This window comes from Simochromis diagramma, unplaced genomic scaffold, assembly GCF_900408965.1.
Source record: "Simochromis diagramma unplaced genomic scaffold, fSimDia1.1 OVJJ01000565.1, whole genome shotgun sequence".
Taxonomy (NCBI): Eukaryota; Metazoa; Chordata; class Actinopteri; order Cichliformes; family Cichlidae; genus Simochromis; species Simochromis diagramma.
In genome coordinates, this window is record NW_024387304.1 from 2965806 (window position 1) to 3087701 (window position 121896).

Consider the following 121896-nt stretch of genomic DNA (forward strand, 5'->3'; position numbering starts at 1 on the left):
CACACCTGCACCAGAGAACACCTCCGCCTACCGCAGTCCTGCTTTACAGGTGAAAATAGAGCAGCAGGACCGCTGAGTCTTTGATGTTATTTATTTTCTGCTGTGTTTTACTTGCATCTATTTGAAAGAGTGAGTGTAAACACACACAAAAAAATATTTTATGTGCTGGAATGTGCAGAAAATAAGTTTAAATGTTAAACAAATTTCTTCGAGTCAGAGAATGGTGCATATAATTAAATTTTTGCTTGATGCATAAAGTTAAAACTAATAAAACAAGTTTTAAAAACAGACTTTTCCATTTGATTACATTTTGTATGATGGATTATGCAGAAAAAGTAGAATTGGGCTGAAAGATCTATCGCTTTATCACCTATTCAGGTTGTAAATCGTGTTTCTAAAAAGTAACTAAGTAATTAATTACTTTTGAAAGTAAGTAATCAGTAAAGTAACGGGATTACTTTTTGGGGGGAGTAATCGGTAATTAGTTACTGATTACTTTTTTCAAGTAACTTGACCAACACTGATCTCCAGCCTTCTTATTTCGAGCTGAACCCGCCTGTTCTGGGCCTTCTCCTCAGCCTCCAATTGTAGACGTGCCAGCCGCACCTTCCTTCCTTCCTCTCAGAAAGGATTTTATCTTCAGGTTGAAGATTGTTTTGTTCTAGTTATAATTAGTTGATACTGTTATAATAACCACCGTTATCTGTTTATGTTGACTCTGAATTCTGACTCCTTCTTCGAATCCTGTTATTTATTTATTTATTTATTTGCAAAGTATACATTACCCTCTCATCCCTTAGACCTAGAATGATTGAGTCTGGAAACTTTGTGGCACCATCATCTGTGAAGAGAACCACCAGTGGCAGATCTCCCAGTTCTGACGTTATCAGTGAAATGCTAAAGCCGCTTGGCTGTAAGCACAGGCTCCACTAGTTAATCTCAGGCAACCCTCATGGAGCATGTTTGGTCAGAAACATGCATGACTGTTGGAGGTCATTTTGTCGGGGTCTAGTGGTACTCCTATTCTTCCTTGCATAAAGCAGCAAATAATGGTCCTACTGCTGGGTTGAAAACCTGGACAGTCTGAGGGGCAAGTTCACAGTGCTGGGTGAACTGAAACATAATATCCCAGAGGTGTTTTGTTGGCTGTAGGTCAGGTATTAATTCCTTCATTATCCAGAAGCTCCCTGCATACTCTTGCCGCAGGCATTGATGTGTAACAGGAGGACCCTCTGCAGCACTGATGTGTCTGACAATGGGTCCAAGGATTTAATCCAGACACCTAATGGCAGTCAGGATGCCATTGTTCAGCATTTATAGGTCTGTGCATGCCTCCATAAATATGTCCCCCTAAATTGCATAACATTGTCCATGACTTCTCCAGACCCTTTGATCTTCTGTGACATGGCGAACAATGAAAAGCACAGGGCGCCAGTGGACTTGGGCTCTCAGACCACCCTCATGAAGTTTGTTTCTGATTGTTCAGTGACTTTCACAAGCAAGAAATCAGATTACTTTGACACTCTGGTGTATCACAAAACCACATGCCTCAGACCAGAAAGCTGGAATGTAAATTGAGTCTTACTAACCTTCACATGACCCAGAAAACTAGTTTGCTTCTCATAAACAAACAAAGCATGTCTTGCTTGGAGGAGGGCCTGGTGTAGACCCAGGACACACCGGCTTACTGCTTACCGACTGGTCATGGATCAGCAATTGACCAAAAATGATTGCATCAGTCAATGAGTTTAATCAGTTATATTAACCCCCCCCCCCCCCCCCAAAAAAAACAAACAAAAACAAACATAGATGTGTCATTGCATATGCTCTGTAGTTTGCATTGTAAAGGTATTTTGCTATAAAATGGTGTCAATGTAATTCAACAGAGGACCAATTAGTTGGCTGATGGGATGAACATAAGACTCTTAAAGTACACAGGTTTTTGCTTTCCTTTTTAAAACTAATAAACATACAATATCTGTATATATTATCTTTAATGTCAATTTTTAGTCTAGTCTTTAGCTGGAGGCTGAAACAGAACCTTTTTTGTCTGATTGGCTAACTTAACAACCCTTTCATACTCTCTCTCTCTCTCTCTCTCTCTCTCTCTCTCACACACACACACACACACACACACACACACACACACACACATACACACATACACACACATACACACATACACACACATACACACACACACGGCGCTCATCTGGACAGAGATCTCTGGTGTTGTTCCTGGGATCTGCTGGAGCCACTTGCCTAGTTTCGGGGTAACTGCACCTAGTGCTGTTTACTATTCAAAAGTTTACTAAACTTCTGCCGAGTTTACTTGCGTAGTACCATGCCAACAGCGCCCTATTTTCATCTGTTGCCCACCGATGATGTCTTGTTTCAGTAGCCCACTTCTCATCAGGGTGTCCTGGTTCCTCAACACCTATCGCAGACCTTGTTAATTCAGGCAGTGTCTGAGCCGGCATGGCTTCATATTTATGTCTCTTGCTCATGTCTGAGGTAGGCTTGGTTAGCATGGGGGTCTATCCTAGGACCCTTACTGGAATCGGGAATCAAACCTTTGACTCCCATTGCAAAGGTGCACGCGCGCACACACACACACACACACACACACACACACACACACACACACACACACACACACACACACACGCAATTGCAGGGCTAGCAGATTAGGGTTCATAGAAAAGGGAAGAGTAAAAGGCAGGTTCAGAGTGGCGGCTGCGGTAGCGAAGAGTGATGTCATTGATCATGTGCTTTCTTCTAATGTGAGGTGGTGGAGTAGAGTCACTTTCTAACAATCTTCGGTGGCACCAGTTTATCACCATCTCCCTAACCAAAAAACCTGGAGACAGCGAGACGGTCAGACAGGAAAAAAGGCAGTCACAGATGCAGACATGAAGACAAGGAGACACGTACCCAGTGACCTCTTGCTGACCACACTCCCGCTGACCAATGGGACTACCAAACCAAACTTGCTGGTGGTGTTTTCACTGACATGGATTCGGTAGAGTCCAGTTTTCAGAGGATGTATAAAAATCAGCTGGATTGTGGATATACTAACAGATTGATGGACAAAAGTGTGTTTGCACATTTTAAGATTTTTCATAGTCTTAAAGCGTGAGAATGAATGAGAGTTTTACCTCATCTCTGTTTGTGACCTGGTATGTGACAGGAGACCAGACACAGGGAAATTCTCTGAAACACAAAAACACATTTATCCTCCATTCACGGCATAGACAGATTAGATCCACCTACATTAATAGTTAATCTGCCACAGGCCAGGCCATTAAAATTCCAGAGGCTGTGTTTAAACATGTAGTGAACTGTGTGAGTAGTATAACACTTTGTCTTTGAGCTGGCCTGAGTGTGTTGATCACTCTGTGTGTCTCAGTCTCTTCAGCAAACTCTTCTGAATTTAAGACATCTCTCACTGGTAGTCTCTTTGTCTATGTGATCTGTAATGTCACCATGGACTTTAAATTTGCACAGAGCAAGCATGAACTTCTGTTTTCAGAAAAATGAATCATAGTTACCAATGTCCTCGAACCGTTCGACCCAGACTATCATCAAGTTGCATTCAGAGCTGTTACATGGCATCATTGCTGGATAACTCTGCACAGACATGAAAGATCAAGAGACAAGTAAGAAACGAGTACGTAAGATACAAATTAGAGGAACAAGGAAAAAAGTATTTTATTTTGAAAGTCCATACATTGGATTTAGAGTGACGTGGTAGGTTGAGTGGTGACTCAGCAGGTGGGAACAACACCTCTGAACTCTTTGACGAGCCATCTAGTTCAAAGAAAACAAAATGGGTCAAATAAAATGTATTCATACAAAATTTATAAATTACTCACAACCTTATATGGTGACATGCATTCTTAAAATCATAGTAAATGTTAGATTTCACACTATTATGTTTTAGCAGAAATATTCAATATTTAATGTAAATATTAATTCAAAAGTTTCACTTATGAGTGATTTTCTGTTTTATTGACACTCAGATTTGAAGATTGGGCGAGTCATAGGTGAAGCTCTTTCTTGTTCCCAACCAGATCACATCAGGTTTAGCCATGTTTCAGTGTTTCATGTTCTTTGAATCATCTTATTTTTAACAACTTTGCTTAATGTGGTTTCATTATTACATGAGTAATTACAGGAGTGTTGATTTGAATACAAAAAACCAAAAACCAAAATGAAGACATAAAACTTGCATCTCAAACACTAACAGGGCTCTAGAGTGCGACCAATTTGGTCGCAAATGCGACCAAATTTTTCAGTGGTGCGACTAAAAAAAAATATTTGGTTGCACCTGTGCGACCAACTGTTCGGGTAGCAAAAAAAAAAAAAAATCTGCAACCTTCCCTGTGGTCAACAACAGACACACATTTTGCCCCTATCGTGGACTAAACCAATCAGAGATAGTCAGGGGCGGGACCTCTCTGATTGGCCGTGGTCCAGTTGAAAGTGCAGGTGGAAGTGGGAGGTGAGTAGCTTGAATAAAGCAATATCGATTCATTAAATCCTGAATCGACTTTTAAATATAACTGTGTTTTGCCAGAAACGCCAGATTCTCAGATTAAAGCTCACAAAACCATTTCAACAACAACCAAACAGCAAATGAGAGCAGGTACACGGACTCCACACAAAGACGTAAACACAGAGCGGACCGACGCATCAGAATCAGCTTTGTCTTTCTCGACTTTCTCACCCGACGGCCCGTAGACGGACACGCTGTCGGAGCTCAGCGATCCTGATGCGTCCGGTCCGCGCTGTGTTTACGTCTTTTTGCGCTGATTCTGAGCTGCAGGTTTTGTCTCTCTCCAACCAAAATTCACCGAGCCAGCAGCAAAAGAAGCAGCAAACTGCGCTTCACATTTGATCAATGTCGTCATGAATTTTGCTGTTTTGCTTCCACGACTATTAAAATCACACTCCGTGCACAGCTAGCTCTCTCTCTCTCTCTCTCTGTACTTCAAGAACAGTTTCCGTCTCCAATCTCTGTTTTCTGTATTATTCATTCGCTTATTACCCACCAGTCTACCGTTGTTTACAGCGCTGTGGCTGCTGTCTTTTTTCTTTTTTCACTTAAATGACCTCGGACAAGAAAGCCTATTTTTTCTGTTGTTCAATACTGAAGAAATTTAAACTTTATATGCAGAACATTGTAGAATATTTTTAAGGTTATCTGCTATAAAAAGCCAGACCAGGAAAATCTCCTTCATGTTTTTCTGTTTTATTCTCAGTTACTTTCACACAAAGGCATCTGCTGTGATGTTCACAATTCTGATGAAGTCAGTGCTGATAAATGATCAGAATTATAATATTTCTGACTGTCTGAGGCTAAGTTGAATCGAATCGGGACTTTGAAAACAGGAATCGAATGGATTATAGAAATCAGTGATGATACCCAGCCCTAGTGAGCAGCCTAGGCACGACAGAAGTGGATGTAGCTGTAATAGGAAAAGAACTATTGCTAACTTTTCTGTAAAGTTAAGGCCTGATCCTTCTGAAATTCATAGCCAGTGCTCTGACACGGTGTCATCAATCTTTGAATGCTGAAAAAGCACAGTGTATCCAGAAAAACACATTATATTATATAAATTATTATAAAATTTGTGTATGCCTAACTTTTGTGCCGGTACGCCCAACTTTTTAAAGTTGGGCGTACCGGTACGCCTAACTTTAAAAAGTTAGGCGTACCGGTACGCCCATGGCAAAAAGTTAGTCTAGAGCCCTGAATAACATGCTTCCTCAAGTCACACACCACACAAACCCTCTGGGTCAGAAGCTTGGATTAAGTATTTCAGTAATGTACATTATGTGTTACCATGACTGTGTAGCAGTGATGGGACAATGAAGGTGAGCTCTGTCAGACTGTCTGTGAACATCAGGATGAACCGCTTCCCGTCAAACACACTCCCTCCGCTGTCACCCAGCACAGAAGAAAATTCTGGTAGAAAGAAAATAACCAATCTGCATCAGCAAGAAAAGCCTTAAGAGTGTTCTGTGAATGGCCCAATCAGCAACACATACCGGATCTGCTAGTGCTGACCCTGCCCACCTGTCCCACCTCCACCGGCCAACCAAGAGATGACAGGAAGTCAAGGAAGTGTGAATGGACATTGCAGGCCGACTCCACATTCTTCAGGATCTATACACAAACAGATAATAAAATTAACACAACAAGAGCAACATTTTCAAAAAACATTACAACAATTCGCAAATAATTGTATCTAGAACCGACAGTGTGTCATTGTCCACACAAAATGACACTGAAAGAGAAGAAAACAACCTTAACCAATCTAAAACTATATACAAAATATATTTAATTGAAACAAATGTTGAACACAGTCAGCTGCTCATTTAAAACTCTATTAAGGTTGCCTCAGCCTCTGTCCTCTGTCCTGCTCCCATGTAGAAGATAAAGGTGGAATCGTAGATTCTTGATGGCTGCTGGTCCAAATTTCTCAGGCTGTCAAAGAAACCAGGAAGAGATGAGTCGAGCACCACAAGCGGAGCTGGAACACCACTGATACCTGGGTCCTACAGAGAGAGACACACAGATAAGCACACTTACACTTGTAAATACAATCAGGTACATAAGTGTTTGGACAGTGACGACATTTTGCCAATTATGCCTCTGTATACCACCACCTGATTTTAAATCAAACAATTAACATGGTATTGAAGTGCAGACATTCAGCTTTAAGTCAAAAGTATTACATCATCTGTTTAGCAATTACAGCCATTTTTATACATCATATCGTCAGAGGCTCAAAAGTAATTTTACTTAAGTTACATTTTATTTATATAGTGCCAAATTGCAACAACAGTTGCCTCAAGACGCTTTATATTGTAAGGTAAAGGCCCACAGTAAGGCAGTGAAGACCCCAACAACCAGGCGACCGCCTATGAGCACCTCTTTACCTTTACACTCTCAGGTGTCAGCAGGCCCAAGTGGGACAGGAACAGTCTTGCCGCCTGGAAATGGGTGACAGGTGGAGGAGGTTTACAGGTCATCGGGACAGCCGAACGACTGCTCGCTTGTGGTCGAGCCTCGACTTGCTGCTGTCTCTTTAAAGCTGCTCGCAGATGTTGTAGTTGCTGCTGCACCTGGCCAGTAAAAGGTTACACCTGGAATTACACTGTAATTACAACCGTCACACCTAACCAGTTCAATGTACTCAGGAAATAGTTTCAGTAATTGGCTTAACTATACCTAACAACCACAATCATCAGTCCAGATTTTCTCAGTCTCTATATGACTGCATCATCATATAAAGTAACCATTCAATCAACGTGTTTAGAAGAACATACCAAGTTTTAAGGAGAGAAAAAATTAATTACTGAGGAGCTGACGGGTCATAAACAGTGAAAAAAAAAAAGACTGTCATCATCTATAACTGATAATTCGTTTTAAAGAAGGAGCATATACTAATATACTGGGTTTCATCCAACTTGGTTCTTACCTCCTCAGTAATGGTCTCATGCAGAGCTGGAATACTATGATCTGCTTTAACTGATGGAACTGTATCAAAACTTTCAGAAAGCAGCTGCTGTTTGATAACAGTTTGTATTCTGGCATCTTCCTGGGCCATGCTGTGCTGTTCTGGTATCAGGGGTTCCTGAAAACAATCATCAGGTAAGAGAGAGAAGAAATGACTGACCTAACCTGAAAAAAGTACTACAAAATATGACTTCACAAACTAATGGAAGACATCTAAGTGGCTGCGTACATCTTTTGTATAATCTATTGTAAGCTATGATAAAGTCCTCTGAAGGAATGCACAACATATACTGAATCATACTGCATCAGCTTGGAAGTGGCCACCTGTGTGTCAGCTTGTCCCTCGTGAGGCTTTGGACAAAGCTCTAGACTCCAGGTGTGGCGTCCTGACGCTCCCCTGGTCACCATGATGAGTGATGGATACTGTGCTGCATTCACCATTGAAAAGCAAAAACACAATCGAAACTATCAACGGGCAGCTTTGAACCTCCCAAAGATTAGTTTTATGTGGAACAGTAGAAGCTGAAATCTAAAATATCTATTAAATATTACAGTATGTGTCGAGTACTGCCTGCGTTCCTGTTGTGCCAGGATCAGTGTGAGTAATGTGATGTGATAAGCCTGTGAATGCTGGAAAGATTAAAGGTTTCTACTGTGACTCTAGTAATACCAGACACATGTGGCAGGGGATTCAGGCAGTAACAGATTATAAGGCTGTGTGACAACAACACCTTCTTAATGAACATTCTTAATGAGCACCCCTGTAATAAAAGCCATCCTTCACTTTGATGAAAAAGTAGTAAATCTCACCGTGGCTGTAAAAACCTGAGGAGAGTGAAAATAAAGAAGGCAGCAGGCTGCAACAACATTTTGAGACAGGTACTCCCAGAATGTTGTTTGTCAGCTCAGCATTCAAAACGACCATCTCCCACAGCCACTTACACCCTCATCAACAGACTGCAGTCAGTGGGAGTAGGTAACAGGATCTCCATCTTTCTGTTCCATGACTGTATCTTTAGGGCAGTTCAGTTTCATGTCTGGAATGATGCATGTACACTGGTTTTCTGCTGCTATTGTTGCTGTGCAATATATTTATTTCCTGTACAGTTTTCCTTAATAATGTAAATAGAAAAACATTAGCTTCTATTCTTTTGTGTACACATCCCAGATTCCTTTCTATCAGTTTCACAATTAGTTGTATCAGGACTCACCCTGTTCACGTCCCAGTGTTTGCTCCAAAAAGGCTAGGATCGTGGAGCTTTCCACCACAAAATATCTGAACTTCTCAAGACTGCTGTCACTCTGACAGGAAGAACGAACCAGAACATCCTCATTGAGGATACCACTGACGAAAGGGAATGCCTCTGAAACCTGCATAACACTGAGACAAATACAGACCACATCCTTAAAGCTAGAGATGCCCCAGTCTGATAGTTGGATAGGATGTTTGGTGGTAACAAACCAAGCTACAGCTCATCCATTCAGTATGTTTACCATGGAGTTGTACGCTATGTTGCCAAAAGTTTTTGCTCATCTGCCTTCACATGCATGTGAACCTGAGTTACATGCCATGTCGGCACACCCTTTACTTCGTCTGGAAAGTTTTCCATAAGGTTTAGAAGTGTGTTTATGGGAATTGTTGACCATTTTTCCAGATGCACATTTGTGAGGTAAGACACTGTTAATTGACAAGCCTGGCTTGTAGTTTCTCCTCCAATTCGTCCAAAAGGTGTTCTGTTGTGTTAAGGTCAGGACTCTGTGGGTAGAGTCTTGACATTACAATGTAAAGAACCTTGAGGAAACTGTTGTTCTGATTTGGTGCTATATAAATAGTATTTAATTGATTGTATAGAGCACTGGTGCACAAAGGAATTAGAGGAAACCAACAGCAAAGTACAGTGGTTTTGAGATATTTCACTATAGTTACACAGGGCTTTTCTTTTGATAGTTTGCAGTAACTTTAATTTGACTACAAACTCTGATGACTAAAAGGCTGTAAAGATGACAATGCTCTTTCTTTCTGTGTCAAATCAAATCACCTCTTTCTGTGATTTCTGTGAAATTTTAGCTTCACATATTAAAATACTTCTCTTGATATTTTTTATTTTTAAAGAGGCCCATTCACCTACTTTTTGGGAGACAATGTTTTAACATGAATATCCTAAAACATTTAAGGTTAAAAGCCAAAAAGTTTGGACCAATGCACTAATTAAATCTCTTAGCATGGCTGATTTGAAATACAAAAAACAAAAAAAAGAAGCAGTACTGTAAAGTCCCACATTGCAATAAAAAATAGAATGTGAGTTCTGTAAAAAAAACCAAACCTAAAGAAACAACCCCCCCCCCCCCCCTCCTTTTTTTACCGAAATAATTTGTACAAACGATTTTTAAAAAAGGATTAATTAGCGCATTTCATAGTTTTGCAAGACCAAGTTTGGCCACATTTCCGTGATCAGTTATTTAATACAGCACCCTACACCCTACCCCTAACCCCCTAATACTAACACTAATACCATGGCACAACCAAGCATGGATCAGGCTATATAAATAAAACTGAATTGAACTCAATATGAATAAACTTGTAGTAAAATAATGCATTGTTGCCAGCTTCATGAACATTATTTGACTCATTTGTCTCCATTGCATCTGTGTCATGTGTGTGAAGAGCAATAAAAGGAGATTCACTCAGACTGAAAATATATAGCCAGGACAGGATCAGAAAGCTTTCTACGATGAAATGTTTAAACAATAACCGTTTTTGGAGCTGACAGTCTTATACCACATATACCACACCTTTGATGAACAGTAACAGATTTTTGAAATGACATAAATCCTCGAAGCAATTCATATCGAAATTCCGTTTTTGTTCCTGTTGCTTGTTAAGAAGCAACCAAAATGCATGATATAAACTAAGTCAGATCTTATATGCAAAACGATTGGTTTCTATAATCTCTACAAGCTTAATGTTATTGTTACTGTGATGCTCACCAGCTAAGTGTGGCCTCAGCTGCCTCCTTCACCCTCAGAGAGGCTGGGTTTTGGTCTTTCTCCTCTTTACATCTCACTTTTTGTTCCTGTCTAGACTTACTGCCTGAAATCCCGAGTTCCACGATCTCCAGGACCTCCAACAAACACTCCTGAATAAAGTCAAATAAAACACACACTAAATAAAGTGCATGGATGTTCACCTGCTGGTCAGTCATCTGGCAGTTAGATATCTCTTTGATACATAGTGATTAGTTGGTCTGGTCAGTTACCTTATGGCCAAGCAGTGTGGGATGTTGCGTTAACCAGACATTGAGACACTGGAAGGCAGCAACAATGATGGAGTGCAGATCTCTGGAGTGAAGAGGAGGAGGACGACTGCACTGAAAAACAATGTAGGTGCAGACTGAACTGACTACTCGCATCCTCTCTGACTCCTCCACTCGCACTTCCACCTGCAGGGGGATAGGTACAGGATCATAGTGGAAGACTGCCAATACTGAGTTTCCCTGTATAATTTTGAGAGATCAAGAGCTTCACATGTAAAGGATGCCTGTAATAATTTGGTTCAGTATAAATAACATTGATTTAAATGTAAGGTTTTCTTGTTGGCTATGTTATTTACCAAGTTTGAAAAATTAGACTCTTATAAATGTCTGGGTTTTGTATTAAAACAAACCATTAGAATCTTGAATCAGATTAGAAGTTTTTTGGAACTGCCAGACACATCTGTACAGACGCCAATATGTTTTAATTATGATTTTATGCCCCCTTGGCAAGATAAGACTTATCATGACTGGAGAGAAAAGGGTTTAGTGTCTATTAAGGATATGTATATTGATGATACATTTTCTTCATTTGGTCAACTAAAAGGGAAATATAATCTGCCACATTTACACTTTTATAGATATCTGCAGGTCAGACATTACATCCAATCCAAGTTTAAAGATTTTGCAACTCTACCGTCAGAGCACGGGATCTACGAAATGCTCAAGAGCCAACCTGATTCCAGACAGCTTATCACAAAAATTGTATAGTTACTTGGTGACTCTATTGTAGTGCATACCGTTGGGATCAGGCAGGCTTGGGAAAAAGAATTGGGGATGAATGTGCCTGACTCTATGTGGAGTAAGTGTCTGTCTAAAATCCATTCCTTCTCCATAAACAGCAGACACCAATGAATTCAATTTAAAATCCTCCACCGGTTACACTATTCTAAGGTCAGACTGCACAAGATTTCTCCTTCTATCTCCCCAATGTGTAACAGGTGTAGACGGGCAGAAGGTACATTGTTCCATTACTTTTGGTCTTGTCCCTCATTAACAGAGTTTTGGTTTAAAATATTTGACTGGTACTCCAAGGCATATATGAAACCTCTACAGCCTGAACCTGAACTCGTAATTTTTGGATGTTCTCCAACGTCAGAGCTACTCCCGGTTAAAGTGCAGGGGCCACTGGAACTAGGTTTGATTGTTGCCAAGAGATTAATCCTGAGGGAATGGAAGTCCCCCACTCCTCCTTCCTTTCAGTTGTGGGTAACAGACATGATGTCCATAATACAGATGGAACCCCTTTTTGGAACACTTTGCAAGAGCCAGATTGGGCTAAACTCTGTAAACTCTCATCAACTTCAGCTTTTTGTATTCTTCTTGTATTGTGAAGTGCAAGTTTGTTTGCATTAATTGTTTTTTCTGTATGCATCTGAACCTGCCTGTGGTTGTCTTTGTTTGTTCTGGGTTTTTTTTTTGTTTTATATTTTGAAAATTTAAAATAAAATTGTCAAAAAAAAGCAAGGTTTTCTTGATCTCACTGAGTGTGTGTGTGTGTGTGTGTGTGTGTGTGTGTGTGTGTGTGTGTGTGTGTGTGTGTGTGTGTGTGTGTGTCTCCACCTTGGCCAATCCTCCCAGTACTTCCAGGGCAGACAGGCAAACTGCTGAATCATTCCTCCACTGAGACGTCAGACGCTGAGTGAGCAAACGTAGAGATTGAACCCAGAAAACTGCCACTGCATCTGATTGGACGCACATTACTGCAGTTAGATTCTTCAGATATGAGGGATTGATAATATAAAACAAATTTAACTGAACTGATTTGTAATTACTCGATCCTCTGGTCCATCGGTTTGAACTGGTCTGACTTGCTCCCAAAGCCTGTTTGAGTTTACTGGTCCCAGTAAGCAGGGGCTCAGTTTCCTGAAAGCAAAAGCAAAAGCAAAAAACTGTTTTTGTCTCATAAAATGAAGGCAAATGTAAGTACATATCCCTAGATATCAGTAAACTCACTTGTTGAGTTCGTCCTGCGGGCTCTAACACAGCTGAATCCTGAATCAGATTCAACATGGCCGCTATACAAACACCAGATCAGAAGTGATTACAATGGAAAAATCTTTCACATCAAACACTCAGATATGAACTTCTGTTAACTGGCTCAAAAACTGACCCCAGGACCAATAATTGGAAAAGAATCAGTAACTAACCCAGGAGGAGCTGTATGTTACAGGTGTCTGCCTCTGTCTGCAGAGCTCCAATCAGGACACTGATAAGGCGTGGCTTCAGCAACAGGAGGGTACCTGTTGCAGCATCAGCGCTTAACTTCCTATCCTGTAACTCCTAAGCAGCAAAGTGAACACTACTGCTACAGTGATCCGGCTCAGCTCTGCTCAGGCAAGGGTACGTTTTTAAGCAAGTGCATGATAAGTTACCTCTAACTGGACTGATCCAAAGTGCATAGGGATGGGCAGCAGGGAAAGCAGGACTAGGATGGAGGCTCGCCTTAAATCCACCGGAGTGACAAAATTCTTAAACTTCAGTAGCTCTCTGAGTGAGAGAGAGTATGAGAGAAGCCTTTAGTTTAGTAATATTTACCGTCGTTGAGATTCAGGTGAACAACAAAATCCAACAGCCCGAAATCCTGGTAGGTAATAGCATCTATCAGCATCCATGAGCTCATGACTCAGCCTCCAATCAACTTGCCAAATTCCATAGATGAATTTTACCAATTGACAATTCCAATTTTAAGTTGCTCTGGGCTGAAAGATGCTTTACAACCCATTCTTCCTCCATTTCATTCTGTCTGGCTGAGTTAACGTCTAACATTACTAATGTCAGCTTTATTCTGCTATTTAAAAAAAACTAAAATAAACTTTTCTCATTGAACAATTACAGTATTTGCAGTACTTGCACCTGTCAAGCAGCACATTTTCCAGAGCTGAGATAAAGGGAGGTAGCAGTATGTTGACTCCTCTTAGGTCACAGCAGAACAGAGAGGTGGAGTTCAGCAGAATGGAGGCCGGAACAGGGGAACTGGCCTTCTCTGACACTTGAAGACCCTGTATCAAAACCAGGTAGAACCTTGCAGAATAAGAGATGGAGAACCATAATTATTACACTGCTCAAAGATGGGTGGATAGCTCTGAACAGGTGAACAGACAGGTACCTGGACAGGTAGACAGACAGAATTTCCTCTGCCGTCTTCCTGCAGCTGAAGATCCTGCAAAGTGTCCCGCAAGCCTCAGCTCGACCTGCTGCCCATCCATTTGACATCACAGCAACATCACCCTGCCCAGCTAGAGAAGACAGTTCAGTAAGTAAGATATGGAAGCACAGCAAGAGTACACAAGGAATACAAGAACTACTGTACTGTGCCTATTATGTGTACGTGTAGTATGTGTTTTGCGTAAACAATACTGCAGAGACAAACCAGAGTCTCTGCTGATTAGTGCAGCATCAAACAGCCAGCAACCAAACAGATGTAGAAGGTGGTCCACATTACACCTGAGGGGCGAGGGAGAGGGTCTGAGAGATGAACAAAACAAGGAGGAGAAGGAAGGAAGCTGGGAGAAAGATTTCCAATGGGATGATGGAATCTGAAAGAAAGGAACAAGCAATAAGTTAAAGAGATCAAGAAGTGCTACATGACAAATGAAAAAGAAGTACTGTGGTACCGTGGGAGTCTTGGTGGTTGTCTTGGAAAAATTTGCTGCTGTCACTTGTCTGTTGTATGGAGGGGAGGAACTGGTTGAGGAAGAGGAGCTTGGCATGCTCAGTACATTCACTGGAGTGGGTGGTGCACTGCCAGAACGAGGCCGGGAGATACCTGAGAAAAAAAAGGAATAGGGGCACTTCAGCACCATTTTGCTGATATTTACAAAAAGAAAAAAAAGTGTGCAAGTGGCTTTAATCTTCTCTCATTGGTGTATCAGAGTTGTAAGTGGGGATTTGGAAAGGTCAGAGTTTCACTTGTGAACAAAATAGACTAATTCAATTTGACAAAGACTTTAAGGAAGACAATAGCAGCCCATCAAGTGGTAGCACTGTTGAGTAGAGAAAAGAATATGTCTTCATATGTAATATGTAATATTTCAGGAAGCCTGATGGCCACAAGCTTTTTAGCTTGTTTTCCAAGTAATATCCATTCATCCTGTTATTATCTTGTGCTTATCCAAAGTTGGGTCGTGGGCACAGCAATGATCCTTCCAGAAGTCCTGCAATGGTGAAAATCTGCTCCACTGTTTCGTGCCCAGAGCAAAATCTGGTCAGTGCCTCATTTCAGCACCATCGAATAAACTTCCTCCAGAAGGCTGAGAATGGTAATAACCCAATAATTGGAGCAAACCCCCACCCCACCAACATATTTTCTAAGTGCAAACCATCACCCTGATCTGTCACTCTACAGTGAAACTGAACTGAACTGAAGTCAGTGGTTATCTGTGGAGCTTACCATAGGAGGGCAGACGGTCTCTGAACGGGCTTTTGGTCACAGAAATACCTAGGAGGAAAAAAGAAAAAGAATTACCAAGCTGAAATAGTTAAACCAAAGCATTGTTGCCAAGTTGGCCTAACAAAACATACATAAATAAACAATAAAACAATAATAATAATAATAATGATAAAATCTCTAGAATATTTATACATTGTTGATCTAATAAAGGTTTGGGTCAGGTTGTACTTCATGGTGCTAAACTAAATTAAGTGAAATTAAGCATGGACAGGTCTACTGACAACCAGAGTTGGGTATGATGCGTTACAAAGTAACACATTACTGTAATCACATTGCATTTTTAAGTAACACAGTAATGTAACATGTCACTGCCATTATTCAGTAATTACAATGATCAATTACAATATCAAGAGAATTACAATTATCTTGTTACTTGCATTACAAAAGGTTCTTCATTTATTTCCATGACCAGCTCACAGAAAGAAAATAAAAACATCAAACATACATGCTTTGTCATTCATGGGCACCTGTGCTACATTCAGCTGATTTCAGTTTGTCTGCAGAACAAAAACGATACCAAAACGCTTTATCGAATCCACCAGGAACTGAGCAGTGCTCCAAGTGGCAAAGGAGTACCAGTCAAGAGCAAGGACGGCCGCCTCTTAACAACGGCGGAGGAACAAGACCGATGATGGGTCCAACATTTCGAGGAAATCCTGAATCAACTGGCGCCCATGTTGACGATACCCATAGACGCCTTCTGCCCCCTGGATAACCTTCCAGTTAACGTTTATCCAATTACTGTTGCGGAGACAAAAGCCATGATTCAGTCAATGAAGGCTGGCTGGGTCCCGGGGTTGGACGAGATTTCGGTTGAACAATGGCGGTGACCTTATAGTCGAACAACTTATGGCCCTGCTCAATCACTGCTGGGAGACAGTTCTGAAAGATTGGAGGAAGGATGTCATCGTGAAACTGTCGAAGAAGGGTGATCTTGCTGATTGTAACAACTGGCGTGGGATAACTCTCCTTTCCGTTCCAGGAAAGGTTCTGTGCTCCGTGCTTGTCACGGTTGACACATCCCCAACCGTGGGGATGTGAGGAAGGAGGACCCAGGCATGGAGATCTGAATATAAGCAGTGTGTTTATTTACAGTGAATGGAAAAATAACAATGATTCCTCAGTGCATTCCCGACTCCCGTGTCATGTCCTCTTCCCAGTGCTAGTGTTCCTTGTCTCCGCTCCTCAGTGTCTGAGCACCCCGTGCTTGCTGCCCTCTCGTCTCCACGCTTCTCGTGAAGTCACGCAATGATCCAGTGTCGGAGGGAGCTCCATCGCACTCTTAAGTAGCTCCTCCGATGAGGCTTGATCAGCTGTGTGATGGTCTCCAGGTGTGGCCAACCACCTGGCAGGGCCACACCCACCAGGCCTGAAGGTGCCTGTAAACACATACAGTGGGGCAAAAAAGTATTTAGTCAGCCACCGATTGTGCAAGTTCCCCCGCCTAAAATGATGACAGAGGTCAGTAATTTGCACCAGAGGTACACTTCAACTGTGAGAGACAGAATGTGAAAAAAAATCCATGAATCCACATGGTAGGATTTGTAAAGAATTTATTCGTAAATCAGGGTGGAAAATAAGTATTTGGTCAATAACAAAAATACAACTCAATACTTTGTAACATAACCTTTGTTGGCAATAACAGAGGTCAAACGTTTACTATAGGTCTTTACCAGGTTTGCACACACAGTAGCTGGTATTTTGGCCCATTCCTCCATGCAGATCTTCTCGAGAGCAGTGATGTTTTGGGGCTGTCGCCGAGCAACACGGACTTTCAACTCCCGCCACAGATTTTCTATGGGGTTGAGGTCTGGAGACTGGCTAGGCCACTCCAGGACTTTCAAATGCTTCTTACGGAGCCACTCCTTTGTTGCCCGGGCGGTGTGTTTTGGATCATTGTCACGTTGGAAGACCCAGCCTCGTTTCATCTTCAAAGTTCTCACTGATGGAAGGAGGTTTTGGCTCAAAATCTCACGATACATGGCCCCATTCATTCTGTCCTTAACACGGATCAGTCGTCCTGTCCCCTTGGCAGAAAAACAGCCCCATAGCATGATGTTTCCACCCCCATGCTTCACAGTAGGTATGGTGTTCTTGGGATGCAACTCAGTATTCTTCTTCCTCCAAACACGACGAGTTGAGTTTATACCAAAAAGTTCTACTTTGGTTTCATCTGACCACATGACATTCTCCCAATCCTCTGCTGTATCATCCATGTGCTCTCTGGCAAACTTCAGACGGGCCTGGACATGCACTGGCTTCAGCAGCGGAACACGTCTGGCACTGCGGGATTTGATTCCCTGCCGTTGTAGTGTGTTACTGATGGTGACCTTTGTTACTTTGGTCCCAGCTCTCTGCAGGACATTCACCAGGTCCCCCCGTGTGGTTCTGGGATCTTTGCTCACCGTTCTCATGATCATTTTGACCCCACGGGATGAGATCTTGCGTGGAGCCCCAGATCGAGGGAGATTATCAGTGGTCTTGTATGTCTTCCATTTTCTGATGATTGCTCCCACAGTTGATTTTTTCACACCAAGCTGCTTGCCTATTGTAGATTCACTCTTCCCAGTCTGGTGCAGGTCTACAATACTTTTCCTGGTGTCCTTCGAAAGCTCTTTGGTCTTGGCCATGGCGGAGTTTGGAGTCTGACTGTTTGAGGCTGTGGACAGGTGTCTTTTATACAGATGATGAGTTCAAACAGGTGCCATTCATACAGGTAACGAGTGGGGGACAGAAAAGCTTCTTACAGAGGACGTTACAGGTCTGTGAGAGCCAGAGATTTTCCTTGTTTGAGGTGACCAAATACTTATTTTCCACCCTAATTTACGAATAAATTCTTTACAAATCCTACCATGTGAATTCATGGATTCTTTTTTACATTCTGTCTCTCACAGTTGAAGTGTACCTCTGGTGCAAATTACTGACCTCTGTCATCATTTTAAGTGGGGAAACTTGCACAATCGGTGGCTGACTAAATACTTTTTTGCCCCACTGTATACCAGCAAGAAGGGAGAACGAGGGACAGCACACCAAAAATACACATGTCCATAATTGCTTAGGGACCCTGGTGCGCTCAGACCCAGGACACTGACAGTGCTACTCTCACATCTTTGTTTGACAGTCGATCAGCAGCTGCGGAAAGAACAAGCCGGGTTCCGGAATGGATGATCCTGTTCAGAGCAGATTTTTGTGCTATGGACAATAATCGATCAAAGTGCCGAGCTACAGCAACGACTGTCAATCAATTTCATAGACTTTACAAAAGCGTTCGACAGCGTGCATCAAGAAACGATCTGGAGAATTGCCAGGTCCTACGGCATACCAGAGATGTTCATTAGCCTCCTGAGAAACATCTACCACGAGTCAAGCTGTTGTGTTCGTACAGATAGTGGGATTTCGGACTTGTTTGAGATCAAGACGGGAGTCCAACAAGGCTCGGTTATATCGCCGTTTCTGTTTGTACTGGCTGTGGATTTCATCTTGCAGCATACCCTGCGGGACAGGGAGCATGGAGTCCAAGGACACGACGGATGACAAATTGCAGATCTTGATTTCGCGGACGACATTTTGCTGCTCAGATCTACTCAACGCTCCATTTGTGATTTGACCACCATGCTGGAAAATGAAGCGTCAAAGATTGGCTTGCAGATCAGCGCTGCAAAAAGCAAAGTCATGCGGCTCGGTTAGGCCAGAGCAAATACTCCGGTACTCGTTGGCCACCACCTGCTTGATGAAGTCAATCAGTTCACTTTTCTGGGCAGTGTGATAACACCGAACAGTGGCTCAGACAAGGACGTCGCCTGTCGGCTTGAAAAGGCAGCATCGGCCATGTGCAACTTGAATCCAGTTTGGAGATCGACCGTCATCTCGATATCATCCAAAGTCCATTTGTTCAATACGATACTCATACCAATGGCTATCTATGCAAATAAAACATGGAAGTCGACGGCAACGATTACCCGACGACTGAATGTTTTCCAACAGCACGGCCTCTGACAGATTCTCAAAATTTCATATCAAGATCATGTTACCAACGAGGAGGTCCTTCAGAACACTGCCTCACAACAGCTAGCAGACGTGGCATTGGAGCGACGATTTCGTTTCGCCATCACATTCTTCGCCAACATCCAAAATGATTACCGAAGATAGCCATGTCAAGAAGACCTGTCACGGAGCTGTGGACGACCAAAACAGACATGGAGACGGTCATTCATTGAGGGCCTGAAAGCGGTCGATCTTTCATGGGATGAGGCTGAAGATGTGGCTGCAAACCAAACTCATTGGCGAGCCCTTGTGGCCCAATGCGCCATCCGTCACAGGAGGAACTAAGTCTAAGTAGAACAAAGAGCGGTCTACAGTGGAGATATGGAGATATAGACTTTACTATTACACAAAATAGTAAGGCAGATGTTGAAGTGGAGGATGCCATCCTGTACCTCCTACATAGAGCCCACTCACACCTGGACAAGGGAAAAAGCACGGCCGGGATCCTGTTTCTTGACTTTTCAAGTGCCTTTAATACCATCCGGCCCTGTCTGCTTCAGGAAAAACTAAACAGGATGCAGGTGGACTCCTGCCTGGTCACTTGGATCTTAAACTACCTCACCGACAGACCACAGTACGTCAGGCTGAAGGACATCACGTCTGACACTGTGGTCAGCAGCACAGGAGCACCACAGGGAACTGTGCTTCTTCTTCTCTTCACCCTGTACACCTCTGATTTCTGCTACAATTCTGAATTATGCCATATTCAGAAGTTTGCAGACGACACAGCCATCATGGGGTGCATCTGGGATGATCAGGAAGAGGAGTACAGGAGTCTGGTGAGGAACTTTGTCACATGGAGTCACACACACCACCTGCAACTCAACACCTCAAAGACCAAGGAAGTGGTTGTGGACTTCGGGAGGTCCAGAGCAGGTCCACTGCTAGTTCAGATAGAGGGAGAGGAGGTGGAGGTGGTCAACACATACAAGTACCTCGGGCTGTGGGTGGACAACAAACTGGACTGGTCATGCAACTCAGTGCCTGTATAAAAAAGGCCAAAGCCGACTGTACTTCCTCAGGAGGCTGAGGTCTTTTAACATCTGCAGGAAGCTCCTGAGGATGTTTTACCAGTTGGTGGTTGCAGGAGTACTTTTCTATGCTGTGGTGTGCTGGGGGAGCAGCACAGCAAAGAAGGACTCATCCAGGCTGGAGAAACTGATCAGGAAGGCTGGCTCTGTGGTCGGCATGAAGCTGGACACTCTGGTGACAGTGGCAGAGAAAAGGACACTAAAGAAACTGCTGGACATTATGGACAATGATGGGCATCCTCTGCACACAGCCATAAACAACCAGAGGAGCCTGTTCAGTGACAGGTTGCTTCTCCCAAAGACCAACAGACTTAAAAAGCTCCTTGTTCCACACGCCATCAAACTGTTTAACTCCTCTCTGGAGGGGAGAGGGAGGGGAAACAGGAGGACAAAGGAGAAGGGAACAACTAAGCTGTAGTGCCTCTTCACTGTGCAATACTTAATATCCAACGGAGCAATAGACTCACAATACTTGAAATGTGCAAATCCCTTGTATTCTTATTCGTATTTATTTTATTTATCCCTTGTGTATACTCTATATTTATATATATGGTATATTTCTGCTCACATTCTGTAACTTCTGTCGGTGCTGTGCTATTGGAAACCGAATTTCCTGGAGGAACCCACCCAAGGGATTAATAAAGTTGTATCTAATCTAATCTAATCTAAAAGACAAAAGAGCAATCAAAGTTATACATTATAGTTCTAACAGAATTGCCACTCTGTAAGCTTCTGCAAGGCTAACACAAAGAATCCAGGGCAATGATAAAGCTGGTTATGCTGACCGCAGCCCATCAGTCTGACCCTGACAGATAACCAAGGCAATGACGAGCCATCAAGTTTGCTTGATGGTCATATTTCTACGGTAGAATCACTCTGGCGATCACTTTAAGATCTGCTTGGGTTGGTTTTGAACAACGCTTTGCGTTGTTGGCTTTGTGATCATATGTAAATACTGAAAGACAGACTCCTAATAATTATGTCATAGGTAATTATGTCAATTTTATGAAATAACACACAAGTAATGTAACCAGTAGTGTTACTTTTCTTGAGTAGTGACCCCAACAAAACTATAAAAACAAGTACACATTTGATATCACTATATTAAGTATTATGGAACAGTGCAATTACTCTAAGATCGCTGTCAGCAGGAAATAAGCAGGGATTAAACATTACATTTGTATTCACTTACTCGTCCAAATAAAAATAATTGGATTTAGGTGTTCATATTACTTCGATGGCCACAGATGTTTAAATATCAAAAAAAGATCTAGGTGCTTCTACAAACATTTGTGAAAGAATAGGTCTCTCTCATGAGCTCAGTGAATTCCAGCGGACTGTTAGTTGTATTATAACCAAATGGAAGACATTGAGAACAACAGCAACTCAGCTATGAAGTGGTAGGCCACCTGGATCAGCAAATGCTGGGAATAGTATGTAGTAGTTATGTTCAACATATGATTTCATATGTTGAACATAACAAGCTAGGAGCATAGTATGCAGCTATGCAGCATAGGTTACCATGACAGTGTACCCCAGTAAGAGGTGAATAACCACTGAACAACACTGAAACTCACTGGTAAACCTAAAATTACCTTGCTAGTTGTTGCTAATCTTGTTTGGTTCTCTCAAATGACTCTAGGTCTAATTTAATTAGTTAACTGACTGGTTTAATCTGATCAGTTTGGGTTACCAAAAGAAGGCAGCCGGTCTCTGAAGTGCAGTTTTGTTGTCGTTCCTGAAAAAACACACAAACAAAGCCAGAAAACTATGAATAAAAATGCTTCCTAAAAGTGATATAATATTTTTGTTAAGGGCTGTGCATTAAAGCTGAATGACTGTATTTCATTTCGGCGCTCTTCATCCCTACAGTGGAGTTTAAGTTAAACAATCAAGGTGTGATTAAAGTGCAGACTTTTATCTTTAATTCAAGGGGTTTAAAAGAAATATTTTATTGTCTATTCAGGCGTTACAGCCATTTTTATCCAAGGGCCAGATTTTAAGAGCCTCTAATGCTGACTGAAAAACAGTTTCATAAACAGTTTCAAGGCCAGTCTTGTTGTTGCATGAAAAATTAAGATAAAAGATCTAGACGTCACTTCAAGTGTTTCACTTGCATTTGCTATGTTTTTACTGGAACTTAATTAATACAAGTGAAGGAGGAACATGTCAGACTGACAAAATAAAACCACTAGTGTTTATGATGATGTGACTGGTGATATGAGTAGCAGAATGAACTCTGAAGTCTCTGAAGCTATACTCTGTGCACTGATTCTGCAAAATGCTGCAAAACTGATCAGATGGGGATCTAGTTAGCCCAACGTCTTTTGACCCTATGAACATGGTGCACTGTTTATAAAATGGCTGCAATTCATGCAGAGTTCATGCAAAACTCCTTAAATTAAAGCTGTACTTCAATCACATCTAGATTTTTTGATTTGGTAGTAGTACAAAATCAGAGATTGCACAAATATTTACGATGTAACTGAATTTGTAATGTGTCATGCATGTAAAGTAGAATGCATGTGTGTGATGGGTTTGTATCAGTTCACGGAGTGTATTGTGTGTATACCAGTGTTTGGAAGGAGTTGTTCTATTGTTTCTTTATTTTCCACAGTCACACCTATAAAAAAAAAACTTACAATGAATTCCTCAATGTTTGGTTATCATGGTTAAGTCTCAACTATAATTTCATTTTGGTATTTTTAGAATTTATCTCTATTTTGTGATTAATGACAAGAGAAATCAGTTAATGTAAAAACTTGGCACCAGATAGTGCCACCAGGGAGATGCCTATACAAAGAGGTTAATGTGTAAAGGTCAGCGTACCCAGGAAGGCGTCGACAAGGATACCGACTCCACTCATGGCTTTAAAGAAGATGTTTGGTAGCTGACTGTCACCTCTTCTCAACACCTCCCCCTGTGAAACTTGAGATGGAACAACAGCTGCTGTGCGACTAAGCTCCACCGGATTACTGGGGGTCAATGAAAAGACATGTCACATGCCAAGTTAAAAACATCTGACCATGTTTCTGAAGCAATTGTTACCTAAATAAGTGCAGGAACCTGAACCAGGTCTGGGGGATTCGCTTATCATCCATGTCCTCGGGGATCAGGGCAGCATCTTCTTCTGGGACTTTAAAGTGAGGGAATGATGGCCCAAAAGTCAGCTGCAGCAACCTGAGCACATTACAGCAATGCAATTACGGACAAAAAACCAAAGGAGTCTGCTCAGTGACGGGTTGCTTCTCCCCGAGTCTAGGACCAACAGACATAAAAACTCCTTTGTCCCACATGCCATCAAACTATTTAACTCCTCGCTAGAGGGAAGGGGGAGGGGAAACGGGAGGACAAAGGAAGGTGGGGACAACTAAGCTTTAGTGTTTGCACACGCTAAACACTAAATAAGAACTAATCACGCGCAATAAACTCACAACAGTCGCAATACTGTGCAACAGACATTTGGCTGCTACATCTCATTAATGAGTATATTTCATTGCTTATTTATATATTCTGTATTTAAATATGGTATATTTATGCTTATATTCATATTTTATATTCATATCTATCTATCTATCTATCTATCTATCTATCTATCTATCTATCTATCTATCTATCTATCTATCTATCTATCTATCTATCTAGTAGATAGTAACAACATAGCACCAATAATCCAACAAACAAACAATACAATATAGTTCCCCAACAACAACAATAAAAACATCTCCCCATGAGTATTTTGTGGCTGCTGCTGGACAGAACTCAGTCACAGTTTGTGATGTTTCTGAACCTGGAAGTTAAGGCTGCAACAACTCTGCACCACTGTTCCACAACTGCAGGCTGATGTCTCCAGCTGCTCAACATCTGTCTGCATGTCTGCCATAGTGAGCGAGATGGAAAACATCGAGAGCAAGACAGCAGCCACACTTCAAGGAGCACTGCCATCAACATGTCTGATACACCACCTACAGAAATACAAGGACAGGTGAAGAAAGACCGGTGAGACACAGACAGGAGAAATGGACAGGAGAGACAAGTAAAGATACAGGGGGCTAGGATAACTATCACCTGCAGCAGTTGCTGGAGACAGCATGGCATGGTTGATGCGAAGCAAGAAGTGCAACAGAGTCTCCCAGGTGTCTCTACTCATCATGGTACTCTCTTTAGCCAGTACTTGGACAGCACACAGAACCTGCTGATAGAGAGACAGGTAGACCAGATTTACCTGGTCAGACCTGAGTGGAGAGTCAAGAAGAGAAGAGTTCAGAAAAACACAGTAACAAGTACAACCACATTGATCTGCATGACACCACACTAATGGCTAGTCGTTGGATATGATTAATAGAAGAATTTTATCTTTAATAATCACTGTCTCAACTGGTTTTGGTCTGGTAGGTGTCACTAAATAGAACAGCTTTGTGCAACATAAGGTAGAAGAAACATCAACTATATCAATCTGACCTGACCGATATTCATCAGCCAGTAAAATAAGTATTGATAACTGTTAACACGTATAACATGTTGTTATAACAACATGAATATAATATATGGCTTAACTGGACTCAAAGAAGGGCTGAGTTGCATCTAAAAACATCAGGTATTCAAAACTAACAAGGTCCTTAAAGGTCAATGGTTCCTTAGTGGATCCCTGTATGGGATCAGTAAATCAGGGTAATCAGGTCTAGGAAAGATTGTCTACCTGGGCAAGAACAGATTGAACAGGTGTCGGAGGATCTTCTGGACATACAGGTTGGGGTCTCTGCTGATTGGTGGAGGAGTGGAGTCTCTTGGGGAAACCAGGGCCATTAGCCAATCAGTGTAGATGTCCACGCAGAGTTTGACGGTATCTCCTTCTAGTGGGAGAGTGAGGCCATAACACAAGACCTCCATTGTCCACTTTACCTGCATATTCAGATTATCATTATTATTATTATGTTTCTGTCCTCAGTGATTAGGATTGAGATTAAGATTCAGATATTTATTTTGTATTTTTATGATGTGGTTTGTGTTACCTGCACAAGTAAATAAACTTGTTACATTCAGTTTTATTTATGTGGGTTAAATCACAATAACAGTCACCTCATGAGTACTCCAGTAAAGCTAAGAGAGCTGTACAGAGGTTCGGAAGTTACATATACTGTCATAGATACGACTTATGTTTCAAGGAAAATTTACATGCCAAACAGAAAAAGAAGTCCAGACCTGTCATCCACTGAAAATATTTGGTGAATTATTAAACAAAAAAATACAACAAAGGAGGCCTTTGTATCTAGGTTTTAATGATTGGTAAAAGGCTACATTCTCTGTTTATTAATATTTTACACAGCCCCTCTACATTCTTGGTAACAGGGTCTGACTGTATCCAACTTGCTTTGCAGTAAACTGGTCTGGGCTTCAAGTCATTCTTCACTTCCTGCTGTGTTGTCTACCCCCACTGTGTGTTTGGCTTTAGTTAGAGGTCACACTCACCTGTTTGTCTGTGCATAGCAAGCTACGGGTGCCAGGGTTTCCAAGGCCAGCTCCCAGGGGTTTCACCACAGCAACAGCAATATCTCTGCCTACAGAAGGCGGGAAACAGCTGAGCACGCTCACTTGACCCCGCCCACCAGACAGTGATTGGTCCATGGTTGGAAATTCAGAGCTCAACTGCATAACAGACACGCAGAGTTTCTTATCGTGTGAACTGCTTAACAGGCCCTTGGCATGGCAGTTAAAGTGTAGCTGCAGCTACATTAAAACTGTCAGATGTGAGAACAGGTAAACAGATATCAGCAGCTGCAATCTTCCCTTTTTGCATTTTGTGTACATGTTTATTCTGCAGTCTTTCTAAAGTTCACATGAAGTTGGAAAATCTTTCATCTTTGATGCCTTGTTGTCAGTTTAACACATTTACACTGACAACTGAATTGCAACATGAATCTCTAACATGTGAGCCTGAAAGTGTTCAGCTCACGGATAAAATTATCTAAACTATTATAAGGTACAATTACGCTAATGCAATCTGAGGTTAATGTCTTACCGTACAATACAATTTGTTATACAATCTATAAATTCAACTGATACAGGATAAAGTGGTTGTTTGTTATTTTGAGTTCATCTAATTTGAAAATATCTCTTCACAGTGTCCATATACAGTCCTTCTCTTAAGAAGAATAGACAGTGGTTAGATGGAGAGAGAAAAGCAGATAATATAAGAAAGTGAAGGACACAAAGTAAATTGAAGAATAAGATGTGCTGTTGGAAGACATTGATCACTAAGATCAGGGTGTTTAAATAAAAGTAAATAAATAAAGTTAAGTAAATAAATAAGTCCAGCTTGTATTGAAATAGTACTGCAGTAAATATACTTCCAGAGAAATGAAATACTGATTACAAGACAGTTCAACATTTCTAACAGCAGATTCCACATGAAACTGAAGTATCATACCTGCACAGGTGAGTCCAGCTGAATGGTTTGCAAGTGAAATTCTTCGCTACCACCTGCTGACACCAACAGTGAAATCAAATCAGTTACTCTAAGGCAAAACTTTAAGCTTGAAGTCACCTTCTGCTGCTGCCTTCAGGGTCAGTTAGGAAATGTGACATTTCAGTCAGAACCGGTTTAACTAGAGGTGTACCTCTTGAGCTGTTATTGCCAGACTGCAGCAAAGCACGGTGTGCAGAGACAGTTTTTAGCTTACATTAAACAGATGGATTTAGTATCAACATGTAGGACCTTCCCGATAGGTTGGTGTCATGTAATGACTCTGTTTGTTTTACTGAAAAAGCTCCAAGTGTTAGAGTCCAAACCAGTAATTATCTACTGCTATTCATTCAGATGCTGCTCTCAGCAGTAGTTGGTTGCTCAAAATGTTCCCTAAGAACATCTTGATGCTCAATCATCCAGGTAAGGAAATTCCAAAAAGTTGATTCTGTTCATCTGGTCGTAGCGTTTTCAGTGGGAGAGACATTTAGTCACTCATCCAAGTGACTTCTTCAGTCTCAGCTGACTGCAGGTTTCCCCAACCTTATAAACAGTACCTTTTCACAATGACTGAAACTAGCGCTACTGAATGTGAGGTCAGTTGCTTGAACATTAACTGTCATGACCATTGATCAACAGCCACTGATTAACAACCACTGATCAAAGACCATTCACAGAGAGTTGGGGAATGGCTGCAATCACAGCATTGTAAGATGGTGAAAGATGTACCCTTAGTCCCCCTCCTCGATTTAGAGATGGTCTTTCCCTTTTCACATTAATGGCCTCCTCCTCTTTCAATTATGACGTTGAAAGAGTGTCCACTGGCCTGTAGGTGTAAATAGATTGTGGAGTCCTGGCCTGATGTTAGCTCTTCTGTTTTGTGCTACTGGCTTTGCCAGAGGTTGTTTAGTTTCACCGATGTATAAATAAGGTAATATAGATCTTTATTGTCATTGTTACCAGAACAATGAAACAAACAAAATATATAAAAATATCTACAGGTACAGTGTAAGGAGTAGGATCAGTGCAGTATAAAGTGTGATGTGATTGGTTGTATTGCACTTTGAGTAAGGGGTAGGAATGCTGTTTGCTATTGTACAGTTATATAACAGAGGTATAAAATCACAGCAATTCTCCAGGCACTTAACGGTGTACAATATATAACTCTATTTGTGTGGAGGGACCCGATCTTTGGAGTGGATACATTTTTGGCGCAGCATGTTTTGGGGTTTAAAAGCCGCAGAGAGAGAATGGGTCTCAGCTGTTCCGATACTTATGAGACATAAGGGATCACTAAGGGTTTTCGCTTAGGCAGCAGTTGTCCTTTTTTCCTGGATCGGCTGGAGCTTTCTTTAGGCGCCTTCCCAGCTTTGACAAATGTCCAGCTGGGATAGCTACATTTACTCAGAGCCTTCTTGATGTGATGTTCTTCTGCTTCCCTGGCCATTGTGTCTGTTGGGATGTGTTCGCTCTGTGTTGTAGCGTCCTGATGACACCCAGTTTCTGCTCCAGTGGATGATGAGAGTCAAACCTTAAACACTGATCTGTATGTGTAGGTTTACGGTACACATCAGCTTTTAGATGTCCCCCATTACTGATGGAAATCTCACAGTCTAAGAAGGCAAACCTGTCATTTTTCACATCCTCCCTGGTGGACTTGATGTGTTGGCCCACCGAGTTAATGTGATCAGTGAATTGTGGTATGTTCTAACATTTGATTTTCACCCATCCATATACCTGAACCAATAGCTTGGTGGTGTTCCAGGGTAGGATAACCAAGCCCTCTTTTCCATTTCTTCCATTACAGTTTGGCCACAGTGGGTGAAACTGGGGAACCCATGGCACAGCCATGTTTCTGCCTGTAGTACTGACCTTTGTGTGTGAAATTTACAAAAGAAGGTTAGGGATGAAAAATCTGACTATTTTACCCCCCAAAACAAAATGTAATCATAGTTCTGGGGATGTGAATTCTGTTCATTTGATCTAAAATGAGGTCAGATAATTGTCACAACTGTCACATCCAAAAGTTCTCCTGGCATTGTATGAAAAGCAAAAAAATCTAATGGTTTTGAATTACACAGCATCAAGTAGTCAGTGTGCAGCTTGTATAACAGTGTAAATTTTCAATCAACAACCGGAACAGAAACACTTTCTAGACACAAATAACTGTTTCTGCATCAAATTAATATCATCTAAATACATTACAGATGAGAGGAACTGATAACTAGCTCCAAGTGTTACCATTTTATTAGCCACCAGCCACTAGCTTAATAAGAGAACCAGTATGGGCTACAAACGACGCTAATGCTAGGTTGGCCATGAAAGAACTTTCTGCAGCCATTAACAAACACCAGAAATAAACACCCCGGGATTGCTTTATGGTGCTGGTGACTTCAACCACACCAACTAAAGACAGTCCTCCACAGATTCAGCCAACATGTCTCCTGCCACCCAGAGGAGACAAGACTTTAGACCAGGTGTATGCCAACCTGGCTGGAGCCTCACAAACCACACCCCCCCCCACATTGGACAATCGGACCATCTCTCCCTGTTCCTCACACCTCGGTATTCACCACTCATCCAACGTGTGAAACCTGCTGTGAGGACAATTAAAGTGTGGCCAGAGGGGACAGACGCAGTGCTCCAGGACAGATTTAAAAACACAGACTGGAATATGTTCACCCACACAGACCTGGACCAGTACGCCTCATTTGTACTGGATTACATCTCCAAAACCACAGACAGTGTCACCACCCAGAAACGGATCACCATGTACCCCAACCAGAAGCCTTGGATGAACCGGGATGTTCGTCTCCTCCTGAAGGCCCGCAACACTGCCTTTAGGTCAGGAGATGCACACGCCTACAGTACAGCCAGGGCTAATCTAAAGAAGGGCATCAAAAAAGCCAAACACCATTACAAAAAGAAGGTAGAAGAACACTTCTCCAACTCCAACCCCCGACGCATGTGGCAAGGACTCCAGACCATCACAGACTACAGGACCACCAAACCCTCCCCCGCATCCTCTGATGTCTCCTTCCTCAACGAGCTCAACAACTTTTATGCTCACAACCACAACCAAAGCAGACATGACGCCAGACCACCAACCTCTGACTCTCTCCCCCACCGATGTAGGAGCGGTGCTGAGCAGGATCAATGTCCACAAGGCTGCAGGCCCTGATGGCATCCCCGGGCGTGTTCTCAGAGCGTGTTCTGGGGAGCTTGCAGGAGTGCTCACAGAATCTGTCCTTGGCCCACGCTGTGGTACCGGCCTGCTTCAAATCCACCTCCATCGTCCCGATACCCAAAAACTCCAACCCATCTTGCCTCAATGATTACCGCCCAGTAGCACTCACCCCCATCATCACTAAGTGCTTAGAGCGACTGGTCCTAGCACACTTCAAATCCTGTCTCCCCCCCACCCTGGACCCCCACCAATTCGCATACCGCCAGAACAGGAGCACAGAGGATGCAGTCTCCATCGCAATGCACTCTGTCCTCTCACACCTGGACAACAACAACACCTACGCCAGAATGCTGTTTATAGACTTCAGTTCAGCATTCAATACAATCCACCCCTCACAACTCATCAGGAAACTGACAGACCTGGGCATCAGTTCCCTCATCTGCAAATGGTTACTGGACTTCCTGACCAACCGCCCCCAACATGTCCGGCTGGATAACCACTGCTCATCTACCATCACAATGAACACCGGTGTACCACAAGGCTGTGTGATGAGCCCTTTCCTCTACTCCCTCTTCACCCACGACTGCAGACCTGCTGATGGTTCCAACACCATCATTAAGTTTGCAGATGACACCACGGTGATTGGCCTCATCAGTGACAACGATGAGGCCGCCTACAGGGAGGAGGTGGATCGTCTGGCTGAGTGGTGCGACAGAAACAACCTGCTGCTTAACACCGAGAAGACCAAGGAGCTCATCGTGGACTACAGGAGGAATGCTGACCCACATCCACCCATCCACATTAAGGGGACGGCTGTGGAGCGTGTGAGCAGCTTCAAGTTCCTGGGAGTCCACATCTCCGAGGATCTCACCTGGACGACCAACTGCTCCAAGCTGGTCAAGAAGGCTCACCAGCGCCTCTTCTTCTTGAGGACTCTGAGGAAGAACCACCTGTCCTCAGACATCCTGGTGAACTTCTATCGCTGCACCATCGAGAGCATCCTGACCAACTGTATAACAGTCTGGTACGGGAACTGCTCTGCCTCGGACCGGAAGGCGTTGCAGAGGGTCGTGAAAACTGCCCAGCGCATCGCCGGAGCACCACTTCCTGCCATAAAAGACATCTACAGGAAGCGGTGTCTGAAAAGGGCTGGGAAAATCATCAAAGACCCCAGTCACCCATCACATGGACTCTTCACCCTCCTGCCCTCTGGGAGGCGCCACAGGAGCCTACGGACTAAGACCACCAGGTACCGGAACAGCTTCTTCCCCACAGCTGTCAGACTCCTGAACTCTGCCTCCTGACATCTGACCCACGTTAAACTCATGGACTGAACATACACACAATGGACAACTGTACCCTCAAACACACAATAATAACATGGACTGAACCACCACTCACAACCACTAGCACTTTATATAGCCTCTGTAGAAACTATCTACACCCTCACTTATCTTAACTGCACTACTGTATAGCTCTGTGTAAATAATCATTCTGTACATTCGATAATCTTTAATCCTACAACTGTTTACAACTTGCATAGTTCCCATTTCTGTATAGCTGTATATCTCAGATTCTGTAAAGTTACTTATTTCATATTCTGTATAGTTTTTCATATTTATATCCTGTTCATATCCTGTACATAGCTTGTACTCACTACAGCCTGTACATACTTATAGTTATAGAATATTCACAACATACTTCATACCGTGTACATTATAACATTCCATAATAGACCCATTTCTGTAATATACTCACATATCTATATTATTGCTAATATATATTGTAATATATCTATATCACTAAAGCACTTCTGGATGGATGCAAACTGCATTTCGTTGCCCTGTACGTGCTTGACAGTTCACTAAAAACAGGTCAATGTTTCAATCTTGTTGAAACCGGGCTTCACGAGGATGTCAGTTAGTAAGATGCTTCACCAAGTTTTTTCCCACTATTGTTCATGTGTTCAGCAATTATTATGGGAGGGAGGGGGCTATTTGCCTAACTGTGTGCACCAGTGTCCTGCCAACTTGTTTGGCAGCTGGTGGAAGCAGAGTTGGCATTATTGCAAATGAGTATCTAGCCAAACGGTTAACCCTGCTCAGAACATATACAACCTACTGTACTCACATACATATAAAATACAGTTGTTTTAAGAATTCTGAAGTCAATAGGTACTGCAAGTATCAGTTCTCATCTCTAATTGAACCATGATGCAGCGAAATGCATGATATTTTCACTGCATAAAAAAGGCTATTAGAGTGCAGGAAAAGGACATTCTTCATTTTTAAAAGCACTTTCTACTCAAAAATTAAACAATGAACAAATGAAGATCAAAGACACTTAAATACATCACTTTATTGATTATTAACAAGTACATGTTTTATAGATTTGACACAATGATACAATGTCCTGCGTTTGATAGCTCAAGTATCAATGGATGAAAGAAAGTTCAGATATCTGAACAGAAATGCACTGAAAGCATTATCAAATAATAGCGACTAAGTCAGAGTCCCCAGCAGCTTCGCCAGCTGAGACGCTCAGCTCCAGCAACTTGTTTAGACCCCGGGGATGCCTGCCAGACTGATGCATGAAGGGTTTGACAGTTTTTAATGACACTTGACGCCTTAGACAGCCTTCTTGCTCTGCAGCTGTTTGGGCAGCTTTCTGCGGTCCTTCATGGCGTTCCTCTTCCTCTTCTTGCTCAGGAAGTTGTCCAGTTTGCTGCTCTTCTTCAGCTCTTGGTATTTTTCAGCCAGCTGCAGCTTTTTCATGTCAGCTAGAATCAAGAATAATTGAAAGAACAGTTATTAAAACTTCCACTACCTTCACAGATACTGTCACTGTTTATTTTTTACAGAAATGAAAAAAAAAAAAATCAATTCTTATCAACGTTTCTTTTTTCATGATTACCATCTTAAATCAGAATCAGAATACTTTAATAATCCCTAAGGAAATAGTCTAAGTCACAGTTGGGACCACAGGTCAGTGTATTCCTAATGTCAGTCCCAGTGTGAATAAATGGGAAGGATTGCATCAGGAACTCGAGATGTCACTTTGGAATGCTGGGGCCAAATACTTAGTGAATCAATAGATGTGTACATTGAAAATAGGCATTCCGAGATCTAGTGATGATCTTCTTACATTTCTTGAAGAAGAATGGTTTTCCACCCTCGCTGGCTCTCTCTCTCTGCTGTCTCTTGAACTGCAGCTCTCTCTCTCTCTGCTGCTCTTTGCTCTTCCTTGCTTGGTCTTGGTTTTCCTGCACAAAGTCAAAATTGACATTAAAAAGACCTCCGACGAATAGAACCATGCAAAGTAATTGTAATTGTTTCCATTTATTGTTGCTGCTGCGCACGCACGCACGCACGCACGCACAGCACACACACACGCACACACACACACACACACTATAACCCATACAAAGAACAAAAAACACACCCCTGAAAATAGCCAGTTACACAGACTGGAAAAAGCAGCAAATGTTTAAAGAAAAACTTTGAGAGCCTGGAGAACTGTTGCATGCAAACAGAATATTGATGCTGCACTGGCCAATTTGATGTTTGATGACCTCATGCAATGCATTACTATAACATGTAAAGTCAAAGTCAAATTTATTTATATAGCACATTTAAAACAACAACTGTTGACCAACGTGCTGTACATTTAAGACAAAAGAGATAAAACATAGGAAGACATGATAAAAATTTAAGGAAGAAGAATAAAATGAGAAGATCTGGATAAGAAATAAGACAAGACAAGGAATAAAAGTGGGTTCAGGTTTCAGGTTTTGAAAGTGTCCAATGTTGAGGAGGTCTTGAAATGAAGGGGACGTTTGTTCCACAATTTAGGAGCAGTCACAGCAAACAGAGGTCTCCTCTGTGCTTTAATCTTGACCTCAGGGCAGCTAGGAGCATTTGATCTGCAGATAGTGATCTTGCAGGAGTGTACCAATTTAAAAGATAAGAAAGGTATGAGGGTGCTAACCTCTGCAACATGCAAAAATGAATAATAAAATCTTAAAATCAATTCGAAAACTAACTGACAGCCAGTGTAAGGATGCCAGTATGGGAGATATGTGCTCTCGCTTGCGTGTGGCAGTTAGTAACCGTGCTGCAGCGGTTTTGTTTTTATTTTTTTAAATTGCAAAGTACTTTTACACATACTGCTGAAAATGCTGTTTGCCAACTACAAGCAATAGATTGCTTGCTGGTGCAGCCCTTTAAGAGGTCTGTAGCAACAAGAGGTTGATGATGCAAGCTCCTTATATTGCACCTGCTCCTTTGCATGGTACATATAACTTGTATATAACTGGCATACCGTATTTTCACGACCATAAGGCGCACTTAAAAGTCTTAGATTTTCTTCAAAAAGTACGGCGCGCCCTATAGCGCAGTGCGCCCTGTGTGTTGTAAGGAGGACGTAGTAGAGAACACCATGAGAACGCTAAAGGGTGAAGTGTGGGCGTTGATCGTATATACCGGACAATCGCACATACCTGTATAAAAGGACAGGTATGTGCATTATGTGGAACATCGTTGTTTTAACAACCCTGAAAATGGCAAAGAGACACGCTTATGAAGCACAGTTTAAACTGAAGGCCATCAGCTACGCGGAGGAACATGGAAATCGAGCAGCGGCGAGAGAATTTAAGATTAATGAATCGATGGTTCGCAAATGGAGGAAGCTGGAAAACAAGCTCCGACAGGTCAAGAAAACGCAGCTGAGTTTCCGCGGACATAAGGCGAGGTGGCCCGAGTTGGAGGAAAGACTCGAGCGGTGGATCATCGAGCAAAGAGCGAGCGGGAGAAGCGTTTCGACGGTCACCATTCGGCTAAAAGCAGTTTCACTAGCTGAAGAGATGAACATTGAACATTTCCAAGGAGGTCCGTCTTGGTGCTTTCGTTTTATGAAACGGTGCCATTTTTCCATCCGGACCAGGACTACGGTAGCGCAGCAACTTCCAGCGGATTATAAGGAAAAGCTGGCCATCTTCCGCTCCTACTGCAGCAAACACATCGGCGACAAACACATCCAGCCCAGCCACATCACTAACATGGACGAGGTGCCGCTCACTTTTGACATCCCGGTGAGTCACACTGTGGAGAAGAAGGGGACCAGCACGGTAGCGATACGCACAACGGGGTATGAAAAGTCTTCTTTCACTGTTGTGCTTGGCTGCCATGCTAATGGACAGAAACTGCCGCCTATGGTGATTTTTAAGCGAAAGACTTTGCCTAAAGAGAAGTTTCCAGCAGAAATCATCATTAAGGCAAATGAAAAGGGCTGGATGGATGAGGAAATGATGAAAGACTGGCTGAGGGAGGTGTATGTAAGGAGACCAGGTGGTTTTTTCCACGCATCACCATCGCTCTTAATCTGTGACTCTATGCGTGCCCATCTCACAGCCGATGTGAAAAAACTAGTGAAACAAATGAACTGTGAGCTTGCTGTCATTCCGGGAGGCCTGACAAAGGAACTCCAACCGCTGGACATCAGTGTGAACCGCCCGTTCAAAGTAAGGCTGCGAGCGGCCTGGGAGCGATGGATGACCGGTGGAGACACCAGTTTCACTAAGAGTGGAAGGCAGCGCCGGGCGAGTTACGCCACAATTTGCCAATGGATTGTAGATGCTTGGGCTAACATGTCTGCTGGCACTGTTGTTCGAGCTTTCGCAAAAGCCGGCATCATTTCCGAGGAGCCGCACGGCACGGAAAGTGACTCTGACGGTGAAGAAAGTGAATCTGGCATGTTTGATGGAGATTTAGCGCAGCTGTTCAATTCAGACACAGAGGATGAGGACTTCCATGGGTTTGATTGATGATAAAAATGTGAGTACCAAACTCTGTTTTGCTCCTGCTTTATTTTTAAATACGCACACTTGTATGCTTGTGTGTTGTTGATGATGACGATTACCAGTAATAGAAATGTGAGTAAGGTACCGAACTCAGGTTTGCTCCCTGCTTTATTTTTAAATACGCATACGGTACTTGTATGCGCCCTATGATCCAGTGCGCCTTATGTGTGTGTTAAATACAGTAATGGCACACATAACTGAGACTGCGCCTTTTAGTACAGTGCGTCTTATGGTCGTGAAAATACGGTATATCTGGTAGATACTTATGTTACTATGTATATTCCCTGTGTGTAGTTAACTCTATAAGTCTACTTTTTGGCTTCTCTTTTTTTCTTATTCTAAAGGAATCTACACGCTGCTAACGGAGAGATGCCAAACTGTGTTTCACTGTTCTTGTAACAGTGACAAGATCTATTCTACTCTATTCTCTTCTATGATTTCATAAATCAACAAACTGAAATGCTTTTCAAGGAAGATGCTTAAATTGTAAAACTATTAATGCGTTTCTAGTTTTTCTTGATAAAAACAAAAAAACTAAACTGCATAATTAAAAGTGAATGAAAGGCAGCAAAGACTCACCATCCTCTTCAAAAGGAACTGCAGTTTCTCCTTCTTCTGGCTGTTTTTCTTTATTCTCTTCAGCTTTTTCTGAACAATCTGCAAATAACGAAAATGGTACCACTGTTACTCTTCTCACACTAACTGAAACAAACAAGTTTTACAACTGTTATCATCTTAGATTTTTCAGCCTACAGTTAAAAATGTCTTTTTTGTTTCTCTTTACATTCAGCACATTGTCGTTCATTTTCTCACCTCCTTCTCTCTGTGTCGGATGTCATTAATGAACTTATAGGTCTTCTCAAAAATCTCTGGTTTGTATTCTCCAGACAAGTCATCAAATCGAGGATCTCTCAGCGTCTGGAGGACAGAACAAAAACCAAATCTGTATATACATGAGTGCTTGTGCATTGAACTCAACACTGGAGATTTTCTCCACTCACTGGTTTCTTGACGGGGATGACCTGTCGGAGGAATGGTGCTGGTTTCTTGGCTGAGAGTTCCACTGGCCTGAAATCACAAGCAGACCGTAAAGCCCTGCAGGATTTAGATGAGGAAAGTCTAACAGTTGTCTAAGCAGGCTGAGAACGTTCACCTGTTCTTGTTTAGTCGTTTCTTCTTGCTGGACTCGTGACTCCTGTTGCTGCCATAGGCGACCGTGTTGTAAACTTTGGTTCCCACCTGGTTCTGCAGTTTTACAATGTTCTCAAATGACATGTTGGACAGCTCTGGAAGGGTTGAAGAAGACAGAAGGGGATTTTTTGCCAGAGAGACACTGCAATTAGTTATCACACGCAATTATACATTCAGCACTATATTGGGTTTGTGGCAGAAAAAAAAAACAAAGGGGGGGAAAAAACCTTGAAAAAAAAACCCCAAAAACCATACAGCAGCTGGAACACAAAAATATGAAAACGCACAGATACATAAATCAACAATCTGTGTTTGTGTGTGTCTGTCATGAAATGTACTTGAAAATGAGGGTGGGAACCCTATGCTGGTCAAAATCCTATTTGTCAGGGCAGTTAAATGAGGAGCACCACAACAGGTGGTGGCCAGTGAGAACACGAGACGAAAAGCACTGTGTTTGCTAGTTAATTCGCCTGCACTGAAAGTCGGGCTGCACGATTAATCGTTAGAAAATCGCGATCTCGATTCATGCTTATGTGCGATCTCATTTCCAAATGACAACGATTTAAAAACAAACAAAAAAAAAAGATGACGATTGTACCGCATTTTGATCCGGGACGTAATCTGCATGAAAACAAGCGCTCACTCTTCCTGCTCAACAAATGACAAGGGCGGAGCCTTATACCACGTGATACAGAAGCTGTGCCGTGTGATGCTAAAATTAGCAGGGAAAAAACCACGGAGAGCACGTCAGGGATGACGAGAAAGTGACAGGAGAAAATCAGTCCCGGTCAACCACCCAAACATCAATAACGGGAACCTTATACAGCGCTTCCCTATACACGTCGAACTTCCGCAGGCACAAAGAAATTACGGAGGCTATCACTTATCACCTGACCAAAGATATGGCTCCCATCAACACTGTGCAAAACGAGGGATTTAGGAAAATGATCAACACCCTAGACAAACGCTACACAGTGCCGTCCCGCAACTATTTTTCTATTGTTGCACTACCTGCTCTGTACACGCAGCGTCGAGCAACGGTGGAGACGGAATTTCAAGCAGTGCAACATTTTGCGGCAACGACAAAACGTGAGACATTTGTTGTTTTTATGTTTATTTATTGTTTTTATGTTCAGTCTCAACTGTTACGAAGTTGATGTGCAGTTAATAAGTGCAATAAATATTTATACTGGAAAAGAGAATCGTGAATCTCAATTCTAAGCCAAAAAATCGTGATTCTCATTTTATGCAAAATCGTGCAGCCCTAACTGAAAGCATGCTCTGATTGTAGGTGGCTAAGAAAAAAACAAAATAACAACAACAAATGGATGTTAAACAATTCCCAATGGTTTACACTAGGGCTGTTCGATATAACGATATATATCGGATGACGATATAAAAACATCTATCGTTTCATTTTACGCTATCGTTTGTTTCGTGGTGTCGCAAAATAAACTGTTTACGGCAATATTTTTTCATCGTTTTGATGGTCACTGTAGTGGCTATATTCATTTCTTAAAGTTCTCTCTTTCTCTTATATTTTATATAACCACACTACTGACGGACAAGCGCCTGTTTTTATGCGTTGTGGTTAGCAACAACGACGGTAACACCATCGCGCGTCCGCTTGTTTATGTTCCACATAAACCTTTCACAATAAAGCTCAAGATCCTGTTGAGACTTTTCAAAATAAACTGAATCACATGAAAGAGCAGATTATTTACGGATGAGAAGTAAAAAAGAGCCGCCAGGTTGAGCTGCCCGAGATTCACAGAATTTACAGAAAATGTTACATTTTTGTGATTTATATCGTTATCGGACGATGGAATTCTTATATCGGGATATGAGATTTTGGTCATATCGCACAGTCCTAGTTTACACTTCCTAACTGAACAGAATAATATCCTCTATACAAACAACATACATACAAACACACTTTTGTGGCCAATCGCACAAACAGGGCTTACGTCAGCACTTAAAGGTAACGTGGTTGTAATTATAGCTGCACCACCCATACTTAACTAGCTGTCCTGCTACGACATTTATACCCACTTTACAAATGGCAGATGTAACCTGCAGGTCACGCTTCACCAGTTTGGCATCGTAATGTTCATATTCTTGAGCTGCAGACACACTCACCCTTTCTGATGTCTTCTTTTGTTTGGACTTCATTGCTGCCACCAGCATCTTCTGGGTCATCATCACTGTTGCCATCCTCTTCATCTCCCTCTTGTTCTTCATCATTATCAGATTCCATCTCATCACTGCTATCTGATCGTTCCTCATCTTCATCAGTCTTTTCCTCTCCTATTTTGTAACACTGATCTTCCTCCTCAGTCCCTTTTCTCTCAGTAATCAGTGCAAAGTTCCTCTCCACATCAGACGACTCCTCATCGCTGCTGCTTTCTAACCCTTTCTTCTTTGAGCTCGGCAGCTGTTTCTGCTTCTTCTTCATCTTTGTTTATGAGGTTGTAGTAGACGCAGAGAGCTACCGGAAATAAAACAAATATGAACTATTTTACGTGGTGCTGAGTTTGTCATAATTATTCAACCCTACAAAGAAAAAAGCATTTTTAGGCTACGTTCACACTGCAGGCGAAAGCGCATCAAACCCGATTTTTTTGACCCTATGCGACCCATATCCGATCATGGTATCACAGTGTGAACAGCACAAATCCGATATTTTCAAATCCGATCTGGGTCACTTTCGTATGTGGTACTGAATCCGATACATATCTGACGTTTTAGAAAGCGACTGCTGTTTGAATGGTCATGTCGCATTAAATCCGTCTTTTACGTCACTGACACAAGACAGACGCCAATTATCAGCGCCGGAGAAGACATGGTGAACGCTTCCTGGCCATCCAGTGTAGATGTCAGTGAAACTGTTGACAAGACAACGTTGGAGAAACGTGAACATTTTATTTGTACTGTATAATCTGCAGATTCTGACAGAAATCTGCAGCTATCCTTTGAAGCACCGCTCCTCTCTAAAACAGCAACAAGGATCATTATTAGGCCATATGTAAATAAGAAAATAACTTTATAACTTAAAGCAAAATTGGGAAACGTAAAGTCCGAAACAAGTCTTTATATTAAGGCCATCAGTCAAACAATACTGTTTGGTCTGGGTCTAAACAGAGCGCGTTGTGTGTGACGTCTTCTTTTGCGCATGCGGGCCGCTTTGAGGGTTCACACTAGAGCGCGTTGGCTGTCACATTTTATCTGTAGTGTGAACAAGCAGACAAAAAATATCGGATTTGATCAAAAAATCGGAATTTAGCATTAAGACCTGCAGTGTGAACGTAGCCTTAGAGTTTCAATCTTTCTAATGACGCTTTCCGCCAAGCGCAGCAGCACTGAGCAGGCAGGTACTGGTGTCTGCCAAAAACTGATTTCCAGTATTTGCCAAAAACGGATTGCTCGTATAAACTGTTATAAGTAACTTGTTGGGCTATAATATGTGAAACATATGTCAAATGCATCCCTCATGGATGACATAAAGTCATCTTGAGCCACAAACAACATTCGTGTAACAAGGTAGAAGCCGCAATCAGTTTTTGGCAGTGACTTTTATATAACCTTTATTTATGCAGATTAAAAAAAACTCATTAACATTACAAATGTCTTTTGTAAGTTGTAAGTTGGCCAAGAGGACAGCAGAAATGGCAGCAAATAATACAATAGTTCTGTAAAAATATTCTAAGTGGGGATAAAGGACCGGATTGGTTATAATGTAAGTACAATAACACAGAGTTGTAAAGATACTTGAAAAAACAGATAATTTTTTAATTCATATATATATATATATATATATATATATATATGTATATATAAAACCCCTTTGTAAACGCTGTTTACCGAAGTCTATTTACCAACATACCTAAAGATATTACACATAAAAAAAATACACGGAAACATTGGAAATCGCTTTTTGGCACAACACGGGTCTGCGCGCCATCTTGCATTAGATGTGTTACACATTAATAAACACGCTTCTCCTGCACTCCATTGGCACAAGTGGATTTTCTTTCTTATTAAAAGCTGACCTGACATCAACGTGAGCGCTCCTGAAACGTCTCTTAAAGTTTTACCAGTTCTTTGGGGGTTTTGTGCTTTCATGATGCACATATAACCACACACCATATAGCAACTAGCAACTCGGTGCTAGCTAATGATCGATGCCGCTGGATGAAAATGTGATCTTGAAAACTAACGAATACTAATATCAGTACTTTCTATTAATCCTAGCAAATCTTTCCGAAGACTAAAATGTAAGTTTTCACCGGTTCATAAGGACTACGGTTACCTAATAGAGCAAATTAACTGCATGGGAAATTGCATACATAATGTATCTTGTGAATTGTATTCGCATTTGCTTGTCTAACACATGAATGGGGATTTTACGGCAGATTTATTCGGCTTTGATGAGCGCTGAACTCTGATTCGGGTTATATGGAGCAACAACAATAATTCCCAGGACAGTCATCGGTATTTTACCCACGGAAATGGCGTCATCTCGTGTACAGTGTTTACTTTCAGGAGACTTGTTAGGTGTAACATTCACAAGCAGGATTAACAGTTAGTACATGGGGAAACATAACAACTTCCACAGTCTTTTTATCTGGATGAACACCGCGCTGAAAATCAAATGTGTTTTTAAATGAGCTGCACCCTCCCTCCAGGCCAAAGAGCGAGCGCGTTATAAACACAACAACCTGAAACAAGCGCAAACGTCATCCAGCTTATTAAGTCTGCTCTTTCCTGTATTTCGTATAAAATAAACGTCAACACACCTGGATATAGAGGCGCTGTTAAGTCGTCTTTTCCTAAGTTCCAAACACACGTGTGTCGATATAGCGTACCCCCATTACTCCAGGAAGCTAAACAAAACACTTCCTGTTTCAAATTAAAAGTTTCACTGAGAATTTTTGTTACCAAAAACACCAACCTTCAGTGTTTGATATAAGAGCTAAATTTAACCAGTGTTAAGCTAATGATAATTGTAACTCATGATAAATGTTTCTGGCACATGCTCAGCCCACCTCCAAATTCGGCCACTCTTGGCTCCAAAATAAAATGGAAAACAAACAAAGAAAAAATAATCATAAAACTAGGACATTTTACTATTCATTACTGCCTGAAGAAAATAAGAATAACCCAGGTTAAACTCAGGGTTCTTGCCAGGCCAACAGAGAGTCACATGTCTACTGAGCCAAGCATTCCTTTAACCTTACCTACTGTAACAGTTGCTATTGTAATGCAGTGTATCACCACATGGCGGCGCCTCCTGTCTCGTGACTGGTGTGTCACCCCCTTTTTGTTCTTCTTCGCACTCCTCCTGTAATGGATGCTCCCGTGTGTACGCGGACTAGTGTGCTCTTTAGTAATGTGTGGTAGAGGTAGCACTTTTATTTTTTATATTGTAAATAAATGAGTACTTTTTGGAAAGTCAGAAGCTGTTGCTCATTCGCTACCCAGCTGCACACCTCCGCGGCTGGCTTCATCTCCACCGCACGTTACACTACTAATGAATTAACAAGTTTCTTTAAAAAATAAATGAAATTGCATTAACAAATTAAATTTTCACCATTAGAGGAAAAACATTTCCAACCACCCCACAGATCATTATGTACAGCTGATATTCGTTTAGATTCTCTCTCCAATCTTTCTGTGTCAACTTCAATAATAACTTCCACCAAACCATCAATGTGTCTGGTTCTGCTGGAGGCTTCTTCCATTTAAAAGGGAGTTATCCTTTTCACTGTCATCAAGTGCTTGCTCAGAGGAGGTCATTTGATTGTTGGAGTTTTCTCTCTATTATTGTAATCTTTACCTTACAGTATAAAGCACCTTGTGGTGACTGTTGTTGCAATTTCGTGATATATAAATAAAACTGAATCGATTCAGAATTCACTGTACACAAACAGCATTAATGAAGGTTACAAATGATCTTGTGGCCTCAGACAGTAGACTTACCTCTGTACTGCTAGACAGTGTAGTGTTTGACACTGTTGACCACACTTTTTATTACAGTTGTTAGAACATGTCATAGATATTAAAGGTACTGTGGCACAGTGGTTTAAGTCATATCTGTCTAATGGACTCCAATTTTCTCATGTGTGAGGTAACTTATAGCAGACAGAGTTAATTAGAGCGTTGTATGTATGTATTTGTCCATCACCTCAGGTTCCAGTTCATTCCATGAGAATTGTGAATATGAAAGATTAAAACAAAATCCCCTGATTAGCCTGTTTCTCTGTAACACAGAGAGACAGAGAACCTTTCACACTCACTGTAAATGTATTCTCTAGTATTATTATGTGTAAATTTCTTTTCTCAGAGCAAAGTGGATATTTATCACTGATGGTCTATTATTTATTTGTTTTCTTTTGCTAGAATTTTAATTTTTTCATAACTCTGTGTATTATTTAGTATCACGGTGGTTTAAATCTCTGATCCCCACAAATCGAAAATGTACATGTTAAAAACATACTCTGTAGAAAGAGTCGCTTTAATTCTGAAAAGATTTGACCGGAAGTGCTGTTCCTGTTTAATGATCGAGTAAGTCCAAAACCAAGCCTCGTTAGTGAGATGCTGGGAGCTGATAGGATTAGGAGCGCAGCAGGAGAGCAGCAGCTCGGCTCTCCGCGCTTTGTTTTCTGCTCAGATCATCAAGAGCTGCAGTCTGGTGTGTAAACGCTGCTCTCCTTCAGCTGCATGTAGTTCTCTCTGAAAGCGACCTGCCTTTTTTCTCCAGAGGGCATCCCACCGTACCGCCCGCCGACCCATTGCAACAGGTCGAGCAGGAGGTGAAATCTAAAAAAATATATATAGATGTGATGTGACAGTAAAGCGCAGAGAGAGAGGCGGGCAGCAGAGGAGGTTGACGGTGTAAGCTTTGATGGTTTCAGCTGCAGTGGATGCGACAGAGCGGGGACCTGCCAACATGATGCCGGTGAGTGGAAAATCACATTCTGCCTTAATGACCCATTCATGCACAACTGTCACCACCATCTGAGGGCGAAACTCCGAGTTCAACTTTCTACCACACATCCTTACATAGCTGCATCACGAATTAAATTTATAGGACCACGCACTGAGATCTTCGTGGAATCCTGGAAAGCATTTTTAACTAAGAATGTGTCTCGAAATAACACGTCATGTTTTATAAATTAAACTTTTTTTGTTGTACTTCGCTTCCTCCGACTTTGTAATGTAATGATAAATACTACATATAACACAGTTAATATTTAATCACGCAGTATATTTATGTTTGAAAATAAAGATATTAGGTGTAGTTTTAATTTGTGTTAATGTGCAAACGTTCAGCTTTAAATCATGGCTATGGGTGGAGTGTTCTTAGCGGTTTGCTTTGTGTTGATATTGTGTCTTTGCGTTGGGTGCAGTTTGCACAGTGCCTGCTGTCATGCAATGAAAATTAAGGTAACTTTCTTTAACATTCACACTCCTTAGAAATTGTAAAGTGTTCTCACATTTTCTCCTTGATCAACACAAACTGAAATCAACTTGTAAGCAACTTGATCAGTAACATTACTATGACTGTTAAATGTATTACAGTACTCTGTTACAGAGTATATATAATTTTAACCCTGTTCCTCACATTGTATCTAGCAGATATCTGCTGAATACAATGTGGGGAAGCTTAAACAGAAAAACAGGATCAGTTAGACAACAGATGCCAGTGTGGTGGAATCAGACAGAATAGGGATTACGTGTTCCTCTCATCACGGACCAACTGCAGGTGACACAGAGGATTTGAAGTTGTCTGGTGTCTGTGGCTGTCTGCAGTGACTCAAACACAGCAGACTTCTCTGTTGCACCAACCAGTGTCACAACCAGATGTGAGCAGCTGTGGATCTACTAATAATAGATTAACACCATTGTTTTCATGTGGAATGATGGTACTCTTCTGGTTTATGAGAATAAAAAAAGAAGTGTTGACCTTTTCGTGCATGCTACATCCTCAGTCTTACTTCTGCTGAACAGTTTGACATTTCAGGCTGTGGTGTTCTGGTACTTGTCACATGTCACACTTCCCACTCTTCACTGGTGTCCCGTGTCTGGGAATCACTCATGGCTGCAAATCTGAAGTAATGTGAACTGACCACCAAAGCCAAAGTGTCATTATTTCACTGAAATTCAGATAACTGACACGTTGACTGGTTGGATTTAAGTGTGTTTCAGCTACAGTTATCTGCATTAATGATCGGGGGGGGGGGGGGGGGGGTTGCACACTAATGGATGGCAGACAAAAGAGGAACTTTATAGACTCTGTTGAAGGAAACAGAATCTATCAATGAGGAAATGGTGAGATGAACTTCTCATTTATTGTTCTATAGACAGTAAATTCTACTCTTGACTTCATTATTTCTACATAGGTTGTTTGGAGGAAGCTCTTATAAAACAATAACCAATTTACTCACAACTTGTCATAAATAAAGGTGTAAAGGTGACACATATTATACTCTATACTGCTAAATGTAGCTTTTTTGAGTCACACTTCAAAATAATCTTTTTTTAGGCTATTCTGTCACCGAAACAACTGAAACTAAAGTGCTCTGCTACCAATGTACCATTGATTAACCACAAATGAGAGGTAGTGTCAGGTACTTGCATCATTTTCTAGTCTGACTGTAAATTCACCAGATAGCAGGATATCGACCTGTTTCTCTTGTTCACTCATCTTTATCATTTCTCTTCTAACTGCTTTGATCTTTTTAAACCTTACCCAGACCGCTGGCTTGCGCTGTGGCTGTCGAGCTCCTTGTAGCTTAAGCTACGTTACCTTTGTTAACTTCCTTAAAATATCCATGTTCAGCTGGGTGAAGACAATTTATGATTAAGTTTTCATGGTGCTCCACCTACAGTTTATTTTGAACTTTTTGACTTCACTCATAGTGAAGAGCTTCCATGTTAATGACATGTATGTGCTGTATGTGTTCATGTGACTGTTTGCCTAGCTCATAACTGAACATTGTTACCAGACAGGATCAAGAACGCTGGAACAAATAGAGCCCCTGGTCAGCTGATTTGTACAACTTTACTTATGCAGACTTGATTGGCTGCCCTCATTAACAACATAATGAACAGCAGATGGGTGGGGCTTCTATGCTCTCATTCAGAGCCATGTGTCCTCCAACACAACAACTACAGGTTTCTGGATGTTAATGAACAAATATTGACTGGTTGACAAGTGGGTGGCTGCAGCTCAGGAGGTAGAACAGGTCATCTACCAATCTGTAGGTTGGTGGTTCCATCCCCGGCTGCTGCAGTCTGCAGATACTAACTGATGCATCCATTGGAATGTGAATGTTAGACAGAAAGCACTTAAGCATAGAAAAAAGTGCTCGGATGAATCAATGAATGAGTGCTTTGAGTGCTCAGGCTGAGTAGAAAGCCGCTGTTTAAGAACCCTTACAACTGAAACAAGGGCAGAGAGTGTCAGTAATGAGAGACGTGTGAAAAGAAACACCAAAGATGCAACACACAGCAGTCATTGTTGTTAACACTTGGTTTTACTTGAGCTCTTTTGCATGTTAACGCCGTCTTCTCTGGCAGCCTGACAGAGAGACCCACAAGCAAGAGTAGCCCCAGATCCGTTACACCACATTGTACACTGCCCCCATCAACAACAGGCCCCCTCTGCAGGTAGACAGGGTGTCCACTAACTTCCAGCGGACTGCTAATACGCTACCACTGCTGAAACATGATTTCAGAATAAGTGGGAGAAATCTTAATTAAAAGTATTTCCACTGCAGTTAGAAGAGTTCAAGAAAATCACAAAGCTCTATTTTTAAATAGTGGAAGTTGTCAGTATTGTTTCTGCTGAGACAGTCACTGTGGCTCACAAAACAAAAAAACCCAAAACAAAACCTTTGTCAGTCTTTTTTTGTTCGTTTTCCATATTAACTTTGACGTCCAGACTGTAAGAAAAAGCAGGAAACAGAAATTATCTGTTAACCAGAGAGGAAAACCTTACTGCAATGGGGGGAAAAAAGAGACATCAGTATTTTCCCAGCAGAAGATAAGGAATATAATATTATGTTTAAAATAAAAGGTTCAACCTGATACTTTTGGTAATATTTTGATTTCTTTACAAGCATATGTTTTTCATTTATTACAGTATATTTAAATTGACCATTTTGTGATTTACAATGTTTTGGAGAACTGTAATAACATTAATAGAGATTATTATACATATAATTTAGAAACCAGATTTTTTTTTTTTTTTAAGGTCTAAAGTGAAACATTTAGAGCCCCTATAGAGATTACCTGAACATTTGCGGACCTTTGTATCTAAGACTTTGTCCTTGTCTACTTAAACCTCCAACACTATAAAAGTATACACATATACTATGTTTGTGTATATGAGAGAAAAAAAAAAAACAAAAAAGCATAAAAGGACCAGTTTTTGTGATTCAGGATAGTGAAGCAAGCCTTAAATGTTACATAAAAGCTGCCTTTAAAAAGGCAGCACGCCCTATTCATTAAACTGCATCCTCATAATCTTCCAGGCAGAGCTCAGTGGAGCTCATTGTGCTGCTTGGTAACTGTTGCCACAGTGACCAGAAATTAACACTAGCACACTCACTAACACACACACACACACGATTCAAGGTCATATGGGAACACTATTTATTTAATATTCCTTAGGCGATGAGGAGCTAAAGCATTTGTAACCTTCATGTTAGTTTACAACATCACCCTGGTGCTGATATTCAGGTCTCAAAGGTGACAATAAAGTCAGACTTGTCCCACTCTGGCTTTGTTTACATCTTTAGGCAAAAGCATTTTGACAGTGAGAGTACTTCCTTCTTTCATGTTCAATGTATAGTATAAAATTGCGCTAAACATTCAAATGTAGAAAAGTCACCTTCTTGTTGACATCCTCTAACAGACATCAGTAAGAAAATTGGTTTTCACCATATATGTTGGCCAATATGCTAATGTGTTTAAATGTAAGTATATAATCAGCTAATCAGATGGCAGCAACTCCGTGCATTTATCTATTTAGTAGGGGTGCAACGATATTCGTATCGATATTGAACCGTTCGATACAGTGCTTTCGGTTCGGTACGCATATGTATCGAACAATACAACATTTGTAATTTATTTTATCAACTTTCCTTCTGACGATGCTGTCTGTGTTGAGCGCTCAGTGAATCTGCGTTCGACTACTCCGCCTAGGCTGCACTGTTGAGCGCAGATCCACTGAGCGCTCAACACAGACAGCATAGTCAGAAGGAAGAGCGCAGGGCAAGCTAGCAAGACAGAAGTTAAGCTCTCTTTGCAACATTGACCTCCCCCACTCTCATTCAGATCTGGCGTTTGGAATTATTTTGGTTTTCATGTGACGTATGACCCTGAAGGTAAGCGAGTCATGGACTAAAGTAAAACAGTATGTTGGATGTGCCATGCAATGCTCAATTACATGGGTGGGAACTAGTGTGTTAGCGCAGTTAGCTCGTTAACGTGTTGGCCGTCTAGCCCCATGCACGGGGCGATCGGCGGTAGCTCGTTAACGGAGATTTGCCGTGTTGTGGCGTTAAGGTCATTTCAACGAGATTAACCTGAAAGCACTAGTGGGAACACAACGAATATGACTGCACATTTACGTGCAGTCATGCAGACATCATCCTAGTGCAAAGACAAAAATAACAAGCATGCTACTAACTTTAGCCGAGTCATTTAGACAGCTGTTAGCACATGATTCTCCTTATGCTGCTGAGAATATAGCCCAGAAGAAGCGGATAGTATAGCTTTTATTTTGGAAAGAGACATTTCTCTGTAATAAACTCTCTTTTCCAAAGATGAGTGATTCCTCAATCAGATACAGGGCTTGCAATATCGCTAGCCCGACGTCCCGGAGCTAGCGATTTTTTCAGTCGGGCTACCAAAATCTCTCTTCCCTGCCCGTCGGGCTATTGTAGGAAGAAAATATATGTCAATGCTTTTGCATTCTTTCAGAAATGTAGCTGGGTAATTATGTCATTGGCATCGGTGAGCCACTGTCAATATGTGACATATTGAAGTCGCGTTTGAATTTGCGCTTGTTTTTTTGCTTTCACTTTGCAATCGTGCGAACTGTGTATAGAGAGCGACAGCACTGATCTGTGAGTGATGATAATTTGTGCACCAATTCCTCTGACATCGTCTTATTAATCGTTAGCTTACTATGCAAACATGACAAGTGAAATCTCCCGCAGCAAGCTTAAACATGTGAGAGGTTGATCGCGCAGCGAATCGCTGAGCTTATGTGAGTGAGCGTGTAAAAGCATTTCAGTTCTGCTGAGCCAAATAAGACAGGTCAGGGTGAAGAAGTGACAGCCAAAGAAAAGCTTACCACAAAACGGAGAAGTTATGACAAATCAGACTATAAGGCAAAAAGAAAGTGCAGCTTTATGGTTTCATGGACAAAAGAATTTCTGTGGCTGCAATATGACGAGCTAAATAACCAGGGCTGCACATAAGTGGTCCGCAGGTGCGCATTCGCTGTCAAAATAAAAAACACGCACAAGGGTTAGGGTTAAATTTAAAAACTGTACCTTTGAGTTAAAATATATATTTATAATTTTAATAAATGACAAATTAAAAAGGCATGAACATTTTTTTTTGTATCGAAAAAAATATCGAACCGTGACACCAAAGTATCGAACCGAACCGTGAATTTTGTGTATCGTTGCACCCCTACTATTTAGGTATGTAGACATGGACGAGTGGCTGAAGTCCAAACTGAGAGAGAGTAGGGAGGAAAGGTGATTTAAGTGACACTGCATGGTTGTTGGTGCCAGACGAACTAGCATGAGCATTTCCAGAAACTCCTGGGATTATGTTTAGGTTTAAAGAAAATGGTCTGAAAAACAAAGTATCCAGCGAGCAGCAGACCTCTGGTGTAATATCCCTTGTTGATGCCAGAGGTCAGAGGAAAATGGCCAGACTGCTTTGAGCTGATGTGAAGCTCAGCTATATATGTATACATATATACACACACACTGCGTGTTTATAAGCGCAAACAATGCTAAACACTGCTGATGACAGATGTTACTAGGTAGGTAGATTTAATTAATAGTGTGTAGTGTAATATTATAAGTTGGTAGGTAGGCTAATAAAATTACTTCAAATTCAAATTTTATTTGTCACGTACACAGTCATACACAGTACGATATGTAGTGAAATGCTTGGACAACTGCTCGTGACCTAAAGAAAACAAAAAAGGAAAGGGCTATGAATAAGATAGGAAATAAATATGAAAAATTAAAAAGGGTAAATTTAACTAGGAAGGAATAAAATATAAATTAAGGTTAAAAATGAAATAACTGTACAACACAAATTAGAATGAAGGGTAAATTTAACTGGGAGAATAAGATAAAATATATAAATTAAAGTTGAAAATAAAATAACTGTACAACAAAATACACAATATAGAACTATATAAGAATGTATGAAGAAATATAAATAAATATATACACAATAACAGCAGCATATACACAATAACAGCAGCGTGATTTAAGTAATGAAGTGAAAACAATGTCCAGAATGTCCAGTGTGTGTGTAAGAACTGTATGTGTGGGTCAGTACTGTGTGGTGGTGTGATTGAGAGACCGTATCGCCTGCGGGAAGAAGCTCCTCCTCAGTCTCTCTGTGTTGGTCTTCAGGGAGCGGAATCGCTTTCCTGACCTCAACAGAGAGAACAGTCTGTTGTTGGGATGGCTGAGGTCCTTCACGATCTTCCTGGCCTTGGTCCAGCACCGCCTGCTGTAGATTGAGTGCAGGTCAGGGAGCTCGGAGCGGATGGTGCGCTCAGCTGACCGCACAACCCTCTGTAGAGCTCGTCTGTCCTGCATGGTGCTGTTCCTGAACCAGGTTAAGATGTTTCCCGTCAGGATGCTCTCTATGGTGCAGGAGTAAAAGTTCCTGAGCACCTTGGAGGGCAGTTGGAAGTCTCTCAAGCGTCTGAGGTGGTAGAGACGCTGACGGGCCTTTTTCACCACGGTGTTGATGTGACAGGACCATGACAGGTCCTGCGTGATGTGAACTCCGAGGTATTTGAAGCTGTCCACTCTCTCCACTGGGCACTCGTTGATGACAGGGGTCTGGTAGTTCCTCTCCTGCTTAGTGCTGAAGTCCACTATCAGCTCCTTTGTCTTACTGACGTTTAGAAGGAGGTTGTTCCTCTGGCACCAGTTCTCCAGATTCCTAATCTCCTTCAGGTAGGCCGTCTCGTTGTTATCAGAGATCAGGCCCACCACGACGGTGTCGTCAGCAAACTTGATGATGGTGGTGGAGCTGGTAGTGGCCACACAGTCATATGTGTACAAAGAGTACAGCAGGGGGCTCAGAACACACCCCTGGGGGGCTCCAGTGCTGAGAGTGGTGGAGGCTGAGACATGTCCGCCCATCCTTACTGCCTGTGGTCTGCCAGTTAGGAAGTTGGAGATCCACTGACACATAGATGAGCTGAGTCCCAGATGCTCCAGCTTGGTGGTGAGTGTGGAGGGAATTATGGTATTAAATGCAGAGCTGTAGTCTATGAAGAGCATTTTAACATAATTCCCCCTTCTAGTGTCCAAGTGAGTGAGTGATGTGTGGAGGAGATGAGAGATGGCATCGTCTGTGGAACGATTTGGACGGTAAGCGAACTGTAGTGGGTCCAGTGTGTCTGGTAGTGAAGAAATGATGAAGTCTCTGACCAGGCGTTCAAAGCACTTCATCACTACTGAGGTGAGGGCTACAGGGCGATAGTCATTGAGAGAAGCAGGGTGGGGTTTCTTCGGGACAGGAACAATGATGGACTCTTTGAAGCATGTGGGGATCACCGACTGAGATAGAGAGATGTTGAATATCTCAGTGAACACAGGAGCTAGCTGGTATGCGCAGTCTCTTAGGATACGACCTGGGATGCCGTCTGGGCCTGCTGCTTTCCTGGTGTTCACTCTCTTGAAGGCTCTCCTTACTTCATGCTCGGAGATGACGAGCACGTTTCCGGTGCTGGCAGTATCTTCCTGTCTGCAGCCGTTAGCGCCGCTAACACTAGCATTGTTGGAGTCCTTAGCTGCAGCCTCGAAGCGAGCATAGAAAGTGTTCAGCTGGTCTGCCAGAGTCACGGCCGCGTTCGTCATACCGGTTGTTGGTGCTTTATAGTCCGTTATTGTCCTTAGTCCCCGCCACAGGCTCCTAGAGTCACTCTGTTGGAGTTGTGACTCTAGTTTCCTCCCGTAGCGCTGCTTCGCCTCTTTCACCGCCCTCCGCACGTTATATGACGCGGCTTTGTACGGGTCCATGTCCCCCGTCATGAGTCCCGTGTTGTAGGCAGCGGTGCGGGATCTCAGAGCGTCGCGGATGGTTTTATCCACCCACGGCTTCTGGTTGGGAAACGTTGTGATAGTCTTTGTCTCCACGGTATCATCCGCTAGTTTCCTTGGTGGGTTACAGACACCAATAGCATCATAACATACACTTTATCAAAAGCTATGACTTTATAGATGATTAGTGAGTAGGTGGGACATATCCCAATATAATCTAATAAAACAATGCCAGTCAATCAGAAGACAATGTTAACAATAGATGTATGGAAGCATTCTGCGTTTATACTGCTCACTGTGGTAGCGTCCTAGACAATGGGGTCGTGTGTATTGTTTATCCAATATTGGTATGTCATGTGATGCTGGTAGCCATATGGCTACAGCCCTCCACAGTCCCTACAAAACATTTGGGATGTGACCTGCAGTGTGGCAGCTGTCAGCATGTTGCCCTGAGCAGAAATAGGATAGATACTGAATGAGTGAATGAAAACAGTCGGCACACTGACAGTGAAATGTGTTTTCAGTCAGTTTAGTTGTGATTTAACACTCTGTTATAAATAATGCATGCTGAGATCAAAACCAATATTCTTTGACCTTTGGCTTTTCCCCGGTCTTGTCTGATAATGTTTCAAATTAGCTTCAGTTCTAATTTTTAAGCTTTGAGCTTCTGATCTCAGGATTATTTGACAGAGTTTCCTAATTTGTCCTGTTAATTCTAATAATCAAATTATGTAATTAAATCAGTGATCTACTGTGTTAAATGTGTAGATTTATTAACTGTCACATCTGTAGTCATTGGTGCTTTCATAGATATCTACATCAGCACCAGTATTAAACAAAAATTAAAATAAAAATGTTGAGTTTGCAGTTGTAATCCTGAGTAGCAACAAAACCAGCTTAAAATGTTTAATTTGCTAAAATTATGTAATACATTTCTTTTGTTGATTAAAGCTGAACTATATGTATCCATGTGTGTTTGTCTGCTTCTGTTGTGACGTCTCAGTTGTTGGCAAGTCAATAACAGGATTACGAGGCGACTCCATTTTGATCATTGTTAAGACGAAGCTGTTGACCTCTTTCAGACAGTAGATGGATCGTTAATTTCATCCTCCCATACAGCAGTGGGGGTTGTGGTAGTATTAAGCAGCGTGATGCAGCTCTAATTCCTGGCTGGATTAGGAGCTGAGGCCACAGGACTTTAAGGCTCTCCGCCTGTTGACTAGCAGGTTCACTCTTCGGGGCTTTTTAATATTTCAGCTTGCTTTCACATGTTTCCACTTTCAGCTACTATGGGTATAATGCAGCAGTGTTTCCAGGAGTTCACAGGGTTGTTTCCTCTATGATTGAAATTAATGATGTTGTGGTGGTATAAAATCAAACGGCCTGTACTGTCTTCTTGGAAGGATTTTTTTACAGTGTTTTAACTGCAAGATGACAGATTTGGTGTGTGTGTCGTGTTTGTGTTTTTGTGCAAGTGTCTGTGTTCGCTTGTTTAAGTGTTCTAGTGAATGAGTTTGTGTGTCTGTATGCCTTTAAAAGAGCATGTAATGGCTGCAGTGAAGAAGAGCAAGCATGTCAGCATTCTGAAGTTTGTGCTTCGATGCAAAATTTAGTGCTGCTGAAAACAAGGCATTATGATGGTAAAGATGTTAATGATAATTCAGTGTCCAACCTAACAGGCCACATGTACATTTTTATTGGAATGTGGAAGAAAATAGACAACTTGATTATATCATCTCCTCCTGCTGGTACTGTAACTTCAGCATGCATGCCCATTTCACTTTTGGAGAGAAAGCGTGAAATGGTCACAGTGGACCGGTGTGTCTATTACATGTTTTGCTCACAAACAACAGGTTGCAACGATTGATAGCTGGTGCTTCTGGGCAGACATTTATGGAAATGCCTGGTGTGAAGTGTTACTCATCTCAGCTGACTATTTATGTTACCCATTTTAATCAGAGCTACAAGTGAAACTAAAGGTGACTGAGGTGAAAAAAAGTGCACGTACTCACAAATGTAGTCTGTTTTTAGGATCTGTTGATGTTCAGGAGTCAGTGGTACCAATGACAAGAGACTCCCAAGAGAAACTTTCTTTCCTCCATCATCTCTGATTGGCTGCAGTGTTTCCTGGTCAACCTCAGCTGAGTGACTGATGACAGTGGCCCACTTTGTCTGAACCTGAAGGAAGACGGCATTGCTCCAGTTTTCTTTATGTAGGACAGTAGGCAGGCTGGTTGACGGCTTCTCACTGAGACCATTAAATCTCTTTCAGAGTCTTTCACTGGTTCAGTTAGAGCCTTTGTTGGTTTTATTATTTCTAACACTATTGCAACTTAAATTTGAGTATTTCCATTTTCTGTTGACAAGAACAGCTACTGTAGCCTGCAATAACATAAAACAAAATCGTTCTTAAGAGCTAAAAGGCCAGGAGAAATGATTGGGGCTAAATACAAAGTTACACTTTTCTTTCTGACAACGTTCATTTACATTTGCTGAGCAGAGTAATCTTTCAGTTTGACTGAACGAGACCAATAAAATGAACAACGCCCTTAGCAACCTTTCTTATAGTAATTAGGACTAAAGTGAAAAGATTCTTTTATTTATCTTTTATTTAATTTGAAAAAAAAAATCCCACTCATGTGTGACCTCATGGTGCCTAATCACTGGCATTGGCAAGCTTGGAACTGCCCATCTTAGCTCTGTCATGGTGATACTGTGGACTTGTTTCAAAGTTATATTTTTCTCAGTTATATCCATGTGAGACATTTTAGTTTTCTCATCTTTTCCTCACACTACTGTCTTACAGAAAAAATAGAAAGCACATGAACAAATTCAAAAAACCAAGAAGATTGAATGTTGCATATATGAAAGTTATTGTTTTAGTTATGTTTCAGGTAATATTGAATTGATTCCTATAGAATCTCTGGCAAGCAATCCTCAGGTTAGTGACTAAAAAGGTAAACTGTGTGCATTGAAGTACCCACTGATTTGTCAGAAATTATCAATAAGACTGAATGTCACATCCATATGCCCAGTAATTTATCCCTTTGTATATTTGCAGTTGAGCTCTCATTTCGGTCAACTGTATTTGTGGTTTTGAGTAAACTGTTTCAAGACCTTTTTGGATGGACTCAGTGACATTTAGCTCACATACTTGTGTTCCCCCAAGATGAACTAATACCGTTTTCTCCTGTTACACCTTAACCAGGCCAAGTACTGTAACAACAAAGAGGGTTGTAAATTGGTTTCAGCTGCTTTGGTGTTAATGAAATTACTAACATGTGCACTAGAATGCCAACAATGAGACAGACCCAAAACAGGAATGGTTTTACAGGTGGAGGCCTTTGCCCATGTCTCCTTTGTGCGAATGTCACGACTCACTCGATAAAGCCTCTTTTAATGATACAAAGAGCGGCTAGGTCCACACGGCTTCAGGGCGCACCACGTGATCATCAATTTCTATCACTTGGTCAAAGACCCTCCGCCCCCGGAATCAGTGACGGACGTCGCCACTGAGCACATGATTGCCCCCAACACGTTATTAAACGCTGTTCAATTCGTACCCGGAATTAGTGGACAGGCGCGGGGTAACTGTGTGTTTTGCCCTTGTATTTCAATATCAGCGGCACTTTGGGATACTTGTGAATATCACCATGAACACATTTCACCAATACCCACTCCGCTTTCAGCAATGCCCCGGGGCGAACCAAGCTTTGGTGCATAAGGCTCTGCGTGCAGACCGTGTCCCCCAAAGCATGGCGCATACCCCCATGACTCCTTACCGGAACGCTGTAGTACCTCCTGAACCGGGGGAGGGTGTCGGAGCCTGAGCGATGTGAGTCTGGCATACCAGCTGAGTTTCGGCACCACTGTAAAGGACCGTGACCCGACACGCCGTTCTTTCGATTGTGTAACTGTTTTTTTTCCTAAATTGATTGTGCACTCGTATTAATTCCCTGGTTCGGCACACACACCAGCCAGCTTTCAACCCGCCCGCACACTTCTCCTCTCGTGTCTGACCTCGCTATGTGAAGGGAGAAACCTTGTTTGGTTGATTATTTCCACCTGGCCCTCCAGCCTCCCTGGCCCTGCCCCTTGAGCTCACTGCGCCAACCCCCCCCCCCCGCAGCTGAGCCAGGGACCACGCCTCCACCACAATGATGGCACAAGCATACGTTGGCCCTTATTCACAAACAGTGTGCATAAATCATGCATTGAAACTTTCATGCACAAACCCAAATTTTATCAATATTTGTATAGCTGATTTGTACTTCACAAACAACTTTACAAATGTGAGTACAAACAAATGAAAGCCTGACTGACTTAGAAAACTTACACACATGTTTGCAAAATGAATACTAGTATATTTATATTTATCCTTATCAATAGTAGATGATAATATTATTACCAATAATGATATAGTGATCTTATTTTTAATTAGGTCACTATATACAATTTTCAAAAACATGGTAAGCCACAACATGGTTAGAATTGTTCTTTTTCTTCTTTTGGCTGTTCCCGTCACCAGTCGCCACAGCATATCATCTGCCTTCATCTCACACTATCCCTGGCATCCTTTTCTGTCACACCACCCCCTCTTTTATCCATGAACTTCTTGGGGGTTGCTGTAACTCAGGAGGTGGGGCAGGTGATCTACTAATTGGAAGGTTGGTGGCTCCTGAAGCTCCATCTTCAAACATCCTCTGTCCAGTATATTCACTATCCCTCCTCTATATATGTCCAAACCATTTCAACCATGCCTTTCTAACTTCAGCACTGACATTCGATTTCCAGCTTCAAACTCATGATTCTGACACTCTTAACCTGCACAACACTATTTCCATGCTTTTCTTTTAAGGTTACACTTGCTTCATTTCTCTTCATATTTACTCTGTGGTAGAAGAGTGTGACTCCACCTCCATTGCAGTAGCATTTAGCTTAAAATACTGTTTTGTCTTTTTTGAATGCTCAGCCCCTCCCTTTATATATCTTGTTGGCATATGCATCATATATGTTTTTGTTCTTTTGAGCTTTTTCCAGACCACATTGACTGGAATGAATAAAACAGAAATCAGGGCAGAAAGAGCTGTGCAAAATGAGAAAAGCCAGCTCAGGGATGTCAAGTTGAAGATTTTAATCCTTAGACCAGCTTTGTGGATGGGAACCTTTAGAAGAAGCTCTGATAAGCCTTTGAGCATGTTGTTGGTTAGTGCCTAGTTCACAGGATAAGTAAAGGCTGGAAAGTGCTGAGTGCTGCATCCACGCAGGTTGGCAGGCTGTGGGAAGTAATCTGGCTGTGGGCCTACCCTGCTGGAGTAACAGATGGCTCATTGCATCATGGGAGTTCTGTCCACAAATATCTGTAATAGTTGTAAATAGCACAAAAGCTGCAATAAAGGTGAAAAGGGCAGGTTTTGTTTTCAGTGAAACTGTTATGTTGCATGCTGTTTTACTGAACACAGTCTGTTAACGGACTATTCCAATGATTTTGGTTTTAACACTTTAAACAGAACATTGGAAACCTGACAGCCCTTGGAACTATTTTAAGTTTGTGGATGTTGTACAGGTCTGTTGTGAAAGTGAGGTTGGCGATCTTATGATGTTACTGGTTGAGTTTTACTTATGGTTATGCTTATGAGTGGGTACTAACCAAAACATATGAGCATGAGTAGCAGAATGAACCTCATCCAAGGGTTGTCTGAGTTGCAGAGTGAAGCTTTTGGTCATGCAGGAAGTAGACCGTTCAACCACATTGCAAGAGGACAGTTGAGGTAGTTCTGGCATCTGATTAGGGTGCCTCCTTTATAGAAGGAGGTGATATAGCCTCAAAATTATATCACGATATTTTAAGAAAATTTGCAATAATTATATTTTATGACAATATAAAAAAGGCTTTGTTGATGCTCAGTTCCTTTCAATTCAATTTCAGTTTTGTTTATATAGCACCAAATCACAACAAAATTGGCCTCAAGGTACTTTATTATTTTAAGGTACAGACCCAGTAATACACAAGCTCACAGTTGTAAATCAGTGACGCGGATCTCTCATCCTGCTTTTCAAGTGAGCTACTGTCATTGATGACAGTCTTCCTAATTTAAAGGTAGTCTATTGAAACAACGTGAACGTGAACCCTGAATTCTTATTACCAAAATGTATTTTGTAATTGTAGATGTTCCTAACTGTGTACCTCAGCAACAATAACCAACATTTTAGTGAAGTCCCCATCACACCAGAGACACTGTGCAGAGATGTGGTGGAGCTCTGCAAGGAGCCTGGCGAGTCTGACTGCTATCTGGCTGAGATATTGAGAGGCTCAGGTGAGTTCCTTGTGTCAAGTAGATATCCAAACTGCTAGTAGTGACCTAATAATAATAATAAATTGCGGTATTCATTCACGTGAACCTCAAATACACAAACACTGATATGGTTGTAGCTATATCTCAAAAGTAGCCATAATGTGACTTGCAGGTCAGGTGATAAGAACTATATTTTCACACATAGTTTTTGGCCCTATAGTGTAATTATATCATGATTAATTCATTCCATCTCTTTTTGTAACAAAGGGTTAATGTTATATTCTTTAACGTTGTATGCTTCTTTTCAATCAATCAGAACGTGTTGTTGGAGAAGGAGAACAGATGCTGGAGGTGTTGCAGCGATCAGGACAGCAGAGGGGAGAGGTACGTTATCTCCTCCGTCACCAAAGAGCACCTGGACGAGAATCAGGTAAGAAAGAAACTTAATGGCTAAAGGTAATTAAAAAACTGACATACTATGTTATTTAATAAAGGACCACACACCACCAGAACAGTCTCAGTACTATTTGGCACTCATAACATTTAAAAAGAAAAAATTAAAATGTCCAAACAGCCGTAACTACAGTACAGGTTATGATTTAGGTACAACATTTAGGTCTAAGCTAATTTATAATTATAAGTAATCAATTGAATGTTAATTATGAAGAATTTGATAGACAGTATCCATCCTCTCACTTTTGATGGCAGGTATGGATCCTGTGGTTAACTCAGTGGAGTGGCAGTACTGGTGTATCCCCTTTGTAAATATACAGATATACCTCTATCCATCTATTAGTTGATATACAGAGGTGGCAAAAGAACACACATTTTTCACATTTTTCACAAGTACAGATGCTTGTGTTTGAAAAGTAAAAAGGTGAGTGTTCCTCTAATTCTCTTGACTGCGTATTACAATATACAGAAAATATTGGCACTATTGAAGGTCCGAATGAGCACAGTGTATCTTGTAGGTTACTTTGCTTTCACTCGTTCGTCCATCCATCTTCTTTCGCTTATCCAGGGCCGGGTCGCGAGGTCAGCAATCTAAGCAGAAAAGCCCAGACCTCCCTCTCCCCAGCCACCTCCTCCAGCTTGTCTGGGGGAACACCAAGGCGTTCCCAGGCCAACCGAGAGATATAATCTCTCCAGCATGTCTTGGGTCTGCCCCGGGGCCTCCTCCCGGTGGGACATGCCCAGAACACCTCACCCAGGAGGCATCCTTATCAGACGCCTAAACCACCTCAACTGGCTCCTTTTGATGTGGAGGAGCAGCGGCTCTACTCTGAGCCCCTCCCAGATGGCAGAACTTCTCACCCTATCTCTAAGGGAGAGGCCAGTCACCCTTCCTCTGAAGGGTGACTGGCTCACAGAACGAGTATCTGTGATCTCGTTCTTTCGGTCACTATCCACATCTCGTGGTACATAAGGGATGTAGATCGACCGGTAAATCAAGAGCTTCGCTTTTAAACTCAGCTCTCTCTTCACCACGACAGACCAGTATAGTGTCCGCATCACTAATCCGTCTGTTGATCTCTCGCTTCCTTTTCCCGTCACCCGTGAACATGACCCCGAGATACCTAAATGCCTGCACTTGGGGCAGGAACTCGTCACTGACCCAGAGTGGGCGCTCCACCCTTTTCTGGCTGCGGACCATGGCTTCAGATTTGGAGGTGCTGATCCTCATTCTCACCACTTCACACTCAACTGCGAACTGTTCCAGTGTGAGCTGGAGGCCATCATCCGATGAAGCCAACAGAACCACATCATCTGTGAAAAGCAGAGATGAGATTCTGAGACCACCCAACTAAAAGCTGTTCACCACCTCATAATTCTGTCAAATAAAAATTATGAACAGAATCGGTGACAAAGGGCAGCCCTGGCCAAGAATGAATGCGACTTATTGCCGGCTATCCGGACCAAGCTCTTGCAACGGTTGTATAAGGATCGAATGGCCTGAAGCAATGGACCAGACACCCCATACTCCCGAAGCACCTCTCACAAGACACTCTGAAGGACACGGTCTTCTCCCAGTCCACAAAACACACGTAGATTAGTTGGGCAAGTTCCCATGCACCCTCAAGTATCCTTGAGAGGGTAAAGAGCTGATCCTGTGTTCCATGACCAGGATGAAAACCGCATTGTTAATGCTGTATCAGAGGTTCGACTAGCGGGTGGACTCTCCTTTCCAGCACCCTGGCATAGACTTTCCCAGAGAGGCTGAGGAGTGTGAGCCCCCTATAGTTGGACACACCCTTTGGTCCCCGTTCTTAAAGATGGGAATCACCACCCTGGTCTGCCAATCCAGAGGAACCACCCCTGATCTACACACAACATTGTAGAGGCATGTCAACAAAGACAGCCCTACAACATCCAGAGCCTCCAGGAACTCAGGGCGGACCTCATCCACCCCAGGGGCTCTGCCACCAAGGAGTTGTTTAACTGCCCCAGTGACCTCGCCCCCGGAGATAGGCTAGTCGTCCCCCTCAGACTCTGCTTCCTCCACAGAAGACGTGCCAGTGGGGAGGAGGAGGTCCTCAAAGTATTCAATGCTCGACTATGTTTTCAGTCAGAAGTCAGCAGCGCTCCACCCGCACTATACACATTGCAGGTGGAGCACTGCTTTCCCCTCCTGAGTCGTCTGATGGTTTGCCAGAATCTCTTCGAGGGAGTCCTCGTTAGAGACCAAATTTCTAAGATTTTTAGGCCAAAGTGCAATAACCTCAGTTTTATCTGAATTCAGAAGCAGAAAATTAGAGGTCATCCAGGTCTTTATGTGTTTAATAGACTCCAATTTTTTCTCGTAAATGGAGAGTCCTCTTCACACACTAAGGATAATTATGGAGTTCCACAGGCTTCAGTGCTAGAACCAATTCTGTTTAGATTATACATGCTTCTTTACATGCAGTATACAAAGTATTAAAGACAGCATTAAAGACATAAAAACCTGGATGACAACTAATTTTCTGCTTCCAAATTCAGATGAAACTGAGCTTATTGTACTTGGCCCTTAAAGAGTCTCAGAGGGATGCTGAAAGGTTCATGCATTTATTACTTCTAGGCTGGACTAGTGTAATTTGTTATTATCAGGATGTCCTAAAACTCCCTGAAAAGCCTTCAGCTAATCCAAATTGCTGCAGCAAGAGTCCTGACAGGGACTAGAAACAGATTTCTCCTGTTTTGGCTTCCCTTCATTGGCTCCCTGTTAAATCCAGAATGGAATTCAAAATCCTGCTCCTCACATACTGTCATGGTTCACTGTGTGGCTGGCAGGAAATAGAACCCAAACACAGGAGTCATACGAGGGGAGGGATGAACTCAAAACGGCAGCTTTATTGCTGGAAAAACACATAGGTACTAAACTAAACACAAGGAGCTATAAACAAGAAACTCAAATCAAAAACCAGAGACACGAGGGAGCTACACTGGAAACACAGGGACCTAGGAGCATGGAGGAAACACACAGTGAGGGGACGACGCCACACAGAACAGAGGGGGACATTGACATAAGTACACAGAAGGTAACGAGGGAAGTGGAAGCACACGGGGAACACAGCTGAGGACAATTACACATAACAGAGTGGGGAGGACACAAAATTCTGACACCAAGACGCGGACCTTAAACATAACACAGAGAGTACACAGAGACAGCCGAGAGAAGCAGAGAGAGAGAGAGAACATGATGGAAAGAGGAAAACACAGAGCACAAGGAGTATGAGCAAAACACAATAACTCACATCACTATATACACGGTCACACAGAGGGAGACAAAGGGGGATAACGACACGAGAGGAAATCCAGTAAATTAACCTGAACAACTTAGGACCCATAGAATAACAAATGAACTTAACATGACACAGGAACACAGGAAAACTAAGAACGCTGGGTCAAATGACCCAGAATCTTGACACATACAAGGCCTTAAATAATCAGGCCCCATCTCATCTTAATGACCTTATAGTACCATATCACCTGATTAGAGCACTATGCTCTCGCACTGCAGGCCTACTTGTTGTACCTAGAGTATTTAAAAGTAGAATGGGAGGCAGAGCCTTCAGCTTTCAGGCCCCTCTTCTGTGAAAGCAGCTTCCAGTTTGGAAATGGGACACTATCTCTACTTTTAAGATTAGGCTTTAAACTTTCCTTTTTGCTAAACATATAGTTAGGGCTGAATCAAGTGACCCTGAATTCTCCCTTAGTTACTCAGCAATTGACTGCTGAGTAACTAAGGCTGCTGGGGGCTTATTATTATGCACTAGTATTTTATCGTCATTCACCTTTTTCACTCACTATGTGTTTATATACATTGTTGTCAATCTTGGCTTATCCTGACCATCCTCTGCACCAACACTGGATAGGCAGTAGAGCATGGCTAAAATGATTAAATTCTTCATTAGTATTTACTGTGTTTTGTGTCCAGTTGGATCCAGGGCTGCAGATCAGATGATGAGGAGAAACCAGGTGAAAGCCTCTTTGGAGAGATGTCTGGAGAATGGGGTGAGAGACTTTTACTGTGATTTTGATAAAAATAAATCAGTGTGTTTTGCCTTGGCTTACATTTTTATTACCGACTAACATGAATCCCTTCAAACACATTCATAGATATTGCATTTTGAGTTTCTGTGATCAGCAGTCCCCAAACTTTTTTGTGCCACGGACCGGTTTATGTCCAACAACATTTTCATGGACCGGCCTTTAAGGTGTCGCGGATAAATGCAACAAAATAAAACCAGTACCCATACTAAAAAAAAAAAGATTTATTCATAACACACGGGAAAAGACCCAGAGAAACCAAGTTAACGATAAAAACGATAAAAAGAATAATGCTAAAAACCGACAAAAATCCTGAAAACCATGAATTTCACATCCAAGCCTGAACTCTCGCGGCTGGGTACCAAACGACTCATGGACGGGTACCGGTCCATGGCTCGGGGTTGGGGACCGCTGCCGTAAATGGCTGAACAGAAAGTTGTGCATTGCACCTTAAAATGCATGAAGGTTGTGACAGCTGGACAGTGTAATGTGTCTTTTAGTATTTCTGTCTGTGTGAAAGTGAACTCTGACTGTATCTGCGTTACAGGTTTCAGCTCCTTGTCTGGACATGACGCTGAATGAGCTGCACGACCTGGCAACCCGACAGCAGCAGCAGATCAGTGCTCAGCAGCAGCTGCTGGCCTCCAAGGTAAAACACACCATACACAACTATTACTACTGTTACTACTACTGGTGTTACCACTTATATTGATGCTGATACTATTTTAAATGCAGTTCACAATAACCTCTTGCAGTTGCCTATGGATGCTTATTAACTACTTCTTGTACTCCGTTTGCCCCCTGGACTAGTATACCAAACAAAGCTCTGTGCAAACAGAGACTAATGTTCATACTAAAGTGATGTACATGATTCGACTGTGACTACACAAGCCTTCTATACCTCATATGAATGGCTAGATATATTTTACAAGATGTACTGTAAATGTTTCATGTCTTCCAGTTAAAGTATATCAGGAAGAAATCTGTGTAGCTGTTTAGCATGATATGATATGATAAAGACCTGAAAAGCATTGTGTTTTGCAGGAGCAGCAGCTACGGTTCCTGAAACTGCAGGATCACCAGCAGCAGCAACAGGAGGCGTCAGAACAGGAGCGGCTGTGGCAGCTCAGGGAGAATGCGCATAACCAGGAGGCCAAACTGCGACGAGTCCGGGCCCTAAAGGGTCAGGTGGAACAGAAACGCCTAAGTAATAGCAAACTAGGTCAGTGAGCCATGCGACTACATAGGCTTTGTAACATTTTGCAGAGCTTCTTTATTCTTATCCAAAACATTAGTTTTGAACTGTTTTATGTGTCACATATTCCTGGGCCTAATTGTATAAAATCAATATGAAACACTAATGCACCGACAAGTTTGGCACATTAGTTTGGGGCAAACATCAACATGGGAAAAACATTAGAAAACTGTTTAAGAAATTTTTTGTTTCATAAATAGTCGAATTTTTGTATTTTTTAAAATAAACTTGGGATTTTTTTAAACGGGAGCTAATATTCTCATATCCAACTCTATATTTCTGTTCATTGACTATCAGAAAAGCTAAAGAAGAGGTACTGGCGCCCCACTGTTCATTTTCAATCCCAAACTCGTGGTGTAAGTCAACTTTCTTTTGACTGGCTACCCTTCTTAAACAAAAGGTTTACAGGCAGCTGGTGTTACGTATAAGGAGAAGAGGCTCTAAATAAAATTCAACCGTCCAAGTTGTTATTCAATTCAATTTTCTTTTATATAGCGCCAAATCACAACAACAGTCGCCTCAAGGCACTTTATATTGTAAGGTAGACATACAGAGAAAAACTCAACAATCAAATGACCGCTTATGAGCAAGCACTTTGGCAACAGTGGGGAGGAAAAACTCCCTTTTAACAGGAAGAAACTTCCAGTAGAACCAGGCTCAGAGAGGGGCGGGGCCATCTGCTGTGACAGGTATACCAGTACAGGCCGTGGTCATACATGAGAAATCAGTTGCAAACAATCCAAGTAACGCAAGCAACAGGAAAAGTCAATGAAATACTCTAAATCAGATCAGTTAGGATAGTAGTAGGCAACACAAGGAATACTAGGAATTACTGGAAAGCTTTACTGCAAAGAGTACAGTCTGGCTTAAGATTGTTGTGAAGGTATATATACTGAGGAGACTGACTAACTGAACACTGGCCTGGTACAAAAATAGCAGGAAACAGAACAAAGTAAAGTGTAAGACAAATTTAAGTAAAACAGAATGTGACTGTTCATGATGGTGTGATTGAGATGACCATATTAGGGATATGTGCTTTTACTAATCATCATACAGAACCATGTGTAGAAAAATGCTTTCTGATAGGAATTGACTACATAAATTTTAACCGAATATACGTGGTAAATCTGAATCAGAGAAACTTTATTAATCTCAGAGGAAAATTCAGTTTCAAAGAAAATGAGTGCAGAAACAGAGATATTGATAGATAAATGTTAAGATAAATATAGAGATAGGTATAAATATAAATATAAAAGGACAAGTATGTGCAAATATGTCATGGTGTACAAAAATGAGATGTGATTTGTTCCGTTCCACATGTGTGGACCTGACTGAAGAGTTTGATAGCAGCGGGAAGGAAAGACCTGTACCACAACTCAGACAGGCGAGGTTGAAGGAACCTGTTGCTGAAACTACTCTTCAGATTGTCCAGTGTGTTATGGAGGGGGTCCATGTCCATGATTGCCTGCAGTCTTGCCAGCATTTTGTCACTGATCACCACCTCCGTGGCGAACTTCATGCCAAAAACAGACTCGGCCTTCCTGAATTTGTTCAGTCTGTTCGCGTCCTTCTCTCTGATGCATGCAACCCAGCATGCCACAGCAAAGAAGCTACTGCTCGCAATGTTCAAATGACAGAAAAGAATGCTAAACAGCACGTCGACACTGCTATATAAGCACCACCATCAGATTAAAAAAATGAATACTACCTTTTATGGTTTACAGCAGGGGTGTCAAACTCAATTGCACAGGGGGCCAAAATTAAGGCACACTTTAGGTCGCGGGCCAAACAAGATAAACATTTATTGAACACACTAAAACAATGTTTTTTAAACATAAATATGAATAAAAACAGACAGGAATATTATTCCAGAAAAAAATTAACTTTAAATATTTTGCTCTTCATAAAAATATATCCTGTCAAAATTATGCAAGTTAGAAATATGAACATGCTGCCAAAAACCCCAGAAAAAATAAATGAAAGCAAACACAAGGTTGGAGCCGCACGTAGACGGAGCTGAGGCGTTGCTTCAGGAATGGAACTAATAAACTGTGCGGGCCATTCAGTGTGGTACTTTGCCTTGAGTGTATCATTACACTGCAGCTCCATCTGAATCTGCACAGGTGCAGTTTCCACATAAATGGGTTGCAAAGCAGCTCGAAATTCTCTTTTTGTGCTTCAAAGTCACCAAAGCGCCGGGCATACTCAGTGCGCAGTGCGCTCAGTTTATCAGCAAAGTGCGCCGACTTGGTTCAACATTACTTGGCAACAGGGAAAGTGAGGTGATAGGTTTGTAGTTTGAACCTATTTGCTGGAACGTTCAAGACAATTTGATTACACAGCAAAAGCAAGACGCAAGTAGGCAAAGTTCTTCGTGTTACTCATGCATGAGGGAGAGAACCACGACAAGCGCCGTTCCTTCACTTGACCCCAGTCGCTCTCGTCCGCTCCCCCGTAACATTGTTCTTTTATTGAGCTCACATGAATATACATAGGTTCATTAACACATGACGTATACATACACACAAAGAGTACCTTGCCTGTGTGTTGTGTAAGTATGTGTGTGTGTGTGTGTGTGTGTGGGGGGTCAGTGTGTGACCCCATAAATGACTTCCCTAAACCTGCTGGTCTGTAAGTCCAGCAGTTCATCTAAACAAAAGGCACTTAGACTAAAACTGACATGGCTACGTTTATCCTACCATAAAACAATAAGAGAAGGTACGCCCTCTCCCATGCTCCCAGGATGTGGTGTGAATGCCAGAACACTCTGGAAGTCTTTGCAGACTCCTAAGGATCACACATCGTATCACTACACAATCGATTATACACCTCTAAGCATATATGGTTAAATATTGCTAAGCATAAATGACAATCAACAATATAAACCTGACATGAGGCAGGTTGCACTGGTGCATTTGTGACTGCTTCACTTCAAATGCCTTCACTGCATCATACATGCCATGTCCATGAACTGACAGATTTCCTTGCCGAGCTCAAAAACTCTATTGAGAACTTTTCCCCAACTCAGCCAACGGACCTCTGTATGATAAGGAATGTCAGCAAGCTCTGAATCTATTTCCTACATAAAAGACTGAAATTGACGGTGATTCAAACCTTTAACTCGGTGATCATTACATGCTCCATTTTTAGGAGCATGTAATGATCCACACAGCCTTTCCTGGTGTGTGATGCAGTGATATGCTGTTAACTCACCGGTACATTTCTCCTCCTTGCGCATCTTTACTCTCATCCTGCCGACGAGTCCACTTTTTTTCACCGCACAACACCGGCGCTCCATCTGTTGTAAGTCCAACAAGTTTGTCCCAGGGCAGTTTCATGTCGGCCACACTTTGACATGCGTTTTCAAAAATGTCTTTTCCTGTCGTTGTCCCGTGCATCGATTTAATGTCCAATATTTCCACTCCACGGATGAAGATGGCCAGCCGTGCAATGTCCATCATGTCTGTACTTTCATCCACAGCAAGAGAGTATGCCCAGTACAAGGCTTTAAAAAAACCTATTCAAACTGAAAATGAGTGTAATGGTTATCTTTAAATAGTAGTGCAGGGTACTGCGGGATGACACCAGGATCAATTAAAGACTGCAATGATATGATTGTGTTGCAGTGGAGGAGATCGAGCAGATGACCAGCCTTTTCCATCAGAAGCAGACAGAGCTGCTCGTGGCTGTGGCGAGGGTAGAGGAGCTGAGCAACCAGCTGGAGGGACTGAGGAGCAACAGTCTGGAGCCTTCTCTTCCTCTTCTTCCGCACCACCACAACATGTCTTCTACAGCTGAGCTGGAATGTCTCTACAAAGAACTGCAGGTGAGATGTCAGCTGAGAATTTCTCTTGCTAATATTAAATTATACTTTGCTGTTCTACAATTAAATTAAATGTTTGCCATATTTTCTGCTTTCTTTACAGTATGATATAAATATATATCGGATTTTTATAGCAAAATTTGTCATTCAGCGTTCTTTGATGAATGTGAAAATCTCTTGACATTAATCAACTACAGACATAAAATCATATTTCTACCTAATAGAGAGAGTGAAGATATCGATGATACTGTTATGCCTTTACACAAATTACTTTGTATTGTGGAGGGAAATATATTTTCTGTTTCTGTAGCATTTGTAATCATAAAAAGGCAGTAAGAGTAAGAGGCAGTCCGACAGTAATATTTGAGGTTGTCTGCGTAGAAAGTTGTCATTTCCATACCTTAGTTTTTCAGTTGTGGCTCCTTCTGTTTGCCTCAGATGGTGGGTGCTGCCTTTCTTTGGAGGCATAATGACTGTGTGCAGGATCGCTGAAGAGAGTACGGTTAATCAGGGTTTTTCTGTATTTGTAATCACATGGGTGCATGCAGGTTGGGGAGGCCTGTAAATGAAAACCAAATTAAAGCATCCAGTATGTTTTCATTTATCACTTATGATCAGGTGTGACAGGGGAGCAAAATTCCCTACCTGATAAACGGGGGACTATGGTCTTATCCTAGCCTAATAAATGGAAAAAATAAAATGATATAAATGAAAGCCTCTTGCACTCTTTTCTTTAAATTAAGTTCAGCGTGTCAGAAATAGTGATAAGTGCTTAATACACCATAGAAAAAAAAATTTCTCATTTGGAGCTCTTGAGTACTCCATCATTGCATTTGTTCTGTTTAACCCTAAACCCTAATTATAATTGATAATTATATAGAAGTTTGCAAACAAGCCAGCAAACAGGCTTACAACAAGCCAATACAGATGTGAAACATGGCTGAATATAGCCACTGGTTGTTGTTATGTTCAGAGGTGGCAAAAGTACAGACTTTACAGACTTTTAAACAAATAGCTATTTTCTGTCGCCCACATTGTAGACGGTGACTTTGTCTCCACACCTAAACAGTACAATGAGTCAAGAGTTAGAGTGGGATTCAGCAGGTGGGGGAACCCTGAGATCTGTGCAGTAGCTCAGCATAGGGAAAAGAATCACAGTCATTTTTCATGTAAGCTTCAGTAGGTTTTCTGTGTCGCTGTTATCAGCTGACCTACTTTTTGTGGATTTACACAACTGAATTCAACACGATGTAAGCAGTTTCACAAGCTATCTTGGCTGATATTGATCCCTTACACTGACACAAGGTAGTATAAAGTTGGAATTCACTGAATGAACCCAAGAGTCATCAGCTTAAAGCTTGTTCACTACATTAATGCAGTAATTTAATGCAACAGTTGAATAACACAAAATTAGTATAGCTTTGTTTGTTTTGCAAAATGAAAATACATAATTTATCAAAACACATCATATGTGATTAAAATTATGACGTCACATGGAAGCTTTAAATTTGCAGTTTATCAAACGTCACTGAGCAGTCCTTACCTTTAAATCTAACCTCTCTTCAATTCAATTCAATTTTATTTATATATCGCCAAATCACAACAAAAGTCGCCTCAAGGCGCTTCATAGATACAGAGAAAAACCCAACAATCATATGACCCCCTATGAGCAAGCACTTTGGCGACAGTGGGAAGGAAAAACTCCCTTTTAACAGGAAGAAACCTCCAGCAGAACCAGGCTCAGGGAGGGGCGGGGCCATCTGCTGCGACCGGTTGGGGTGAGAGAAGGAAGACAGGATAAAGACATGCTGTGGAAGAGAGACAGAGGTTAATAACAGATATGATTCAATGCAGAGAGGTCTGTTAATACTTAGTGAGTGAGAAAGGTGACTGGAAAGGAAAAACTCAATGCATCATGGGAATCCCCGGCAGCCTACGTCTATTGCAGGGTAAGGGAGGATTCAGGGTCACCTGGTCCAGCCCTAACTATATGCTTTAGCAAAAAGGAAAGTCTTAAGCCAAATCTTAAAAGTAGAGATAGTGTCTGTCTCCTGAATCCAAACTGGAAGCTGGTTCCACAGAAGAGGGGCCTGAAAACTGAAGGCTCTGCCTCCCATTCTACTTTTAAATACTCTAGGAACAACAAGTAGGCCTGCAGAGCGAGAGCGAAGTGCTCTAATAGGGTGATATGGTACTACAAGGTCATTAAGATAAGATGGGGCCTGATTATTTAAGACCTTGTATGTGAGGAGCAGGATTTTAAATTCTGGATTTAACAGGAAGCCAAAACAGGAGAAATATGCTCTCTCTTTCTAGTCCCTGTCTTTTCAGTGAGTTTTTTGGACATCCTGATAATAATGAATTACAGTCGTCCAGCCTGGAAGTAATAAATGCATGAACTAGTTTTTCAGCGTCACTCTGAGACAGGATATTTCTAACTTTAGAGATGTTGCGCAAATGGAAGAAAGCAGTCTTACATATTTGTTTAATATGTGCGTTGAAGGACATGTCCTGGTCAAAAATGACTCCAAGGTTCTTCACAGCGTTACTGGAGGCCAAGGTAATGCCATCCAGAGTAAGAATCTGCTTAGATACGATATTTCTAAGATTTTCAGGGCCGAGTACAATAACCTCAGTTTGATCTGAATTAAGAAGCAGAAAGTTAGCGGCCATCCAGGTCTTTATGTCTTTAAGACATTCCTGCACTCTCATCCTGTCTGTAGTGCTGTGCAGTATATTTTGGTATCAATCCAATACCAATACTTTTAACATATATTGGCAACTTATGTTGGGGAGAGAAGTGTGTCATGACTTAAGACTTAAGAAGAGGTTCCCAAAGTGTGGGGCCCGCCCCCTGGGGAGGGGGGGGGGGGGGGGTGCAGAGCCATTGCAGGGGGGGGCATGGTAGCATAATGGACAGGTTTTTGGCGGGGCTTCCACACATACGCAAAGCAGGGTATGAAGCATCGCCAAATATGTTTCCAAACCAACTGCCTTCCAAGCCAAAGACTAGAAAATATGGTGAAGCAAATCTTCCCTTTGGCTTTACCTGCACAAGGCCAAGGTAGGCCTCCCCTGCAGAATTGGTTTTCCCTGCGTCGGGAGCACGAACTGGGCTCTCCAAATCACGGACAAACAGTATCCCACATTCTTGATGTTTAGTTCACAAACACTTCTTATAATGACCAACTATATGGGCTCAAATTGTGGTCATAAATATTTTGTACTTGTAAATCAGGATTTGTATGTGTAAAACGAATTTGTGTGTGTGTAAAAAAGGTTTGTGTGTGGACTTAGCCAAAAATACACGTGAAACTCTGCACTCAAGTTTCAAGTTACAAGTACGAATTTTGACCCTATTTTTCTTCCTTTCATCTGATTGGCTAATGTCATGTCAATCACAAATTTAACTATCCAATCAGAGAACAGATAGGTTTGGCTATTGGAGGGGTGCTTTATGGAGCTTCAGGTCCTTGAAGGGAATAAATGCCCTTTTACATGCCAGCCCAGCGTTTTCCTTCATCACCACGAAGGAAAACAGTCTGTGGTGGTCCGAGTTTGGTGATTTTTGTGTCACAGGTTTACGTGCTTAATACAGGGACCTCCAGAGCCTTTTCAACAGCGCTGTGGACCTCGGGGTGGGGAGGGGGGGCAGTGTTGTGGAAATAACAGTCTTCACTAGTGGGGATAGTTGCAAAGCATTCTTCGTTATGAATTAGCATACATGTTTTACTGAACATTTGAAGGACCAGCAAAAAAAACCAAACTCTTGTAGAGGACATAAAGTCAGAGATAGAAACGACAAGGAGCAGGTGCATCTAGTACAGGTAGAGCTGCTGCAAAAACCCACAGAGCTCAACAGCCAGCGCAACAAATTCTGGATCCTTTGCTTTTAGTTAGCATTAGCAGCACATGCTGCCGCCGATGTGAAAGGACCTTTAGGCTGCGCACTGTGACTCACAGCAATGCTCCCAGATCAGCACTAACTTTGTGTTAAACTAATCCTAAAGTAATAATGGTATTTCTAACCACTGATATACCACAACTTTATCCTTTCAACAGCTACTGAAAGTAAGGGGTAGTGCGGATCGATCCTGAAATATCGGTTCCTCCGATACCAATCATTTATGTTCTAGAAACGATTCTCACATTAAAATATCGATATCTTAGTAATTTAGGGTGATAAATGCATTTTACAGTGTTTATTTATCAGATAAAATACGTTAAATGTCACCGTTATTATTGGCCGGCCCGGAAACAGCGGGGGTGTCCAAATTCAGAGGCTGCTTCCACCTGAGGACCCGGCCTTCGCGGTCTAAAGAAAGCCGGGTAGTACGGCACGAGCTCCCTCGGTGGAGTGAAACTCTGCCTTCTGCTCCTTGCTATCTAAAATATAACCGGGCGCTGGCGTAAACTCTCGACCGTCTCACACTTCTGTTTAATCATTTTCTGTTTGACGTTTATTCAGCTGTGTGAAAACCCCGGAGGAACCCTTCCGAGGGATTAATAAAGTTAAATTTAATTTAATCTAATCTAATAACTTTAATTTCAGCCAAACTGATTTACTCACGAACAAATAAAACCCTGAAAAAGCCAAACAATAACATTTTTAAGTTATCAAAGTGACTTATATATCATGTTTAACCCGAGTAGTGAAAGACCGCGGGGGTTTGAAGACGATGTGTCGGTCGGCTCAGATATTTGAAGTTTACACAGCTACATTCTCACCTGAAAATATGTTAAAAGTTTTTTTGCGACCCACAAAGAGAAATAAGAGTAATATTAAAACTAAGTCGCTGCCGCCATTGTTGGAAACTGGAATTGGCTGAGCTGCGCTATGAATTCTGCGATATGGTTTTTCAATTTTGTTGTCCGGGTGGAAAAAATGGTGTCTCCAGGAGATTTTCAAGAGGGGCACTGAAATTCGAGATTCTCCTGGAAAAATCGGGAGGGTTGGCATGTATGGTTGTGGCAACATCACTAAACTTGTCAAACACCTCAGAGTAAATCATATCACAGAATATGACGAGCGTATGCTGAGGCGAACTGAAGAGGAGGAGAGGGACAGGTGCTGCTAGGGCGAGACAGACGTCTCTCACGGAGTCCTTTAGTGCTGCAGGCAGGCAAGGTGTTCAAATAGCCACAACTTCAGTTTTTTATTTCTATATGATGAACTCTGCATTACTAAGTGATAAGAACAAGTAATCTGATGTCCTGTAATCATTATGATGCTACAATTTGAGATACAATAAATAAAATACGTTTTTGTACAAAGTATCGGTATCGGATCAGTATCGTCGATACCATCCTGAATATTACTTGGTATCGGATCGGAAAGGAAATCAGTGGTATCGCACATCACTAGTTAGGGGACCTAGCTTCTCTCGGATATTAATATAGAGATCCTCCAGCTTCAAACTGTATTACCCTTCAAGGACCTGCAGTTCAAAAAAGCACCCCTCCGGCAGCCAAACCCAGGTGTGGATGTAGCGTAAAAGAGTTAGTAGTGTATTTTATTACTACCTGTAATTTATTGCAGGTTACTTGTATTTGTTTAATTGTTTACTAAATGTAAACTAAATGAACATTTTTCTTATAAAACAAAGGGGGGCCTAGCAAAAAAAGTTTGGGAACCACTGATATAGGGAGTGATTTGATATCAGGCTGTACATACCTCTATCTCACACTGTTAGTACTTCCAGCTACAGTTGCTAGGAGGTTAAACCTAGTGTCTAATAAATTATTCTAGACCATAGGTGTCAAACTCTGGCCCGCGGGCCAAATTTGGCCCGCAGCCTAATTACATTTGGCCCGCGAAGTCATAACAAATTACTATTAGAGCTGGCCTACTGGTATTATACAGCTAATATATATATTGTTTAGTATTAAGCTTTGCTTGTTCCATATTCAGTTTTTCAGCAAAACTTGTTTGAGTCCATAAGAAAAGATTCATTCTTATATCTGGAGGAATAAATATATTTCAGTAAATATTAATGTTAGCCCGCGACTTTGTTCCAGTTTTGAATTTTGGCCCACTGTGTATTTGAGTTTGACACCCCTGTTCTAGACAATATTTTTTCTGTTGGTTTTCAATCATACTTTGACTTCTCACCCCCTCCTTTCCAAACAGCTAAGAAACAAGCTGAATCAGGATCATAGTGGCAGGCTGCAGCAGCAGAGAGACAGCTTGAACAAAAGGAACTTGGAAGTAGCTGCGATGGACCGTCGGTTGGTTGAACTCCGGGAACGGCTCTGGAAGAAAAAGGCTGCTTTGCAGCAGAGTGAGAACCAGCCAGTGAGTTTATACAGGAAAAAAATATCAGCAAAAGTAGATTTCTACAATTTCAAGTTTTTTTTGTTTGTTTTTTGTACAAAACATTTATTTTTGATTTGTTGTTGTTTGCTTAATATACAAGTACTGATCGAAAAGGCTGCAGCAGTCAAACATTTCTGCTCACTCCAGGTGGCTTCAGACTGTACAGCCCCACAATATAGCATGGGCTCCAGAGTGGCAGCGGTGGGGCCGTACATCCAGTCATCCTCCACATCAAGCTCTCAGGGGCCACCTGTGCCGGTCCGCCAGGAGATTCTGGTGAAGCCAGCATACCCAGATGGCACTGTCACCCTGCCCATGGCTGATTCATCACTGAAGCCACCTCCTAGGCCTGTCAAACCAGCCTCAGGTACATGTTTCCGTGATGTAAGAAATATATTTTTCTATGTTTTGAGTCTGTCCTAGCATGCTGAAACACTATTTGAGTCTGAGTTAGTCACTTCTATTTCTAGTACCAAAACTCTACTTGATGTAGTTATCTCTGCCTCACAGGTTTCAACACCTTAAAAACAAGCAAGATCTTTGACTGGGAAAGCTCATTTTCCGAATCCAGTAGGGGTTACGAGCATGCCTCCACTCTGCCTCGCATGTCGAGTCTAAGCTGCCGCAACTCAGGTCAGTTAGGTCCTGTTTCTGTTTTACCTTTTGCAGAAAGAGGATTTAAACGTTCTATGCCTTTACAATCATTTGTTACTACATTTCTAATCTGACACATAAACGTTCAGGCATGCTGATTCATTGAGACATTGAGACATTCACTGAAAACCTAATTTAAGGATGGTCTATCCATGCATTCATATCCATGTACAAATGACAGGCTAATCAACCTGAGAATAGAAGGAATGAGATCTGGGAGATAGAAAATTGTTTAAACAAAGTCCCACGGATGTTAGAGTTACTTTCTCTTTTCTAGGTGGTGAGACCGCCATAGACAAGAGCTACTCTGGGTCCGACATTCCTCCTCCCATCCCCTCACGATCTAATCGTTCCACAGAGAACCTGCTCAGGGACAATCAGGTATCAGTGGGCTTCCATTTAGTCTCTACATCTCATACAGCTAAAATCAGGGGAAAATCCTGTTTTGTACATACATTAGCCGCACCTGACTAAAAGCCGCAGGTGTTTCAATGTTGACTTATCATATGTAAGAGATTATGCACAAAGCGAATTGTCAGGAAAGAGACGGCTGTTTGGAGACATCACTTTTATTAATATTTTGAAAAACAAGTTACCGGTACATATTTGCATAACTTTTTACGTATATGTACAAGTACCTGTAATTACAAGTACGAAACATGTACTGTGCTTCATAAATGAGTAACAAATGTAGTACATAACAATAACCTACAGCACACCAGAAAAATAGATTCGGACTACCTTTTAGGCTCAGGTGCAGTGACACGGCTTTAACAAGAAGAAAAGTCAGTCATTCACCATCTTTCTCTTCTTCCTGCGCACTAAAACCACCAAAGTCCTCTCCTCCAGTGTCGGAAACGAACAGGCTCAGGATGGCTTCGTCATCCACTCTCAGCTTCTTTCCTTCGTTGTCACTTTCAAAACCAAACAAATCCTCGTTGTCAGTGTCAGAGTCGAACACCCTCAGAAGGGCCGTGGCGGTGTCCTCCTCTCCATCATGCAGCAGTCCAGCCCTTCGAAATCCGTTGGTGATCGTGGATGTTTTCACACTTTTCCACGCTCCACTGGTGGAGTTGAGCATAACTTGCTTTTCGCAAGTTTATCGCCGCTCATCATCCACGCCTCCCGCTGAACGCGTAGCGCTACTTTGAAGTTTGTTTTTCGCGCTACTTCGTACGGCACTACGTTGCCTGGCGGACGGACATGTGACCAACATACCACTCTTGAACCCCGATACTGTGTGTCTGATCATATGCCCTTCCGCCAGGCAACGTAGTGCCGTACAACAGCGGAACAAACAAAACAAATCCTCTTACGATATCACAAAAATCAGGGACAATCCATAGAAAAGCCGCACCTGACTAAAAGCCGCAGGGTTCAAAGCTTGTGCAAAAAGTAGCGGCTTATAGCCCGACAATTACGGTACAATAATTGTAAGGCTAAATATGAAAACTCAAACTCAAACTGGTTAATAGCTGCTGAGCACTTACAATTTTAATGTAAAGCCATTTTACATTTCAGCTCATTTTGATATTTGATTTATTGCTTCATTTTCTGTATTTTGCAGTTATATCATCAATCTCTGAGTATAACCCTGTGTTTCCACGTTTGCTATATTATACTTTCAGGTCTCATCCAAAAGTCTTTCCAAGTTGACAGCACCACCTCCAGTTCCCAGCAAGCCCAAACCATTCCGATCTTCTGGCCTGTCAGCCTTCTCCAAAGCCCCCTATAACACTGGCACCTTCCCTGGTAAGGTGAAGCCAGTTGGGGCCCCTCTCAGGGCTCCAGGAATTCTATCCAGTCATAGCAACACCCTCCCTTTGCCCAACAAGCAGGAGAGTCCTCCAGCTGCTGCTGTGCGACCTTACACCCCAGAACTCTCTGATTGTCCCCCACCTGTGCTTCAGAAACCTCAGACCCTGGCGGCTTCCTCAATCTACTCGATGTACACCCAGCAGGCTACACTGGGGAAGGGATACCAACATAGTGGCCAAGGAACACTGCCTCGGAGCCAGCCCCGAGGTAATCCACTGATACGGTTGCCCGTGTATTAGAATACTCTTCCTGTTAAGATAGGGCTGCACAATTATGGCCAAAGTGATTTTTCTGATTATTTTGATCAGTGTAAGATTGGTCCTTGGAAGCACTGGTCCTCCTTATTCACCAAAATGTAGTATATGTCTTAGTAGAAAAATATGAATTTAAAAAATTTCACCAAAACACCAAAATTCAGTCAACAGGGGAGAGGCTTTTGCATTTACATCTTTGCAGAAAAATAAGGTGTGTGCGACAAACTTGCCAACACTTGGTCTTGGGGTAGAGCATCACTTCCTGTTCCTGTTACAGCACACAGTGGTGTTTTCTGTAGCTTATTTCGATTCAAATTTGATCTAAAAACTTATATTATTACATAGTGTAATCCTTAAATGCTTTATCCAAAGCACACTTTCTGTTGAATAACCCGCTAATTATATTCAAAGTATTCATTCATCTTTAGGGACTCACTACCTTAGCTTAGCTCGTAGCCGACTGACTAGTACCTTGGCCTCTTCACTCTTCACACCACCACACCACCAAACTGTCCATGTCTCTAATAATTTCCCCCCCACAAAAAAGCGTGACTATCGAGAGTTGGGATCAGGAAGCAGAGTCGCAGTCTTACACGCCTCTCCACAGCTTCTCTCCCCCTGTTATCCCCCAAAACTCCATGCCCTTAGAGACTGTGTCTGTTCCCAAACCAAGAAAAAACAAACCAAAAATCAGCAAAATAATGACTTAAACATAAAAAAATCACAACAAAAGAAAAACATAGTATCCACAAATGCACCAAAGAGTAAAATAATGTCTATTATTAAATAATATAAGTCGGGGTGTGACAGCAATCTTCCACTCCAGCTTATTAATCAACCAAAGACACAGGCAGAGTTGTAATTTATTTGAAATTACAGCCACATAAACAGCTTTATTTGTTATTGTTCACTTGGGCCTCGTGGTTTCTGGCTGTTTTCTCAGAATTTTTATCTGATTTAGTGCTCAGCTCGGATAGGATAATTATTGTAGGTGATTTTATCATCCATGCATTTAATCCGTTGTATTCAAAATGAAAAAATAACCCACCCACCACTTTAATCATACACTAGATCTTGTTGTGACATATGGGATGGAAACTGAACAGTTAACAGTATTTCCTGAAAACCCTGTTTTGTCTGATCATTTCCTAATAACATTTCAATCTACAATAATGGATTACACAGCAGTGAGGAATAGATTTCATCACAGCAGATGTCTTTCTGAAAGTGTACAAGGGGAGGAATTATATCCTTAATTTAAGGATATAATTCCTCCCGTTGTCTTCTTCAATGTCATGTGCCAACACAGTGCAGATCAGCAGTAAAAAATTACTCATAACAATCTCACAGATGTAACATCATGTACTTTCAGAACCACTGATATTTATTTTGTCTCTTTTTCTCCAATTGATCTTCCTGAGTTAACTTCGATAATTACTTTATAAAAAACCATCAGTGGTCCTTTAGACACCATTTCTACAAAACTGCTCACAGAAATCCCGTCATTACACTGAGGACACTGAGGTGAGACCAGGCATGAACAGGACCAGATACCAGACAACCTAGGCTAGAATTACAGATAACTAAACTAGGAACGATTGACACAGAGAAAACTGGTGGTGGTCAGAAGGCCCGGTGGCGCGGTGTCCGGCAGCCTCGCCTCTGTCAGTGCGCCCCAGGGTGGCTGTGGCTACAATGTAGCTTGCCATCACCAATATGTGTGAATGTGTGTGTGAATGGGTGGATGACTGGATGTAGTGTAAAGCGCTTTGGGGTCCTTATGGACTAGTAAAGCGCTATACAAATACAGGCCATAAGCCTGTCTCCTAGAAGTAAAATACGGAGTATTTCACTCCATTAATTATACCTGCATGATGGATGTAAATAAAACTTATAGCCCAGTACTTGATAGCATTTCCTCTGTGATGTTGTACTTGTTCAGACTATATTTTGGAAACTTCACCATGTGAGGTGAAGGGAACAGCTGTGACTGGTATTTACTGGCATGTTGTCAGGGACTGATTTAGATACCACTTGATTTGCCTTTGCTTTGTAGTCTATTGGTAAAGCAAGCTTTTTCAGTATCAGTATTTAGGAAAAACAGGTACTTATCTATCAATAATGAAGTTTTTTGGGGGAGTTTTTTTTCCTCTCACCCCAAACAATAATCAAACATGTAATTTGTAATCTGTGCGTTTGTTTAATGGAGGTCAAATAGAGCTTGCTGTGAGAAATGTCTTGTGAATCCATGTATTTTCTTTCCTTTCTTAGTGTATGGAAAACCAGTCCTTCCAGCCAGCAGCAGGCAGCAATCAATCGGCTCAGAAAACCATTCCTTCAATTCTGAATTTTGTGCACCTGACGGAAGTGAAGCTGACAACAGTTGCCCAGGTAACACTGAAGGTATCGGAGGAGAAACAGCGGAACACAGTATCCCTCGCCCGCTCAGCCCCACCAAGCTCCTCCCCTTCATATCAAACTCTCACAGGAACCCCAGTGATGCTGACCTGGATAATCTGCGTCGCCGGCTGCAACATGCACCCCGACCCCTGAAGAAACGCAACTCAATCACAGAGCCCGAAGGCCCAGCAGGACCCAACATTCAGAAACTGCTCTACCAGAAAACCACTCTGGCTGCTATGGAAACCATCCCTATGGAGACTGCTAATTCTGCAGGGATCCATATACAGCCTACAGTTCATGAGGACGGGATGGGTGGCATAGATGGAGCAGCCAGGGTTCAGGATGAAAGTGAAACTGACTTGAAAGAGCCACTCCCTGAGAAAAGTTTGACCCCACCCCCACTACCCCCTTGCTCACCCATCTCTGATCCTACTTCCTGCCATTGCATGCTATCACCGCTGGAAGACAAGGACAAGGAGAAAGAGAAATGTCCATCAACCTTTGCTCACCAGGAACCGTTTCTAGAGGAGTTCCCTCCTTACCCACCCCCACCTTACCCCAGCTGCGGGGAGTTGGAAGAGGGAGATGATACTGTTCCCCTGCAGCCACCAGAGGTTGCAGGACAGGTCACAGTTCTGCCGGTGAGTGAGGTGACTCAGATTTTGAGAGGTTATTAAAAATCCAGTTTGCCTAAAATACAAACACAATTTTTTTTTCTAATGTATTGCAGTTCTGTTTTCTTCTTAGGATAAGAAATCAATCCTCCATAAAGCTGGCAAAGAGCGAGCCAACCACAATTTGCGGGTCAAGTTCAACCCTTTGGCCCTGCTACTGGATTCATCTCTGGAGGGCGAATATGATCTTGTCCAGAGGGTTATCTATGATGTGAGTCACACAAAACAAATAGAATAAAATAGCCCATTATTATCATTGTACATGTACCAAAAAATTGTGGGAGCTACACACTGCTATACTTATTTTATATATCCACTAAAAAGATTTATACTTGCAAATTCCTTAATTGTTCTTCACCCCAGGGTATATGGTCAGTATGTTACTGTGTGTCTTTCAGGTGGATGACCCTAGTATGCCGAACGACGAGGGCATCACGGCTCTGCACAACGCAGTTTGTGCCGGCCACACCGAGATTGTCAAGTTTTTGGTTCAGTTTGGTGTCAATGTTAATGCTGCCGACAGTGACGGCTGGTGAGCCTATGTAGGAAACAGTAGAAAACACGGGCAGTATAAAAGATGGACTTAGCCATGGTGACACCTCCGGACATAACTTCCGGATATTATGTCTGTCTTTTACATTGTCTATGGTAGGAAGAAAGCAAATTAATTTGGCACAGCACCAGTCCTTATTAACTAACTACTCATTCTCCTTCTGTTTGTGTCTCCAGGACGCCCCTTCACTGTGCTGCCTCCTGCAACAACGTTCAGGTCTGTAAGTTCCTTGTCGAGTCTGGAGCAGCTGTATTTGCCACAACATATAGTGACATGCAGACAGCTGCTGACAAGTGCGAAGAGATGGAAGATGGCTATGCCCAGTGCTCCCAGTTCCTCTATGGTGAGACAAAACCTGTTAACATATTAACAAAAGGGGTTCAGGGAGATAAGCCTCATAGTTCATAACACATTTGTTGGTTTCAAGGACAATTTCGCAAATCTTTCAAGGGGTTGAGCGTGTTCTGTAGCAACAAGAGATTTACTGATGTATGATGGGTGTCTGTACAGGTTACAGGCGAGTTTGGAATTTGCTTAATTGTTCTTTAGGAGATTTAAAAGATCTTGGGTGCCATAAGGATCTTGTTATGATCTGCCTGGATTTTGAGGACTGTTGCATAGGTTCATGCATTTCAAGGGGGTTTGGTCCAGACCAGTTATATCAAGGAAGTAAATCAATTTTGTAAAAGTTTTCTAGACTTGTGAGGCTTGTGTTTCAGCAGATGGACTTGGACTTAAAGTAGTTTAAATGTGTCTCAGGTTATTACATTTTCACATAAAAGTTTAAAGAATATCAGACAACGACTCATTAAACTTTTAACCTATTTTTGTCTTTTTAGGTGTTCAGGAGAAGATGGGTGTGATGAATCACGGTGTAGTGTATGCCCTGTGGGACTATAAGCCTCAGAGTGACGACGAGCTTTGCTTCAGTGAGGGTGACTGCATGACAGTGCTGAGAAGGGAGGATGAGGTGGAAACGGAGTGGTGGTGGGCACGATGCGGTGACCATGAGGGATACATTCCCCGAAACCTTCTGGGGGTGAGCCGCCCATGCCAAATTTAGCAGAGCTTGTATAAACATTTTAGACTGAAGCTACTCATAAGGAAATGTTCAGATTTCTGGGTTTAGGGTCCCATTACATCAGCATTTAAAACTTTCTTGTTAAAGTAAAAAAGCATCCCAGGAGAATATCAGAAAAATGTAATAAAGAATAAGACGGTAAGATTTCCTAATGTGCGGGAATTAAACTGTCTAGTCTGCCAATCTGTTGCTACTTCAGGTTGGCCTTAAATCACATGTTTTAATCAGATTTAAAAACTGCTTTGAGAATCCTGTTACTTAACAGTCTTAAGTTTGACGTTTCAGTATTTAATGTTATCTTAATGGTGTTTTAATGAGAAACTCTATCTTTCATTCCCAGCTATATCTGAGGATCAAGCCCCGGCAAAGAAGCCTGGCCTAAAAGACGGCTTGTGTCTCTTTCAGAGGACTACATGTTTCCACGAGAGAAGTGCATCATGGGAATAAACCTCTGGGTTCTTATAGTAGAGGAAAAAAAGTCAGATGTTGTTGATTTTTAAAAAATAAATGTAAAAAAGGAAATGTTTCTCAATCTTTCATTGAATGTGAAAAGGATTTAACCTCATCTGGATTTCTCAGGAGCTTTTTTGCATATTTGTCACACTTAAACATTTCAGATTTCATGGTTCCAAATTATAGTCGTCCATGTCTTCAAGCAGCAAAACAGCCATAGACCATCACATTACCACCACCATGTTTGACTGTTGATATGGTGTTATATGAAATGCTGCATTAGTTTCACAACAGTTGTAATAGGGTTAAATTTAAATAAAAAAAAAAATGCAATTCTTTTTCTTGGCAGTTCGCATTTCAGCGATTCCTGAGATTAGGGACAAAACAGGTAAAAAAGTTATTTTTTGATTTTTCAAAAACACATTTACATATAATTGTTACACAAAGTTTTGGCTGTCTGACTATGTTTTGGTACAATCTCCCAGGTGTTTTTTAATTTATGTTTTTGCTGGGGAAGTGCAAGGTTTTTGTCAACACCATCAGACACAAAGAAATGTAAATATATATATATATATATATATATATATATATATCCATCCATCCATCCATTCACTTCCGCCTATCCTTTCCAGGGTCGCGGGGGGCGCTGGAGCCTATCCCAGCTGTCATAGGGCGAGAGGCAGGGTACACACTGGACAGGTCGCCAGTCTGTTGCAGGGCTTATATATATATATATATATATATATATACACAGGCCAACTCCAAGCCCATAGCACAAGTCACCATCAAGTGTGGGATCTACCAAGGAGATGCTCTGTCCCCACTGCTGTTCTGCATAGGCCTGAACCCCCTCAGTGAGATCATTAACAAGACTGGCTACAGATACAGACTACGGAACGGAGAGTTGTCAGCCACCTCCTTACATGGATTACATCAAGCTGTAAGTGCCAAGAGTGAACGAGACATCGATTCACTGATCCACACTACCAGGCTATACAGCAATGACATTGGAATGTCATTCGGACTGGAGAAGTGTAGTCGGATGGTAACAAAGAGAGGGAAGGTAGTCAGAACTGAGGGGATTGAACTACCAGAAGGCAACATTGCAGACATAGAGGACAGTTACAAGTACCTGGGGATCCCGCAGGCAAATGGGAACCATGAAGAGGCCGCTAGAAAAGCTGCAACCACCAAGTACCTGCAGAGGGTCAGGCAAGTCCTGAGGAGTCAGCTGAATGGTAAGAACAAGATCCGGGCCATCAACACCTACGCCCTGCCCGTGATCAGGTACCCTGCTGGGGTAATAGGCTGGCCAAAGGAGGAGATAGAAGCCACTGACATAAAGACAAGAAAGCTCCTTACCATGCATGGAGGGTTTCACCCCAAGTCCAGCACCCTGAGGCTGTACGCTAAGCGGAAGGAAGGGGGCCGGGGACTGGTGAGTGTCAGCACCACAGTCCAGGATGAGACAACGAACATCCAAGAATACATTGGGAAGATGGCCCCAACTGACCGAGTGCTCAGTGAATACCTCAGGCAGCAGAAACCCAAGAAAGAGGAGGGAGACGAGGAACCATCATGGAAGGACAGGCCCCTGCACGGTATGTACCACCAGCAGATAGAGGAGGTGGCTGATATCCAGAAATCCTACCAGTGGCTGGACAAAGCTGGACTGAAAGACAGCACAGAGGCACTAATCATGGCAGCACAAGAACAAGCTCTGAGTACAAGATCCATAGAGGCTGGGGTCTATCACACCAGGCAAGACCCCAGGTGCAGGCTGTGTAAAGATGCCCCAGAGACAATCCAGCACATAACAGCAGGGTGCAAGATGCTAGCAGGCAAGGCATACATGGAACGCCATAACCAAGTGGCCGGCATAGTGTACAGGAACATCTGTGCCGAGTATAACCTGGAAGTCCCGAGGTCAAAATGGGAGATGCCCCCAAGGGTGGTGGAGAATGACCGAGCTAAGATCCTGTGGGACTTCCAGATACAGACGGACAAGATGGTGGTGGCTAACCAACCGGACATAGTGGTGGTAGACAAACAGAAGAAGACGGCCGTAGTGATCGATGTAGCGGTTCCGAATGACAGCAACATCAGGAAGAAGGAACACGAGAAGCTGGAGAAATACCAAGGGCTCAGAGAAGAGCTCGAGAGGATGTGGAGGGTGAAGGTAACGGTGGTCCCCGTGGTAATCGGAGCACTAGGTGCAGTGACTCCCAAGCTAGGCGAGTGGCTCCAGCAGATCCCGGGAATAACATCGGAGATCTCTGTCCAGAAGAGCGCAGTCCTGGGAACAGCTAAGATACTGCGCAGGACCCTCAAGCTCCCAGGCCTCTGGTAGAGGACCCGAGCTTGAAGGATAAACCGCCCACAGGGGCGTGCTGGGTGTTTTTTTTTTTTTATATATATATACCGGTTGATCGCAACGGTAGTGTGGGTAGATCGCATGGCATTAAAAATTAGATGTCAGCCTATTTATTATCCATGCTCACTGTGAAATTTGTCACCTGATTTACATACAGGGCAGCCAGTCTGATATCTGACCTTTTCTGACACGTTGGTAACAACGTATGCGCGTAAAGGCATGCCAAGTGCTGCAAAACTCAGAAACGGATATGAAAATGAGTGGGGGCTCTGGACCAAGTAAGAAGGAAGAATATTGCGAACTGCGAGTGTTTCTCACTGCAACTGGACAAGTCTACAGACATGAGTGACACAGCCCAGTTGTGCATTTTTATTCGGATGGTGTTTACCGATATGGCTTCAAAAAAGGAGCTATTAAAAGTACTGCTCATGAAAGAACACACGTGAGGAGAGGACATTTTTCTTCAGAAACTTTATTGAGAAAACCCAGCTCCCAGTATACAAATAGGTGTCCATCACCACAGACAAAGGGCCTGCGATGATAGCTCAAATGGATTCATTGCCAGTTGCAGGGAGGACGATGCTTTCCCGGACTTCCTCAATTACCACTGCATAATACACACATTATGCACAAAAATGCTTAACATGAAAGAGATAATGGATGTGGCAACAAAGTTCGCCTGTTCCATCGCACCAGATCTCTTCAAAGACGGCTATTTCGTGCGCAACTGGAGGTCCATTCGTAGTTGTTGCTACACACTGACATGAGATGGCTTAGTCGAGGGAAATTCCTGGAAAGATATCGAGAGCTCTGTCCAGAGATTAAGTTTTCCCGTGTAGCTAAACATCAGTGTCAGTCAAGTTACTTGAAAAAAGTAATCAGTAACTAATTACTGAATACTTCCCCAAAGTAATCCCATTACTTACTGATTACTTATTTTTGAAGTAATTAGTTACTTAGCTACTTTTTAAAAACATTTTACAACCTGAATAGGTAATAAAGCAATAGATCTGTCAGCCCAATTCATCATATAAAATGTAATCAAATGAAAAAGTCTTTTTTTAAAACTTGTTTTATTAGTTTTAATCTTTTAACTTCATGCATCAAGCAAAAATTAAATTATATGCAACATTCTCTGACTGGAAGAAATTTGTTTAACCAAACATTTAAACCTATTTTCTGCACTTTCCAGCATATAAAATTAAATAGTTTTTTGTGTTTACACTCACTCTTTCAAATAGATGGACGTAAAACACAGCAGAAAATAAATAAAATCAAAGACTCACCAGTCTTGTTGCTCTATTTTCACCTGTATAGCAGGAGTGGGCAGCCGGAGGTTTGCCCTGGTGCAGGTGTGTCGCAGCTGTCATGTCAGTGGAAGAATCCAGTTTCTCTGAATTTCACGTTCCAGTGGCAGTGTACTCGGCACTTGCGTGGAAGTTTAGGGGTATTTTTTGCTGTAAAAAGAAGTTTTCTTTCCACGCAGTGAACACCGGAATGTTTTTGTCACTTTTTACGGAATCAAACTCAAAGTAAGGTCAGTAGTTCCACGCTTCAAACGCTGCACGCTCATATGCTCTCCCACACTCATTATATTTTCCATTGTTGATCTGCACACAGCTGTTGCCACAAACGTCTCACTCGCTTACGTCATTGTCATGAGACACTCTCGCCAAAAAAAAATCACGGTTTTAGTAATGCAGCGTGCTCATGGGAAGGTAACAGTAATCTAATGACCTTTGTTGCAATAGTAATCGGATTACACTAACACGTTACTGTAATCTGATTACAACCAACTAAATGATGATCAGTGGCCACTAGATTTAGCAATTTTAACCCATCTGACCCAGTGGCGGAGCGGGGGGGTGGGTGGGCTTACTGGGCTTAAGCCCGGGTTGTTTTGTCAGAAGCCCGGGGTCTTTTGGAGTGTAATTTTTTCATAGTTAGATGCCTGGCTGACAACTGTATAAAACAAAAACTACACACAATATTCGAAGCACATAGTGCACACTGTGGGAATTTACGACTGTGCGTAAATCCCCCCTGATATTGGTATGATCCGAGCTCAGGCACTAAGCGGGGCGGGGCAGCTGCTGCCTGCAAGTGCGCTGTTGGAGAAACGCAGCCAGGCAGACAGAGGAGAACTGAAGTTGGACCAGATACCAAAGCAAATCATTCGTACTGTACAAATAATGTAAATATGACGGTGCATCACGAAAGATTGATATCAAACTGATCACTTGACCCATATTACGTTACTTGCTCTTTGAGTGAATCAAATGGCGAAATGAAAAGCCGAACAACAACAATGCTGTTTCTTTAGAGAGTCTTAGCTTACATGTGTGTTTATTTCATATTTTCAGTTGTTTCCCTCCACGGCTAAATAAATCGGTTTCAGTAATGCACTGATATACAAGAATGGACATAAGGAGCTTCTTTCAAAGAAAAAACTCTGGTAGATGTTATTTTATATATTATGCTTTGTATGTTGTTCAGTATATTTCTATGCAAAACAAGAGGAATTTCAATACACAGCAGTTTATTCACAGTTGAAACCAGATATTTACATACACTTTATGGAAAACACAAGAACATTTTTTTACTGTACAACACCAATTTAGAGTAAACTTGTTTTGTTTTGGATAAATAAATATTGAAATATCTTTTGAATTAGTTAAATGTCAGAATAAAGAGAGACAGAGCTTCTATTTTTTATCACTTTCATCAAATTTAGGAGTACATGTACACTAAGTTTATTGTTAATTAATAAGAAACTCCAGACGATTCCATTCTGAGCTGAAGAAGCTTCTGATAGGTTAGTAGAGTCCATGTGAGTAAATTGGTGGCACACCTGTGGATGCATATAAGGCAAAACACAGAGCCTGTTTCTGTGACATGGGAAAATCAAGAGATGTCAACCAAAACACCAGGAAAAGAATTGTGGAGCTCCATAAGTGTGGCTCAGTTTTGAATACAATTTGGTGCCATTTACAATTAAGAAATACAGATAGTTTCTCTCTTTACTCTTAAAGTTAACAAATATGTTTTTTATATTTATCAATCAAAAAAAATAAACATTTAGTCTGATTTGATGTTACAATTTAAAAAGTGTTTTTATCTGAAGAGTTTGTAAATATCGGGTTTCAACTGTATATGTAGAGAGGAAGAGAGAGGGAGAGAGAGAGGAAGAGAGAGGGAGAGAGAGAGGAAGAGAGAGGGAGAGAGAGAGGAAGAGAGAGAGCGGAAGAGAGAGGGAGAGAGAGGAGCAGAGGAGAGAGGGAGCGGGGAGAGAGAGGAAGAGAGAGGGAGAGAGAGAGGACAGAGAGGGAGAGAGAGAGGAAGAGAGAGAGGAAGAGAGAGGGAGAGAGAGGGCAGAGAGGGGAGAGAGAGAGGAGCAGAGAGGGAGAGAGAGAGGAACAGAGAGGGAGAGAGAGAGGAAGAGAGAGGAGAGAGAGAGGAGCAGAGAGGGAGAGAGAGGGAGAGAGAGGGAGAGAGAGGAGAGAGAGGGAGAGAGAGAGGAACAGAGAGGGGGAGAGAGGAGCAGAGAGGGAGAGAGAGGAGAGAGAGAGGGAGAGAGAGAGGAGCAGAGAGAGAGAGAGAGGAACAGAGAGGGAGAGAGAGGAAGAGAGAGGGAGAGAGAGGAGCAGAGAGGGAGAGAGAGGAGCAGAGAGGGGCAGCCCCGACTTTGTTCTGCCTTGCTGCTTAATTAAAAAACTAGTTTAAGGTGTCCTGCACATGTGATATATATTTTTCCCTATATGAAGTCATTGTTTTTAACAAAACTCAAAACAGAGCCTTTTCAGTCTTTCAGTCATTTCAAACAGGATAGTTTTGTGTTGTGTGTCAGAACAATGAGGCGACTGCTGTCTCCAGGTAAAAAACAGGAGTGATACACCTGCTGCTGTCAGACCTGCAGGTATCAGGCTGTGATGTTCTCCTTTATAGTGGACAGACATTTTTGGAGTGACACAAATACATTTGTGTGGCATCTTACTGAATGCAGAACAGCTGATGGTTATGTAAATAGTTTGAAATGGTTATTTAAAAAAGTTAAATGGTAAATGGCTGCAAATAACTTGTTTGTTGTTGTGCATAGGATTTTAAAATTGACAATTTATATTTGCATTTAAAGTTATGAAATATGATTTAATAAACATGTTTGTGGCTGTTACAGTAAAAAATATAACTTTCTACTCGGATTTTATGTTTTTGTCTGATTTTAGATCAATTGTGCTAATACAGTATGTCAAAATGAACATAACTGTAAATTCAGACATGTGAGGTTGTGCTGAAAAGAATGATACCAAACAAGGCAAAGTAAATAGTTTTTAAAGGTGAAATGTGGAGGTAAAATCAAAAGTAGTTAAAAATGGCCAATAATACCCTGGACCCCAGGGGGTTAAACTTTTTTTTTTAAGTAATGCAATAGTTACTTTAAGTAATTCATTACTTTTAGAATCTTGTAACTCAGTTACTAACTCAGTTACTTTTTTGAAGAAGTAACTAGTAACTATAATTAATTACTTTTTAAAGTAACTTACCCAACACTAATCAGGATCGTGGGAGGCTGCAACAGAAAGGGGAGAAAATTACTAGTGAGCCAGGAGATAGAGACACAACAGGACAGGGCTTTTGTAATTGGCTTACGATCAGAGCAGGACCGTGGGACTCGGAAGGGGGAAAGTGTGCCCGTGGGAAGCAAATCCGAGGAGGGAGGGTTGAGGTCAGATGATGCCCTTAGTGATCCGAGCAGGCAGGAGGAGAGGCAGGTGGCAGACACAGACGCTGGACCGTAACCGAGGCACACAAAGGCCGAATTAATGTACCTCATGTAACACATACATACAAAGCTTTTGCAGGGAGCCTGATTACCACAGAGGGGTGACTAACAGACTGGCGTGGAGCATCCGTCAGCGCAGGGTTAAATAGTCCTCCAGGTAATTGCCCGGAATCGGATGCAAGTGTGATGGTGATGGCACAGCCCGGGGTGCGGCCACCGGGGCATCCCACACACTCCTCAGTGTGTGGGATTGTAAGACTGGTACCGGTCCGTGGCCCGGGGGTTGGGGACCGCTGTTTAGGGTATGTCTCTACCAGCTTTGCACATCTACAGACTGAAATTCTTGCCCATTCTTCTTTGCAAAACAGCTCCAGCTCAGTCAGATTAGATGGACAGCGTTTGTGAACAGCAGTTTTCAGATCTTGCCACAGATTCTCGATTGGATTTAGATCTGGACTTTGACTGGGCCATTCCAACACATGGATATGTGTTAGAGCACTAAGGATTCGCTGAAAAATCCCCAACTGAAGATGGAGCCGAAGACAGAACTGTTACGAAAAGCTGAAGAGAGCAAGCTATCTTTCAAGAAGTGGATCAGCTCTCCACAGTCAACTAGCACTGCTAGTTGTGTAGCATCCCTGAAGATTGTAAAGAGGAGGAAGCCGTTCACAGACGGAGAATATATGAAAGAATTGTTCATAAAACATCAGAGCATCTATTCTCCGACTTTAAAAACAAGCAGGAAATTGTTCCGAAAATTAGAGAAATGCCTCTTTCTGCAAAGACCGTCAGAGACAGGACCATTAAAATGGCAGAAAACATCAGCAGTAGGCAAATTGATGACATCAATTCAGCTCAATCATTTTCAATTGCCTGTGATGAGTCAAGTGAACGATGTTGAGCAGACAGTACTGTTATGCAGATATGTCAACTGTTATGGGCCGCAGGAAGAACTGATTGAACTCATACCGCTAAAGGGCCAAACACGAGGGCAGGACATTTGTGAGGCTGTTGTGAGTTGTCTAGAAGCTAAAGGAAAAAACACCACTCACCTGGTGTCAGTGTCTACTGATGGGGCACCCAGTATGAGATGAGCACATTAGGCTTGGTGAATTTACTTCAAAAGTCACTGGATCGATAGCTGATGGCGTTTCACTGCATCCTCCACCAAGAAGCACTGTGCGCAGAAACATTCACCCCTGAATGTGTTGAAGTGATGAACCTCGTTATCAAGATAATTGCGAACAGATTAAGCCACCGACAGTTTTGTTCATTGTTAGAAGAAGTCGACAACGCCGATCTCCTGCTGCACAACAAAGTCTGGTGGCTGTCCAGGAGAGAGGTGCTGAAACGCTTCGCTACATGTCTAGAGCATGTGAAAACTTGGAAAGCAAAGGCTTCCGCTATCCTGAACTGGAAGACCTCCATTGTCTGGGTAAATTTTACTTCATGGTGGATATGACAAGTCACTTGAACACGCTGAATAAAACTCTCCAAGTAAAGGGAAGCACGGCCCTGCAGACGCTGGAGAATGTTTTGGCATTTGAGCGCAAGATGACAGTGTTCGCAAGGGATGGACAAAAAGGTACGCTCTCTCACTTCCCCTCCCTAAGAGAGTTCAAAAAAGCGAACAATCAAAAAAATTATGATTATTCCCACCGTGCCATCATTGCATCAAGCAAGCCTGATCTAGAAATTGAACTGGCCAACATAGTGGATAAAGATTTAAATAAGTTCAAAACACTGACTGCTGGCTGAGAAAAAACCAGAAGAGGATGAGAGAACACTGACATGGACTCTGTAAATGGCCTGTATTTGTTTAGCGCCTTACTATCAAATCAAAATTTATTTATTTATATAGCACATATTAAAACAACAGTGTTGACCATAGTGCTTCACATTCAGTATAAGCATGAGACAATTAAAACAAACAATAAAACAGGGCAACAAACAATAGGTAACAACACAACAAGCTAGAACAGCCAACTAGTTAGAATCAAAAGCCAAAGTAAAAAGATATGTTTTAAGACGTGATTTAAAAGACTGGATAGACTCGGCAGTACGAATATGAACAGGGAGGTTATTCCAGAGTCTGGGTGCCACGGTGGCAAAGGCCCGGTCACCTCTCGATTTCATTCGAGGTTGTGCTAGGAGCCTGTGATTGGATGATCTAAGTGCTCTGTTGGGATTGTATAAGTGGAGTAGTTACTAGTCCCTAAGGACCCCAAAGTGCTTTACACATTCAGTCATCCACCCATTCACACACACATTCACACACTGGTGATGGCAGCTACATTGTAGCCACCTCCGCCCTGGGGCGCACTGACAGAGGCGAGGCTGCCGGACATTGACGCCACCAGGCCCTCTGACCACCACCAGTAGGCAGCGGGTGAAGTTTCTTGCCAAAGGACACAACGGCCGAGACTGTCGGAGCCGGGGCTCAAACCGGCAACCTTCTGATTACAAGACGAACTCTTGAGCCACGATCATCCACAACGACGCTGTCAAAGACGCTCCTGATTTTCTTTTTAAAGCTGCTAAGTTGCAGCTAAATGTTTTATTTATTGTTTTATTTATATTAAAGTAGGTTGGTTTTTATTTTACTTTTACACAAATATAGGAAGAACTTAAATAGGCCTACAGTTCAGTTTAAGATATGTCAAAGCAGGCCTACAAATGCACACTGCACTTCTGTTGTTTTATTTAGTTTTTAATTTAAAAAAAAAGATAAAAACTTAAAAGTTTACAAGTTCTGTTATTTTTTGCGGCTCCTGACTATTTTTTTTGGCAGATGAGGGGGCAAAATGGCTCTTTTGATGATAAAGACCCCAGGATTAGAAGTTCCCAAGTCCGGATGGAGGAAACAAATGCAAAAGACTACCATGATATGGAAATGTTATGGAAGATTTTTTTTAAAACTGACAGACTGACAGCCATAACTCAGAAAAGCTGAGAAGATGGAGAACAAAACCATTTTTCATAATACGATGTCTAAAACAAACATCCTCTGTGTTAAAGTTGCAAATTGATGAAAGCAGAATTTGCATTTCTTACTGTTACTTTTTTATTTCTCACTAAAAGGGACGGTCAGTAAAAACTAATAAATTCACCCCATAACATTTAAATGTTCAGCTTTAGCATGTCACACCTTTCAGTACCACCTCCACGTTACACTGTACTGCAGAACTGGTAGTCTCCAACATGCAGAATCAAAATACAAAGTGCGAAATCAACCATCACTCTATTAAACAGCAATAAGATTGAAATGCTACACAGGATCAAGGAAAGTACATTCAATATTTAGCTTTACAATTGCACAGAACCCCAGAAAAATGAAGTTTACCTGCATAAACACTCCACCACATACTTGAAATGTGCGATTGTTTTTTAATCACTCAAAGGGCATGCAGGTTAGGTTTAGCTGCAAAAGCTGCCTGGCTTATAAAATGTACAAACTTCTAATACAGCCAACAAATATGAATGGAGAGTTGGAACAAACTGGAAACCTAGTAGCAAATATTTCTGTCATTCGTAAATGCAGATACTGAATGTACAGGATTTGATGGTTAAGAATTTAATACCAGTTTCTTCTACAAATTTTTTTTCACCTTCTTGAGGGAAAAGGAACCTGTCACACTCCTGGAACACAGTGACTTATGATGCATTTAACTAACAGCTTAACTCCGGACGAAAATATATATTTCATCCAACATTCAGAAAGTAAATCATCCTCAAAAAATAACTGTAATGAAATCACCTGGTCGTCATTTTTTTGAATCATCAAAACATCTTAGGCTACGTTCACACTGCAGGCGAAAATGCATCAAATCCGACTTTTCTGACCCTATGCGACCCATATCCGATCACAGAAACTGAGGTTTTGGACTTGATTAGCATATGGGGAGACAATTCAAACAAGCTAAACGACTCCGTGGCCATATATACCTCTGCATGGAGCCACTGGTCCAAACGAGGCCATTGTTAAAGCACGGGCTCTCTTTTTTTCTCAGTGTCGTTCTTTTCCTAATTAATTTTTCAAAATTATGTCGGTTATGACTGTGCAGAAACTGATAGACTGCTGAAACAACACCTACTAGCTCTGTAGCAGCCATTTTTACTTCCATAAGCAGAGCGCGTTGTGTGTGACATCTTCTTTTGCGTCTTCTTTTGTGCATGCTTTGAGGGCCGTGAACACTAGAGCGCATTTGCTGTTGCATTTTATTTGTCGTGTGAACAACCAGACAAAAAAAAAAGAGTCGAATTTGATCAAAAAATCGGAATTTAGCATTAAGACCTGCAGTGTGAATGTAGCCTCAGTCAACCATTCAGTACATATAGATCAGTCATTGCAATAATTAGTCCAGCAGTCCGCAACCCCCAATCTGTGGCAAAACTTCAAATTAATCTTCAGGCTTAAGTCCACTATGGTCATCCAGCTTAACTTAAGACACAAATGTTTGTTGGAAAACAGCCTGAGTCATTTCGTACCGGGCCGCGAGAGTTGAGGCTCGGGTGTGAAATTGATGGTTTTCAGGGTTTTCTATCATTAACTCAGTTAACTGGGTCTTTTCCCTTGTTGTAGCTGTGTGTCTTATTTGAAAATATTTACGCATTATCATAGCGACCAGCGAGCATTAAGGGTCAGAGAGGAGGATGTTACTCTCAATGTTGTTGGCGCATTTCGGGAGGATGTTGCTAATGAAGTTACACACTTCTGGTGATAATTTGAAATCACAAATTAATAGTTTGCCCTACCAATGTTGTCAGATAATGGCGCCTGACTCATCCAATGCTTTGTGAAAAATACCCCAGTCAATGGCTAGACTGCGAAAAAACCACAGCAAGGGTCTAAAATGTTTGGCATCATAAGCAGACTCCTTAGAAAGGAATCCACCTAAGACTAATGAAAATAAAGTATGTGCTAAATATAATCTTCCCTCACCAAATTTCTTGATGAGTTTAAGCGTGCAAACATGTCTCTGAGACAGTACGAAGAGCGAGGTCAATCCGTCGTGCACATCAAGAGAAACAGAATTACACCTTCACTCCACATCAGCAATGAGTAAGCACTATTCATGCTTTTAAAATACTCCTGCTATCTTCCAATGACAGCGGCAATGATAAAAAGGAACCTTTTAATCAATCTGTGGCAAAACTTCAAATTAATCTTCAGGCTTAAGTCCACTTAATGGTCATCCAGCTTTAACTCAAGATATGAATGTTTGCTGGAAAACAGCCTTTCTGACATCACCGCAGGAACGGATGAGGACAGAAACATAGATCCAAGACAGGTGGGACTCCAACATGATGTGCATGGCTAAATTTGATCAGAGACCTATGTTCCCCAAGCAGTCATCATTCTCACTGCCTCAACATCTGTCTGTTTGATGAAGGAGCAATTTTTAATAATCCTGCAGGTTCTGGTCGTGGTTCTGGTTGTGATTCTGAGAAGGGGGCAGCAGGCAGGTGACATGGCCGATGCCTTTGGTGACGCCCTCCCTGAAGAGAAGCTTAGCGCCCAGGCGCAAGTACTCGGGGTGTTTGATAAAGCGGAAACGAACAACAGCTCTCTCGCCAGTACGCAGCTCATCCTGCAGCAGAAATCCAAGGTTACATGATGTGGTTACATAGAAGCTTGAAAAATAATCATGTATTATGTAATTTCAAACCTTTCCATGAAGGCACTCCACAGTGGCAGTCTGCCTGACATTACCAACGTGTATGGTGACCTGTGACCCCCGACGGAAAGTCTTGGCATGGAAGAGCAGGACAATGGCAGCTTCAAACTGACAGCAGATGGTTGGGTTCATCTTGGGACTGACCATCACCATGCCCTGTAACACCAATAACACACTGATGTAACCACAGGTTGTTATCAGCAGTTGTAGAATATTTGCAGGTCTTACAGGTATCAAAAAGCAGTCCTTTATCCATTAGTGCGCAACTTGTTACGAATAAATTGAAATTTTCCTACAAGTTGGTTGTGCACACTCTCAGACATTTCCAGGTGGTAGAATCCAAAACTAGCTTCTATCATCCATAAGTTCAAGCTCACAAGAGAAATGTTTCATTTTTGGACAAATAATATGCCCACCTTCTAATACACAGGTTGCTATTTGAAGAGCAACGCTGGGTTCACATCCATCAACATATAAAAGTTGTCAAAAACAAATGTATCAGCAATTTAGCATAAAAACATTCGATGGAAAGACAATACACTTTCCTCACATCAAACTATGCAAGTTAAGTGCAATATTGTCTCCTGTTGTATTCAGTTTGAATATTGATGATCTTTCTGTCAAGTTAAATGAATGTAAGACTGGGTGTATGGTGGGTAACCTCCATGATGATTTGGTCATTTTGTCTCCCTACAGTCCTGGTTTGCAGTAGTTACTTAGTTTGTGCTAGTTATAGTGCCCGGTATGATATTGCTTTTAACCCTAAAAAGCATGTTATTGTGATTGTTACAACTAAGGAGGATGACAAGGTAAATTTTCCATCTTTTCATTTAGCAACCAAGTACTGGATGTGGGGAACAACGTATAAAACTTGGGTCATATCTTAACAAGTGATCTTTGTAATGATGATGATGATGTGAAAAGACAGTGCTGTGAAGGTGTACGAGCAAGCTAATATCTTGGCACATAAATCTGGCACTTTTTTTTAAGCCTATTGTACTTTAAAAAAAAATACGGGTCATTTATGGTGTAATTATAGTAAAGCCATAACCAAAGCCAAACTGCAAGTGGCTTTTCAGGATGCATTTAGAATTTTCCTTAGACTTCCAATTTGGACATCTGCAAGTCAAATGTTTTTCATGAGCAACATCCCACCTTTTCATGCCTTACTCAGGAACTATATGTGCCAATTTATGTGTCATTTGAACGAGTCAAGAAATTCAATAGTCTTGTGAGTTTTGTCTTTGTTGTTTTTCTTTTAATTATATGGACAAATTTTCTAAAAAAATACAATACAAAGCTACATCATCTCTCTGAACTTGTGTTCTCACCACTTGTGGTGTCTGCAGTTTCACCAATGACCTTAAAAATGTGCAGAGACCAAAAATGTGAATTTCTGTTTGGATTACCAGGAAGTAATCAAATTATGGTCAGAAAAATTTTGTGTTTTGTAACCTTGTAACCCAAAAAATCTGAACACGTTATGTTTGTGCATCCATAGATAAGAATTTCAGTGTGCGTAAAAAAGATTTGTGTTTGTAAAAAATAATTACAAGTTAAAGCTGAAAGGAAGAAATTTCTGGTCAAAATTTGCACTTTTAAGTTGAAACTCACACACAAGCAAGGGAACTTGAGCACAGAGTTACAACTACGCAGTCTGATTTACAAGTACAAAATATTTATGACCACAGTTAGAGCCCATAGTAATCTGATAACAGCAGCTATACTGACAGCAGTCCAGAGGTGCATGAGGAGATGACCTACAAGGGTACACTGTGCAAATTTAAACTGAGTGAAGTTGTTGAGTTTTAGAGTCACAGAAGAAGTCACTATATCAAGGAAAGATAAATTGACTGAGACACTTTGTATGTAGGATTTGCAGAGTTTTTACTTCCTAGACAATTCTTGCATGTACGTTAGAACATTTTGGGTTGTCGTCTGTCCTTGCCAATTATAGAGATCCTTTCCTCAACACATTGGGGGACAATTCAAAACAACCGTTGCTTCAAGTTACTTCTTTATATTGCAAGGTAAAGATCCTGAACTAATAACAGAATACTCTGTATTTTTAGCATGAGTCTGGTCTGTGTTTCGCAGAGAAATTAAACACCATTAATAAATTTGAAAAACTGCGACCATGAAGGTCGACTGCGATCCTTCCCTCTGTGTTTTCCAAATTCTCAAAGGAACTGGAAAGTAACTTCCAGTATAAATAAAAGAGAGCAAACAAAATATGCAATATACACACACAGAGATGTATGAATTTGTGCAAGTTACATTAAAAAAAACCAAAACTGAATCCCCCTTTAAATCATCTCCTACATCCTTTCATGTCTTTAGGTGGCCTCTAACCTTGCGCAATAGTGAACGGTCAAAGTTTCCCAAAGCCAGCGTTGCAGCCTGTCCAGCCCTCAGCACTCTGCAGGCAGAGCGGTTCCTCTGGATACTGCCCACCTTCAGACGCAGAAAACGGCCCTCATCAGTTGGACCCACCACCAGCCTCTCACCCTCCCTACACATTCCACTGAAACACAGACCGTCACACAAACACAAACTGTTCTTAGTGTAATGCACGGCACTTTCCATGATTACAAACACCTGGTAAAATGAAAAGCTGTGATATATTATCAAAGATTCTATTCTTATAAAAGTCATGTGTTATATATATCTCTATGAATATTTGGGGTTCCCACTGTTTCAAGAATAAAATGTAAAATAATATTGACAACTTATTAAAGCAGACAGTGCTATCTCACCTGTACAGAGTTCCTCCAACCACAGTCCCAACGTCAGGAACTGAGTAGATCTCATCAACCTTCAAACACAGAAACGATTAAATGTCAGTCTGCGCTTTCCACACTCCAGCATGCAAGTCACACACACGTCTCTACCACATTCTATTAGGGGCTGGTGTGTGTGTGTGGTGTGTTTTTGTTTTCTTTTTCCTTTTGCGGCGCAGGGTAGGCAGGGCGGTGATTCGCAGGATCACCAGCACACCTGTGGCAAATCAGGCCGGAGCTTTTATAGGGAGCTGACATCTGGTGTAAGAGTATTGCCTCTTCCACAAGTAGTAACGTGCGAGTTCGCTCTCTAGATTGGAATCTACGACCTGCCGAGTGTTTTAAGATCTTATTTTCCTTCCACCAGCCTGCCTCGCTCCCCGACTGCCTGTCTGTGCCTCTGAAGACTGTTTAATCGGTCTGAACTGGGAATCACCTTGCCTACCAATTCAATTACATTCAAATTCTTAATTACTTATTCCCCAAAGGGGAAATTTGTTTAGCAGCAAGACAACAATAAGAGCAAACAAAACAATAATGTTAATAATAATAATAACAATAATGATGATAAAAAGCCATTAAGTTATTTGACATTAAGGAGATGGGTTGCACCGCGAGCAGCCCACACACTCCACCTGCCTCAGCCTTTGTTCCAGTTAAACCTCTTTCCGAGTCTGTAACTCAGTTTGTGCCAAGTAAGCTCACCAACTTTCCTCCTAACTTATTTTCATCCTTGCCTTTTGTGTTCAGTCTCTAATTCTGTTCTGTTCTCCTCCCATAGACCGGTCGAGTGCCCTGCCAGTTTTCCCGCACACCCCCGAACTGTGTTTGTGTTTTCTCTCTCTGTCACTGTGAATAAAACACTGTCACTGTGAAACCCCTGGTGTCTGCGTGTTCTGGGCCCACCACAGTTACTACCTAACACATTCTTTACCCTATACCAGGGGTCAGCAACCTTTAAGACCCAAAGAGCCATTTGGACCTGGTTTCCACGCAAAAGAAAACACTGGGAGCCACAAATACTTTTTGAGATCTAAAATGAAGATAACACTGTATATACTGTTTTTTACCTTTATGCTTTGTGTGAACAACTAAGGTGTGTTGCTTATGAAATCCTTGAAGTGCTACAGAGAAAATTACATTTTATTTATGTAATTAACACATTTTGAACTCTTAAAGAAATATAACAAAAGGAAAGACAGCCAGCTGAACTAAAATGATCCAGCAAACAAAAACTGTTGTGAGCCGCCAACCTTATATCGCCTTTGTGCTTTTGGAGCCTTGACCTGATTTTTAAAAAAGCACTATGCTGCTAAAAGAGGAAAAATAGATATTTGCAAAATTCTGCCTAAATATGTATTTTTCCTGGTTAATGTGTGTGGCGGGGCGTGGTCTGCAGCACCGCTGCAGGGGAGGCGGACGCACCTGAGCGGCAACCACGATCACGCCTCACCGCCTTAACGTCTGTGCCATCTATGCTGTTGTGTTGTTGTTGGTATATGTCGGGCTGTGAGCTGAAAAGCTACAGCCGGCTGTATGCGTACAGCAACCATGTGTGAAAAGTGGTCAATAAAGAGATGCTGAAAAGCATGATCATGCAAACATTGCCGGGTCTGCCGTGATATGTTTACAATGGGACTTCTGCTCCTGAACCTCTGCGCACAGCGTCTGCAAATCGGGGCTTTCATCTTTACGCAGGACTGTAAGCTGTCCTCTGTGAGGCGTGAGCGTGTTTGTTTTTAACATGGTTCACGCTGGAGAACAGCTGCTGACATAATGTGGATCCGAAGGTCCATAATTGGCCTACCTGGGGTTGAAAGTCTCGATAAATGCACGGCGTTTCGGCGGGTACACCGGCTTCCGCGAGTGTGACGCTTATTTTAAGTGATGAAAAAATAATAGAATACAATTGTATTTTTATATTTCAATATCACAATAATCTTCCAATTAAAAAAAGAACTAACATAAATAAATTACACTTCAGCTAAATACTTCTAATTTATTTTCCCAAACCACACGGAGCCGCACTATAAGGACTAAAGAGCCGCAGGTTGCCGACCCCTGGCCTCTACTTACACTGTGGTAAACAGATGCTGCACAATGAAGAGTGGTAGTAAGACTGCGAGTGCAGCTGCAGTAATGTAATAATTCATCTGCTTGCTTTCCTGAGTGTTTGGCTGCTAGTCTGTTCGTTACTCCACTGCCACTTTCCCATGCTGTGAAACTCAGTACTGTCATCATTACACTAATCCAATCATCTTCTTGCCCGCCTTCTTTAAAGCCAATCAGCCACTCTGTGTGGTTTAAATCTCAGTGCTCTGTCATTCCCTCTTTCAGGTTCTCATTCGTGTAACCCGATCAGAGCTCCATCTTCCTCACCACAACCATCTAGACTGGGAGAGGTCTTATCCTAACTCTTGTCACGCCTGAGAATCTTTTCTGCCATGATGGTCCATCAGAGTCTAATTGCCAAATACATTAGTTTATCTGTCACAGTAAATCATGTTCATATCATCCAAATGATCTCTAGTTATTGAACTGATGTTGTGGGGAGACATATCTGTTTTGGTACTGTGGGAACTCAACTTCCTTATATACACACGAATATAAGGAAATAAATATTTCAAATGTCAAAATATCTGTAAGGGAAATAATTACATTTAAGTTCAAACTTGGTTTGGTGTACGGTTATAGGAGGTTAAGTTGTGAGAGGTATCTCAATTCCCCTCATATGGTCCCCAGGCAGCTGAACTGTGGCGTGAAGGCAATAAAGTAAAATTAAAGTTAAAGAAAAGTTAGAGTTAGGTTAAGGTTAGGTTAAAATTAATAAAGTTTCGGGTACTAGGGCTGTTTGATTTAACGATATAAAAATGTCTATCGTTTCCTATTATGCTATCGTTTGTTTCGTGGTGTCGCAAAATAAACTGTTTATGGCAATATTTTCATGATTTTGATGGTCATTGTAGTGGCTATATCAATTTCATAAAGTTCTCTCTTTCTCTTATGTTTAATATAACCACACCACAGATGGACAAGCAACTGTTTTTACGTGTTGTCGTTAGCAACAACGAGGTTAAAACCATGGCGTAGCTCCACCATCCGCTTGTTTGTTTTGCACATAAACCTTTCACAATAAAGTTCAAGATCCTGTTGAGACTTTTCAAAATAAACCGAATCCCGTTAAAGAGTGTGCAGAGTGTTTACAGATGAGAAGCAAAAAAGAGCCGCCAGGTGCTAAAAAATAAACCTTAGACTCAAACGTTAGAACAGGCTTTTCCCCGCAGCACGCCGTGTAATAAATAAACTTAAACCTAAAAATACCAGAATAGGGAGGATGGTGTCATCCTCCCTATTCTGGTATTTTAAAGAGTACTTAGCGGAAATATTAAGCAACCTAACCTTTTTCAAGAATAATTAAATAGATTCAACATCTTTCTTCAACAAATTTGCAGACTGCACAGATGGTACCTTCCCAAAGGAAAAAGTACTTTGGCTTACTAGGGTATATTAGACTTAATAGTTACTATATACAGTAATGGACTTCTATACATTTTACATCACATTAAAACTTTGGGTGTAAGATTCAGATAATTATTTATTAAAAGCTAGACATTTTAAATGAGAATAAGACAGAAAAGCATTTCATTGTGCCCTCCTTTTCCTGTTAATGCCCTACCTGCCCCCCTGGCTAAACTTTGCTAGACCCGCCCCTGCACAGTTACCAGCCATCAGCTACGCAGAAAAGGATCCTGGTGTAATATTAAATAAATTCTAAGAACAGCTTATCAAGCTTAAACCTGCTGCTGTTGTTTAGCCTCTTTCTTGCGCAAAGTGGGCGATAAAGAAACAAGAGGGACGGAGTCGTGACAGAAAAGCTGATCAGCCGATTATTGATCAGTTTCATGATTGAAGTAGTGACAGGAGAGGGAGGGGGAGAGAAGAGGCAGTCGCTCCATATATCGGTTGTTAAGCTTAACGTGGGAATGCTTTACAAACATTCTGAGATGAACTTACACACTTGCTTTACTGCTCTCTGGGATAACTTTCTCGGAGATGAAATGCCAGTTTGGTAGCGAGGCTCCAAATACTCAACCACACCACTGAGAGGTCTCGCACGCCACAGCTGCTCTATCACGTGATGCATACTGCTCGACGTGCTAAGATTATGAGATGAGTTACGCCATGTCACAAGTTTTGTGAGGTGCTTTTGTGATATTTAATGGATCGGATAAAATTTTTTATTTCTCTCCGATATCCGATCCAGTAATTTAGGTCAGTATTGGACCGATACCGATACGTAATATCGGATCAGTCCATCTCTAGTGTCATGCATCGGTTAAACCCAATGACTATTGGGTTTAACCGATGCATGTTCAATAATGAAGTACTGGGTAAAGTTATACTGAGGATAAAGTAAATCTCAAGGAAATTAATTTAAGTCAGGGCTATGTCACCAGAAGTGATGGAAAAAAAGCATATGTGTGTATGTGGGTTTGGATACCTGAAACTCAGTGAGCTGCTGCATCAGCTCTTCCTGCTCCTTGCTGTTGCTCAGTGGAGGAAGGATGTTCAAAAAAACCTTCAGGAGGTCCAGATTCTCACCAGACACACTGGAAAGGGTGAAGATGGGTGTAATGCTGCAAATGTGCATACACACATACATACACACACACACGCACACACACACACACACACACACACACACACACACACACACACACACACACACACACAGTGAAGTGAAAATTCAATTAAGTACATCATTAAGTGTAATATTTTTCCACTGTGGACATACAGATAAGTGAATTCACGATCATGAATAGATTGTGAATTCACCAACACAAAACCATTCTTAATAGAAATACAAGTTGATAATGGGATAATACACATACTACACACAATGTTACACCTCGGACACATAAAAGTTGTTGTGGAAATCTCTGACCAGTATCAATGGAGAACAAAGTAACTACAAGCTCCTGCTCCTGCAACAGAACACAAAGTGCTGTAATCAAATACTGAGCCACAACAAAAGACATAAAAGTATTTCATGTATGAATGACTTTTACTTTTAAGATTTACAATACAGTTTAGTGCAACTACTACGTAGTCATTATTTTCCTGTATAAATCGTTGGTTGTTATAATAAAAAATGTCAGTTGAACATATCATATAGCAGACACACACAGTGATATTTGAGAAGTGAAATGAAGTTTATTGGATTTACAGAAAGTGTGCAATAATTGTTTAAACAAAATCAGACAGGTGCATAAATTTGGGCACCACAAAAAAAACCCCAAAATCAATATTTATTAGATCCGCCTTTTGCAGAAATTACAGCCTCTAAACGCTTCCTGTAGGTTCCAATGAGAGTCTGGATTGTGGTTGAAGGTATTTTCGACCATTCCTCTTTACAAAACATCTCTAGTTCATTCAGGTTTAATGGCTTCCAAACATAGACAGCTCTCTTTAACTCACACCACAGATTTTCAATACTATTCAGGTCTGGGGACTGGGATGGCCGTTCCAGAACGTTGTACTGGTTCCTCTGCATGAATGCCTTAGTGGATTTTGAGCAGTGTTTCAGGTCGTTGAAAGATCCAGCCCCGGCGCAGCTTCAGCTTTGTCACTGATTCCTGGACATTGGTCTCCAGAATCTGCTGATACTGAGTGGAATCCATGTGTCCCTCAACTTTGACAAGATTCCCAGTCCCTGCACTGGCCACACAGCCCCACAGCATGATGGAACCACCACCATATTTTACTGTAGGTAGCAGGTGTTTTTCTTGGAATGCTGTGTTCGTTTTCCTCCATGCATAACACCCCTTGTTATGCCCAAATAACTCAATTTTAGTTTCATCAGTCCACAGCACCTTATTCCAGAATGAAGCTGGCTTGTCCAAATGTGCTTTAGCAAACCTCAAGCGGCTCTGTTTGTGCTGTGGGCGGAGAAAAGGCTTCCTCTGCATCACTCTCGCATACAGCATCTCCTTGCGTAAAGTGCGTCGAATGGTTGAACGATGCACGGTGACTCCATCTGCTGCAAGATGATGTTGTAGGTCTTTGGTGCTGGTCTGTGGGTCGACTCTGACTGTTCACCATTCATCACTTCTGTCTATCCGAGATTTTTCTTGGTCACTTTCTTGCCACTTTGAGCCTTAACTTGAACAGAGCCTGTGGTCTTCCATTTTCTCAATATGTTCCTAACTGTGGAAACAGACAGCTTAAATCTCTGAGACAGCTTTCTTTATCCTTCCCCTAAACCAGTGGTTCCCAAACTTTTTTTGCTAGGCCCCCCTTTGTTTTACAAGAAAAATGTTCGCGCCCCCCCCCCCTTCTCGCGCACGCACATGCACGAACACATCCTTCAACCACACACACCCATATTTGCAGTTTCTTTCACACCTCAAACATTTAGTAAACAATTAAGCAAATACAAGTAATCTGCAATAAATGACAGGTAGTGATAAAATAAACTAAAAAAATAAATGTATCGAGTGGAAAAAAGTTGGCGTTCATCCTCCAGCTTCACTGTGCTAATGTTATGCTAACATAGCTGTGTCGCTAGCAATCACGTAGCACAACATTATATACCAGGTAGTCTAACTTCAGTAACCCTGCAAACGCCACTGCTGTTTAGTTTCCTGTCTTCATTTATGTTGGAAGTGGTAGCAGAGCTGTACGTTTTAATTAGTTTCAAAAAGCTCTCAGTCAGAACATGGTATGTCATGTTTAGGTGGAAACTAGCGAGCTAACTTCCAAAGCAGCAACGCTGATGATTTTCAGGGTTCGTACGGGTGCTGGAAATCCGTACGAACGGATAAGAGGAGAAATAATTCTCATTTCTCTCAGTGTTCGTTTGACTTTGGGACCTGAAGCAGACGGAGTTTTGGACCCGGATTACTCCGCGAAGCTCCTTACTACGGCAGCCGTAATGCTCTGATAATCCATCAAAACATTTTTTAACAGATTTCTGCACGCCAAAATCGGTTCGAGGTCAGTAAGCACAACCAGAATTCATACATAAGGCACACTCAATTTTTGAGAAAATTAAAGGATTTTAAGTGTGCCTTATAGTGTGGAAAATACGTTATACAGAATAAAAGAATATATTGCGATATATATCGTTACCGCACGTGCTTCAAATTATATCGCGATATGGATTTTAGGTCATATCGCCCAGCCCTAACTGTGTGTGTCTCCTATATGATATATTTAACTGACATTTTTTATTGTAACAACCAACGATTTATACAGGAAAATAATTACTATTAACAAGGTTGCCCAAACTTTTGCATCCCACTGTAGGTAGAACATGCAAGGTCACTATTACAGTGCAATATTAATATTAGTGTTCATTAGTTTCTTTTCCTCCGTATTACCTGTTGGTGTCAGTCTTTGCTTTGGATGTGCATGAACAACAACATTGTGGTGATTACCCAAAATGCAATGCGATTCATGAATTCGACTTTAAACAAGTTTTCCGAAAATGTTATCATCCATTATAGAACAGCTATTTTGTGCTTTGTGTATCGTAGCAGTATTTCCATGACCTTCACTTATCATTTCTGCAGCACTATATACTGCTTTATCTATTTATTAGTGAATTTTTTAATACTGCTGTATACACTGTACAATTAAGCTATTCCCCGCCATACACAGTAGCTGATAAGTATTGAGTATTTTTACTCACCATGTGGACTGGGTGAACTGCTGTGCTGCACTCACAGCATCGTCAGGGTTCAACACCACCATGGGCACCTTGTTGCAGCCTGGCTGCTTCAGAACTCGCTCTAGTTGTCTGACTGTTCGCTCCACAGTGCCTCGGGAACACAGGTCCACTTTACTGACTACAATGAAGATAGGAACTTTCAGCGCCATGGCCAAGCCCAGGTGTTCCCTAGTTGTACCAGCTGGATGAAGGAAAAAATAAAATACTCAATTACCCAGAACACTTGTCTTGTGATGTTTCGCATCTTATGTGCATAGGAAATCTAAACGTAACAAGGCAGTTGGATCCAAGTGAGAACAATTCTATTTAATTTTTAAATATTCAAATTATTTGTGCCTAGAAAGTAGTCAGAGGACTCTGTACTATGAAGTGAGTTAAACATACCTAGGGTACCTGTCAGTTATCTGGATTCACTTACCAAAACACTGGTAACCAGGATTAGAAGTTGAGAGGAAAAAAATTACTGTATAGTCGATTATTGTTAAAATCACTCTGTGTCTTAAATGTTATAGGTTAGTAAGACTAGAAAAGAGGTGCTTTATTACTAAAGTGTACCCTATTTGACACATGAAGTAAAGCTTGTAAAAATGCTGGGTGTGTTAACAGACTTGTCAATGCCTCTATCATTAAGTCACGGAAGAATCTGATGAGGTGTAGATGAGTATTCTGTTTGACTAATGTTTAAATTTGCATAAGACAGTTTTAGTTTTTATTCTTTCAGCTGCAGCCCAGATGGTCGCATAATGGTCTGAAAGCAAGTAAAGAATAATTATAAAAACAAAATTCAAAGCCCTTTTTCCATTAGTACCTACTCAGAGCAAGTCGGCACGGTTTGCCAGTTTTTATAGGGTTTTCCATTAGTTCCTATTACCAGGTACTTTTTAGTATCTGCTCGCCCGGGGTTCCAAGTGATCCAGACAGGTAGCATACAAGTGTGTTTGGACAGACAACACATCTCATTTGTTTCTTGTATCTTTTATACCACGTCATGACACCTCTTTTATCAAACAAACTCCTAGATAATGTCTTCATCAAATGAAACCCTACACAATCAAAGAGAAACCTGCTCTGTTCATAACGTACAGTGGGGCAAAAAAGTATTTAGTCAGCCACCGATTGTGCAAGTTCCCCCACTTAAAATGATGACAGAGGTCAGTAATTTGCACCAGAGGTACACTTCAACTGTGAGAGACAGAATGTGAAAAAAAAAATCCATGAATTCACATGGTAGGATTTGTAAAGAATTTATTCGTAAATCAGGGTGGAAAATAAGTATTTGGTCACCTCAAACAAGGAAAATCTCTGGCTCTCACAGACCTGTAACGTCTTCTGTAAGAAGCTTTTCTGTCCCCCACTCGTTACCTGTATGAATGGCACCTGTTTGAACTCATCATCTGTATAAAAGACACCTGTCCACAGCCTCAAACAGTCAGACTCCAAACGCCGCCATGGCCAAGACCAAAGAGCTTTCGAAGGACACCAGGAAAAGTATTGTAGACCTGCACCAGACTGGGAAGAGTGAATCTACAATAGGCAAGCAGCTTGGTGTGAAAAAATCAACTGTGGGAGCAATCATCAGAAAATGGAAGACATACAAGACCACTGATAATCTCCCTCGATCTGGGGCTCCACGCAAGATCTCATCCCGTGGGGTCAAAATGATCATGAGAACGGTGAGCAAAGATCCCAGAACCACACGGGGGGACCTGGTGAATGACCTGCAGAGAGCTGGGACCAAAGTAACAAAGGTCACCATCAGTAACACACTACAACGGCAGGGAATCAAATCCCGCAGTGCCAGACGTGTTCCGCTGCTGAAGCCAGTGCATGTCCAGGCCCGTCTGAAGTTTGCCAGAGAGCACATGGATGATACAGCAGAGGATTGGGAGAATGTCATGTGGTCAGATGAAACCAAAGTAGAACTTTTTGGTATAAACTCAACTCGTCGTGTTTGGAGGAAGAAGAATACTGAGTTGCATCCCAAGAACACCATACCTACTGTGAAGCATGGGGGTGGAAACATCATGCTATGGGGCTGTTTTTCTGCCAAGGGGACAGGACGACTGATCCGTGTTAAGGACAGAATGAATGGGGCCATGTATCGTGAGATTTTGAGCCAAAACCTCCTTCCATCAGTGAGAACTTTGAAGATGAAACGAGGCTGGGTCTTCCAACATGACAATGATCCAAAACACACCGCCCGGGCAACAAAGGAGTGGCTCCGTAAGAAGCATTTGAAAGTCCTGGAGTGGCCTAGCCAGTCTCCAGACCTCAACCCCATAGAAAATCTGTGGCGGGACTTGAAAGTCCGTGTTGCTCGGCGACAGCCCCAAAACATCACTGCTCTCGAGAAGATCTGCATGGAGGAATGGGCCAAAATACCAGCTACTGTGTGTGCAAACCTGGTAAAGACCTATAGTAAACGTTTGACCTCTGTTATTGCCAACAAAGGTTATGTTACAAAGTATTGAGTTGTATTTTTGTTATTGACCAAATACTTATTTTCCACCCTGATTTACGAATAAATTCTTTACAAATCCTACCATGTGGATTCATGGATTTTTTTTTCACATTCTGTCTCTCACAGTTGAAGTGTACCTCTGGTGCAAATTACTGACCTCTGTCATCATTTTAGGTGGGGGAACTTGCACAATCGGTGGCTGACTAAATACTTTTTTGCCCCACTGTATCAGTTTGCGTTAAGGCACTGGAAGAACAAAAGAACCCTGCTACAATCACGTCCAACTAGAAACAATATTCCTACAAAATTTACACATAGAATTTTTATCTTCTGGACATAGTGATGCAGTTGTTAAGTCTCTAAAAAGGTTCTTGGTATTCCTGGGCCATTTTTTCTGGAGTTTGCATGTTCTCAATTGACTGGATATGTAAATCTGTGGCTTACCCACAGGTTTTAGATATTAAAAAAACACAAAAAACAAAATACAGGCTACTTACCAATACCAGTGTTAGCGCTCACCACCAGCATGGCAAAGTCAGGGCAATAACTTGTGAGGCCGAAGATGGTGGTCTTTAAATACTTGTGGTGTCCTGCAAGGTCGATGAAGGTGATCATCTTGGAAGAACTTTCGCAGATCTCCTCAGCTGTCCTGGACTCACTGTAGTTCACAACCTTTTACAGGTAACATACAAGACAGGCTGCACCAAAGGACAGAATTGAAATAAAACACGTCTTTTGTTTTGTTTTTACAGTTTGATTGTTTATTGTCAGGGATTGTTTACAAATATAAATATGCTAATACCCTGAGTTGTGGTGTGCAGCAATGGCAACAACAACCACAAAATGTTTTTTCTCTACCTGACTGATTTTTAAGAGTCAGGTAGAGAATCAATTAGGCAGCACATTAAAAATATACATGCCAAATTTCAAATGCTGTAGTTCTTCACTGTGTCTGACACACTGCATTTAACACTATGGTGAGAGGCCAATCTACAAAGCAGAAATATGACCCATGAAATAAATTAGTGAATATCTGATATATAGTTGTAATGAAAAGTTTCCATACACTCGTCATGGGCATGATGGTAATTTTGGGCTTCTAAAGGGGAAATTGTTATACACCATAAATCTTTATTATTATTATTTTTTTTCAGGATTTCATTAGAGATTGTGAAGGCAAAATATATTTTAGAACCTACTAATAAACAAAAGATAATAGAATACAGTCCTTAACACATCTAAATAATTTAGCAATGGTAAAAGAAGAGCATTATGCAAAATTTCAAACTGAACTTTAAATAAAGTTACAAAGCTGTTTCAAAAAACAGAGCAAACAAAAGTTAAATGTCCCACATTGACCAGATGCTTCTGGCAGCAATTAAAAAGATCCTGGCCTACTTCTGGCTGAATATTAGACCACTCTCTAGAATTTTAGAGTATTTGAAGTGATTTTCTTGAAATCAATTTGGCTTTTAAGCATAGTCCACAAATTTATATTTTTGTGTTGAGGGTGTGGCAAAGACCATTCCTTGAAGCTTAATGTTGGCCTGCTTTATCCATTCCAAAAGCATGCTCCAAAAATGTGACAAGAAATTTATATCAAGTTAAAAGACACTAGAACCCTCTACACCACTTGTTAAAAGATTTAAATTTGTTGTTTATAAAGTCATTAAAGATGTATACTGTATAATCATTCCACCCTGGAAAAAGCACAGTTCAAAGAAATCACTAAAAGCCTCAAGTTAGCATGAATTCATGTCCATAGTGAATGTAAACTTCTGAATATTGCTAATATCCTAAGTGGCAAAGGGATTACCTCTCCTTTGCTGTTGAAGCCCAAGATCTCAAAGCTGATACTGGAGGTGCGTCCGGTCTGGATCTCATGCAAATGTCTGAAAAGGTTGAGCCGTGCACGGCCTCGTCCATTGTCCAACTCGCCTTGTGTCAGGACACCCAGCAAGGTTGACTTCCCAGAGTCCACATTGCCTAGCACTGCCACCCGCAGATCCAGGAACTGTTGCAGACCAAAACAGCAAGACAGAAAATGGGATCATATTTTCATAACCATTAAACAGCATTGTTTAAAGAAAGAACCCTTGGTGCTCTCTATAGTTAAAGCCTAAATGGGCAATGCTGTGATCCTTTTTAGAGTATTGCTGTATTTTGACACCACTGTTGTTTTGCCAGATTCAACTGGACTCTTTTTCCTCTACCATGTGTAACAGACAGACTCTAACCTGCTGATCATCAGGAACTTTTCGAACAAGGACTTCTGCAATTTTGCGCGTGTTTCTGTCTGAGTCGTAGTCAACCTCCCTCTCTCGGAGGAGAGTGATGTCAGCCCCGACTCTGAAATGAAAGAAAAAGACTTAAGTTTTATCATTCAATTTTCATTTAGTTTACACTGATCCCAATCAATTTACTGAGCAAAGCAGTAATAATTTTTCTTAGACGGCTTCTCCCAGTTTCAATTTATTTCAAACAGTGACTGGAAACCTGCCTAATGATTGTAGATTTATGTACCTAAGAAAATGTAATTAGGGATTCTGTGTCATGTGTGGAAAGTTAACTACAAAAATTAAAAGTGCTTTACATTACTATCAAAAAACAATTAAATAAACAAACAAACATTAGAACATTCAAGATTAGCAAGACTGCTAATGGTGAGTACAGCATAGAGTTGGGTATTTAGTACTTTAAGTAAGATTGCGATGGGATATGTCGCATTACATATTTAATAATCAATACTGATATACTGAACCTTCTCTAATTCCAGAGCTTAGTGTGTGTTAGAAAGTGCTGAGTTTTGGACAATGCCTGTCCAGGGGGTTGCTGGACATTCTGAACAGGGCCCGACTGCAGTAATCCAGCCAGGTGGTGACAAAGCCTTAATGGATGAAGTTATCTGAGTCAGTGAGTGATGGCCAAAGTTGAGAGAGATTGTGGCAGATTCGATATAAGCCTGGACTTAAAGTGCAGAGTCCAAAACAACACCCTGGTTGTGAACTTCTGGGGAAAGTGAGAGGAGGCGTCTGTCTGCGACAATGAGTGGAACACCAGTTTTCCACAGTAGGGCTTTGGGGGCCAGAACCAAGAGATCAGTTTTATTACTATTGATGCTGAAGTAGGTTAGATGACATCCATGTTCTGAAGCAATGCAGACATTTGACAAGCAATTGCGGGGGGAACTGGGTGGAGGGTTTGGTGCTGAGATAACATTGTGTGTCATCATCATAGGAACACAGGCAGAGACCATGGCAGCACATGATCTGACCAAGAGAGAGCATATAGATGGTGAAGTGAAGGGGTCCAAGCACAGAACCTTGAGACACAACGTGGTTAACCAGGGCAGACGGGGAGTGGGAGCCTTCTGCAGTGACAAACTGTGTTGGGTTGGAGAGGTAGGACTGAAAGCAGGAGATTACAGTACCAGTGAGGACAAGATATCTGGATATATGTGAAAGCTGGATGGTGTGAGAACAAGTGCCAAAGGCTGCAGAAAGATCTGGGAACTTGAGGATACTGATGTGGCCAAAATCATCTGTCATGATGTCATTAGCTATTTTGATAAGAGTAGTCTCAGTCCTGTGGTGTGTTCTGAAGCCAGACTGTACGGATTCATGGAGCTCGTGGTTTGACATATATTGATGGAGTTGGGTGGCTCCTTCCAAACTTTCATGTCATGTCAAGTCATGTCACCAGATGAAGCACTGTTGCTGATAAATAAATTTGTTAATCTAGTCCTGATGTTTTTGTTAACAGTTCAGTTATTCAGGAGGGGCTCAGATAGGCCGATACTACTTCACATTGAAAGGAGCCAGCTGAGACTGTCGCCTCCTGGATAGTTTTCAGGCTAGGCATGTCCAGCGTAGACCCAGGACCTACTGGAGAGATTACATCCAACAGATGGCCTGGGAATGGTTCGATGTTTCCCCAGAAAATCAGGGTCAGTAATCTACATGTTACACTGATCCATATTATGAATGAAGCTTGCTAACCAAGCTTGCTAAGCTTAACAGATACTTAGCATGCCACCCTGTCCTCCAAACATAGTAATTTCTGGCTGCAAAAGAACCAGCATGACACTAACATTGTGGAGTCCAAAACTAATGAGTGACACCAGAGTGAAGACACTTATATATATTCTTTGGTGACGTCTTAATGTCAGCAAATAAATTGTACAAGATGACCTACTTCTCTGCCATCTTCTTTAAAGTGTTGAGTGAGGCCTTCATGTCAGCCTCAGTCAGGCCGACTAGCAGACCATTGTCTTCTACTCCTATCTGGTAGACAGCTTCGCCACGGCCCTCCTGCAGTCGCCACTTCAGCTGTGTGGCCAGATGCTCAAAGCGGTACTGCGTGGGGTTGACCAGCTTCAACTACAGTATAGAAAATACATAATGATACAGGTAGTAAATGGCCACAGTTTAACTAGAGCACTGCTTGCATAGGAGTTCTGAGGTAAAATAAAAAAAGTCAGCTACACTAAATCCAAGATTTTCAAAACTGAAGCATTTAATTCTGATTCTGATTCAGAAAGTATTGATTATATTCAATTTAATTTTGACTCTGTCAGAAACATATACTTATGGTCATTTATCTTGGATATGTACCGTTGAAAGCACCCTCGAAACCTTGTAAATTACAAATATTTAATTCCAAACTATGTGACACTTTTTCTGCAATAGAGAAATAGTGTAAACTATCTAGGTATATAAATAAAGCTAACACTTCTGAGACCTCATCAGCATCACAGCAGATGCCATTGTGTCAAAGTAATTGATGATTAAACACAGAAAAATAAGAAGGACATTTTCCTGGCCATGTCTTTTTATAGCAGATAACCCCTCCCCCCAAGAAAACCATGAATCAACATATAGACATTACTTGTACAAACATTGATACTACTGAAAGTGAAAACCTACATAAGGGTTGTTGTTAATGTCTCTGACCAAACACTCAGAAACAGACTACAGGGTGGGCCATTTATATGGATACACCGTAATAACATGGGAATGGTTGGTGATATTAAAGTCCTGTTCAAGTTACGTTGAAACCAAATACACCATTGTTTTTCTTGTGACATTACCAATAACTTTGATGTGTCACATGGCCCTCTTCCTATTGAAAAAACAAAAGTTGTATCCAAGATGGCCGACTTCTAAATGGCCACCATGGTCACCACCCATCTTGAGGAGTTTGCCCCCTCACATATACTAATAACAGGACTTTAATATCACCCTCCCTCTAGTGGTATGTGGGAAGTCTGCCCCACAAATTTTTAAGATTAAATAATATACCATGTTCTGACTGAGGGATTTCTGAAAAATTAAAACGTACAGCTCTGCTATCACTTCCGACATAAATGAAGTCAGAAAACTAAACAGCAGTGATGTTTGTAAGGTACTAAAGCTGGGCTAGCGTGCATATAATGATGTGCTATGTGATGGTTAGCATAATATAAACACAGTGAAGTTGGAGGATGAACACTAATTTTTTTCCATTCAATAAAAGTTAATGTGAGGGTTCCCCATGGTTAGGGACCAATACAACTGCATGGCAGGATGCTGTAAACAAACCAAACTTTAGTCAGGAGAACAACTGAGATTATCCATCCACAATATGAGGTTAGTTTTACTGCTGCATGGGCTGGGCTGTAGTTATGTCATAAGGTTTTAAAAACTGAACTTTAAAATGAACAGTGGTAATAAAAACGGAGAAAGGCCGACAGTGATCACAGTCTTTTTTAGGGGCTTGTTCATATTAAAGAGAACAAGATCCAAAGCAATAAAACATGTTAAAAACAAAACAGCCTTAATAAACGCAGACCAGTTTGGACCTGGAAGTAGGGTTCATACTAGGGTTGGGCGATTGGACGAATATATCTACTATCGACAATAGGCTGAGCCCATCAGCGATCGTTTTTACAAGAGCGATTTATTTATTTGTTTGCCCATGAGTAAGTTTGCTAATAATGATGGAGCTAACACTGTTTTAACTCTTTCATCTGCGAGCAAATGCACCCTCCTCAGAGTGTGCCCAACTGCTTGTTGATGGAGCTGCAGAAGCTGGTGATAGCCTAGCATACTCAGCCAGATGGTGGACACGTACATGCTCATGCAAGTTATGCGCGCATAATACGTCTGTACAAGCAGCACACTGCTTTGATTACATCCTTAGGTTTACCTCTTTCATCCAGTTAAAAGCCAAAGAAATCCCAAATTGGCGAGTTTATACTTAATTTTTTTTAGTGCTGTCAGCTTTAATGTGCTGTCATCATGACTAACGCGATTAACAATTAACCCATCTGGAGCGCAAACTGAGTCAAAATCCCTGAAATGTCTCTGTCAACACATTTCAGGCAGTTTGTTCAAAGGTTTTTCATTCTGCTGTCCAGATTGGTTGAGCGTGTTAAAAATTTTAATCACGTTAATCGTGACAGCCCTAATTTTTTGGGGGGAAATTAGTTTGTCCATGTCAGTCCGTGCATGACTACATTGCTCTGCCCATCAAAAAGTCTGCGCATGCGCGGATATTTTGCCCATCGTCGATTATTGGACTGACGAGCTGGTACTCATTGTGAAAATTTTGAGAACCACTGCTCTAGTGGGCCCTGCCCAGCACAGTGGAATCCAACTGGCATTTGCCATAGAAAATGCCATAGAATACCAGAATTAGCAGATCCACCACTGGCAGACTGCAGTTTTCACAGATGAGAGCAGAGTTACCCTGAATACATGTGACGGTCTAATTCAGCACAGCTATCCAGCCCATAATCAGATGACAGAGATAAAAAATCTGATGTTTTTAAGTGGGCAGTAATCAATTTTAGGAACTGTAAGGAGCTTAGGAAGAAGGATGCCTTTATGCCATTAGGCTAAAATCAGACAAAATTCGGGTTCCTGCTGGTTCACCAAGTTTATTTCAAAACTTTGAAGATATTTTAGGAACCTAAAGAAAATACCTATAATAAGAATATACAGCATTTAACAACAACCTCACCACTGGGTGACAGTTTTGATGACCACATTTTTAGTGTAGTTATCAATACCTTCCTAGTATGTTAAGCATTTTATTAGCCCACTGCTGAATTAATTATTCATAAAATGGTTAAAAATATGGAATCACCCAATATTTGTCCATTTATGTGCACGAACTAACTAATCAATCTAAGATATGCAACATAATTTTCCTAGTCTTTTCCACAATTATTTAATCCTTTCTCAGATAGCTGTTTTTAGTAGCATCAATTGACTCTTATTTTTTTTTTTTTTCTTTGTAGCCAAACATGCTCTCTGTCACACAGTTGCTGCTGGTGGTAATAAGTTGGACTTTCTCTTGAGTTATCACATTCACAAGATTTTCTGAAAACTTGACATCTGACCTTGAGGTCAAGGCTACTGAGATTCAAACTCATTCAAGACTTTTAGCAGACATCAAACTGAAGCTAAATCCCTTCGTTCATGAGTTATCGCATTCACAACCTTTTGTGTTCACGCCATCTGCTTGCTCGTCGCCCAGCAGGTGATGGCAAGACCTTTTATGGCTGAGGGTTAAAAAACTTTAACAGCTTACAAATGAAAAGAAGTTCATCACATCATAATAGCTGACCCACATCCACCCATCCACATTAAGGGGACGGCTGTGGAGCGTGTGAGCAGCTTCAAGTTCCTGGGAGTCCACATCTCCGAGGATCTCATCTGGACGACCAACTGCTCCAAGCTGGTCAAGAAGGCTCACCAGCGCCTCTTCTTCTTGAGGACTCTGAGGAAGAACCACCTGTCCTCAGACATCCTGGTGAACTTCTATCGCTGCACCATCGAGAGCATCCTGACCAACTGTATAACAGTCTGGTACGGGAACTGCTCTGCCTCGGACCGGAAGGCGTTGCAGAGGGTCGTGAAAACTGCCCAGCGCATCGCCGGAGCACCACTTCCTGCCATAAAGGACATCTACAGGAAGCGGTGTCTGAAAAGGGCTGGGAAAATCATCAAAGACTCCAGTCACCCATCACATGGACTCTTCACCCTCCTGCCCTCTGGGAGGCGCTACAGGAGCCTCCGGACTAAGACCACCAGGTACTGGAACAGCTTCTTCCCCACAGCCGTCAGACTCCTGAACTCTGCCTCCTGACATCTGACCCACGTTAACACATGGACTGAACATACACACACCCACAATGGACAACTGTACCCTCAAACACACAATAATAACATGGACTGAACCACCACTCACAACCACCAGCACTTTATATAGCCTCTTAACTGCACTACTGTATAGTTCTGTGTAAATAATCATACGATAATTTTTAATTCTACAAGTGTTTACAACTTGCATAGTTCACATTTCTGTATAGCTGTATATCTCATATTTCTGTATAGTTTTTTTTCATATTTATATCCTGTTCATATCCTGTACATAGCTTGTACTCACTACAGCCTGTACATACTTACAGTTATAGCATATTCATAACATACTTCATACCGTGTACATTATAACATACCATAATAGACCCATTTCTGTAATATACTCACATATCTATATCATTGCTAATATATATTGTAATATATCTATATCATGGCTAAAACACTTCTGGATGGATGCAAACTGCATTTCGTTGCCCTGTACCTGTGACATGTGCAATGACAATAAAGTTGAATTCTATTCTATTCTATTCTGTAATTTGGATAAGAAACAGAAGGTTAGTTACCTTATATTCAATGTTCCCTTCTTCAGCCTGGAAATGTAGAGAAATGTAGGGATAAGGTTAGTTAACACATTAATGATATGAACAAAACTGTTCTAACTATAACATAGATCATGTAGTCAAAGGTATGTTGCCACCCTGGCAACAGTTTTTCAATTTTCAAATCCAGAAGAAAGTGTTCAACTCCCCAGAATGTTGGTAACAGAGACACTCAGCCATCATTCATCACTGCCAGGATGAACTAAAACACTAGAAGTCGCCACCCAGAGAGGTCACTGTGGGTGTGTTTCTCAACAGCAGGTATATAGCATATAGCAGCAGAATTGTGTCTCAACTACTTGTTTACCTACAACATGCTGTTGTCAGTTTCATAGTATAGGTCTTAGCATATGTATTGACTTAATGTGTTTTCATGTTTGAAAGGTTTTCTTTGTATTTGTTTGTCATCTTATACAGTCAGAAAAACACATACATATATCTCTGAATCTGCAATTTGTCATATTTATATGCTGTATTCTACTTATTGGAGGGCAGATTACTCTTTATATACTCCTTACATCTTGGATCTTTCTCTGTATTAGACATACAGACAAAAACTAACAAACAAAATGATTTAACTACATCAATCTGCTTTTTTCAAGATTTAGTGGACAACCTCAAATTCTGCTTTTTCAACTTTTCAGGGCCTGACATTTTTTGGGCCATTTTCTTAGTTTCTCTTCGCACACTTTTCATTAATCTAGTAATGTATGTATTCTGGATGTATTCATATATGTGTGTGTGTATTCTCATTAAAATCTTGCTAATGTATTTATTTAAGTGAAGCATCAACTCTAAACAAACACTATTACTACAGTCAGGTTTCCAGATGTGCTGTTACATATCACTGTGTTAAGAAAACATACTTTTAGCTAAACATACCTGCCAACCGGATTTAATAATAATAATGGATTGCATTTATATAGCGCTTTTCGAGACCCCCAAAACGCTTTACAACTCCACTAATCATTCACACACTGGTGGAGGCAAACTACAGTGGAGCCACAGCTGCCCTGGGGCAGATTGACAGAAGGGAGGCTGCCATATTGCGCCATCGGCCCCTCTGGCCATCACCAGTGGTGAAGTGTCTTGCCCAAGGACACAACAACCAAGACTGTCCGAGCCGGGGCTCGAACCAACAACCTTCCAATTACAAGACGAACTGCCAACTCTTGAGCCACGACCACCCCCTGATTTAGTGAAATCCTCCTGCAATTTCAGTTTCCTGCGATAAATTACATTGTGATTAATCACAATCTAATGGATTGCTCAGGCCACTTCCTTTATTAAGTGGATTAGTATCTCAATTCGGGATATAGTCAATTGCCTTTGCACTGCGTACTTCATTTTAATATGTTTTCTCAACGGTTTGCTATTCCATATATCTCCCACCATTCTTAACTTTGCTCCAGTCGAGCTAAAACGTATTTGACTATTATAAAAATGTAGAAAAAAAACACAGATTATTTTGCTGAATTAGTATTGCTGAATTCTTCACTTCACTTGATGAGAATGCGTCAAAATCTCTGGCCTCTGCGTGTGGAATGAGTTTTCTTCAAACCACAGCGGTAAAATATTGTTGTGTAAAATCAAGGTCATATAAGAGTATTTTCCGCCATGTTATAGGTAGCTGTATGGTGTAAACAAAGTGTAGCCGCAAATAACCTGCGCTCGACTATGGTTTGCTACAGTATCACTAGCTAGCTTAGCGGGCTGGAGGTCCCACAATCATGCCCAGGCTATAGAAGGGTAGCTACCTCCGGTGGTAAATACGGCGGTGGCGTTTTGTTCCTGTTGTTCTTTTTGTTCCTCCTTCTCTTTCCTCTTTTGCCTCTTCTCGTTCGCGACTTCTTCGACGTTATCCTATCATTATTACCCGAACCTGATCCCTGTCTGTCTCTGTTGTGTCCGACTGACACTGCACCACCTTCGGACAAATCCACCATCGCTAATCTTGGAGTGTCAGCTCCTAGCTTAGCTTGAAAGCGTAGTTTTCTGTGTAAGAGCAACTCACGGCAGTCAAATAAAATGTAACACTGCTCGGCGTTGTAACATCACGGCGTATAAAACACACGGCCTGTGTGTGTGAAAACCTACAGTGAAGGATGCTCTCTCCTCAGCATCCCCACAACAGTTGGCAAATCTACTCACGTTTCCGGCTGCAACTTTCAAAATATTTCAGTGGGCGTAACCGGAAACGAACCTAAACTTCAAAATAAATTCATTGTTTGTTTCATGTTATAGTGTAACTTGTGTACTTTTTTTTAAATTTATTGTATATTTTGAAAGCTTATCAGATAGTTGCTGGGGTAAAACAGTCCATAGCACTGGACAGAATTTTTTCCTTAAGTCCGTTACTCTAATAAAGGTAAAAGAGATGATATATGAGCAGAATTCCAAAAGAGAAGCATGAAGGAAAATAAATATCATGGTCCTGGGTTGGTGACCCAGTGTTTTTGGTTGTTGTACTTTTTCTTTTGATATTGTTATGTATTATGCTGTTGTGTTTTGGTTTCCCAGGGTTTAGTTTGTGCTCTCTCTGTTTGGTGTCATCCCTGCCCGTGTATCTTCCTCCGTCTCCCTGTGCATTCTCCCCGCGCTGTCCTCCCTGCAAGGTACCCTCACTGACGTTCAGGTTTTGTTGTTTAAGTTTTAGTTTCCCCAGTTTAGAGTGTTTTCAGTTCTGTTTCTCGCCACCCTTTCCTTTGTTTGGTACATCACTGTCGCAATAAAGCTCGCTCACTTCAGAAGCCACCATTGTTAATTCTCTGCGAGCAGTGAATAACCAAAACTAGGACTTGCAAGTTTTGCCATGCCCCAGTGGCCAGTGCGAAGTTGTGCTGCAGATCCCAGCATGAAAGCTGAGGGACCAGTCAGCAAGGCCAGTTGATGCCTCGACGTGCGTTGGAACCGGCTTTGCCTGCACAGAGCGTTTCTGACAGGCTGGCGTTGCTTATGCATAAGAGAAAAGCAACAATACAGCGTGCTTCACTGCTCCAAGACATCCGCGGTCCTTTCACACGGTAAGTATGTCTGTTATAGCCGTCGCTTCATAAATGGCTGTCTGTCAGCGCTAATTATTCAAACCCTGTTTAAAAGGCGATTTATTTGTTGTCCAAAAACATTTCCTCTAAATTTGCAAAGTTACTGATTTAAAAATATATATTTTCGATTTTTAGCTGGATGTCACACATATGCAACACACGATAGACTCTTGAGTATATTTAAATAGCAAAATTCACAATGGTATAACCATGTTAAACAAAAGATGCCCAAGTGTGCACCAATGCAGTTTAAATGCAAGCCTTTAAACAGTATGCTGATAAGTGCATGAAGTATACCTTTACCTCTATAGCTGAAAAGACTGTATTCATAATTTGTGGATCTGCTGATTTGTTTTTATGATTAATGAAAGACCAAGACAGACTTTTAATTCATTTGAAAGCCTGATGTTTAACATTGTCCACCCCAGCTGTGAAACTCAGAAACCAGTTTTACTTGTTATCATCTATCGTCCACCTGGGCCTTACACAGAGTTTCTGTCTGATTTCTCAGACTTTATATCTAATTTAGTTCTGAGCTCAGATAAAATAATTATTGTGGGTGATTTTAACATCCATGTAGATGCTAAAAATGACAGCCTCAACATGGCATTTAATCTGTTATTAGACTCAATTGGTTTCTCTCAGAATGTAAAAGAACCCACCCACCACTTTAATCACACTCTAGATCTTGTTTTAACATATGGCATAGAAACTGAACATTTAACAGTGTTTCCTGAAAACCCTCTCCTGTCTGATCATTTCCTGATAACATTTACATTTACAATAATTGATTACACAGCAGTGGAGAGTAGACTTTATCACAGTAGATGTCTTTCTGAAAGCGCTGTAACTAAGTTTAAGAATATAATCCACCCACTGTTATCATCTTCAATGCCCTGTACCAACACAGAGCAGAGCAGCTATCTGAACGCTACTCCAACAGAGGTCGATTATCTTGTTAATAATTTTACCTCCTCACTACGTACGACTCTGGATACTGTAGCTCCTGTGAAAACTAAGGTCTCTAATCAGAAGTGGTATAATTCTCAAACACGTACCCTAAAGCAGATGACTCGTAATCTGGAGAGGAAATGGCGTGTCACAAATTTAGAGGATCATCATTTAGCCTGGAGAAATAGTTTGCTGCTTTATAAGAAAGCCCTCCGCAAAGCCAGAACATCTTACTATTCATCACTGATTGAAGAAAATAAGAACAACCCAAGGTTTCTCTTCAGCACTGTAGCCAGGCTGACAAAAAGTCAGAGCTCTGTTGAGCCAACCATCCCTTTAACGTTAACTAGTAATGACTTCATGAACTTCTTCACAAATAAAATTTTTATCATTAGAGGAAAAATTACCAATAATCATCCCACAGATGTAATATTATCTACAGCTACTCTTAGTACCATTGATGTTAAGTTAGACTCTTTTTCTCTAATTGATCTTTCTGAGTTAACTTCAATAATTACTTCCTCCAAACCATCAACGTGTCTTTTAGACCCCATTCCTACAAAACTGCTCAAAGAAGTCCTGCCATTAATTAATTCTTCAATCTTAAATATGATCAACCTCTCTCTAATAATCGGCTATGTACCACAGGCCTTCAAGCTGGCTGTAGTTAAACCTTTACTCAAAAAGCATCTCTAGACCCAGCAGTCTTAGCTAATTATTGGCCAATCTCCAACCTTCCTTTCATATCAAAAATCCTTGAAAGAGTAGTTGTCAAACAGCTAACTGATCATCTGCAGAGGAATGGTTTATTTGAAGAGTTTCAGTCAGGTTTCAGAGCTCATCACAGCA

The 121896-nt window shown here is 41.6% G+C and overlaps 4 protein-coding genes across 5 annotated transcripts; 1 reads left to right on the top strand and 3 right to left on the bottom strand.

Annotated features, from left to right (window-relative positions):
* Positions 1–484: 484 nt before the first annotated feature.
* LOC120716706 (ral GTPase-activating protein subunit beta-like) lies at positions 485–26998 on the bottom strand. The gene is made up of 33 exons (XM_040004295.1): positions 26795–26998; positions 25837–26013; positions 25067–25269; positions 24436–24602; positions 24158–24332; positions 23416–23547; positions 23197–23342; positions 22940–22990; positions 22061–22105; positions 15233–15280; positions 14457–14608; positions 14213–14378; positions 13949–14078; positions 13696–13863; positions 13215–13329; positions 12990–13122; positions 12796–12857; positions 12615–12705; positions 12403–12524; positions 10786–10968; positions 10517–10665; positions 8740–8909; positions 7853–7956; positions 7491–7646; positions 6949–7134; positions 6406–6564; positions 6055–6172; positions 5849–5971; positions 3731–3810; positions 3552–3630; positions 3159–3213; positions 2935–3074; positions 485–2860 (listed from the first exon to the last, which is right to left on the bottom strand). The coding sequence occupies exons 2-33, from the start codon at positions 25990–25992 to the stop codon at positions 2688–2690; spliced, it is 4137 nt and encodes a 1378-aa protein (XP_039860229.1). The 5' UTR covers positions 25993–26013; positions 26795–26998; the 3' UTR covers positions 485–2687.
* A 5357-nt stretch (positions 26999–32355) lies between these two features.
* On the bottom strand, positions 32356–41989 carry rrp36 (ribosomal RNA processing 36). The gene is made up of 8 exons (XM_040004193.1): positions 41862–41989; positions 39205–39553; positions 37028–37160; positions 36876–36942; positions 36688–36792; positions 36454–36531; positions 33162–33279; positions 32356–32796 (listed from the first exon to the last, which is right to left on the bottom strand). Exons 2-8 carry the CDS (start codon positions 39518–39520, stop codon positions 32645–32647), a joined length of 969 nt encoding a protein of 322 aa, XP_039860127.1. The 5' UTR covers positions 39521–39553; positions 41862–41989; the 3' UTR covers positions 32356–32644.
* A 1652-nt stretch (positions 41990–43641) lies between these two features.
* LOC120716635 (apoptosis-stimulating of p53 protein 2-like) lies at positions 43642–82570 on the top strand. 2 transcript variants are annotated; one of them, XM_040004191.1, is made up of 18 exons: positions 43642–44023; positions 58561–58708; positions 59004–59117; positions 63105–63181; positions 63765–63866; positions 64262–64439; positions 68099–68298; positions 74426–74590; positions 74759–74978; positions 75122–75244; positions 75543–75646; positions 76894–77290; positions 79609–80381; positions 80488–80625; positions 80813–80946; positions 81144–81310; positions 81807–82006; positions 82389–82570. In XM_040004191.1, the coding sequence occupies exons 1-18, from the start codon at positions 43970–43972 to the stop codon at positions 82428–82430; spliced, it is 3336 nt and encodes a 1111-aa protein (XP_039860125.1). In that variant the 5' UTR covers positions 43642–43969; the 3' UTR covers positions 82431–82570. The 2 variants fall into 2 exon arrangements, with proteins under 2 accessions (XP_039860125.1, XP_039860126.1); XM_040004192.1 differs by lacking the exon at positions 75122–75244.
* A 10125-nt stretch (positions 82571–92695) lies between these two features.
* Positions 92696–119142, bottom strand: gtpbp2b (GTP binding protein 2b). The gene is made up of 12 exons (XM_040004243.1): positions 118810–119142; positions 117017–117043; positions 112501–112685; positions 110544–110655; positions 110123–110320; positions 108804–108978; positions 105807–106026; positions 102615–102750; positions 98090–98148; positions 97686–97857; positions 95325–95489; positions 92696–95246 (listed from the first exon to the last, which is right to left on the bottom strand). The coding sequence occupies exons 1-12, from the start codon at positions 118996–118998 to the stop codon at positions 95058–95060; spliced, it is 1827 nt and encodes a 608-aa protein (XP_039860177.1). The 5' UTR covers positions 118999–119142; the 3' UTR covers positions 92696–95057.
* Between the last annotated feature and the right edge of the window lie 2754 nt (positions 119143–121896).

Excerpts from the sequence above, each read along its gene's own strand:
- LOC120716635 (XM_040004191.1), top strand. The coding sequence starts at position 43,970 with ATGGTTTCAGCTGCAGTGGATGCGACAGAGCGGGGACCTGCCAACATG. Across the intron at positions 74,979-75,121 it reads GCCTGTCAAACCAGCCTCAG|GTTTCAACACCTTAAAAACA; the intron begins GTACATGTTTCC and ends TCTGCCTCACAG. Across the intron at positions 80,947-81,143 it reads GCTGCCGACAGTGACGGCTG|GACGCCCCTTCACTGTGCTG; the intron begins GTGAGCCTATGT and ends TTGTGTCTCCAG.
- rrp36 (XM_040004193.1), bottom strand. The coding sequence starts at position 39,520 with ATGAAGAAGAAGCAGAAACAGCTGCCGAGCTCAAAGAAGAAAGGGTTA. Across the intron at positions 36,793-36,875 it reads TCATCCCCGTCAAGAAACCA|ACGCTGAGAGATCCTCGATT; the intron begins GTGAGTGGAGAA and ends TCTGTCCTCCAG. Across the intron at positions 32,797-33,161 it reads ACCATTCTTCTTCAAGAAAT|CTGACATGAAAAAGCTGCAG; the intron begins GTAAGAAGATCA and ends TCTTGATTCTAG.
- LOC120716706 (XM_040004295.1), bottom strand. The coding sequence starts at position 25,992 with ATGGACCAATCACTGTCTGGTGGGCGGGGTCAAGTGAGCGTGCTCAGC. Across the intron at positions 7,647-7,852 it reads AGGGACAAGCTGACACACAG|GAACCCCTGATACCAGAACA; the intron begins GTGGCCACTTCC and ends GATTGTTTTCAG. Across the intron at positions 7,135-7,490 it reads ATGAGACCATTACTGAGGAG|GTGCAGCAGCAACTACAACA; the intron begins GTAAGAACCAAG and ends TTTACTGGCCAG.
- gtpbp2b (XM_040004243.1), bottom strand. The coding sequence starts at position 118,998 with ATGGTGGATTTGTCCGAAGGTGGTGCAGTGTCAGTCGGACACAACAGA. Across the intron at positions 110,656-112,500 it reads TTAAAGAAGATGGCAGAGAA|AGTCGGGGCTGACATCACTC; the intron begins GTAGGTCATCTT and ends CTTTCATTTCAG. Across the intron at positions 106,027-108,803 it reads GAGCGCTAACACTGGTATTG|CTGGTACAACTAGGGAACAC; the intron begins GTAAGTAGCCTG and ends TCCTTCATCCAG.